Source organism: Excalfactoria chinensis, chromosome 9 (assembly GCF_039878825.1).
Source record: "Excalfactoria chinensis isolate bCotChi1 chromosome 9, bCotChi1.hap2, whole genome shotgun sequence".
Lineage (NCBI taxonomy): Eukaryota > Metazoa > Chordata > Aves > Galliformes > Phasianidae > Excalfactoria > Excalfactoria chinensis.
Genome location: NC_092833.1, coordinates 6662188 through 6806244, shown reverse-complemented (window position 1 = coordinate 6806244; position 144057 = coordinate 6662188). Strand labels below are relative to the sequence as shown.

At 39.8% G+C, this 144057-nt stretch overlaps 5 protein-coding genes across 20 annotated transcripts; all 5 read right to left on the bottom strand.

Moving 5' to 3' along the window:
* Nucleotides 1-3921: 3921 nt before the first annotated feature.
* Nucleotides 3922-25563, bottom strand: ATP1B3 (ATPase Na+/K+ transporting subunit beta 3). The gene is made up of 7 exons (XM_072344004.1): nucleotides 25307-25563; nucleotides 18695-18823; nucleotides 13832-13939; nucleotides 12109-12296; nucleotides 11620-11670; nucleotides 6904-6990; nucleotides 3922-5009 (listed from the first exon to the last, which is right to left on the bottom strand). The coding sequence occupies exons 1-7, from the start codon at nucleotides 25413-25415 to the stop codon at nucleotides 4839-4841; spliced, it is 843 nt and encodes a 280-aa protein (XP_072200105.1). The 5' UTR covers nucleotides 25416-25563; the 3' UTR covers nucleotides 3922-4838.
* Nucleotides 25564-43677: 18114 nt separating this feature from the next.
* Nucleotides 43678-62376, bottom strand: GRK7 (G protein-coupled receptor kinase 7). Its single transcript, XM_072344781.1, has 4 exons — nucleotides 61759-62376; nucleotides 60534-60971; nucleotides 48814-49085; nucleotides 43678-45556 (listed from the first exon to the last, which is right to left on the bottom strand). The coding sequence occupies exons 1-4, from the start codon at nucleotides 62359-62361 to the stop codon at nucleotides 45214-45216; spliced, it is 1656 nt and encodes a 551-aa protein (XP_072200882.1). The 5' UTR covers nucleotides 62362-62376; the 3' UTR covers nucleotides 43678-45213.
* A 2810-nt stretch (nucleotides 62377-65186) lies between these two features.
* On the bottom strand, nucleotides 65187-70925 carry RNF7 (ring finger protein 7). 2 transcript variants are annotated; one of them, XM_072344779.1, is made up of 3 exons: nucleotides 70695-70916; nucleotides 67881-67928; nucleotides 65187-66446 (listed from the first exon to the last, which is right to left on the bottom strand). In XM_072344779.1, exons 1-3 carry the CDS (start codon nucleotides 70870-70872, stop codon nucleotides 66328-66330), a joined length of 345 nt encoding a protein of 114 aa, XP_072200880.1. In that variant the 5' UTR covers nucleotides 70873-70916; the 3' UTR covers nucleotides 65187-66327. The 2 variants fall into 2 exon arrangements, with proteins under 2 accessions (XP_072200880.1, XP_072200881.1); XM_072344780.1 differs by having other exon boundaries at nucleotides 66254-66446; nucleotides 70702-70925.
* Nucleotides 70926-76793: 5868 nt separating this feature from the next.
* On the bottom strand, nucleotides 76794-118069 carry RASA2 (RAS p21 protein activator 2). The gene is made up of 24 exons (XM_072344762.1): nucleotides 117983-118069; nucleotides 113105-113210; nucleotides 108892-108995; nucleotides 107871-107965; nucleotides 102805-102881; nucleotides 96074-96157; nucleotides 94748-94820; nucleotides 93505-93581; nucleotides 92050-92148; nucleotides 90344-90500; nucleotides 89085-89233; nucleotides 88126-88240; nucleotides 87614-87688; nucleotides 86896-87019; nucleotides 86075-86181; nucleotides 84793-84879; nucleotides 84634-84711; nucleotides 84236-84309; nucleotides 83230-83336; nucleotides 82434-82516; nucleotides 81365-81573; nucleotides 81097-81200; nucleotides 79895-80084; nucleotides 76794-79165 (listed from the first exon to the last, which is right to left on the bottom strand). Exons 1-24 carry the CDS (start codon nucleotides 118041-118043, stop codon nucleotides 79138-79140), a joined length of 2463 nt encoding a protein of 820 aa, XP_072200863.1. The 5' UTR covers nucleotides 118044-118069; the 3' UTR covers nucleotides 76794-79137.
* Nucleotides 118070-119627: 1558 nt separating this feature from the next.
* ZBTB38 (zinc finger and BTB domain containing 38) lies at nucleotides 119628-142102 on the bottom strand. 15 transcript variants are annotated; one of them, XM_072344165.1, is made up of 4 exons: nucleotides 141990-142102; nucleotides 141240-141305; nucleotides 135824-135934; nucleotides 119628-125566 (listed from the first exon to the last, which is right to left on the bottom strand). In XM_072344165.1, the coding sequence occupies exon 4, from the start codon at nucleotides 125564-125566 to the stop codon at nucleotides 121985-121987; it is 3582 nt and encodes a 1193-aa protein (XP_072200266.1). In that variant the 5' UTR covers nucleotides 135824-135934; nucleotides 141240-141305; nucleotides 141990-142102; the 3' UTR covers nucleotides 119628-121984. The 15 variants fall into 15 exon arrangements, with proteins under 15 accessions (XP_072200266.1, XP_072200269.1, XP_072200279.1 ...); XM_072344168.1 differs by lacking the exon at nucleotides 141990-142102 and adding an exon at nucleotides 140302-140352 and having other exon boundaries at nucleotides 141240-141741; XM_072344178.1 differs by lacking the exon at nucleotides 141990-142102 and having other exon boundaries at nucleotides 135828-135934; nucleotides 141240-141773.
* Between the last annotated feature and the right edge of the window lie 1955 nt (nucleotides 142103-144057).

The window sequence follows — 144057 nt, the reverse complement described above, 5'->3', positions numbered from 1 at the left end:
TCTGTGGCACATAACTAGCTGAAGTCATATTAGAAAGAGCCAGGGAAATAGCAGCAGTAAGGAAAAATAAAGGAGAATGCTCTCACCAGCGGTCCGGCTCCTAAAATAGATGCAAAACCAGAAAGCAAGTGGCCCTCCACCAGCTGCCATCAGTCACTGCTAATCACCAGCAGACTCTTAACTGCACCATTTTCACTGTGCAGTGTGTTTCTTCTCAAGAGCAGCTGACAAGCTGGAAAATACGGAATGCAGCTTTTGCAATCCAGAATGAGTTAAGAGCCTCGTGTCTGAGCTCCCCACAGACAGCAACACTGTGACATCTCTGACAAGCCAGGCAGGCAGCTCCAGCTCAGCAGATAGCAGGAAAATAGACTCAAAGGGCAAAGACAACTCGGTTTCAACAGCCATTCATGTCCTACGGAGATTTCAGAGAGCTTTCCTGTTATATTTTAAGTCATGACTGCATTTCTGTTTGTCAGAGTGCATTTGCCAGTTGCACAGCTGAGTTTTTATATGCAAGTCAGCCTACAGCAGTTTCCAGTAATGGCATCTTATGCAATTTTTGACCTACTTTAACACACTAGGACACTTGGAGACAAGATCCACTGCAGCAGCTTTCTGCTCTATGGCTACAGTGCAGCAGAAAGCGAGTCTTGACAAATGCATCAATTCACTAAAATACAGGTGAATTTAAAAAAATAATAATAATAATTGTCAAGGTATTTGTCAAACCATCAGGAGCATTCAGAGCATCACACCTCTTGTTTTCGAGGCTGCACACATTATCTGTGAAAGATCAAGATCCCTACGCTGTTGCGTTTGCACTGACCTTTCCTGTGCTCTTTCTCAGTCTCACCAGGCTGCTGCTTCCTGGAGATCACAGCTTAACACCTCAGATCAGGGCTTCTCTCATAGTGGGTTATACAGGGTTAGCAATATACAGATCCTTTCTATCGCCCCACCAGGCAGCTAACCTCTCCCTGCACCTAAAAGGCAAAGGAAGCATGAGGAAGTGAGCTGAGCACATACTGTTCCCTGCACTGAAACCTGTCTGATGCATTATGATTTATCTCGTTCATGAGATCTCTTAACTTGGAACAAGTTAAGTATAGTCATTAAAATATTTAAAGTGTTCAACAAGTGCATCGGCAGGTTTACACAGACCTTGTTAGGGATGATAAGCACTACAGGAGTTACGGCCTCTCTTGTGTCAGAAAAGCAGAAATAGCATCAATATGCTCACAAGTCACAAAGTTATAATGTTATATTATAGATATAGGGTTATAGTAGGCCATTTTTATTCCATAAAAATTTAAAGCAAATTTAAAATATTATATTTGGATCTAATGCATAATATACACAGCTAAGTGCACTTTCAGAATTTATATAGGTACATTTCATTCAAAGATATTGATATTTTTTAGCCTTCTTAAGGAACTGTTGGCAAATCCACACTGAGCTCTTAGCAGTTTCAGTCATTTAATGCAAAATCGAAATGAGCTGCAGCTACACACAGTACTTGCTGCTGGGGGTTGCACACAAAAATATCTAAGTACGTGCTTAAGACTTAACTTAGCAAATTCCATTGTTGGCTTCTTTAGGTTCTCACCTGAGATGTAAAGAAACAGAGTCTTACTGTTAGTCACAAATGATTCTATCTGATCCAAACAAACTACAGTGACATGTAAGTCTGAATATTCCTCATGTCACACTGCTTTTACTTCAAGAATCAGCCACCAGACTAACAGGCTAACAGGCTTCAATCGGAATTTTTGGCTTAGCTTCTCTTTGACTTCTCCCACCCCTACTTAGACAAAGGAAAAATGTAGGAAGGATTCCAGGGACTTGGTCTGATCTTGTATATTAAATACTACTTCTAACAAGACAATGACAGCTGCTGGATGTAATTTACCTGAAAGGCAACAAAGACTACTGTAAAATCGAGCCTCCATGATACAATCTGTGCCTACAGCAACATTAATATTTACAGTCAGGCAACTTCTAAAAGTCACATTTTTGGTTTGCAGCCCAGCATCTGCAAGAGAGAGAGAGAGAGCATGTGTGCACCTTATCTACTGCATGATCAGTGTAAATAAAACCTTCAGCTCCTCATGATATTCCCTTCATTGCTGTGTATTCATGTGCAGGATTGGCTGGGGAGTGGGACTGCGGCATGGCAAAAAATAAAGTGTAGATCAACTGAACTGGATATTGGTAGACTTTCAGGGTAGTTTGAAACAGCACCTGCAATAACTGGCAGTTTCATGATGTTTTGAAGTCTTTACTCCAGGCCTGAAGGCACTACAGTTACCTATTATGACAAATAAGTATTAGTAGACAAGTTAATCACCCCAAGTTTCTTACTAAGAAGTTAGTAACTTGAAATCTTTAAGTTCACAGAGAGCTTACTTAGTTTTACATGAAGAAAACAAGTAATTCTATTTTGCCCTAACAGTCAATACAATCAATATATGTTTATAAGCATTTACTTATTCAAATTCTGAAGAAAGAAGGGAAAAAAACAAAGGTTCAATCACTTAAGAAGTTTAACGTTTGACTCATTCCCTACATATATTTTATACAGTATTTTTGGTAACCAAACCTTCTCAAAGTCCCATCCCTCCCACAGCTGATGATGCCTATGTGAATAAATAAAAAATACACTTCTACAAGATCTAGGGAGAACAGGAGTTTATTGAATTCTACCTGTCTGAAAAGTGCTGGTGAAGAATTGCCATTTCATGCTTTGTCTATATAAAGAAGTAGAAAGAGAAACTGTTGCAAGTATCAAGTCATTTGAAAACTGAGCATTTCTCTATAAATTCTTACCATTCCTAAGTGAACACAAACGTGATTTTATTATTACTGTTCGTTTTTTTAATACACGATGCTAGTATTTTTCATTTTCAAATGCAACCTCAACACTAAGTTCTGTTAGGCAGTATTAAAATACTTTCAGGCAGTATTAATATACAGAGAACCAATTAGTGACATCTTCAAGAATCCAGGTATCCCACCTCTAAAACTGCATGATTTAAAACATTAGTAATGGAATATTTTAAAAGAACATTCTCATTCAGTATTAATGCATGCTATCATTACAGAAGTACCCATGGCATATTGTGAAGGACAGTTTTTCTTTTGTAGACAACAACAGAAAAGCATGCTAAATGACATCAGTCGCTATAAGCCTATTTGCAATGAGGTTCAGCACACCGTGAAAAGGCCCACTGCGAGCAACTTCTTCCAAACTTGCACCAGTGTAAGCCTGCACAACTGTTTAACCAAGTTTGCACTAATGTGGTTTACACTGGCCAAACATTTTCAAAGCAAGTTATTAAAACTGGATCTTGAATTTTAGTAATCATTATTTTGTCTCTAATAAAGTTTTTAAAAACAGTATAAGAATTAGGCATAAAAGCAAGTTAGGTAACAAATTTAGGCCACAATATTCCTAAGAGAACATAGAGGTATGTATACAAATAGTTTTGCTGCAGTCTCTAAAATATGAGAATGTGGGTCACGTGCTCAAAAAATAAACTGAACAAAAACCCTGGGGTAGAGCTTTGTATCCCATGTCAGCAGAACCACACGAGTTATAGCCCAGTGTAACAGGTCAGCTTGGCCTGATGTGAGCAGCAGTCACAAATAAGCCAGACTTCTTGTAGCCATCTTAGCAAGTGGATTACTAAAAGAACTGTGTGTCAGATGGCCAGCAACCCATGCTCCCAATCAACAGACACTGTGTATAACACAGCTGTGTCGTCGTCTTTTTTCTTTTTTTTTTTTCCAAGGCAAATGAGGAAATGCAAAGAAAATCCAAGATTAAAGAGCAAAAGAAAACATGAAGTATGTTAAAATGATGCAATGAAACAGTATATAAATTAAACAGGAATGTTTAATCAAGACAAACCCCCAACAGAGGTTCTTCAGGATTTATTCTTTTTGTTTAATTGGAAATATGAAAGTCTATTTCCACAATAGTGAGGCTGTTTCTTTCAAGCAGCTCTGTTGTACAACTGTTACCAGAACTCTATAAACAAATTTTAATTGTTTTATATTGATATTTCTGAACTAAAAAGTTTTAAAATACGGTATAGATTTTATTTGTGCTCCATGTATTGCAAGCAATTAACAACACAAAGAAAGATTTAATTCCTCAGCTAGAATACCAAACTCTCTACCAAGTATTACAAGCACACAATACTTGCACAGTGACGAGCACAAGAAAGTCCTAGGTGAGCACTTACTTTCTGAAATCCATACCAATCTTAAAATTCATTTCACTTTCCCCACACCAACCAATCCACAGTTTAAGGCATCTCCACACAGTCATCCATCCACCCACCCACTCCCACACACACAACTTATGTGGAGGTGTTTGCTCTTTCAAAAGAATCACTATGTCAATCGGGTACCATTTATTAATTATCCCTATAACTGTGTCAGCACTGAGATATGACAGTTAAACCAGTGTTAAATCAATACAATATTTACACAGCACAGCACATTAAGCTTGAGACACTCACTTGGGGGATAAAACCACATTTTAGAACAGGACAAAGGTCACCATTATTAAGTGTTTGAAAACAGCTATTTACAGGTCCCTATGACATAACTATGGTCTGTACACTGTTCCAATGGGGCAGGCAGAAGCATGATAGGCATTTATTTGAGGGATTTCAAACATACAATTTGGAAGCATATTATTATGCTACCCTGAATGCCATAAGCCACCTTAACATTCGCCAAGGTGGTTTCATATCCTAGAATGGCATGTCCAGCTGATACAAAACAGACAACACAGCGTTTACTTTGTGGAGAGCGTTCTTCTCCTGCTATTCAGTCATCTCAACTTTGAAGGCAATTCGACCCAGAAACTTGTCACGATCATCTTCATTTTTTAAATTAGGAGAGCCCAGGATCTTACACTCAATTGTTATTTCTTCATTGGTACTGTTGGAGTTAATTGCTAGTTGAACAGCCACTAGAGGCTGTAAATAGTGAGCCTAGTAAACAAAAAGATGGGGAAAATATTTGAGATACCAGAGTAAGTGATCTGAATACAACGATTAGCACGAACAATTAACATTTAGTCTATCAAAACAAGAAAAAGAGATAATTGAAACTCAAGCTTTCAAAGCCCAATCTGACTGAGATCAGACTATTTTTTCCCAGCTGGATAGACTGTCACGTACACATTCTTCATATTATTTTTTAATCAATATATTCCACTTAAGTTGAGTTAATGACAGTACTCAATGTAAAATGCCTGTGGAGAGGGGTGAGAATCAGTATCCTCATTAAATGCTACAAGTTATCTGAAAAAAGGTCCATTCTCTAAGTCAGGCAGTTGGGTTTATCATGCAGAGCAGCAAAAAGGAAATAACCGTTCTGGAGATGCTAGTACTTTCACAGCTCCTAACCCAGCACAGCAACTGTCGTACACTCTTAACTCTGTTACAGAATAAAGTAACTAAAAAATTCCACACAATAATTTTTGTTGTGTAGCCAAGAACTCAACCCAGACTCTTGAGACCTGTTTAAATACTCAACCTCCAAACTATTCTTGCTGCTTTCTTTTCTACAACACACTGATGTTATGAGAACTGCGTCTTACATAAGCAGCAAACCCTCAAGCAAATCTTATCTCCTCCCACATGACAGAACGGACATGAAGTGACACTGAACCGTACTCCAAAAGAGAACATCAGCTAATTAATAAAAGATTCTTTTTAATCACCTACATAAGGATTCACATTGAGTTTTGCTTGACTTAACTGCTTTCTTTTCATAATCTCACCTTTCCATCAGTACAGCAATAAGAAAAGCATTTTATCAGGAAAGATCTTCATCCCGTCTTTGGCAGAAATTATTTCCTGATATATCAAGATCTACCCATGCCATATTTTGCATTTCTTACAACAGCAGTGCTCTTCTTTCACTATTCTTACATGCCAGGAAGGTTAAACTACATTGGAAGCAGAAGTTGACAGTCTTTCCCAAATCTTGTTTATCTAAGCAAATTGATGCTTTATCAGTTCAAGAAATCTGGCTGTGAAAGCGAAGACCTAGAACTACACACAAGTTACATCAACTGCTGCAAGTAAGTGTAGAGTACACCAGAAATAATAACTGACAAATGAATTATTTAGTACCAAAATCACTTCAGGGAAATAAACAACTACTGTAGCATGCTAGAGGCCTGAAAATATTCACATTAGGAGAGTACTTCACTGGTGAACAGTCAAGAAGCTTTCCAACCATGATTAAATAACTTGGCCTATAAGAAGCAATTTAATTTTGTATTTGATAGTTCTCTCAAGCTGTTTCAAGAAAATATTAGCTAAATTTAAGTTCGAAGAGAAACTAGAGTCTTAACCCTGTGCATTCTGTGTCAACAAAATAGTTGTTTTGTTTTGAAAACTTAAGGTTCAAGTAGATACAATTTAAGTCAGAATAAAATGCGGAGAAGGGAGGCAAGCAAAGAAAAAACAAAAAATAACAGTAAATCAGACTGTAATCCACTACCTTGATGTGCTTCTTCATTAAGCGGTGAACACAGAAAACATGACTGCTGAGCCATACAGACATGTGAGCAACAATACCATGCTGATTTGATATCCTGTACACAAACCCTACAGGTGGAATATCATGAACTGCATGGCAATCAAAAGAAGCAGTTAAGGTTTTTTGTCTTTTCCATTAGTGACCAAGAAACAGCAGATGTCCTTAATAGTGCCTTTTATTCGTTAGGAAGGTGCCCGCTTTATTTCCTTAACATCTGTGAATGGATCTCTCTAATCTCATTAAGCACTATTCTTCATGAGTACACCTCACTAAAATTTTCAGACTTCACAGTCAGAGTGTTTAGTAAGACGACCATTATTACGACATACTTACATGCAAGGTTTTCCCATAGTACGGAAAGTACATCAAGTCAATCAAGCCTCCTGAAGGAAAATAATTTATCTCAACCGCGCCTGGATCCTATGGTTGGAGACAACAACAAAATTCAAGAGTTACTGTCTGCTTGGATAAACACCGATACAGCATCACAATTACAACCCAATGATAAAGTGCAAGACTCCCCTAAAGGAAAAAAACAAACAAACAAAAAAACAGCTCCAGAAAGTAGCAGACTAACCTCCAAAACAGATGAAGTTTTGGCAAACAGCTACATGCTGCACTCATCTGCTACAGTGAAGTTTACTATTAGCAGTACTTAAATTAGTAATCACATCAAGGCGCTCTGAATTACATTTCCCATTATCCGTCCAAGGAAGTCAAATTGCAATGAATGTAACAAAAAGAAATCACATATATAAGCTAAAATCCCATGTATCCACAAGAAAGCCTGTATGTTTTGGTGAAGCAACAGCATATCCAAATGTAAGACAAGATGAAAACTTGACTTGAAATAGAAATTCAAATTTCAAACTTGAAACAATACAGCCATAACCCTCCACAATGGCACCTGATTCGTAGATTGTTCAGCTAGACTTGAAAGATAAGTTACCTACAAGGAAACCAAGCTTTAAAATTATCACATTTCTAGAGTTTGTATCATCAGCACCCAATAGGCACAGTACACATATGTACCCCTCATTGGTGGATTTTCCCTACAACTCCAAATCTAGTAGCAAGATGCTACCTACAGAGCTGCTGCATGATTTCTAAGGAGTAAACCATGCTGTAAGATACACAGCATTTTGTAGATCTTCCATGTATGACTGTGTTGTCCCAGACACATGCTGTCAGAGTGCAACAGATTCATCTCCATGGATGTAATGTGCTTTGGGACTGTGTACCTGGGAAGGATAGCAAATTACTGCAAGTTCAAGTGGCTAGGAAATGCCCAAATCTAAAGTAACCTTCTGTAACAGCTAACTGTATTGCCGCAATAAAGAGTAATGCCACAAAACAACCCCAAAAAGCTAAATACATCTACAGAATATCGTTGCTTGTACAGTGTAACCCACAAGTTTGAGCTGCATCAGTAACTTTCATTTTTTCCCAGTATTACCATACCTGTAGCTGCAACTTTTAAAAGCTACACTACAAAGTTCAGAAAGCAACTGCAGTAATAGAAGAGGAACACAAATAAAGATCAAGAAACAACAGACAGCAATCCACAGCCCAAGAGCATATCCTTCTACTACCGTATTAGTCTAGGATCAGTTACAAAACCAGAATTCAGAATAACTTCATGTAAACAGGAGCAGAGCTTTCTCAAGCAGCTGAACACAGCACTGTGTGCAGGCAGTCAGTCATAAATGCATAGGCAGTCGTCTATCAAGAAAATAGCAGAGAGGTTCTTGAACATGCAACTGTCTCATGCAAATGCTGTGTGTTGCATTTTTTATTTAATATTTTAATTTATTAAAATTATTATTATTAATTTATTTAATTAAATCTAATAATTAGGATAATTAATCCCTACATATATTTCTTAAAAAGCTAAGCTAGCTGAATCTGCTGAAAAGTTTCAAGAGTCAATCCATGAGCATTGTATTTTTTGTGCTTACCACGAACACAAAGATTTACAGGCAGTCAGCCAGCAAATCTTAAAATCAGACCATTTAGTTGGACAGATGAAGGTAGGCTTCTCCTTCACTCACCAAGATTTTATCAGGGCTGTCTTAGTGTAATTGCACAGACATTAAAATAATGTACTGAGAACCAAGGAAAGAACTTGTGAAAGACCTACTTCTTACCATGAGAAGAAGAAAGGATATTGTCCCTATCGATTTAGATTTACTGTGCAGTTTAAAGCAAAATGTACTGCAACAAGAGCAATATCCATTAGTAGAGCCTTAAGTCCTTTCACATAAAAAAGGGTAAATCAGATGCTGAGTATGATGACAACTGCAAGGAAGGAAATCTCGCTGACAACCATTCTTCACTCTTGAAAATTAGAAAGAGATGCCTAACACAAAGTGAGGATGATCTCCAAACAGCAGAAATGCAGGTAGATAAGGATTAGTTGTATTTGTCTTCTCTGTCATTTAAAAATTGTGCAAATCTACAGGTTTTTGTTCAGTGCACACAGTAACAACATGAAAGAATGTTGCTGCAAGGTGTTCCAGCACACTTGAAATTGCACACCTCCAGCCCAGACTAAAGATCTAAAATGCTGACATTCAAACTTCTTCAAAGTACAATCCTTTTTTAGCTCATTTCTCCTTGTGGAAATACTTAGCTCTACAACAGATCAGTTCCTTCTGGATGTAGAAGCAAAAATCAGCTGGAATTAGTGCCTTACACTGCAAATACTACCTTCCCTCATCTATACAAATCACAGCGATGACAGCACGGAGGTGTGGGGAGCAAGCCCACCTATGAAACATGCTGATTTTGATATCAGACCTACCCAATTTTTTTTCTATCTAAAAAAAATCCAAGGGGGAAAGCACAGGAAGAAGAAATGAGAGCCGCTTCACAGAAGAAAACATGGAAGAATGTGAGTTTTTAATATTAATTTCCACATGAAAATTTTAATGATGTTTCATATGGCAAAGACTGGCAGAATCTGTGGGCAGAAACTATTAACTCTCTTTTGTATGTAAAAGACTTGCCCTTACAACTTAGGGTTACTTTTATTATACTATTTAAAAGTCAGATTGTGTAAAGTCAAGGCAGACACTTCCCCACATTGCTCCCTAATATATGCAAAATTCAAACTATAGAGAACAATATATATTTCTTCAACTGATCAACAGCAGATCCACAGATTAAAAATAAGAGTTAAAGAAGCTCTTCCCTACACTGAAGAGAACACGGCACTAGCATTTCTGCTCTGCTCAATAAAATCACCTCTTAAGCTAAATCAACTCTTATCACTTCGATCTTAAACATCTCTGATGTATAACTTACAATTACCAGCAAGTTGTACTCCTGCTATGAACTGCACAAATACACTCGTATGTGCTATGAAGCTAATATCCAGTAAGAGGCTTATTTGGCTTAATTTCTGTAGTACATCTCAGTGTTTTTTTATCCACATTTGCTGACAGCAACAGAAAAATAAAAACCAACCAAGCAAACAAACAAAAAAACCTGCAACAGAACACATCAGCTATTTAAAGACTCAGTAAATACCCTGAATAAGAGAAACAACAGAGAAAGACAGACGACCTCTACACATCATTCCTGCTATGAGCCAATATTTAGGGAAGATTCAAATACAGTGGCAGATACATCTCATTATAAATTCATCATAGCATATGCTTATTATAGTTTTTAACATCATCTCATGGAACACCCATAGGAAAGCTGAAGAAATACCATGAATATAAAATAGAATCCTCAGTGTTTTATTTATAGCTTCTATATGTGCAGTGTTCTTAGCACATTGCTAGACATTCCAGGTGGAGATGAAGACAACTGGGCTGTGCTCAGTGTTTCAATAAGAAATTGGCAGATATAAGTGAAAGTTCCTTCACTGATGACAGCAAGCTGTAAGAAATTGAAGCTTGATCACAACAAATGGGGTGGGAGAGGGGGCAAGCAACAGGAAAACTAACAAGAAAGTTCTAAGCAGCAAAATAAAACAAGGACTCAATGTAGTAGTGTTAGAAATGGCAAATTGACCTCAGGAGACTTTAACTACTTCTGATATGATGAGAGGGAAAAAATTTGTTGTTAATTATCCCAGCTAGAGGATCAGCTGATTTGGGATATGGTATTATATAAGAAATGATACACTGGAAAAGGGAAGAAGAGAAGTGAAGAACCTAACTGCATTATTCTACAGAAATTCCTTCAACCGAACATTTTCTAAGAATGAACACAGGAATAAACTTTGTTTGCAATAAACTGTCATGGAAAGATCAAAACTTACACAGACTTGACAGCTGTGAAGGTCTAAAACCTATGCCCATAACAGATTCCTCGAGTGAAGGCAGGAACACCTGTGGTATTTGTTCTACCAATTGCTGAAATTCCCCAGCCTGCATTTGTTCATTCAGCTCAAAGAGCCATGGCTCTATCCCTTGCTAAAGCTACTAATCTACCAAGGCTTTCACAGCTCCCCAAGCAGCCCAGGAGAAATACACACAAGTCAAAAGTAATTCTTATAACTGCCTTAAAACATTCTGAGTAAGCATTTTGTACACAACAAATACTTATAGATTAGATGTTATTGTAAGCTGCTTATATTTGATTTGAAGACAACTTTTACTTGAACGGTAACAATGTTAGTTTCCACACTTGGTCTTACCCATCATTTATAAAATTGTCTAAGGTGCACTTGCAGCATGGAGAAAAAAAATAAAAATATAGGTTATGAAATGGGAAAACAAAACACAAGTCACACAAAATAAATAAAAATAAATATGACTACGAGTTACACCTATGCATTTCCTCAGCTCTGAAGGAAATCAGGTAGCTCAAACACATCTTAAAACGGAAGAACAAAAAGACAGTAATTTTAATAACTATACTAAAGAAATTAAAGACAATAGTATTAAATAAGACGAACAGTAAGATGAAAACAAGAAAAAAAGAAGAAAGTCTAATAGAAGACAGTGAAATTGTTCCAGCAGTATTTACATTGACTTTTCATCTCAATAGCAAGGAAAATTAACTTCACCTTTATCTCTTACATTCAGAACTAACCTTAGATGTACACTGTATATATGGTTCCCCTTCAGGCTTTAATCCAATTATCTGAAAGAGAAAATTAACGTATTTAAAGACCTTCTTTCTCTCACCAGTTAAACACATCAAATTCAAGCTTTCTCCCACTCAATAAGACAGAGCTGATACAGGGAACACATCTGTCTAGTATCGTGTTTAAGGACAATTTTAGCTTAGTATAAAGATGTAAAGTACTGCTAAGTTAAAGCTCAAATAGCAGCCATATCCAGGACTATTTTGTTATTTTACATTAAGCACATGAAACCAATGTCTCAAAACAACAAACGGTTCAAGAAACATAACATCACACTGCAAAGTTAGGAGTTATGTAATCCATGATGTTCTAATTGCATTTCTAGAATGCAGGCATGAAGTAAAACACAATTACAAGAAAACTGAATCCATGATATTTCAGTGATATTTCACATCCTGCACTAAAACTGAGATTTTAAAGGAGTAGTCACTTACCCTATTCATCTTCACAAGCACGCAGGGAGTTCCTTTAGAATAGCCAAAGGTCTTATCTTCCTTCCCAGAGCACTGCCCAAGCTCAGAGAGGTTAAATCGACATGCTTTTTTAACAGCAACATCATTCTGATCAAAAACCTTTCCTGGTGTACAGTTTATATTTTGGGATTGCTTTGAATCATCATATGCTACGAAACATAAAAACAGTTTTTAAACCAATGGTATAAAGCACAGAATTAGGCAAAAATTGCAGAAATTATATGTAAACAGTTGATATACAGTTGTTACTTTTCTAGCAGTTTTCTTAGAGAGTGATTTCAAAGCGCTGTGCCTCCCATTTTCATCTTACAGGCTTACCTTCTCAAAGCTTATAAAGACGCAGCATTGTGGCCAAATGAAATAATACAGAGTATTTCAAAAGAAATAATGTCCTGTTTTTATTGTTTTATCAATAATTACTAATTTCTGTACATAATTCTAAACTATATAAACAAGTTTTTACCTGGAAAAAACAGTTCTTCTATTTGTATTGTTAATTTTTTTTTCACAATAAACACACAAGAAAGCTTCAAGTATTTTAATAGCTAATATTAAATTGCCTCTACATTGCCATCAGGTAGTATAACTGACGTTACACTAATGTCCAGTTCTGGGGCCCCCAACACAAGAAGGACATGGAGATGTTGGAGCAGGTCCAGAGGAGGGCCATGAATATGATCAGATGGCTGGAACAGCTCCCATACAAGGACAGGCTGAGAGAGCTGGGACTCTTCAGCCTGGAGAAGAGAAGGCTCTGAGGGGACCTTATAGCAGCTGTCTAACACCTGAAGGGGGCCTGAAGAAAAGCTGGGGAGAGCCTTTTTATAAGGGCAGGTAGCAATAGGACAAGGGGGGACAACTTTAAACTGGAATAGGGTAGGTTTAGAGCAGACATTAGGAAAGAATTACTTGCTGTGAGAGTGGTGAGGCATAGGAACAGTTGCCCAGTGAGGTTGTCGATGCTCCCTCCCTGGAATCATTCAAGGCCAGATGGATGGGACTTTGAGCAACCTGGTCTAGTAGGAGGTATCCCTGTCTATAGCAGGGCGTTGGAACTACATGATCTTAAATGTCCCTTCCAACCCAAACCGTTCTGTGATTCTACAATCACAAGCAATTCTTGCTCGAGTTTCACAAACATGTAGATCATACTATCACAAATGCTAGTCTGTTCATCCCTTAACACTTTTTTTAATGTTTTTCCCTCTGATAGCTAAACATAAGATAAAACAGAAGCAGGGTAATAAATGTTCATTCACAGCCTGAAAGTCCCCAACTCTCTGAACAGCAAGAGGCAGGTCAGCATCGAATAGAGCATCCCTCCTAGGAACCCCTGAAAGGAATACCTACTCAAAGCTTTCAGATAGTACCACCACTACCAACCCAGATAGGCTCAGGCACAACTTGTGTATCTAAGAAAGCATCTCATGCAAAAAGGTGTGATTCTACAGAACCTCCTCAATTCTAACTAACAACTTTTGTGAGGCACCGTTTCCCTGTCAAATATGGGTAATTTTTTGTCACCTTTACATTTTTCTGTGAATTACATACCCTAAAAACATATTTGTCTAGAGTAAGCCTGAACCTTTCATTTCATTAGTAATTACTAACTGCAAGTGAAGAATTAAATTAATGTACCAAACATTGAGATTCCTGAACTGATGGGTATCACTAACGTACTTACTTTCAAGAAATTTTCTAAGTGTAGAAACATATTCCGCATATGACTGGGCATCACTCTTGTTAAAGTAAAATTCCAGTGCAGTGTCTGGCTTTGGTGAAATCATAAGCCCTTAAAAAGAAAAAGTACAAGTAAAGAACTAAACAACTTCACATCCCTATATCACTCTAACCTACTCAAAATTCACATCCATATGCTAAAAAGTACCCACCTGTAAAGAAACACTGATGTCACCCCTGTATTCCACATAACTGGAAAGCAGTTTGTGTTTCAAGTCAGGTATTAAAAATCAACACTACTCCATGTGAATTAAGACTTGAATTTAATCCAATGTGACTACAATTCACAAACCAAACCCAACTGATTAGAAATAGCAAAATCATAAAGTTCAATCACTTCCATTTAATTTTACCGATTCATTTCACATTTTCAATATCCTTCAAGTTAAGCTAATTAGAAAAAATAAAATCAGCCAAAGCCACATTCAGAAACCCTCCACGTAAAGTTAAGCATCAAAGCTTTATACAAGATATGAGGGCTGCCCCATCAGTAATGTCTCCTATTTCATTATGTTGACCCACGAAGTCAGAAGTGGATGCTGGCAGTATGGCAGCAGAGGCTGAACCTTATCACCAGTATTCCATTACATTTTGTTGTCATGTAGCAGATGGCAGCAGAGAGGCAGCCGAACAGAATGGAATGTGGCATGGAAATGTGCATGAATTTCTCTGTGTGGAAGAATTTGCACCCATTGACATTTACTGAACATTCATGGAGACCCAACAGTGGATGCAAGCACAGCGAGGCAGCGGGTGGTGTGTTTCAGCAGTGGCGACAGTGGACCATCTCCACTGGTACATGTTTATGAGCACAGCATGCGAGTTATTGGTAATCACCGGCAAAAACGCACAGGTGGAGGTGTTGGCAATGTTGAAAACTAATGCTCTGTAGCTGACAATTTGCTCTATCAACTAGTCTGTGTTATTGTGCTTTTTGTATCTGTAGCAGTTTCCATGGAAATAACAAATAGGAGGCATCACTTCTAGGGCAACCTACGTAGAACGAAGCAAAACTGTATTAGTCTCATAAGAAACAAAGCTTCATGTTTTCTTAAAAATAAACAAGTGAATAAATAAATAAACCTTTATAATGCATAAAGATGGCTTACATTTTTTCCTCAAACAAAACACACCCAGTTAGTTTTTCCTTTATTCTTTCCCCACAAAGAGAAATCAGATGTAGTCTTTCACAAACAATACCAGAGAGCATGCTAAGCCACTGCGCTCATGTCACTGGACATGAGCACGGGTGTGCTAACCATGCTGAACTGTCTGACAGCTGCCTGCACTGGGCCCTGCAGCGGTCAGGGCTGCTCCCAGTCACATTACAGCAGTGCTGCTGCCTTCCATCTGCTGTCCTTGGCTGGCTCCTGGTGCCACTGCTGGAACAGGAACCCTCTGCAAACCAGGGCCAAGGCTAGCAAGAGAATGGCTGCAGCATACTCCAATCAGGCTTTGCACCAAAGGGCGAAAGAAGCCAACAATGACATGGAGTTTGGCCTCTTGATAGAGCCGATCTGTCCTTCTTCCCAGGATACAGGTAAAATAAGGTACACAGGTAATAGCCTCTTCAGTTACAGCTGAGATCTAAGGCTGCAGTTCCACCCAAAATAGTGTTGTGTTTTTTGTTTGTTTGTTTCTAACCACATTAGTTTTCTTCTAGGTTAGAATACCAAAATGGTTAGATCAGTGTCAAATTTGGCACAACAGGAGCAGTACAATTGTGGCAGTGACTAATTGCGTCTCCTAGGGATGCCATGTAGTTGCCTATCATCTGACAAAACTAATTAAAACCAGATTCCCAAGTGAATAAAAGCTTCAGGAAAAAAACCTTATTACCCAATGTTAAAAAATGAAAATAAAATCAGGCCTTCTTTATACAAAATAAAGATTTATGAATACAGCACTGCAGTAGAAAGAGAAAAATGGAGAATTTGTCTTAATGAAGGATTCTTAATACAGCACAGTTAATCAGTGAGTAAGCTCTTGGAAAGCATTCAGCAAGTGCAAGCAGCCCTGGTCTATGAAGGATTCACCTATGGAAATGACTGGCCTTATTTGATAGCAGAAATTACTACAAATACTTTCAACTATGAAATACAAAGATGTATACTATGCATTTATCACAGACAAACATCTTTCAGATTCTAAAATTACACGAGTTTAACAATTCCTTTAATTTCTCAGCAGGCTTTCAAAAAATAACAGTAACCAAATTCTTCATTCTACATCAACAGCAGTTAAAATATCTCCAGGAAAGCCACAACTAAATGCTTCTGATGCACATAAATTCAAAATACCATTTTTGACTGCCAATTACTGAGCGCCTTTAGTCATCTTCAGAGCACCAGACTGAACTAGGAGTCAAGAAAATACAAGGTAACTGGCAACAGGGCTGAAGTGTCTCTTAAGGTGCTCTGAGGGAGAAGAGGTTATTACTTATATATGTGTGTGTGTATTTATTTATTTATGGGTAATGTATATACATATATGTATACACACACACATACATTTATACTGTAAAAGAAAGACTTTGATGCTGTTTTTCAAAGTGAATATGACAAAGTAACTAAATTGGTCATCAGTGACTGAAACATAATTTCAAGAGACTCAGTGCTTCTGGGGAACTTCAGAAACACCCTAAGAGGAAAGGGCTGCTCCAATTCTAGTTTGTCGCAGTCTGCCAAGAGGCTACAATGGAATGTCTGCAGAAAAAGCTATTTGAGGAAGGAGTGAAGCACAGACCAGGAGAGATGCAGGATATGGAGCCTTCAAGGAGGAATAGAATTAGCATGTTCAACACAGGATCATGTCGAGGACAGTAACAGATCACAGTCGTCAACAACCCCAAGATTTATTTATTTTTTAATGTTTTAAAATCATCTGGATTAGACTGATTTTGTTGTATCCCAGCACACGTTACAAGTCAAAAACCAATCATAAAGCAAATCAATTTGTGAGATTTTCAAATATGTTTAACACGAGAAAAACCTTCAACCTACGCCATCCAGCTTTTGTGTGTGCAGATTTTTTTTTATTTACTAAAGTTTTACAGCCAGGAGCATGACATGTTTCACTGCAAGTGAAAAATGACACAGTTAAGGCAAAACATCAGAGCAGAGATAAGCAATTCCACTGTCTGCAATTATTCATTATGAAAGCTATGCACAATTAAAAAATAAAATTCAGAAATATTTTAGGAATTCCTAGGCTAAAAACTAATTGTGGGATAAATACTTCTCTAAATAAACATCCTCCGTGACATCTCAAAACAAAGGAGGATTAATAACCCAGACTCCAAGAGAGAAAATGCCACTAGGTCCAGAACTGAGTCCTAGTTACCCACAGCTCCATTTGCTGCTGTGACTATCCAACGCTCTGACTATCATAGAGGAGATGGGAAGAAGGATAAATGGCCAAGTAAGTCACTTCTTCTAAACAGGTCATTTATTTTTGTTGTTGTTCTTTCAAGAATTTGACCCATTCTTAGCTTGAAAATGCTGTACAGATCCTTAAGAATCCCATGTGGTAAGAGGACACCTGTTATAGCTGGCCTTAATACCACATCAAAGCAAATCCTGCTCAAAATCCAGAGAGATTTGTCACACAGGCCTAGTTGCTACTCGCTCACACAACAATTACTGCTTCATTTTAAGTTCTAATGCAGTTGCAAGATGTTGCTGGATTTTCTCTGTTTGGGGTTCAGAAAGATGAAAAAGTCATTCAAAAGCATACTTAAACTTTCACCAAAGTATTACCATTGCACAGCCATTCTGTTTGTTGATGATATTCTTACATAAACTTGGTCTCTAAGCCAAATCATAAAATTTGAGATATTTGAGAGATATTTGAGATATTTGAGAGATATTACCAAATTTTCACGTGGGCCACATGTTTAAATTACATACCCAAATCAAATACATATACATTCAGCTGAAACAGTATCTGGAAGACATTAATTTCTTTGGTATTAAATAAAAGTAACTTTTCAATCTTTCACAGTGCAACCCCTCTTTCCTTCCCCAGCATACAAACATATGTTTTATTTATACAAATGTAAAAAAACAGAAGCAAAAAAAAAAAAACCACCCACAATATTCTCATTACCCATTTTTATTTGCACAGAATTGCTTTTCTGTCATGTTTATCTCCTTGAACCAGCCCAGTGTAGCAAGACACCACGTCTAGTGGCACCTCCATGTTACATGGACTTGACTTCACTGCAAAGCCACACTGATCACACAACCACACTTGTCAACACATCCCTACGTAACAGGTCAACAACCACTGCAATCTACAGACATTCCATGTCTGCCCAAAGGCAACTAATATAAAATCCAAACTCTGAAAATTGTAGCCAAAACTCTTCCCACTGTAGCCCTTACTCTTGAGCAGACTATCCCATAATAAAACCTTCCTGTGCTTTCTTCAAAGTATCAGATACTTATCACAGGTGGCCTTCCATCTGATCCAACAGAACTGGTTTACAATTGGTCGGATGATGATCCCACTTTACAACAGACTAGTGTCCAGATGAGAAGGGAAAACTGTAGTCAAAACATCTGACACATTCAACTGAAGAAATCATAGAGAAAAATCAGCAACAGTTACCCCTTATGCACAAAGGGCTATTGACTGAATTTGTACTATAAATTACATGCCTCGCACTGAGTTTTTCCTTTGAAACTTCCAAGTAACTGAATAATAAACAGTTTCTCACAGGCAGTTCTTACTTAAAATAAAGTCATGAGTAAAACTTGGCTGTTAAACCAGAGCTGAGTTTATGAAGAGATAAATACACTGTTACCTGGACTAGAAATCCGGTCACGGTATTTTGGAATGTCATTGCTCAGTGTCTGAAGCATAACCCACATTGTGAACGTGAAGAGTGCTGCTAGGAAGCCATAAAATACCAGATAGAATAATAAGATCAAACCTGTAAAGAAAAGGTAAAATCATTATTTTTGCCTCAGCTAATTCCTTCATCTACTTTGAAAATAAAAATAGGAAATAAGCAACACAGTTTGGTTTTTTGGTGGTGTTTTTTCCACAAGACCCCTGTCACTCCCACTGGTAGCCGTCAGTCACTGTGTCCCTGGCATTCAGACATACTGCACAGTGCTGGAAAGTTCTCTTTGTACTTTCTGGCTCTCAAAACTCACAGGGTAAGACCTGGCATTTTGGCATCTTTAAGAAAAGCATTAGAAACCACTCTGGGCCCTAATGGGAAGCTAATGAAAATGACTAAGCAGACCACTCCAGTTCCATTTGTTTTAGGGAATTAAGAGTTTTACAGCTGGAAAGGAAGGGGTGGTGGGGAGACAAAAAGATCTGAATGAAAAGAAGAAATTGTTCCTGATCCAGTGGAAGAAGGAATAGAGAATAACGGGTGATTCAATAACACGCTCGATACTTGAGAGTACTCCACACAGCACAGTGCTTATTCACACACTTCCTCCTACAACAGACTTCTAAAGGTGAAAATCCTTCCTGCTGCATGGCTCTGAGAGTGCACCATGAGCGCACCATGAGCGCACCATGAGCGCACCATGAGCGCACCATGAGCGCACCATGAGCGCACCATGAGCGCACCATGAGCGCACCATGAGCGCACCATGAGCGCACCATGAGCGCACCATGAGCGCACCACGCCTTCTGTTCACACTTTCCCTAAGCCTGCCTACCACATTCACCTGCTGTACAGATCTACCCGAGGGATCCAGCAACGTGCCTGGGAAGCACAGGCATTGCTGACTCCAACTTGACAGTCTCACGAAAGAGCTCCTCCAAACCTGAGCAAATAACCTCCAGGAGACTGCCTGCTGCAACCTGTGCTTCTCCATCACTGAGCTGCAACCAATTGTTAAGTGAGAACACTATAGGAAAATGCATAGAGAATTCTTGTCATTAACAATTCTTTTTTATTTCTCATTATTTTTCTCTCTCCATTTGTTTGTGCATGCACAGAGGTGGGCGTCCAGGTTTCTGCCCTGGAACTCACATTAACTTATTTCTTTCTAAAACCGAGTTTTACATGCAGACATTTCCTGATAGAAGACAAACTACATTTGCTGTCTGAATGGAAGACGTTGCAGAAGATTCTACAAAAATTTATTAACTGAGTATATAAAACTAACCAAAAGAAGAGCGTGTGAGTCTCTTAAGAATCATCACTTGAGACTCAGGATACGCACAACTTGTCAGGAAGAATGGCAGCTCAGGTACTGAGCAATTCAGGTGCTCACACAGAGAACCAACTACAGAAAATTCTCTTCCAAACCTTTCTAATCTAAAAAAATAACCCGATGACACAAATTCACCTTTAACCAAATATTCTAGCAAAGAGACTGATAAGGGGAAGCCAAAGATACACAACGCATCAAAATCATTACCCAACATTCCACCACCACACGATTATATGAGATTCATTTGCAGTTTTCTTCTGTAGAAAAGGAAAACACAGAAGCAAGAAGAAGGACAGTGCCCAGTGCTGAGTACTGTCTGCTGTGGGATGACTGAAGGAAACCTAAGCTCTGGCTTCTGCCCCAGAAACCACTCGCATTTTGCCACCAGTAGGTCACGATGACAGGAGATGCAAGGGGCTGTATTGCTCCTGAAAGAATCCAGTGTACGCTCACAACAGTAATTAACTGGTTCCTAAATTATCATTACTGTAACAAAAGTTCTCTGCAGCAACCAGCTGAATATTACAGGATATTGATTTTGTTTTCTCAGTTTCACATGTTGAGAAAGTTGCTTTCCAACCTGCAATAACGTGAAAGCAATCAGCTATTCAAGATGCATTTGGGAACCACTGATGCACAATATACAACACAGTGATTTGTTATGTAGCAAAGCACCTGAAACAACACAGTGACACCAGTGACTTGTCTTACCTATAAGCTTAACAATTGCATCAACTGAATCCAATACAGAGCAATGATCTGATGAATACTCAATATATTTTGGGTATCACAAAATGAACAAAAAAAACCAAAAACCACCCAAACCTTTGGTCAGCTCTCTTTTCCAGGATCTCCAAAATCAACTTAAAACCCCTGCTGTTCCTGTTTCACTCTTCAGGTGCAGCAATAACAGGGCAAGAAAGACCCTATTTCTTTCACAGCCTGGAAAATGCCATCATTTCTCCCAGTACAGCAGAGCACAAGTATGCACACAGAAAGACCACTTCTAATCTTTTTTAAGGCAGCTTGTAGGCGCAGTGCAGAACACTGTCCATTAGAGTAAAGTAACCCATTTATGTTCCTTTGCATCATTAAGGAGAAAAAAAAAAAAGGGGGGGCGGGGAGGGGGAAGGGGAGAGGCAAAAAATGAATCAAAACTTGCAAGGGCACCAAACTAAGCATGCTGAACACTGCGAGCCTATTAGTATTAATTACCTTCAGCTAATCACAAAGAACTAGCCATGACTTGTCAAAAAGCTCAGCCAAAATAACTTCACATCATGCTGGACTTCTTGTTAGGAAATAGATCTGCCCAGCTCACAGAGGAAAGCACTCCTCCACAGCTGTCCCAAGCGCGGACACCACTCAGCTCATTGCATGGTTTGTAGAACTGCCGCACACAGCTCTGCACCAAACCCTTCAAGGCTCTCACCAACGAGCACCAACACTCACACAGAAAACCACAAGTATCAAACCCACATTCTGCAGTGCTGGAAAACTGCTCCTTCTGAACCAACATATTGCTGTCAGCGTTACTTGGAGTTCATATGCAACAATCAAAGCACTTATCCACGCTGCAAATTAAAATGTCTGACTAGTAAAAGGTCAAGATATCCAATATCTGGCCATGATCTCCACAACAAATACAGGCTTTACAAACATTGCATGGCAAAGTGATAAACACCTTGTCAACGTGGCACAAAACAGCCTGGCAGATCTGCCTACACGTCATATACAGGTAGCTATTTACATGCGTTCATATAAACACATAACAGACCTTGAAGCAACCAAGGAAGTGAAATGTTGTCTTTATGGCTGTATACATTCCATGCTGCATATTCTCCTCATCTCTGGGATGGTTCCTCAGCAGCTCCTATTAGAGGAGGCAAGTCTGTGACTGGTGACTCCCACCACCATGAAGGCAGCCTTCTGGCCCACCTGCTTTATACCAACACACCCATACACATTAGATAAGCACTAGTCACATTTCAGCTCAACTGCCTAACACTTCAGAACTGCTGTTTTCCCAGTTTTGGGAGCAGTAGGGGAAAAGAGAAAAAAAAGAAAGAGGGAAGGAAGACTTCAAAAGGAATTAAAACCTCAGCAGTGCGTTGTGTTTTATGGGACAGTGAACCAAGAACGTAGATATAACATGGGACCGCTTCAGGAGACAATAAACAGTATCAAGTGTCACACTGCAGAGAATCACAAGAGCCAGTGCTCAAGTGTTCTGATCCAGCATTTAGAACACACATTATAACACACACACCAGAGCTTACTGATACCTGCAGCAAGAAAAAGGAAGCATGTTTTCCTCTGAGCTCTCTGTGTCATGGGAAAGAAGATGGTTTATGATTTCTCAAATATGTATTTCTTACAATAAGTAGCATTATAGGAAAGTTAATTAAGACTTTGACTGTAGCCTTACTCCAGGTTGCAAAGGGATTTCACATGCACTGTCCGTCTACCATGGTACAAAGAACACTGTCCTCTGATTCACAACTTGGGTGCACAAGTGTTCCAACTGCAATAGCAGACAGCAGTACCAGTACTCTGCTGTGGAGAAGGTTACTTGCCAACAAAATCCTCCTCAAAGACTGATTAAGAACAAGGAAGAATCAAGTCAGAAAAGCAGTTAAGATTTTAACAGCACTGTGCATCCCAGCAAGAACACAGTGAAAACTAAATAAAGCAAACCTGGATCCTCTGTTTTTTGTTACTTTGTTTTGTGCCTTACCTTCTGGCACATCTCTGCTCTGAAGGATGCTGCTAAGCATTCAAGACTTCCCAGTAGGCCAGAAATTGTATACACTGTCCAAGATAACGCCATCTCTACCCTGAACACCATGACAGGGCTCCAAGCTTAACCAGGCCTGACATCACCTTGTGTGACCACAGCTTTAGTACTGCTGGAATCTAGCAGTATCTCACTCAGCATCTTGCTGCAGCCCCAGGCAGGCACTGCATCTTGTCATTACATGTAGAGCAGATACCAATCTTCTCTTTCCTTACAGGAAGGACCCTGTGGCAGTGCTCCAAGTTCTCCTCTCTTTGCCCTGCTCATTACACCCTGTGCAGAACCCCAGCACTGATCCTCCTCCTTTTGAAATTCCCGAGGACCTGGTGTGCCTTGTTGCTGAGAACTTCACACCCTTCAGTCATCCATCGTTTATTTCCAGTTTTGCCAAAAGCTACATAAAGCTACTAACTGACTTGCGGTCACAGTCCTGATCAGCCTCCAGGACTGCCTCAGACTGGGCCGACACACACATACAGCAAACAGTTATTTAACAATTTCTTTACTCATTTTTGAGACAAAAGAAATACACCAGGAAGAATCGGAGCCAGCTGAATTCCTACCACGCTGTCCCTGGAGACACCACGGCCCAGCAGACAGCCAGCAAAGCAGCCAGAGCTTTGCTGCTCCCCGCCTCCCCCCAGGGAGCCCAGCAGCCGCAGGGACAGCTCTCAGTGCACACACTGATGCAAAAGCAGAAGTGAGACTGAACCCTGTGTATTCTGCATTAGCAAAAGCACTCAGCAAGTGCTCTGCAATTAAAAGCAAAACAAAAGAAACACCCTACTTTGTGGATGCTAGGGGGATCATGATATCGAGCACTGCACTCCTCAGAACACATACCGCACCCTAACAGAGCCTGAATTACTTTTACTTAATATATTCAGACAAGTAATTTAACTAAGGGTGAGATGTTACTTACAAAACATCAGGACAAATACTGACAAAAAAACACAGCAACAGTTCATAGTGTTGTTGAACAGTCACCTCTTCACGTACACCAAAGGGAAACTTACACGACAAACCACACGTCAATCAGCCTTAGAAAAGTTAATTAAGTGTAAATTATTTAAACTGCTATCTAAGCCTTTGAGCACTTTCTGGATGTAGAAAAATATCTTTCATCAAGAGAGCTGGCTGTGAAACAAATTACCCACTGGTTCTACCAGCTGCAAGTGTTATCTATTGGCCTTGGACTGGCAACACTGTGAGCGATTTATCCCTCAGGTTCCAACAGGGAAGGTTGCTTTAGGATCCCTTTACTTTTTAAAGCCGCAGCTATAGGTGACGTGCCCGCAGCCTTTGCGCCGGTCACATTCCCGTCAGAACCTCCTGCTCACCGCACGCCCATCCGCGCAGCCCACGCACTGGAGGAAACCTGCCCGCACGGGGACCGCAAGGCCCAGCAGAGTGGAAATTTCCTCTCCCTTGCTATGCAGGCGGCAGAGCAGCCCGCGAGCTCTTATTTCCATCTGAATGGAGGGCAGCTCGTGTCGGAGCGGGGCCCTCTCCTGACAGACAGACGTTGGCAGCGCAGAGCGCGGCCCCGCGGCCTTCTCCAGGCTCCTCCTCGGATTTCGACATCAGCATCCATTGAGATGGTGTCAAGGCCGCTGGCCCGGCGCTGGTACCACGCTGCGAGCCTTGTTGGTTCTGTAAGCACAGCTCTGAGGCAGCCCGGCCACATCCGAGCTCTGGGAGGGGACGCGGCGTTTTCTCAACTCGGTAAATACGTCCCGCGAGGGCTGAAGCAACATCCCGATATTAAGCGTTTGTACAACCGTCTAATGTGAGAAAACATACTGGGAAAACCCAAATATTTGTACTGGAAGGAGCGAGCTCGTGACAGCGGGCCGCAGCTGGGGCGGGCCGGGGCGGCTACCTGAGCGGGGACGGGGCCGCCCGAGGGCCGCTGCGGCCGCCCAGAGCTTCTTTTAAGGAAATCGGGGAGCGCGGCGGCCCCGAGCCGGGACGAATGTAGCCCGGAGCCGCACGACGGCGGTGCTTCGGCCGGAGCCGTACAACGCAGCGCGGACACTCGCCCGCTTCGCGGCCTCCGACCCGCGGCTGGCGCCCCGCTCCCATTCATCGCGGCTCCGCGGCGCCCGCAGTTGCGGAGGCGGCGGAAGGCCGTCACGGCGGCGGCCCGCAGAGCCCCCCCCTCCGCTCCGCGCCCCGCCGAGGCTCACGCGGGGAGGAGCCTGCGGGCCCGCTCGCCGCATTTGCGTACTGGGGCGGGAGGGCGAGGGTGAGTCAGCTCGGGACGCGCGGCTGCCGGCCGCCCCCGGCCCCACCTGCCCCTCCCGGCCGCCCCCCCGCCGCGCTATTTTTAGACGCGGGCGGCGGTACCGGCGGTAATACCGATGGTAACGGCCGTACCGGTCGCCGAGCCGCGCGACCCCCCGGCCCCGCTTGCGGCCGCTCGGCCCGCGCTCACCCCAGCTCTTGGCCGTGCGCCCCAGGAACTCGCCGCTGTTGGGGTTGTAGACGAACTGCCGCCACTCGGCCACGCTCTGCCGGAACGGCTTCTTCGTTTCCTTGCTCATGGCGAGGCCGGAGGCGGCTGCGCGGCGGAGCGCGGTGGCGGTGGAGCCCGGCAGGCGGAGAGCCGCGACGCGCGCCCGCGGACAGCCGCGACCAACTGCCACTCACCAACTGCCGCCGCGGCGCCCGGCGGGAGAGCGGACGCAGGGCAGCGCGCACGGCCGGCCCCGCCCCGCCGCGCCTCGCGCCGCCCCGGCAGCCAATCGCCGCCCGCCGCGCTCCTGCCCCCTCGCGGACGGCGGGCGGGCGCTGGCACGCGGCCCTGCCCGGGGGGGCGCGCGGGGGGGGGGGGGGGTGCGATCCCCAGCCGCCTTTTGGGGCGACGCGGCCGACGGCACCGGTATAACGAGCGGCACCACCGGGCCGGCCTTCACACCTCGGAGCTGCTTTTAAACGGGGCGCTGAGGGCCTCGGTAAAGGAACACCAACACGCGAGCAAGGGATCGTACAAGATGCGTCGATAACGCGGCTTCTTGGGCACAGACCTCCGAACAGCCATCTGATGGCACAGCCCTGCGCGTCAAAGAAGGGCACAAAGCACGCCCGTCTCCTTCGCTCTGCCGCACAACCCGCAGCAACGCGAGCTGTGGGCCGGCAGAGCCCCGCGGAGAGCTGCGGCACCACGGCACAAGGGCTCAGACCGCATCCTTCACAAGTAACGCATCACTAAGAGAGGTCCTACACAGTCACAATTAGCTATTTATCAGCACAGCCACTTCAAGTCTTCGTAATGTTTGCGGCATGGTTCACGCCATAAAGCATGTTATAAAGTGATTTGCTGCCTGTTGGATTCTCTTCTGTAACAGTACATCATCTAAATCATTCAGTCAGCCATAAAAAGCAGCAGAAAAAATAATGCATCAAAACAACATGTCCCTCACTACTTCCCCTCCTTCACACTGCACAGCTAATACGCTCCTTGTTCAGAACTAAAATAAGTCATTCCCCATCTTTCCTCTAAATGTCACCAGGCAGGAGACTGAACGTCATCCCATTCTAACTACTCCTTTGCCAAGTTATTTTTCCCAGCTTTTCAAACAGGCCTTTTCTGCACTCCTAAAGAATAACACGTCAGTCAGCAGCTGGTGCCATCAACCTGCCTTGTGGATGGAGCACCACACTGACCCAACGGCAGTCAGGTTTACCAGGTGTGGAGCCTGAGGGGATGTGGCTCAGGTAAAACATCAGGATATGCTGTACCATATATGTTGGACACCGTACAGACAGTACACAAAGAAACATCAACATGGAAATATGTTAATCTTCACAAAGATTAAGATCAAAACATCACAGAAAAGCTTAAACCAGATTTCAGAGGAACTAATATCCACCAACACTTAAAAATAGGAATCCTTATGTGCTCTGGCTCACTGAGGTCACCATTACTCAGCAGCCTCACACAGCCCAGCCTGATCTGGATGGAGCAGCGGTCCTCACTGCCACTAACAACTTTCTGAGAGGCGAAAGGGTAAATATTTTGACTCACAGAAATACAAAGTCACAAGCCAGACACTGACCCTTCCCAGACCTACATCACCTCTTACACACAACGGGCTGGGCTGCAGTGTAGGCCAGCAGCCCCTGGGGAGGGGCAGCCCCGGGAACTGCAATGCTGGGAAGGCAGCGGGTCAGCACGGGGCTCAGACAGCACAGGGCACACAGCCCCTGGCACTGAGCAGCAGCACGGCCACGGCCAGCACAGGCTGGGCTGGGGAAAGTGCTTCCCTGGCAGCTCCATCTGAGTGAAATGGGGCTCCTGGACCATGGGTGTGAAGGCCAAGGGAGGCTGGTGAGGGCAATTAATGCCCATTAGCGTGCTCAGGGCTCTGACAAGTAGGAACAAAGATCTTTATTTTTAAATAATTAAATCTGTAGCTGATAAAACTAATTGCTCTTCTATTTTAAACTCGGACTTCTGGAAGCCATTGGTTTAGTGCCATAAGACATTTCAATTCCAAACCCTTGATTTATATAGGAATAACCATCCTAAAATCTAGCTCACTGACACTTCAAAACGCTGTTGTCACCGGGCAAGGTACCACTGAACTGATGCATTTCTGGTGGCATCCTTCAGGATGCTGACTCCAAAGCTGTAACAGCCCAGGTAGTTACATAAAGGCTTACGGAGGTAATGTTTGGAAAGGACAGAAAGATTGGTGTAGTAATAAGTGAGGAGGAAAGACTATTTTTACAGACTTATCTGAGTCATATGGTTAAATCCAACACAGCTACACAGATGCAAGCAGACATGTAAGGAACACGTGGGCTTCGGCTGCATGAAGAGTGGCTCAGATAAAGACTTGGGGGAATCATTGGTTCGGCCAAGCACAAGCAAAGCTGAGGCAGAAAGACCTAATGCAATCCGGTGTGTATAGCAAACCTGTCTTCTTTCTATTAGATCTCTGTGCACGCATTGGTGAAGAAACACGACAAAAAAACTGCATGCACCTCTGATGTTTATGCTTGCAGGAAAACTGAAATATTAGTGATGAGGAAGAACACTGAAAAAAATGATCCAGGGAGCAGAAAACAAACCTTCACAATACCGAGTTTACATATTTCTGCTTATTCAGTGTCTGAAATAAATAAAACTGACAAGGGGCTTGATTAGTTTGAGCAGATGTTTATACATGGCTAAGAGACCTCAATAGTGCGACCTTTTCAACCTTGCTGACAAAGGCAGAATGGCATCCATTTGTTGGAAACTGTAGCTAGACAAACCCAATGTTGACATTTCATGACTGTGAGGGCAATTAAATATTTACATAGTTTATATCAGGAGAGATACTGGGTATACCTTTGCTTGGCTTAGAACATGAGATTAGATATCCTTTTCCGAGACAGGTTTTGATTCAGCTTTTGAAGAAATCCAGTTGTGTACAGACAGGCAGCAAGACTTTGCATAACATCAAACAGCACCACAGTGCACCATTCCAGGTCAAAAGTAGTATCGCCTACTTGCAGACACCATTCAGAAAGCAAGACTGATAGCCACAGCTTGCCCAAGCTCAGTCAGATGGGTACTGAAATACTTGGTTCCATTACACAGGTAGAAATAAACAATTAACACTGGTTGTTCTAAGTATGGATATTCTGTGACTGTCAGGTTTGGGGTCTCTTACTGCTTACACTCACTGCCTCACAGAGCAGTCAGTACTAGGAGTGGTACTCAGCTCACTACTTCTCTGCAAAGGCAGTTTTACCTAGACATCTGATCTTTGTAACAGTACAATTAGTAATACGCGTTCTCACAAGTACAAGGGGAAGAAAACCACTTTGACCTACTACTAAGAGAATAATGTATGATTACATTAAAAATGGCAAATAACAACACCAAAATTTCCAGCCTTTTGAAGATATCTGCCGAGTTCTTTTTCTAATTGTCAGGCACAAGTCTAGGGAGAAAATAAAGTACAAAAGTCACATCTGCTATAATATAGAAGAATCTACAGGGGGCAAGCAATCAATTTGTTTTGTGTTAATAAAGGTCCGTCAAACAGTTCCTGATCACTTCAAAGCCATCCTCTTTTCCAGCTGTGTGCCTACGGTGTACGACACCCAGACACAACACCGGCAAGTGACGGCTGCTGTAGCTTCCACAGGGGCCTGTCCAGTTCAGTTCCAGTGTTTGAACTGCAAGAGATGCATCCCCAAGGGAGACACAAACCTGCTTCTTTATTCCTGAGTAGAATAAAATCAGGAACTGGTATTTGACTAAGAGAGGGCACCAATTTCAAAAATACTATGACTGAGAAACACTCCACTCCGTTGTACAGAATACCAAGAAACATAAGACAGATTTTCACGAGGAAAAAAAGAAACACAACACAAAAGACTTCCCACTAAAAATGAAAAAGAAAATGTCTGTCATTGTGAGAGTAAAAAGACTACAGAAACAGTCCTTGTGTTTGGTACTTTGCCAGTGAATCAGAAAGGGCTGGTAAAAATGCATTCATTGTGCAGAACCCCCTCACTGCTGAAAAAACTCCTTTATTCACAGAGACAAGATTCTGCTCTCATATATAACTCCTGTGAAGTCAATGGGAGCTGACTTGCATTACGCAGAGGAGACTGTTGCCCAGATATTCAGCATTTGTTTACAGTAGGGGAAAAAACCCTCAAACTATTGTTGAAAACTATTTCACAGCTTATTTTTAACACAGACAGCTTGAAATGAGGAAAGCTCAGTTGGTAGGAATTTCATATCTACTAGGACATTCATTCTGACCACTTTTATAACACAAGCAGTTAAATTTCAGATGCTTTTTCATAGCCGAGTAAAACAGCTTCTTAAAAAGGGTTTGGGAAAAGTTTCTAAAAATAAGGTCTTAATTGCCAAATTTTCTCTCACTTTTAGCAAACACTTTGCCAACAGTAACTGAGTGACAGGCCATGGGCCGTGCTGCTGAGAAGATACGGTGGCTGCTGCAGGAGACCAGGGAAGGACTGAGGCAGAAAAAGAGGTAGGGTGAGATGGCTGGCATCGGCTGGTCCATAAATGAGACAGAAGCAGAAACAAAGACAAAACAAGAGCCTAAGGAGGAGGGGATAGAGAGAGGAGATGAAACACAGAAAAGGCACACTGAGGAGTTTGGAGCTGAAAATGAAGTTTAACGATGAAACTAACTTTAGTTGTGAAGTGCTGCTGAAAGAGAGGGTCCATTCTCACCCTATCCCTCTCTCCCCTGGCTGTAATTTTTAGCATTGTTCATTTTACATCATGAAGTGATTAAGAAAACTGGTCTGAAAGACAATCAGTCATATAATCGTACAAGTTTACTTCCCTGACTCAGCTCACAAGGGAGACCAGGGGAGACAGTCAGAGGAATGAGAGTACTCCTTTCAGTAGTGGCCCACAATTAGATTGGCAGAACCACATCCTGAGTTCAGCAGGGGACTCAGGCAGCAAGCCAAGGAGAAAGCCAGCACCGGCTAGCCAAGAGACTGAGCCTGAGGAAATGGGGAGGCTAGGAAGATGAAGAACTGATGGAAAAATAATTCTGGAGGGAGAGAGAGGCCTGAAGAAGCGAGGTGTGATCTGGAAGAAAGGAGAGGTTTGAAACCATTTGCAGGAGCCGCTATCTTCCTGGAGTGCATTCATGTCCTGCCCCTGAAAGCAAATTAGAATATGCTAATTTTCCCTATTCATTTACTACCACTAAACGCTACCAGCAAAATCTGCTATGTTAATTATGAGCGCATGTGCATGTCCGATTGCCTTCTGTCATCACTGAAGATGACATCTTACTATTGCAACCAGCAATCTATGCACACAACAAGCAAAAGCCATTTGCACTAATTAAACCTATTGGGAAAAAAAAGAAAAGAAAAAAAAGGCATCATACCAACAAGACAGTTCCATGATAGTGCTGACAAAACTTTAGGCTGCCAAAAATAGTTAAAATTAATGTAGGAAAAATTAATTAAGCAAAAAGCCAAACCAAAACCAAAAACCACACCAAGCTGAATACTTGTAAATGAGAAAAATCCTACAACTGCAATTCAGGCTAGTAAAATAAAGCTAAACATGAAAGACACATTATTCAGTTGAACTTTCCCCTAACAGTGATATCTACAAGCAAATAGCTTTAAAAGACAAGTTTTGGTTCAGCACCTGCTCTTGGTCTGATCTATCTGTTCTGACACCTATCACAACAAGAGTTAACTTCTTTTCATTCAGTTTTCCTCCTGCATCCACATTTCTTTACCGATGTAGCCTTAGTCTACACATTGCTGGTGGTTTGTGCAGATGACTGTGAAATACAATAAGTTATCCCTCTAATTTACTTAAATGCTACTGAGAAACTGTTCTGCAATGGGAACTGGTATTTTCAGTTTTCCCAGTCTGATTTTTTTCTCCCAGTCAAGTCACTGATTCACTTAGTGATCCACAGCAAATCATTTATTTAATTGCACCCCTAACAAGCCAGCTGGATAACTAAGTGAAAAACAGCTCTACATTGAAAACCAAATGCTATGTCTAAACTGTGCCTTCCTGAGAAAACAAACAAACAAACTGTCCTATTTTCCCTTGGGGCAATCATGAGAAAGTCAAGCATTCCAAATTCATTTCAAAACCAAGTAAGACGGGTTTAAGTTTGGTCTCAAACAATGTTTCCACTAATTCACTAATAAACATACTGTTTTTGTATAGAATAAAGGATCTTTGATGTTTAGCAGCATGTCACCGTAACATTTTTAAAAGATTCACTATTTCTTAAGACATTTTAGTTTAGTTGTTCACTTCAAACAGTCCAGATCTCAACTATTGTCTCTTTAAAACATCTGTTGGCTCACTTAACGAATGCTTGTGATTCGCAAAGCCTATTATTAGTGCTGAGCATACATCAGCTAGAAAAATAGAGCAAGCTAGCTTGTATGTATTGCTGAGCAGAAAGTTCACTGTGTTATATAAACCACTGCCTTGTAGCAATCCTTTAACTGTTAAGACATATTATAAGCTACTTATTTAGGGTTGTGTTTCATCTTACTTCCTAATCAAAACAGCATATATTACATGTGATGGCTGCATCAAGCTGAACCAAACAAAAATGACTTGACCAGTTGGTATAAAGGAACAGCTCTTGACTAATGTATTCATCTGGGGCTCTTTACTAACTCTTCAGACATATTGCTGCCACTCCATGAGAGATACATCTGCTAAGAGGGAAACCACCGTCACTTCTTATTAACCTTTATGGAGAGTGAAGATGTTCAGCATTTTTTCAGTGCTGTCCTGCACCCATCTGTTTGTAATGGATTCGAGCACTGGGAGTAGGCCAATGGTAAGTACGGCCATGGAATGCCCACACAGAGTCACAAGACCCACAATTTGAGATAATGGCAACTTTTATGCCAGGGTCAATCTGTGCATTTTTATGATTACGGAAGAGGAAGCTGGAAAAAAGAGAACTTCTGACAATGAAAAATGGCAGTCATAAATTTTCCTGATTTTGTCACCAGTCAGAATGTGTGGGAATCCCACCATTGCTCCGTTTGCAGTCTGACTTCATACTGCATTTTCCTAAGATCATGGTAGTTCTACAGCAAATATTAAATCATTTTAAACAAAACTATAAAAACCAAAATACTCAATTGCAAACATGTTAATGACCTGTAGTTCTGAAGGAGCAGAAGATACACTTTGTCATCTGTGATACAGTTTTACAAATGCTATAGGAATAAGATGAAAGAGGATCAAAGCTACATGAGCTCTACATACCCACTTCTTTCAATTCTGCAGGCTCCTGTAAACCTAATTCCCAGTAAGAGCTAACGGATTTTCCCAAACGTACCACCGATGAAGTTTCTAACTTATTTTTCAATGGCATTTTCCAGTTTCTCTCAGCTTGGAACACGCACACACACACAACAGGCCTCCAGAACATAGTCTAAAAACATTCATTTTGCCTCCAACTCCTTCGAAAGAAAAACAAACCTAAAGCATGAATTTTGCTGATCTCCACTGTAAGGACAACAGTATTTTCTACCAGATGACAGTAAATACAGATTTTTAAATACACAGCAGCTTGGATAATTTTTCTTTCTTTTCCATATTCCCGTTAAAGATTAAAACAAAAATCCACACTGAAGTGCTCATATAATTGCTGTGAATGCTCCTCATTCTGTTCCCCTGTGCCACCTCCTGGGATACCACCCATACAGGAATAGTTTTTGAGTAGGAGGAGCAGGGTTTAGTCCACTGAAAATGTGAAAGAAAAGCCTGTCAAAATGCAGTCTGTTACAGCCACAGAGCCTATGGGAACATAAAAATCCTTAAAAACCTATATTGAAATTGAAGAGAAATATTCTCCATCCATTTCTCTTGCCACTTTCTCCATCTGTAATTGTAATGGGTACTTGGTTCTTGTAATGCCATCAGCCTTCATTTTTTATTTATACGCTAAAATCTTTGCTAACAGAAGATAACTTAAAATAAAAGCTCATCTGCACAGATTTGTGCAAACATAACTGCATATTATAACACTGAATTCAAGACACATTGATTATATATATAGGATCTATTTTTCAACAAACCTGAGAACACAGAAATGGAATTTTTTTAACAGTGCCACAGTACAAATAAAGCAAAGTACTTACAGCCATCTTGGTTCTGACTTCTGGCAGAAATCTCAGGGCAGTTTTACTCTGTGTGGAGGACAATTTATGGATATGATGAAGGAACTGCATGTTGTATGTGCTATAAGGACCGCTGCTGTGTTCTTAGTATTTACTTATACTGAGCACAGCTGATTACTGCACTGAACACAGCTATAGTTTTAAGGTTGCTGTAAAGCTATTACCCTTGTTCCTCATGTCAAGCTGGACTACTGAGATTTGGCACATAGAAAAAGGTTACTAAGACCAACAGTAGAGAGGGATCACTGCTGCTGCCCTGTTGTGGAACTACAGCTGAAAAAAAAAAACAGCGTTAACCCTATTTAAAACACTGCTGTCACTGAAGAGGAAATGGTATTTGCATAGTTTGTTTTGGAGGACAACAGGCAACGAATTCATGCTCTTAACACCATGTATGCTGTACAGAGGATTTCTCAAATCCATCATCTGTGTGCAGTTACCTCTCCTTTGTTAATTTTAAATTGTTAAATCTGATCTCAAAGATCAGATCTTTTTTAGTATCCTAAGTTATTACATCAATACCCACAGTGAAGACCAACTAAATACAAGCTTTATCTCATATACAGATATTCTGATTTTAACCCATTCTTAGAAGACTTAGTTTCAAAATTTTCCATTAAACTTAATCTTTGAGAACTAAAATGATTGAAAGGTCCACCTTATCTAGATGTGCTGATCCACATGTAACATCCTCAAAGTAAATCAGGAGGCAAATAAGAAACAAACTGAAAACTCAGAGGATGAACTGTCTTCATGCTGCAAAGGGAACAGTCAATAATTGTTCCTGAGTTGTGTCCTTTAACACAGACTTAAGAAACGCGAGATTTAGGGGAAGTCAGTCATGACTCAGGTTTTGCCATTAGTGCCACTTTTGCAGAATGAAGACACAGAACTTATTTTCACAGCAACTCTCAGCCATGAACTTCACTGATGTTTTTATCTTGCTGCGAAACCAATGCTATAATTTTCATCTCCTGCATGGTATTTATTTACAAAATTGCGAGTATTCATTCATTTTTATCATCATCTTTACATTTTCATTACATTATGGACAGATTTCTCATCCTGTGATTAAAATACTGGTGCAAAAATAACACCGGGGCTAATGATAATTACAACAGGATGAAGACTGCTTGTACTTGTTTCAGCCTTACGCACAGATGCTACGCGTGCAATCCCACCCGAAAGGAGTGGGGAGCAGGGAGCAGGGTGGCAGACTACCTTTACCCTCATTCAGGCTGCAGCCTTCTGAGCACAAGGAAGCTGCAGGGAGAAGCAGTGACCTTTCTGGAGAAGCAGCTCTTCCGCAGTGGGTGGGAGAGCATGCAGAGAGGCACAGCAAGCAGGGAGCAGCAGGCAGGAAAGCTGAAACAAACAAAAGGGATAGCTTACAGCAGAGAAAAGGCTCAGATCCTGAGCTAGATATATGGGTGTTTCTATAGGAACTTGAAGGGGAGCACTAAATTACATACAAATTAGGAAACTGCTGAAACTTGCTTCAGTGGAAGGCAAAATTGAGTAGAGGAATTCACCCAGTAAGATATACAGAACAGGAGGGTTCTTTTGCAAACCTTACAGTCAGACTATGTTGATGAGCCTCAGCTTTCTCCCCTGTAGAGACCTCTCATGTTCTTGTTTGATAGTTTGCATCAAATAGAACCTGACTTTAAAGATGTGAAGCTTTTGGTTTCTTCCAGCACACTCACTGTAAAATAAGGCAGAGTAGGTCTGCTTTGGAGATTCTGATAACTCAGGGGTCTGTCAGCTAAAAGTGATAAATATATACATGATCTATCATATAACAATTCTATATATTCATAGGTATATAGAACAATCAACTAAGAATGATACATGAAATACATGATTATAAATCTTCTCTTGTCAGGAATACATAACTCCTAATTAATTTAACCAGAATTCTTCGGCTACTATTATTTTTGTTTGTTCTACTATTTTAGTACATCCTTTATTATTTGAGTTCTTCAACAGCTTAATAGCAGGAAAAGATCAGTCAGAGGCACTTAACATCTAAGCCCAGGAGATACATTCCTGACCACCAGTTATCTTCTGAACCGTCAAACATGATCTCCATTGTCCTTTAATTGTACAGAAACTTTCCCTGTTTTTAAGGCTAGGGTTGTAAACTCTGGGAAAAAGAAAAAAAAAAAAAAACAAAAAGTCCAGAATATCTTGTATTCTAACTTTGTTTTTGTAATGACAACAAAGATAAAACCTTGTCCTGACACACATGCTCTGCTATTTCCTAGACACGATTTCCACTTCTTTTGGGACATACATAATAAGAATACATTCTACAGTAATCATACATAATAAATCAGTTGCTAGAGACAATTAGCTAATTAAAGTTCACATTAATTTTAAAATCCTCCTTTCATAATGCTCATTTTTCTAAGGAAATGTGAAGAATACTCCAGCTCATGGCTGTTGCTCAGGTAAGAAAAAGGGCACTTCTATCCTTAAAGGTATATGCAGTCCTAAACACACTTCTTAGCGTACAGATTAAAATGTTTTTTCAAACCTCCTCTTTCATAGAACTTCTCCTTGCTCTAGGAATTGTTGACACTGAGCACACAGACAACACAAACACTGCTGTCTGAACTTGAAGCAGCAGAATAGCCTTAAAAAAATCTGAGGGCATCACTTAGAATTACACAGATAAGCATCTATGACCACAAAGACTCATGCAATAAGAAGATTTTTTTACTGAGTTCTACCAAGCACATACACTGTGCTCTCAGGCTGTTCTAGTCTCTCTCCCCCTCCATCTTTCTCTCTATTGCCTTCCTTCTTTATCTCTGAGCCGATAAAACTATTTGTATTTTCACAAGGAGAAAACTGTACAACGGGTTTTACAGTAATCTATAAATCACATGCTGAGCAACTAAGAACTTCAGAGGGAAACCATCCTTCCAAGGGGTGAATACACTGCATTCACTGGAGTTAACTTGGTGGGCAAGGTTAAGTCTGATGGCTTAATTGTAGCTCTATGTCGGCAGGCTACCTGAATGGCTTTTGGTAACTGATGGAAGTGCGCTGCTTTGCTCTCGATGGTCTATCTATTTTCATATCATCTGCGTGACTCCAATATGTATGTCAAAGTCTGAATACTGTTTCTTCATTAGCTACCACTTCTGCTGGCACAAGCATTAACTGTAGATATATAGAAGGGGAAAAAAAATAAAAAGGGTTGTTCTCCTGGACTACCACGTGACTGCATTTGCAAGCTTGTTACAAGATTCAAACAGTATTTCCTCTCTTGCTATTGTCAAACAAAATTCATTGTTCACTTAAAATAATAGCTTTTACAGAACGAGTCTATTTCTTTTCCTTACCGGAAGATTGCAGGAACAAAACACAATTAATGCATTTACTGCCATTCTTGATTCAAATGAAGATTTAAAGCCCTGCATATCCTGTCTTACATTAATTTTAAAATATTTATTTTCCACGTCATGTCAAGATCGTGGTCAATCTGGAAAGGCAGCTTATGGTCTGGAGCAACAGCTCTTCCTTGGGACTGTGAATAGCAAATTCTCTCTGGGTCCATTCAGTAAAAACAAGGGCCACAGAGGAGCCACCTGAGATTCAGGGACAGAGGAGACACAGAACTCACTAATTACAATTCCTCCCCTCAAAAATAACTGCAAAAGCACTTAAATAACTTCTGTGTGGTAGGAGATGAACATTCACAAAACAAACTTCAACATACTTGAAGGAAAAAAGCAAACGATGGTAAAGATGGTCTGAGAATAGCTCACACCTGCAGGGCTGCTGTCTGCTGGCCCCTATTTCAATTCAGAAGGGAATCAGTCCTTATGCCAATTAAAGCAAGTTCCTACATTGGAGCCATTCTGCTTCTCTCACTGCTGTTCATTTCAGAGATGAAAAGGAGCTGCTTAAGGTGAGGAAACTGCTTGTTGGCAGCAAAACAATCCAGCCTGGTAAGCAACTGGGAGGTTTGGCAAGAAATCAAAGTTTCCTTCCTTTCTTTGTTTTAAACACTTGATCCACTATTCTCTGTACAAAGTATATGGAAAACTGTGAAGAGATTATCCATTCCTTTATCCATTTCCCCACCTAGAATGGGTGTAACAGGAGTCTGAAGTAAGACTGAAGGTGAGAGCACTTATTCGTTTTTAGTTCTCATGGGCAACAGATTCTGGATTAGCATTAGTTCATGAATTAAGAAGCCTGACACTGTGTTTTCGGTCACATCAAAAACAAAATAATGTTTTGATTCTGAGCTGACACACAAAGAGGGGGAAAAAGCAAAAACGTGTCCACCACAGAGCTGCAAAAATGAGAAAAATCATCTGGAAGCACTTCAGAAAAGCTGGTATTAAAATGCTTATCTACTGCTTGATTTAACAGAAATCCTCATTATCCTCATAAGAGAAAAGCATGATGAGCTGCTGGTTCTTAGGCTGAGTCAGAAAGTGGATCATTATCACATTATCTGAGCAGCATACAAACAGCACTTAGTACAAAGCACATTCTCTAATTTATTCTTCCACATCATATGAAGATACAGTTGTACAATACTGCTATGGAAAACAGCTGCCCACATTTAAGTTCCACTATTTTTTCTAAACATCAGGACTTAAGAACACAGAATTATTAAATTAAAAATGAGAAACAAAATTGCTGTTCTGTTTCTTAAATAGAATCAGATCTAAGTACCATTAGATGTATAAATACCTAATCATTACGCAAACTTTCCACGGCTTCTCAGAGTTTATACTTTAAAATGCTAAACCTTTAGCTTCCATTTTTTTTTGCAAGCGTGCTCTCACAGCTTATTAGGTTGATGCTGGGTTCCAGATTTCAGCACCAACATTTTTCACTTCCAATATGTCAGCATGGGGAATCACAAGTCAGCGTCTTGCCTGGCATCTCATGTACATCAAACATCCCAATTCAAATCTTTGCAGTTATTCTAGGTAGAAGGCTACTTACATCGATCTTCTCAAACTTCACTTAATATTAGGATGGATAAGAGTCCTAAGAGTCAATTGTTGATCCCTCATTAAATTTTCAACGTGTCTTTTTACCCCTTTAAAGCAAATTCAACATTGTTTTGTGGTAAAAAATACTCCTATCTGTCCCCAGAAATGCATTAACATATCATTGTTACTGGGGGATAGTACAGAAATCAGTCTAGAGATAAAACAGCTACCTTCAGAACAACTAAAAGAAAACTCTCCTGTATTAGTCAGTATAAACTTCTCTGCCTAAGGCTACTTTCAAACCACCTTCACAGTTCTTGCATAACGAGTACACACGAAAACAGACCTACAAGCCAGTCACCATATAACTGTTCTGTCAAATCTATTTCTGCATAAGCTCAATTGAGAGCTTCCTCTTGTTTTTCCCATTATCTTGTTGGTATTATGCCTTGGGAACAGAAGCAAAATTCTTTTGGACTTGTTTGCAGGTCAGGCATATGTCTCCAGTTTATGAGAGTGGCACCAGCTAAAGTGATAATGGGTGCTGTTTGTTCTTGATGAATGCCATGCAACTGTTACCGATCATGACAAAAATTACCCATACTTATCATAAACTTAACTCCTTCATACAAATAAGTACACAAACTGGAATGCTTTAGGACCTCCTCATTTGGCATTGCAGCACATGTTGTCTCTCTGCTTTTATTCTAATCACAGAAATAGCAAGATACAGCTCCACGATCATTGGATACAGACAAGTATTCCTAACAGCTTGACCAAACTGACCAAACGCAGTAGGCATGTTTTTCCATCTTATTTTCCTCCACCTTCACATCCTTGCATATTATATCTGCCTTGCACCCTGATGGCATCAGAAGCAGGATAAGTCCTCAGAAACAACCACTATGACTACACTCTGCTTTGCCTTCTCTTGAGAAGTCCAGGAGACTGGAACAATTTAGTTTATTGTAGCTCTATGAAGGTATTTCCATGGAGGGATGCATAACGAGCAGACAAGCAGTGCAATTACAAGAAAGCTTTCATAACTGGCTTTCATAATTGTTCAAAAGGTATCCAGTCAGAACAGCATGTGTGAACATCCAGTCAGAACAGCACGCGTTTCTGTGTGTACGTGCGCTGACAGGACCACTCACCAAATCTGTTCTTACTTGCAATGGAACTTCAACCCCAGCAATTCAAAAGTCACGAGACATGTCTAGCACATCCTATGTCATGCTTGCATGAAGTCTTGCAAAGCAAACCTAGTTAAATGTTCCTGTACAATAGCTGCTTTTTTAAACAGTTACTCCACTATTGTTAAGTGAACTGCAAGTTATGACAACTGATACATCCATAGTCATCCCTTTGGCATTCTGTATAAAAACATGAATCACCGGAACATTCACCATAAGGAACTCCCATCATTAGGATACACATACAGTGTGAGTTCAGCCGTGCTGTATCTTTCCATTCTGTACAATATAACTGTCAGAACAACTTGAATGAATCATATAGGCCAACATTTAGGCTTGGCAAAGAACAGCTCTGATAAAACATGTCAAAATTAATTAGTTATGTTTAGCTTGAAGCAATATTTGTGTGGAGAAGAAAAATGAAAATTCTCATTCCTCATAAGCCATTGTACCAAATGTTGTAATAGCACCCTGTTTATGTACATTAATCAGAAACCAAAACACTTGAAAGGAGTTGGCCTGCTAACAAAGCTCAGGCATTGAAAAGCATACACAAAGACCACAAACAGGCTAGAACAACTACTAGAACCAATTGTGCAAGCACATGGGCAACAGCAAAGGGAGGAATTAACCACTTTAGCTACTCCAAAGATGTCAGAGGGAAAGGAATAGAACTAATGTATCTAGATGCTCTTTCAGGGAACAAAAAAAACTGTCATTTCCCAAAGCAACAGTAAGGCTGCCTATTTTTTAAGTGAGATACTAGTGAGGTTTGAAATCACTTGCTGTAATAATGCAATGACTAATTATAAAAAAAATAACTTGACGCTTAATTGAATTTGCTTTCAATTTCTCTCCATGCATTCTTTAATGTGCCTAATGAACCTCCCTAAGGCTATCATAATGCAACATTCAAAATGTGCTCTCTAAAATGAAACGATCATGGATGACCTTTAACCATAACAAGTTATGTGTCTTCTAACATAAAATGCCAGTTATTTATTTTTTTATTTCAGAATTGATGGCTTGTCAAGTGAAGAAAAATAGGGTTTTCTTTTAGCAAAACAAAAAACTCCAACAAGCAAACTGAAGCAGTAGACCTTCAGCAGTTCTGCCATGCTATGAGCTACAGTTGCTGAGATCTTCATTCTTAATCCAAATCCCATTTTAGAGAAAAAAGACACCGTATATAATCAAAATAAAATTTTACAACTGATACTTAATAAAGGAATTTAAATCTTTAGATATTAAAAATCAGACAAAAAGATTATAAATGACTATGTTAGAATAAAATTAATATACATATTTTATGTAAATGAGATTAACATTCTTATCTTAGTCACAGACTTAGATATTCAGATGAGAAAACTGCTACATATAACACCAGAAGTTAGGAAAGCAACAATGTTCTCAAGACAAGACCAGAAGCATTTTATCTCTACAAAATAACACTGATAGACTTCATGAAAAGTTGCCTGACCTGACACTACTAGACAGCCTAGAAATTACACACAGGTTCCACTCACTAAGTCCATTTCACAGTGCAATAGAAAGGTAAACTACTTGCTGCAACATAAGCAGCTTTTATTGACTAGCTGAGCCTTTGTGACAATACAGCCAAAAGTACAGAGCCAGAGTACACAAAGCTTTACTGCTACTAATAATCTTCATAGAATAGAACCATAGAATCATTATGATTGGAAAAGACCACTGAGATCAATGAGTCCAACCATCAGCCAGCCCCCACCATGCCTGCTGTCCCTCAGTGCCACATCTCCATGGGTCTTGAGCAGCTCCAGGGACAGTGACTCCAGCTCCTCCCTGGGCAGCCTGTGCCAGTACCTCACAACTCTCTCTCAGAATATTTTTTTCCTAACATCCAACCCAAACTTCCCCTAGCACAAGTGAAGGCCAGTACCTCTTGTGCTACTGCTGTTACCTGGGAGGTTACCTTGCCACAACCTCCTTTCAGGGTGTTATACAGAGAGCAGTACAGTCTCCCTTGAGCATCTTCTCCAGACTGAACAAAACTAGTTCCCTCAGCCACATCCTGTAAGACTCCAGGCCCTTCATTCCAGCTTCATTGCCCTTCAGTGAACGATGACTTAATTAGGTTAATACTAACACTTATTTTGTCTCTTTGGGCTCAGTGAGACTGGTGGCGGTAATGGTACCTGGGAGGGAAGCAAAGAAAGTTTAGACTTGAGATACAGTGGAAAATGTTTCCTTTCACATTCTCTATTTGCTAGTGGCCTTTCTTCAGTGTTGGCCAGGGTAATGTACAAGATGTTTTCATAAGAGTAGACTTTAAGCTATTACGAACCTCCCATTTCAGCCTACTTCAACTAAAATTATCAAGTACTTCTAATAGCAGTAGTATGTAAAACAGGGCAGGAAAGACAGCACCATTTGTCTTATAAAGCACCGTAACAACAGTCACTACAGAGTGACCAGGGTACTCAGTAGCCTCTGAGGGATGGCATTTAATCCAATAGAGTTCACAATTTAGTTTTTCAGATTAGATTAACACTTGAAATGCATTTTATATGCCTGGAAAAGAGGCAGACAATTATGGTGCCATAAAGCTGGCAAAGGAGGAGAAAGACAGCCTGAAGAAAAAAGCAATTTCAAATTACATCATTTACTTTTGCCAGAAGTATCTTGCAACCTCAAGATCATTCTCCTCCCACAACTTCGTTCCCCATTTTCTATTGTAAACTATCTACCCTTCTATTATAAAATGACTCGGTCAGTTCTTCTGACTTAGGTCCTGATCTCGCACAACTGCACAAACATTTAGATTTACTCACACAAGTAGCTTCACTGGCTTCACTAAGACAGAGTTCATCGTAGGTGTAAACCTTTCAGGATTGCTGCCTTTGGTTTGTTAAGGTGAAACAAGATGTTAAAAGTAACTGTGTTCCTGAAAGTGTAACAAAGAAATTTACAGTAACAGAAAGAAGCAAAGAATCGTGCATTTCAGTGAGTCCTTAAAAGAAGTGAAATTCATTTTTAAAAGATGCACTGAAAATGCTAACAGAAATACATTTAGAACACTTGTTCTGTTCTACCTCTTCACAGTGCAAATACAAATTGTCCATGTTCTGAAATAGAGAACTGCACAAAATGGAAACCAGTAATGACAAACTAACTCATTTTCTGTTCTGCAATACAATGCCAAATGCATTATCAAAACTACTTATGTGCTTCTTCCAATGATTCATGGAACACTTAACATTACAGCGTCTCACTGATAAAGATGTTGCTGGGATTTATTGACACTACAACTGTTCAAAAACTAGGTAACAAAATGTTATGCACAGATGAAATCCTGAATTCACAAACCTCAGCGTTGCAATATATTTTGAAAACCACAGTCTTGCAACATCTGGCATCACAGGGGATTTACGACTAACATCACATTAAATTCTAGCTCTATACGTAACTTCTCCCTGTATGGGAACATCTGTATATTGAAAAGTCATTTAACGTGCTAGAAAATCCTATGGCCAACTCAGAGTGCTGGTTTATGGCCTTTAGAGAAGCTGCGAAGTGGCATCTGTACGGCTGTGAGATGCAATGCAGTTCAGGACAAAAGCCTGATGCTTTATGCCGCTAGCACCATTAGGCCTCTCCCAGCTGTAATTGCACTGCTGTTGTTGAAATGTCTACATAATGAACTTTTCTGCCTGAGTTTCTTGAACTAAGACATATTTTAGCTTAATACCACCCTGACAGATCCACACGGCTATCTTTCCTCTCAACCTCCTACGATTCTCACAACCTTTCAGGATCATCCTTCCCAACTAAAGCCCCAAGTCAGATTTCAGTTTATATCCTTTTACACCATTTGGCAGAAAGTCTCCCTTCCAAAGGCAGACAATTATGGATTCACAACTATCTGTGAACAGAATTATCCACTAATGCTAAATAACACCATTTTTCGTGATTTTTTTTCTTTCTTTCATTTGAAAAACACAAAACACCGGAAAAGCAAATTTAAAAGGAAAGAAAAAAACAATTATTTTTCATCTTAATCCTCTCTACAGAAAGTGAAGAACAACACAACGTATTTCCAACACATTATTTAGCTGTGACTAAAGCACTTAAAATATTTAATACTAAAGAATTTTTTTATTATTGCACCATTTGGAATGAGGTATTAGATTATTTATAATCAATAAAGCCATGTTTGCACAACACACATAATTATAGAAGACAGCTTATCTATTATTACTGCTCTTTCTGAACAGGCAGAGTGTCTACACAAAATAAACAGCTGAACTGAGGAGGACATTTGTTCTATGAAAAATACAAAGAAGTATTAGCAACCTCTGTGACTCAAACAGTCTCTATTTCCACCTTAGTCAATTGAAACTATAGCTAGACAGATGACAGTGAACAACATACATAATCAAATTTAGAAGTTGATAGAAAAAAACTACCACCTATTAACTTCTTACCAGAGAAAACAATCAGATGTGACTCACAAGTAACAGACTTCAACATTAGCAAGTATTCATTTAAATGCTTCCAATCAATTCTATGTAGATTGACATAAAATTAAAAATCAAAAATGCCTCAAAATTTGCATAAGAATCAATGAATGGCTGAAGATGAAGGTATCAACTTGAATATATATATATTCTATATTTGTGACTGAATTAGTATTTGTATTATATGAAAATATAATTCTTGTAAAGAGCCAGCTACAAATTGCTTTAGTCTAGTTGTAGTTTAATTTGTCAGCAAAATACAGAAATATTACCAAGAGACCTGATAAAAGGTTGAAATTGATTGTCAAAAAGAATGGATATTCAGCTATAAATACATAATATGCTTAATAAATGCTTTATACAATTAAATTGGTGCATTCTTCTCCTCACTCTGTTAAAATCAGCTTTAAAAGAATTTGGTCCTGAAGGTCCCATTTTGCAGCCACCCGTAAAGCCTTCTTTCACATTGAATGACAATCAAACCAACCAAAAATCTAACAGAAATTAGGAAAACAAGACAGACTGGTTAACCAATAAGCATCCAGATTTGACATAGTATTTGAGCTCCATTATCTATAATTACCTGAAAATTAAAAAGTCCTGAAAACTGTAGAACAAAGAGGAAAGATTAGTAGAAGTAAGAAGAAAATAGACAGAAAGCCAATAAATAATTGTATTCAAAATGGTAGAGTCAGTAATTTTCCAAAGGAGATGCCTCTTCACTCTATGTCTGCTTTTTGTATTTCAGAATTTCTATCATTCTAAGCTCCTTAGTGAAATACGGCCCTTCATCTTGATTAAGTCTCCAGTAAAACAAAATAATTATCTCCTTTGCTAGGACAAAGGAAAATAATACGGTTGGTACAGCTTGTTGTCTACATAGCCTGTCAATGCCATATTACACCGATTAGTTCTTCTTAATCAGATGTGCTGCATTTCTGAAGCAGTGTCAGAATATGGAAAGTTCTGAGGTTGTTTCTAATCTTTGCGGTAACAATCTGATATTTACAACAACAAACAAACTCCTGACTTAGCTTCACCTCCATTTGCATATCCACCAGAATCTACCCTGTTAGGATCATTCAGTTCTTCAAACAGTCCGGTTTCAATGATTTCTTCCTGCCAAGGTATAGGGACAGCACCCGTCGCAAATTTTTTGAAGAACTTCTTGTCTTTGTCATCAAACTCAATCCCTCGTATTTCAGAGAAATCAGCAATGTCTGCAAGATCTTTGGCATAGACAACTGATGGATCTGGCACAAATGGAGGATCAATAAGGTTTGCCTCTAGCCTGTGAAAATTTATTGTTTTGAAGAAGCTATGCTTTCTTGGGTCGTCATCTTCATTTCTGCAACAAAGCAAAAGATTGTTAATTACTACAGTATTTTGCTCTCCAGCAGATGCAATCACACACAGCTCAAGCATATTCAAACAGTGTTGCATTGAACAGTGTAAGCACAGCAAAGTAGCCAAAAACATCCCGATCCATTTCTTAGCTCTCAAGGTAAATTAGTCTGGGCAAGGTACCACACAAGAGCTGCAGAGCTGCTTCTGGCAGCACACTGAGATACCCACAGCCAAAGATACACTTTAACCAGAACTGAAGAGATTGCAGGCTGAAGATAGGAAGTATTGGACTGAGTGTTCAACAACGAAAAGTCAAGTGGTTGACTTAAAAGGATAAGAATATCTAGTAAATTCCAGACTGGGGTAGTCTGGTTTAATACATCTAGGGACTGACTGATGAAAAACAGTCTGAGCAGGAAATTGACAAATGGCATTTGTTCTCTTAATTTAAAGCAACTATGCATTTACATTAAAAATATTCTGCAAAGCCCAGTTAAGTAGCTTTAGCAAGTCAGTTAACTGTACTGCTCTTACAAGCACAAAAGCAAAAGGACTACCCTTGGCATCAGCAAGAGTATGTGCACTTCTGTTAAATTTTTTAAAAGTATCTTTAGAACCCACGAATAAAATCCAGACACTGTAAATAAATGTATTTAGGTACACTTTAAAAAGAGTAACTCAGGAATGACTTTTGATGCAACAGTGAATTCTTTCACTGTAGCATATCCTACAAGCTTGCTATGAGTCTAAGAATAATCTGAGCCTCAAATGTATGGTCATTAAAGCATGATCCATGACCACAGCTGTAGATTTGCACCTTGCCCATAATGTAACTCTAGCACCAAGCCATACAAAGTTTGTATTTAGAATTACTGTGAAAAGAGAAGCAGGGAAGATCGCTGCACTTTTTTCATGCCTATGTTGTTGTTTTGTTGTAGCTGTTTTTGTTTTTTTTATTCATGGGTCATGAAAATGATAACGTAAGTGAATGTATTTTTTTCCGAATTTCAGCAAATGGTCACTGCTATTGTTCCTATTGTCTTTCTCCATTTCCTTACAAAAATACCTAGGAAAAAATGTTTAAGAGCTCATGCAAATCTTAAGTCTTTTTATCACCGTAGATGTAAAGAAGCACCATGTAAAAGTAGCAGATCTGCACAACCACAGAAAATCTTTAAGACCTTATAATATGTTTACAGAACAGCTTCTCTGGTTGGCCTCTACTGCCATTTCCTAATAAGCCTCCCTGCCATGCTTCTGGCCTGCCCTGGTTGTAATGAGGCACAGCTGAGATGAAAACGCAGCTGCCTTTTTCAGCTCCCTTAGAAAACCATAATTCTGTGCTCCTGCTGCCTGGTTTGTCTGAAAAAGTCACCGCCAGCCACTAAGAGCTGTACTCCACCATGGCCACAGTGATAAGATACAGCCTTAAGAACGATAGATACTGCCATCCTGGTACCCTGCCCAATGAAATAACATTTTCAACCCAAACGAGCTATATGAAGATAATTATTAAAATGTAGATTAAGACTCTGCATATGCATAATCTTGTAAAATCATCTTCTAGATTAACTAGCTAGTGATAATACCATGTACTTGTACAGCTCTTGAGCTTGATGTGATTTATTTACATTTGCTGTTAGCCTGTAGGGCATTAGAGCCGCTGCTCAGATTAATTAGTGCCCTGTGACACTAGAGAGCTAATAGTGCCGCCAATCCTATTACACAGACGTACTCACAAAAATTTCACTTTATTTTGCTCCTCGTTTCTGTGACATAACCCAAAAAGCATTAAATGTTGGGGAAGGCTCCAATATGGATTACTGTGGTGTTTTTCTTCCTGATGTATTTTCTGTCACCACTAGAAACGTAAAAAGTTTAAAAACATAAAGCTACAGGAACGCCATCTACTGGAACCAACTGAGGCATCTTCCAACTAGCTGCAGATGAATTTGAGCTCTTCCTCTGTGAACTGCGTGTTTATGTAACTTAGAAGAAAGAACAAATGAGCTCATCTAAACTCTGTCAGTTTTGTATTCCTCCACAAAAAACAGAAAATCACTGTACATGCAGGAAGACGTGGGCTACAGAGATGTCAATCCCCTAAAACTGGTTACTTTATTTCCTCAGTTAACCAATGGCATTAAGTCTTCAATAAAAAAGTGAGGTATTTCAAAAGGTCAGGTGTACAAATTAAAGCTGTCCTTGAGCAGCTTTAACTTATGCAACAGGCACTTATGTAGATAACCCAAGGTCTTATTGTCCTTATTAGAATTACAGTGCTAATCTTTACATAAGGATGAGCTGTCCTGAATAGTATCTCCCTATTTAAGACATACATAAATGCTTTTATTCTGTCATGACCAGACATGGTATATATACAAACACTTTTACAACACATCTCAGTCACAATATTTTAATAGGCAGTGCAATTTTTTATCCCTGAACATTTCTGATACTGCTCAGAATGAATGCAACAGAAACCAGGCAGAATAACAGTAGTTTGGCTAAGGAAACGCGTGTACCTAAGTGAATAATTTGTTGCTGCTTTTGCTTCTGACTTGTTGAATCAGACTTGACCAAATTGCTAAGTCAGGGACAAATCCATCACTATTCATCAACTCAACGCCACCACTGAAGTCCCAAAATCCACTGTTTCACACAAATGTGTGCCCAATACTCTTCTCCTCCCATTTGTTCCTGGAATGAGTCAGAAAAACCAGGAACCTCTACAAGATTTTTTTTAAAGCAGTTGAGTAAAGAGAATAGTCTCTTCAGTAAGAAGCCAATGACGCAGCCCTGTAAGTTAGGCATCTGCAGGGCAGAAAATCTGTACTGCAGATCTGGATTTCTGCCCACATAATTCCTGTAAGTGATAAAGCCAGAAACTCTGCATTCAGTCTACATTAGCACAGACTCAGGTGTCTACTTAAATACCCTCTGCTTTTAGGAAAGGAGACGCAAGAGAAATGGGCCGCTCCCATCTCCCAGAGCTGCAGAGTCTGATCCTATAAAATACCAATAAAAGAACTCCTGTGAGCAGCCTGGAGTGGAGATGAACAATTACAATAATGCAACAACATTCTTTATTTCCATTTTATCTCCAGAAACTTCCACCTCTCTTCCCAGAAATGAAGGAGAAAACTCAGTACTCTGTAGAAAGGGTAGGTCTAAGCTAATCTTATGTAAAGTATTATTACTATTATTATTTGTGGCATTAAAACAGCTTTTTTTCTGAACGTGAGAAATAAGGCATACCTGCTTCCTAAACGATTCTCTGGTTTCTTAGCCAAAAACAGTCGGCAAATATCTTTTGTTTCCTCTGTAAAGTTGGCATGTTCAAATTTCACCTCATCTTCCAGAGTTCTCCGTTTAACCTCATCCTTATCAACCTTTTCTTTGAAATTCTTGAATGGTGTTCGCCCAGCAATCATCTCGTAAATGCTACATCCCATAGCAAACCAGTCCACAGGATAGCTGTAACTTTCTTCCTTCAGGATTTCTGGAGCCATATAACCATTTGTCCCAGCCTACAGCAAACATACAGAGATTTATTACACAATGTGAGTAATGACATACAAAGAATTAAATATAATTTAAACAATATTAGTAATACAAGCGATAGGTTGGTTTTGTATCCGTAAACTGAGGAACAACTACGTTTTAGCACATGGACTATTTCTGTCTTTAAACATCTTAGCCCATGGAAAAACTTTTAAATGCATTCTTCAAAAGTGAAATGTCTACACAATTTTTGCATAAAGGGGTTTCTTTTAAAATTAGTCTTTATCTGACTTCTTTCATCTTAACATTTTCCCTGCTGATGAACATTGCTTGCTTTGTCTTGCAAACACAACTAGTAATCATTTTGAAAAGAATGAAAAAGGACAAAAATCAGGCAATCTTCTGCCCCCTCCCTGTTCAGCTCCAACAAGGGGACTGTTGCCAGTGAGAACAATCTCCTGGAGCTGGCAGCCGAGCTGTGGTGGGAAGTTATCAGTCACATTCCCTGCTGTCTTCTGCAAGGAACTATGACCATCAAGGGCCAAGAAAAACTCTTAAAACCACTGTATGAAAGTAAACCAAAGATAATTGTAATTAGTACATTACTTATTCTTAGGTGAAAAAACTAGTTCATAGTGCTTGACTGGGAAAAGCTCTCTGAATAAAGGAAAGGACTAATCAAGCCTCCAAAAGTGGTGACCACTCTTTGAGAGGGGAATTTGTCTGCTTTCTCCCAGTCATATGCCTGGCACATCCCCAGCTGGGGGACAGAGTCCACAGTATTCAAAACAGCTCTTGCTGCCCCTCTGGTAAGCAGATCTACCTGGGATGGAAGGGGAGGTGAACTTCTCTATACAGTTTCTGATGCACTGTTACATCACTCAGGATATGAAATTTCAGTCAAAGCATTCTCTCAACTGACTCTACCACATCTAATTCTAGACCTTATTTCATGTATTTACCAGATTCAGCTAACACTGATAACTATGTCAGAAGTCTTTTGAACTTTCATAGTATCACCATTTGAAATGAAAATAAAATGCTTGTGTAAAATCCCCCTGGATGTACTCAAGATGGTCATCATTACTATCACCAGAACAGTGATAGTAACAGTGATAGTGTTATCAGTGACAGAGATTCACTCTGAAGCAAAACAGAGCGAGAAAGGTGTATCTAAAACTAGAGCTCATCTGAGCTAAATATGTTTGGGAAAAGAATAATAGCCCAAGAGATGAATTTTAGTCTCACTATGAACCTCAGCCCATGCCAGTTCATATGATGGCATATATGCTACAGTAAGTAATGTCTGCAGGAAGTTACATTTTTTTAGAGATATAAAGCAAAGTCCTTAATTTTATCCATGTATAGAAGTGAAATGAGAAAAAACAAAAATATCAGCCAGGTTGAAAGCAAAAGGAAGGGTTAAAAGCAAACTGTTATCTCCCTCAGTAAAACCACAGAAGTTCAATGGAGCCATTACAGCAGCCCAAATCATTCCTCACATAATTATACTGTTTGCATTGGATTCATCTAAGTTAATACTGAGAGATATCCTGACAACATTCAATTTTTATGTGCAATTACTTTGCCACACAGAAAGGAGAAGTGCTCCAATATGGCCTGCAGAACTCTGGCCCATCTGGCCAAGGATCAAGAAAGTTGGAAGGGAGTGGAGAGGCTGGGAACAGTTGGGAAATGTTGGTACAGAAGGACAGAGACAGCTCATAGTGCATTAGGGAACACAGACACTGATTATGCTTCTGGAATATTTTTGATTCTTGTTCTGGGAAGCAATAAATGTTCTTACTTTTTCTGAGATGGAACTGGTTTTAGGGCACTAATGCCTTGAACAACTGATAGATCACAGCACCTGTGGCCAACAAGGTGTCTCAGCAGAGCTTCCTCCCAGACTGTCCCTTTCTTCCCCAGCTGGTTTTTCAGAAGAAAAAGGTGCCAAGATTGCCCTGTTCCATATGCATCTTCCACATATAGCCTTCAGTAAGTCACACTATACAGAACACTGTGATTTGACGTGATCATAGACTAAAACACTACATGAGAACATCTTAATAGAAAACAGAGATGGATCAACAAAAGTTTTCCTTTGAGATGGTGGATGGGTTAGAGTGTGAATAAAAACTGAACTTACAACGTTCTAAATTTGGTATCACTGAAATCTTCTGAGCTGTTACTGAACCGATCCAACTCCATCTGAGAGAAAGCACGAAATACATGTTGTTCCTCTGATATGCCCAACTATTCCAGGTGAGCTGTTTTTCTGACGAACATTTAGCACAGCTTGAACCTAAATTTAAACTAAATCTCTCTCCATCCTGAAGATTATTGCTAATTCTAGGATTGCTAGCAAAGGAACAGGTTGAGAAACAGCAATCTAATATAATCTGATGACCCCTAAAAACAACAACAACAACAAAAGAAAGAAAACCTAAAGAAAACATATTGGAAGCAGATACATTTCACAAGTATTGAACAGTTATTTTAAGTGGGAAGAACTACGTATCTCAACTTATATACTTTTTTTTTTTTTTTTTAAAGTAATATGGAAAAAGAAGGAAGAGCTTAAATTTTAGTCCTTCACCCGTAGCTCAAAATGCAGATCTTTGGCAAAATATTTCATTTAGGAAGAAGGTTGATAAAACCCTAAGTATTTAAATGCAGAACAAGGAACACAGAAATTATTCAACCGCTGGAGCTGAAAGAAAAGAAACCTTTTAAATAAAGACTTACTTGTATCTTTAAGGAGTAGAAGGCACTGGAAGGAAGCTACAAGCTCACATCCCTGCAGTAAGCATTACTAGGAACAAGATGTCAAAACTCTTATCATCTTACAAGGAAAAGAGATCCTGTGGCAGCATGAATGACAGTCTCAATGACTCGGGAAAGGTTTATTTAGGCAGGTATGTAAGAAGCACGTTGTCAGCCTAGTGAATGGTGCTGTAAAACCGTACAACCCCCACTAGGAGCCAAAGCACTTTATAATATCCCATAGAAGGCAGAATCATACGCCACTGCAAATGCACACAGCTTTTCCAAGTTCAGTCAATGCAACCTTGCCATTTTTTACTTACTCTCCACCTAACACTATCTTTTGTTATGGTAAGCAGAATGCTTTATTCACATACACTGTCTGAAATACAAAAAATATTATTCTTCTGTTAAATAGATTTTAATGTACTTGTTTTTGACAAGGATTAAATGATCTACTTTCCTCAATTTTCCTGCCTTGAAAGCAACCCGAAAGGCAAGTTTTCAATAATCATTTAAAACATAATGACCAAGTGCTGCCCTTAGATACATTAGCAAAGACATTATGTTAGGTGGAACTGTTGCTTTCAGCATGGTTTGATAGCACGCAGCAGAAATGAGTCATCTGAAAGGATACCTTGTTTCTTTAGTGAAATGTGATTCTGTATAAATTTTTTAAAGGCCACATAATTACAGTCTTTGAACAACACAAGATGTGATCCTGAGAAGCACTAAGTGCACTGGGTTCCCAGGACAGCTGAGGGTACTTGGGCTGCCAGCAGAACTCGGTGCACATTGCAGCTTCTGCCCCTACATCCTATTCAGCTTACTCTCCCAAGAAGGAAAAGTATTCTGAACAACATCGTTATCCCAGCTTCTTAAAAATACAGCGAAGAAAGAAAGAGCTGTCTAGAGTTTTCATTATCATAGAAACAGGCAAATGGGGAGAAATGGGATTTAGATCCCTCTAGCTTTTCCCACAGATCTCCGCAAAACAAACTCAATTGATATCACAAAGCAAACAGTATAGCAAATCAGAATGTCTGTCCTTTGTTTGCCATGGCACAAGAACTGTTGAACAGAGGAAAAAAAACAAGCTGAGTTTAGCTCTATCAGCTGTTTCCTGGGGCTCAGTCCATCCTTCCTCCAAGGGGTGCCTGACAGCTTTGTTCTCTCCTCCAGCTGTTCCTCTGCTCCTTCAGCACTGCCTGAACACACCCTGCAGGAATGAAGTGACTGACCACAGAAAACTCTCCTCCGCACATAACTTAATGGGCCTGAGATGCAGAGAACAACTGATATTCCTCTGCCATTCACTTTGCAATGTTCCTTTCTGTCCCCAAAGTCACTGTGAGGAGAATTAGGCACAAAGAGTTCTGCCATACTTTCTGTCAGATGAGCCAGCTGACCAAATGTCTAGGCAACTAACTTTTATAAGAACATTAAATCTGATCTAATTAGCACCAACTGCACCTCTGAAAAGTCTCACTGAGCAAAGACCTCAACATACTGTTAATGCTTAGCAAAGGGAAAGACTCCATTGACTTTCAGACAAGCTGATGAGCTGCTGGTTCAGAAGAACACAAAGAAGTCTGTTCAGAGTACCAGGAAAAGAATAACGATGCCCGTGAATCCCAAAGGCTCACATTAAATTCAACTTTGAAGTTTTTTCTTTCATTTTCACAGAGGGACATAATTTTAGCAGGGAAATCTTGTCTGTCTTAACAAAATCCATACAGTTAAAACCCAAATGGGCCAAACCCCAATTTCTGCTATGTAGTAGGAAAAAAAGGAAACAAAATTTCTCTCTGGGATCAAAGTCACCAACTGAATTTGTACAAAAAGTCCACGACCATTTTTCATTAATTTGAGCTTGTATGACAGTGACCATTGATGTCATCACCACAAGTCGCACAAGTGAAAGAGAAAGCCTTGTGATAGGCTTTCCTGCGCTCAAACACAGCAGGAGAAAGTAGATGCAATGACAGCATATTCTTCAGTTCAGCTGATGAAAACGAAAACGAAAGGGATAACGGCTTGAGAAGGACAGCTGCTCACTGACACCAACTGTATCTCTGGACTCAAGAGCATCTCCCCACTGGCTCCCTGTGTGACCACAGGTACATCATGATCTTTGCCGCAAATCCCACTGCCAAACCCACTAACGTACCTATCTTGTGAGCTGCCAGAAAACACACGCTTTTCCAGACAGTGAAGCACTCAGACGTTACAGGGATTGAGCATATGGGACAGGCAAAACATTTGGTACTGCCCCCCTACCTACACAATTAGCATACAACCATTACTAGCTTCTGTACTATTCCTGTGACGCAGTTTTCCTTCTAATTTTGTGCAATGCTCTGTTTCTCTTTCAATTTCTGGTGATCATTTCCCATCTGTAATGTGCAAAAATTACTGCATTTCAGAGATAGGTACGCTTCTATTTTTTTTTAATGATTATTGAATATTATATAAAAATAATAAAATGAGAAACATTTCATCCACTTAGCTCCGTACATATTTTATGAAGCTCTTTCTAATTAACGCTCATGCAGCACAAGGCGTAGGTGGCTTTCTCAAAGAGAGAGGACATCAAAGAGAAACGCTGTGCTCAGCACCTGCACAACGGAAGAACAGCACCTCAAGGCACAGGTAGCAGCCTCCTGCTGCTAGCACAGCCTCCGGGTTAAGCAACACAAATGACAGCAATCCCTGAATGGCTGCTGTCACTGACATCCACAGGACTTCAACCACCTCTACAGATGAGTCATCATAGTATCATCATAGTATCGTGCGAGTTGGAAGGGACCTTAGAGATCATCGAGTCCAACTCCCGGGATTCGAGCCCTCTGTGTAGCAGAGTGGCACTTCTACCCCCTGCTCCACAGGGGGGATTCGAACCCGGGCCCCCTGGTGTTGCAGACGGGAATTCTACCGCTGCGCCACCGGGGGCACACAAGTCCAGGAAGATTTGGCCCATACAGCCAAGTCAGTGCAAGAACAGTGTCATGTCATTCCATGTCTGTTAACTGGAACACTCCTCACAGTACGAGGAATTGTGCACATGGCCCACTATGAGCAGAAGTACGACATCTCCACAACCTACAGCTTACAGCTCCTGCTACACTGCTCGTGGTCAGAGCCATCAAAGGAACAGCTGAAAGATAAACACCATCAGCCAAATGCTGCATTTCTTACCCAGCAAAATGCACATTACTGACTAAAATAAATCACCATTAGATGATTTAATCAAAGAGATCATTCTGGAAAGAATTGGCTAAAACTGAACAGTAGTACTTAGCACTTACACAGCATTCTAATCTTCCAACAGTTTAATTGAGCTTTCTACCAGCTTTAGAAACTTCACAAGGAATCTCATCCCTTGCTTTTTCAAGGAACATACTGCAGTATTTATTAACCATGAGATGAAACCAATGAAGAAAGACAATTAAAGTCATGCAAAGTGCCTGGATGCTGTGTCTCCAAAAGAAAGAGAAGCTATGTCAGGCAGGCGGCACAGCTGGTACAGGAAAACTATCCTGTTGGGATACACCTGATTCTTGTCACTCCAATATACTTTCTGCCTCCTCCAAAACTGCAGGATGCAGAAAGTTCTCACAAAATCATTTTTGTTCCCTTCATTCTCAAGTGCCGATGGCAGCCACAGCGCTAAGATTCCATTCTGTAAAGTGTACGTTTCAGGAGAAAAAAAAAGCAGAAGTATTTATCATTGTAATGCACTTCATAACTGTGATTATCAAAATTCTTAAGAACAAAGTCCCTCCAGTTAAACAGAATCAGTCGCACTTGTGATACTTCAAATTACATCAGGTATGTGGTGGTTTTGAAACTGTAAGATCACAGCAACGGTTGTTAATTCCGAACAAATGAAGAGCTGCCATTTTCTGAAAGCTCGAAGGAAGAATATTTTATGGAACTTTATCTAATAAGGACGTAAATGTGACCACGATCAGAAGGCAGCTGCAAAAATGCTTCGTTATTTTTCATCTTCCAGCTCTGAACCCTTCTCTCCATTTCTCAACTGCCCTGAAATTAAGCTGCGAGTTTCAGGAACATCTAAATAGATTTCCTTTTGTTTTCCTAAGAAATAGAATCTTATAATAAACAAACATACAGGAGGGCAAAAGGACATTTTGAGTAAGAATTTAACCAAAACATGTTTTTACTATAAAAATATTATCATGTCCTTCAAATATATAAAACATAGCACAGGAAGACCAAGAAGCCCCAAACCTCTGCCGATATGAATGCATTTTTATGAATATTATAGAAATATTTTTATCTTGTTTTATGCTGATATTTTTTTCCTGTATTCAGCCTCCCTGGCTCACACACAAAGTTCTAAAGAACTTCATAACTTACATGCAACAATTGCTTTGTGCAAAACCCATACCTAGCAAGGGCAGGAAGTCTGTTCCAAAATGAATAGCAAATATGCATTGACCAAGCCTCCCACAACTGTATATACTGAACACATGAAGGTATTATACAGAAGAAAATGCTTGCTCTTTTCTCACATTCTCAGGAAATTAAATACTGCTAATCCTTTGGATAAGGGCAGGAGCACTTGACTCCGACACACGTGAATTTCAAGATGTATAATAAGAAAAACTTGTACAGACCTCCAGAAAAAGCATACTCAGTCACACTGCTCAAACAGAGAAACTTGGTATAAGACATGGAGACTCCTCACTGCCATCTTATGCAAAAAGAACTAGTTCCAAATCAGCCATAAGCATTTAGCAAGCTCCTGAAGAAATTATCTTGCTCATAATGAAAATAAATCATCGTAATATCCACCCTATGAACATTACAGTTTCTCAGACCAGACTCAACAAAACCTCAAGTAAGTGCGTTTGCACCGATGATCCCCATATGGTAGTCAAATGAGTACACAGCCAGACAAAAACACCTTGCTTATGTAAAAGCCAACTTTGAAGGCTCTCAGTTTCTCTTTGTAGCCTATTTCAACTTAAGAAAAAGAATGTCAACATATAAAAAGGGAGTAATTTTATCACACAATCCAGCTCTATACATGATATCATCAACACGTCAGAACAGATGTTGCAGGCACACCTGTATGGGAAAGTCATGATGATATTTCCTAATGTCCTGAATAATTTTATTAACTCTGGCAAATAGTTTATGATTCCAGGACTGTCAGTAACAGCTCTGCCTGACTAAGTGAGCATATACACATTTCTAGGTAGACAGCATAGCTATGTGCACATACCTGGGAGGAGAGGGGAAAACCTAAGGCTGGGTGTCCAATACACTCTTTAAAAACTTCTGCTTCTTAAAGTAGGGTAATTTTATGTACTATAGTTACAGACAGTTTGTATAGGTATTTCTCAAATGGAATATGTTTTGAGACAATACATGCTACTTCAATTATGGTAAGCTTTAAATAATGACCTACAAAGTAGTTTTTCTATAGCATAATCACACATTAAACTATAAGAAGACTTGACCTAAAATTCATATAGGTCATGGAATATAACCTTTGGCTGATAAACAATGCGGAAACATTACAGTTTCACTGAAACTGCCACTGAAAACTTGAAAATGTCTAAAACAGGAACTCATTAACAAGTCTATCACTGGTGCCCCATGCTAATCTAATCACCTAACGAGATTTACAAAGGGGATTTATGGATCCTCCAGCTCATACATGGATGGTATGTATTCGTACACGAGGTGGTAGGAATTTTTATGATTTGAAGGTGAAGCTGATTTATCTTTTAAAGGCTTCCACACTAATGGATTTACACTGGATTTTCAGAATGCATGGAAATATTGTATTTTGTAAAATCTTGAATGGAATAAAGAAATGCTCAAATAAATTCATTATTATATACTACTCAATCCTGCATAAGGAACAATGAAATTATTCACATCTTTTTACTTTGTAATATGTAGCAAATATCAATGAAAAAAAGGCAGAGACAGCAGAAAACTGCTACTGTGTTTCACTATTTATGACTTATTAAGAGGTACTTTCATAACAGCTGAGGTACAGTTGGTCACATGGAGATGAATGTTTATCTAGCAGGTGTCTTGGATCAGATGTCCACTTGGAATGCACACCGCTGAAGAAGTGATCTGATTTAAAACCAGACAATCAATGCATTTCAGGGTGTCCTGCAATGCTGCCTTGAAAATTGAGTCAGTTGCAAGCAAGTATACTTGACTCAACAGAGCAAAGGTGCTCAAATCTTCATAAAACCCCAGCTGACTTCAAGTACACAAAAATGGAAAGATAAAATCTCTACTCTTTGCTGATTTGATTTAGAAAAGTATTTAAATGATCTTTTATTTTTTCCAAACTCAATTCTGTAGAAGAGCAGACTATTCAGGAAGGAAGAGACAGGCAAATATAGTTACTGGAATTGTTTTCTCATTTATATCTTCAAACAGATTATAAAGATTGCACACAAGGTTTTTACTCAACTAAATGCACCTGGCTAATCATTTAAAGAATTTTATTAAAACAAATACTGAAGGCACTATAGAAAGAATACAGGTCACTAGCCCATGTTTAGAGTAATCAAGAGGAAAACTAAATCAAATGAACATTTACTTAGCTCCTGATGATGTTCAGAAGGTATGAAGTCTTCCATTTTACTTTGCTTATCTACAAACTGTCACTCAGAATATGGAATCTGCCTTCTGGTGTTTGGTACTGCAGTCAAAGCCACTTCCCGGGGCACATTTGTGGGCACATTCCCACGTTTGCCTGGGAGGAACAGGCAGATATTCTGCCTTAGCTTGTCTGCCTTTATCAAACTGTGCCCATAAAACGGTGCAATTGATTATATTCATAAATCTGCCTTGGAACCAAAGGTGTCTATAAAAATAGATTCTCATAAAGCTTTTAAAGAACTGATTATTTGGGAGCCATACTCAAAAAGCTTCCTAGGGGATAAGAATTGTGCCCATGTTAGGCCAGGATGTAACTGCAATTAGTAACCAAATGAATTTAACAGCCATTTTTACTTTGTTACATACACCAAACCTTGTAAAAGTGTTTTTAGAGCTTCCTGTATTCAACATTGCTACAAAAATTACTAATTACCAGCTCATATTTTGCAGTAGTAACTTTAACTTCCTCCTAATTACAACATAAAATGAAAAAAAAAAAACAAACATCATAATCTCTCTCATATCTTAAGTTCCCAACAAAAAGAAAACAAAGCGGAAATTCCTTCCAACATGCTGCAGTCACAGAACTGCTACAGTTCATACTCTGATTTAGTGTCCATGTAATGGTGAACCAGTGGCCACCAACAGAACAACCTGACTTTCATAACTCTGTCATGGAAGGCAAGGAGACACAACTATCTTCCCACTGCTGCCTTTGAGATCGTACCGTAGTAAGTACAAGAGGTCATGTATTTCTGAAAACATTTTTTTCTCCTTTTAGCAAAGCCCACACATTTCCAAGCAGCAAACACTGCCCCTGGACAAAAACAGATTTTCATCGTAACAAATGTATGCAACTGTAATTTGCAAAGCATACTAAGGTTCACAGATCAAGTCCACTTTGGGCTCTGATCAAAAGGCCATCTTCACAAACAAAACATTACCACTGCACAGCATTTCTACTTGAAAATCTGTCCTTGCTATCACTGAAACTGCATTTTCATATCTGAAACTGTGCAGCCTCATTTTAAAATCTCCCATTTAAACATTCATCTGTATTATCTGTGAGAACTAAAAAGAATCATAGCATTTTTTAATGGTCAAAAGAAAACCTGTCCTTCCGAGTACAAATTACTGCATGAAGTGATAACACAAAAGGACGTGTGTACCTTAAACACAATGGAAAATGTTACCAGCAGGTCCTCCCCATGCTACTCAATTTTTACAGCATTTTAAAGACGTGGGAAGTATAATTATTGCAGTTCATAATGTTGCTTCAATTTCTTCTCATTCCTACTGTACTTTGCTCATTATATACATCTTTAGGTTCAGGACACTTCAGGATAAAATCAGTTTTTACATTTCAGGAGTACATCTTTCCTTTGTAAACCTCGTGATACTGTTACAAATCGGGACTGGGGTGACCACAGGCACAGCTGAGGTGCTGCACAGAAATTCACACAGTAAAAAGCAGCTGGTTATCTTTCTCTGTCTTCCTACACATACACACAGGCACGCACATTTTCAAACTCCCATTGAGTCTGCTGATGTTTTCAGGAATGAATTTCTAGGGGGAGGACTCACAATTGCTTATTGTGCAGCACCACAAACACCCACAACACCATCAGTACCACCGCTCAGGAGAAATCTGAGATCTCAGAATCCTTTAGGAACAAAAACTGAGCATGGGATTCATCTCTCTAACTGATTTTCACTAAGCAAACAAGTCATCGTTAATCCCAGGCCATGCACTATTACTTAAGCTGCGTTAGCATCTCTAAAACGAGTGGTTCAAGTGCTGATCTTAAGAGAAACAGCAGATGAACTTGATTCTTCTGTTTTTGTGTAAGAGAAGTTGCTTTACTACATATAGCGTCCAGAGACATAATTAACCAAATCTTCTTACCACCTGTCTCTTAGAATGAAATGACCACGTAAGGTCTTTAGCAAGCAACAAATCCTGGGGAATTAAGTCTTGGACTCAACGCATTAGAAATAGAACAGCTTGCTTTCCCACTGCCCATGTTCAATGAATTCCTACTCACCCTCTGAGTGATGGATTTTCCCTCTTTGACTTGCACTGCCAATCCAAGATCAGACAGTCTGCAGTTTCCGTTATCATCCAGGAGGACGTTTTCCGGTTTCATGTCCCGGTAAATGATCTTGATGGAATGAAGATGCAGAATCCCACAGGTGATCTGAGCTGAGTAATAAATGACCCTGTTCAATTCTAAACCCCTTTGTCCTACATTGTAGATGTGATATTTCAGATCACCTCCATTCATGAGGCTCATGACAAGACACAGGTGAGTTTTGCTCTCATAGGCATAAGCTAACGTGACTATGAAAGGGCTGTTGACCTTCTCCAGGATTTCTTTCTCCAGTAGTGCCATCTTCTCTCCACTTTTCTTTTTCAACCTTTTCTTATCTAGCTTTTTGCAGGCATACATCTTGCCAGTATTTTTCACCTGAATGGCACAAACCTAGAAGTGAGATGCACATGGAGAAGTAAAGAAGCAGTGTTACACATACTGGTTAGAATATCAAGAGCAGTTATAGGCAGGAACTGAGGAATCACAGATGCCTAGCAGTAGACACTGATGGCAACTTGCATGGCTGGGCATAATAGCAGAGAGAGCAAGGAAAAAGCAAGGACACAATCTGTTCTATTCTGAACTAGTATACAACTGTGGGAAGATCCTGAGGACCCTGAGAACAGAACTGTATGATTCATTAAAGTAAAGAAGGATCCATTCCCTGATCATCATAATAAGCAGTAAATACAGTTTGCATCTCTTCCTTCTCAGAAAAAAAAAAAAAAAAAAAGTAATCTTTTTCATATCTGTTTTTGGAAACAGAACTTGACCTGTGCTATTGAATAGAACTTGAACAGAACAGAACCTGTGCTATTCCTTGAACTGTACGTAAGAATTATCTGGAAGTATATGAATTAGCACAGGCCAAAATAGTGCCAAGGAAAAAACTAACAACTGTATAGGCAGTCACATCAGCTTTTGTATAGAAGCCTGTATCTCTAATACAGATGCAGAATACAAAATTTTTAGGGCAGCTCTTCAATAACAGGCTTCTGGAGTCAATATGAGAGGAGACACAAAGCGAACTGCTGAGAAATTAACAACCTGGAGGCTAAAGTTTTGCAAAACTTCAGAATGTGTTTGTTTAAATTCATTACCAAGTTCATCATTCAAACCCACCTGCTGATCTCAACAGGGGAGAGATGACCCACTTTTGTAAAGGTACAGCTCTTACCTCTCCAAAGCCACCTTTGCCCAGCACTCGGAACTCATAGAAGTATTTATCAGTTACTGGCTGCTTCTCAAAAACTTTCCATTGGAGGAATTTGTCATAGAAGGGGCTAGTCTGGAAGTCCTGGAAGGGCTTGCCTTGAAGGAAGAGTTTGGTTTCATCTCTAGCCAGCTGTACAACATTCTCGTAGTCTTTCTGAGTGGCTGCCTGGCATTTGCTGACCAAGTCAGAGCTCATGAAAGACAAATAATTTTTGGAGCCTGTCTTAAGAAAGTTGGTGATGATATTCTCCATGGTACTGCTCTTGATGTTGTCCTCTGCCAACTCCCAGTTTGACACCTCATCCAAGAAATCCCTAGCCACCAAATATTCTGGAACTGTCTCTAAGAAGTCTCTGAAGAATCTCTTGCCAATGGGCTGCTGTTCACAGATGCTCTCGTAGTCAGCAGGAATGGACTGCCTAACCTCTCCACACTGTTCAATCTTGGGCAGTGAGAGGCTCTTACGTCTCTTCTGCATCTCCTTGGTGTCTCCCTCTCCACTCTTCCTGGCCTGCAGGTAGGCTGTGTTGGCAATCAGGTTGTCGAGCCCCCCCATGTCACACATCTTGGCAAGCTCTTGGGGTGGCAGAGCCTGGCTAGACAAAATCAGTAACTGGCCCAAGAGCTGAGCTGCAGCTGCCCTGCACTCCTTCCTGCTAGCGATGTGTGCGTTTCTCAAATGCACCAGAGAGACTAACTGCTTTTGCATTAAATACCTCTCAAGGATTTTCACTAAGTACCTTTAGGTACACGCACCATTTGTGGAAAGTGACTGGTAAGAGGTTTCTCTGTAAGGAGCTTGAGTTTGCTATCTATAGCTGAAGGATGACACCCTATACAAACCTTCCCACCGGCAGCACCAAAGAGACTCAGTTGAGCTGCAATTTCTCAGAATGGACCCTGATAACCTCTAGATGTACCACAATCCTCTCTGTACGCAGATGCTGGCTGCAGAAAACATGCAATGATTGCTGTTTCTAACACAAACAGTACAGTCCAAACCCAGTGGCACACCAGCCACAGTTAAGAGAAGCCTCTTGGCACAACAAATGCTATCAGACTCTGAGCTTCTAATTTTCACACCACTCAGAGCTCTGAGCTGCCCCACTTCCAGACTCAAGTTACACTCAACAGCAACAACTCTGAGCTCCACAGATATTCCTGCAGATCTTGATGTCTCATGCCACTCCATCTGAAGGAATAGAAAGCGGATTACATGCAGAGGCTCAGATCTGCTGCTGCTCTAAAAATAATGATCCCTACATACGAAGCAGCACGGAGCTGTGAGCTCATTTCCTATCCACAGAAAAAGAAAAAACATACTTGAAACGAAAGGACAAATCTTGCCAAGGCATTCCAGATGATACTGTGGCCTCTTTACTTTCCTGCTGAGCTTGTCTTATGACAACAAGTGGCTGGACGACAAGGAGACAAGGTGGCAGTAGTGCATGGCTGAGGCAGCATCAACAAAGGCACAAAGTGGATTATAACCAAGTGAAGCCAAAATCCACTTGACTACATTCACAGGGCTACCTACCAGGAAGTCTGTGCCCTATCTTTATCCGTAAGAAAAAATTCCTGCATGGCATCTGTTAGGCCCTGCTGCAGTGTCTTGTGATTTGGCCTCTGAAAACAGTTTTTAGACAGAAGTATCACGGGAACAGGTGAAGCAGTTCCATGACTTTTCCAGGAGGACTGAGGAGCAACTACTTAAGGAGAGTTTCCTTTTCTTCTTTTTCTTTTTTCCTACTTTTGTAATTGGAACAAGTTGAAGGACTGAATCACAGATACTTCAAGTTACAACAAGCAGTTCTCAAAATCATTACAAAAAGCCCTTCTTGGCTGCTTTCAGTCATTCTACTATCAAGTAGCAGTGCAAGTATAAATTTGCTTTTATCTACTTAATCCTGTCTGCATTGAATCCATCCATTGAATCCATTTGACACCATTGAATCCATTTGCATTGAATCCATCCATTGAATCCATTTGAAACTAAACGGCATTACAGATGTGAGGGCTTTTCTATCTGTGACTGAAAGAGTCATCCATTGCAAACTATGTATGAGAAAGCTGTGTACTCCACAGCAGTGTATTTGACACCCTTGCTTGTGTAGCATGTCTAATTCTGACAGCAGAATGCATGCATGGCGCAGGAGCAGGTAACATAAAGGGCTGAATAACACAACTCGCAGGGCAAGGAAAAAAATAAATTAGAGGCAATAATATCAAATTCAGTGAGTGATTCTCCTGAGAAAGGTGTCCACAGCAACACATGCCTGTAATAATCTCAAAACCAAAAAGAAAGGTGGAAAAAAAAAAAAAGAAACAACCCACCTTTATTTCAGGTCCTAAAATTCAGCAGGGTCTCTTAGCAAAATGGCACCACTGCCCAAACGTAGAGAAGTAGCATGACTGGCTGGTAAGTGGGCTGAACTTCAGCCTGCACCAGCAACTGATCACAATGAAACAAATGAAGAAAACACGCAATGTTTATGCTATGTGCACAGGAAAGGCACATTTACAGCTTCAAAACTAATTCTGCTCTATCATTTAGAGCCTTCCTTGATCTCTGTAGAACATGCGCTGTAACATACAGTGCTTCTGTAAAACAAGGGCTCTTAAAACAAATACCTAAGTGAAATAATATCATCTGTGCACACATATCTGTCATTGCAGTCACTTCTGAGAAGAATCCATCTAGATTTACTGAAATTATCCAAATCTTCCCAGCATTTATTAAACAGAAGAGAACAGCATTCAGGAGATTCTTCTGCAATTATGATTCTCAGCTATTAGTGACATCTAAGAGACATGTGAACAGAAAGCAGGGTGACAATTACTCTGCTGCTGTCCATATAGTCCCATAAATCCCAGTAAAATGAAGGAGGAAGTTCTCGGATGGGATTAGATAAAAGAGATTTTAGGGGATGGGACCCGGCAGAGAAAAATAAGTAGTAAATAATTTCCGTATCTGAGAAGATATTTCAGGAAGAATGCCTTTACAGAAATAGAAAAGATGAAGACAAAATACTCCACAAGCCAAATGCTATTGGCACCTCATTACTACTGTCATTTAAACGTTAAGACAGACATCTCCTGAGATGCTAACAACAAGTGCAATTCACTGACAGGGACACAAAAGCCCTATTTAAAACATACAGAACATTTTAAATACAAGATTACAACCATTAAACAAAACCCCAATAAACTCTGCATGGAAGTGTGATGACAAAAATGAAAGACTGCCATTGGAACTACTTTATACAATGGAGATATTTCTCTTCAAACATACTTAAACAGAACTAAATAGAAATGCATCTGCTGAGAAATGAATTCATCTTAAATTGAGATTCATTAATAACATTTAAATAAAAAGAAAGAACATGCATATAATCTTGCTTCAATTCCACCCAAGTTTATTAACCATTTTATTAGGTCTGAACTTCAGTCTCTCTGTTACATACATATATTGAAAAAAACAACAAAACATGTTCAGATTAATAGTAATTACTTCCGATATTTAGGGCAAAGCACTTAAAGACGTGAGGAAAAATCACGAGTCTGACCCTATTAAAAAGACACATGGAGCATTTCCACAGCAGTGAAACAATGCTTTCTCTTACATCCCAAACCAAACATGTAACCCAATAAAATAACAAGGAAGAATTTTCTATCAACAAATTCCGATGTTACAGTTTACCATTATTTTCCTAGATTTAGTTGATACCTGCTTTCCTTGGGACATTAAAATGGCTGTTTTTGTTTTCCCGTAGCAGACAGCTAACCAACAACATGGTTTACACCACTTGTAAACTGATATCCAATATGTGTCTTCGTACCAGAAATTTCAGCATTAAAATACTTGTGTCCATGAACTTTAAAAGAAACATAAAATCAGAGATGTGGTTAAATTTTAGTAAACTATGATTGCAAAAAACGTGTAGATTATTATACAGCAAGACTTCAGAGATGAAACGAATTTTCTTAAGCCATAAAGAAAACCTACATGAGAATGGCAGTGTCGTTCACATACAACTCATTTTAGATTAAAGAACAAAATACTTGCTAAAAATCTGAATCATTTTTTTGTATACAGCATTATTTAGAAAACAATGTATTTATCCAAACCCAAAATAACATCAGACGCTAAATTATACAGCATATCAGATTGAATAGGAAGGTTTCCTTTTCAAATTAATTCATTGCTCTAAGCAGAAACATTAAATGAACTGTATTTGGTGTATAATCTGCACCACCACATTTCTGTGCACTTGATACAGTTAACACTCAAATTGTAACAGACACGTTTATTAATGCAAAGCCTCTCTTTCTTCAGTTGTGGAAATACCTGCAATAAGACTCACCACTGCCTCCCAGTACTGCAAAGAGCACACAGCAAAACCACTCTGTTCCGTGCAGCAGATAAATCAGATTCACAATGCCACGATTGAGACGTTCCACTCTTCCGTATGAGTGTATGGCATAAGATATACACAACTCCAACAAGTCCAACAGAAAACTTCCGGTGTTTTTATTTGCCTATTCTCTGGACTACCCAGTCCTGCTGGCAGAGGGGACAACGATTATTCTGTTTCACCCACAACGACATGCAGCAATTGTGGAAGGAATGATTGCATTCTCCCCAAACCACTGAAAGAGAAGAAAGAACAGGTTCTAGTCATGCTCAGATGTCCGATCAACACTCACAGCAAGGTCCAAGCTATTCTTCTCAGATGTTTAAGACCTCTGCAAACTTAGAAAACCGTTAAAAAGGCAAAATGTGTCATCACTGACTTATCCACTGCGTCTGGATGACCGCGGTCATTCTGTCGGTACTTCTCAGCTCTCTCTCACACATCCTCTCACACATGTATTCTCACCTTCCTGCACTGAGTGTCTGAAACAGATCTGCGAGCATCAGCTCTGCCCTGAGTAAGTTCTTCATTTTGACTGTCACGTTCAAAAACATCAGCAGTGCGCTACTGATACTGACTTCCTATCAAACAGGAGAATATTACCAGATTCTCATCTGAAATGCTGCATTTAAACTGTGTGAAACCAAGGAAGAGCATCTGATGCTCTATGTAGCCTCAAAACAGCTCTACTGGCAAAATAAACCTGAAGTTATTCATGGGCTGCAATTCATCAACACAACAAAATGGTTACGTACTGACCATGTACTCACAACTATTAGCTGCTCTGTTTTTTTCCCTTATTAGCTCACATTTTCCTTAATGAAATATAAGAGTACCAACCAAAGGAGCGCTGTAATGTATGTGTTGTTTTTTCCCTATTTTCAACAAGACACTTAGCAAGGCATCTGAAACAGGAAATTCCTGTTCTGGTTAAAACAATCATCAGAAACAACAGTGAATTAACTTTGAGACAATACACTTCAAAGCAGAACCAACAAGGGTGTGGAAGGTTTTACTACCAGCTTAAGAGTTGACTTAAAGGTTTAAAGCAAACAATATGAGACAATTTTCACTGTTTCTGATCTAAATATATCGGAACTGAGATACAATTTGCTTTTGCATATGTTGGCAAGCAGCGTAAAGGATGTTCATGATTAAACCGCATTATAGCAAACTCATGTGATTATGTTTTTTTCAAATGGAAACTGAAGAAATAAAAGTTGGGTCTGAATCAACACTGGGAAAAATATCACTTTTAATACAGGCAAAAAGTTATTTGAGAACAGAATTCTCCTATGGGTAAAACCACGGCACCCTCTGGCACACAGCCCGGAAGGGAGAAGGAGCCATCCCGTCGCCCACTTCAAAGGCATGTGTTGTCCTCTGCTGAACTGCAGTCGGATGAGAACTCAAACCTCACGGCTGTGCGTGGACACCGCAAATGTGAACGCGTCCTGTTCTACACAGCATGCCTGGCACCAGCACTGATTGAGCAGTGCTCAAAAAATAAACCATAAAGTATTATTAATGTAAAGAGATGACACACTGTATGACAGAACGGCAGTTTGATTCTGAGCATTAATAAAATCAGTATTCCCTTCAAACAGGGAAATGCCCCCTGCTGAGTGAAGCTTCAACTTAAAAACAAGCGAATGAAATCACTACATACCAACACAATCTTCTTGTTTGTTTTCAGCTTGACATCTAAGGCAGGCATCTAAAAGCAAACAAGAACAAGACTCAATCTGATGCTCAAGATTCCATCTTAAGAATAAGCTTGACAGAGGAAAACATTTAACTTGAAAAACAATTATAGAAGGTAACAATCTCTGATTTTGTTGTCCACTTCAGCCTTTGAACATTAAAAAACAACTCCCCCCAGATTTCAAACAGTGAACAAGATGATAACATTTCTATCTGAAAGAGATCAGGACTCTAAGCTTCCCAACAAGTTTCATTGCTTCTATTTTCTCAACTTCTGCTGGAAAAAAGCCTTCTCCATTTTGCAGATACAACCACCAGCAAGTCGGTGCCAAGATGCTCAGGCACATTAAGAGCAGAGCAAGCACACAGCCAAACCCTAATTACAGGACCTTGCTTTTCAGATGTCAGCAGCTCCTTTTAAGGAAATCATTTGCAATTTTCATTTCTTTGGCCTTCACATCTCTCCTCACAACCCCCCACCTCCTGCTACCATTCTTTTTATACAGCGCCTTTACTTAATAGGAACCTGCATGTAATTTTTGGAGTTACATGCAAACCTTTTTTAAACACTGGTCAAAAATACCCAATTAAAAGTGTTTATGTATTTCACGAGCTCCGGTCCATGGCTACAGGGTTGGATGACAGATACAGCAATCTGAGAAGTCACAGCTTCCAGGCTTAGTACAGTGCCACACATACAGAGCAGAAGAATGGCTTTGTTTCTCCTTTGCACTGACACAAACTGTCTCAGACATGCAGGCACACACTACGCACAACACAAAGCATTCAGTTACTATGGCAGCATATGCAGTGGAAACCCTTCTTGGTTTCCTCCTAAGAGAAGGTAACAGTTAACAAGTGCCCCGCAGGTTGGACTTGACCTGCAGGTCACCAGCTGGATCACATTTCCCTGGAAGACAAAAACACAGCAGGCTACAGGAATTTTAATTTGAATATTTCTGCCAGATATTGCAGTAGTTCTATTTTAGATTCACCTGCTCTGTCCTCATTTTCTCAGCTAATACAGAATGAAGATCACAGAAACTCTGAAGCAGCTGCCCCCTCCTCACCTAAATGGAAGTAAGGCTGCAAACAAAGCTTCCTGGTGTCTGTTCCTGTAGTTTTAACTTCCACAGTACGAGGGGCCACGCAGGAAATATTCAGGTGTTATTCCATGGTATGTGGAAGCAATCTGATCTGGAGCCAGCCAATATGCTGGGCAGCCAGCTGGGGGGGACTGGCAGTCACTCATAAGGCAGCTTTGCTATCTCAGCCCCAGCTCCACGCTTTCAAAGAGACAGGACACAAACCACCAGCAGCATCAACACGAGCTGTCCCCAGTCCCATGCTGCAGTTCTAAGGGTGTCAGCTTGACAAAACTTAGCTCACTCACATCAGCTCAAGGAGTTAAACCAGCAGCAAATGATGCTGGCTAACAGTTCCCCCCCTTCCACCATCAAACACTCTGACTTCAAACATACAGAGCCAGCGTAGGTCTGGCGCTGCCTGCAGCCAAAGGGGGCTGTGCTGCAGCGGCTCTGCAGGAGCCAGGCCGAGTCTGGCAGGGTCAGTGCAGAACTGCTGAACCCAAGTCAGTAATGATCAAGTTTCACATTCTGGCACTTAGTTTGCTCCCAGAAATGATTACCAGAATTTTCTCTTACTTCCAGATGAAAAGCAGCCCTTTGGCCTAATAACAAACAATTGTAGATGATTACTTTGGTTTTTTTAAATCAAATAGCTGGGTAACTGTTGGACCTTTTTTTTTTTTAAACTATGCCACAGAACAGAAACGTGTTCCTGAAGTGACTGCTTACTCATAGAAGGTTAGAGCGATTTCCTACTTCCACAGCAGTCTCTGCTCTCTGTACAAACCCAGAGTGCTGCCCTTCAGTCCACATCTCTGCTCCTCTGAGCGTTCTCAGCACAACCACACACAGGAGATGACTGCGCTGCAGTTCTGCCTCCATTCTGGGGAGCCCGAAGCAGAGCGGCTCTGCAGGACTGTGTGCGTGGGCCCTGCTCGGGGCTTCCACTGCAGTTGTGCCTCACAGAGCAGCACAACAGCAAAAAACAGATGCAGGTATAACAGAACTTAAAGGCTCTTCAAACGCCCCGAGTAAATGCCAAACACATCATTAGATACTGACGCCGGCCACTGACTAGGCTGCTTTCCAGAACTGCTTTAAAATCAGGTGAACCAAGTCCTCGTTTTTCCAATAGACCTTTCGGTAAATTCATCTGAGCTGAACTGCGGTACAAATTGGGGTGCTTGGGAGAAACGCCAAAGACGTCCCATTAAGACAAGCGGAAACGTATTTCTCTATACGCCCACGGCGCTGCTTCAAAACAAGCGCAGGCGGCAGCACTGCAGCCCCGCCACGTCCGCCACCCACACACAGCCCGGCAGCCGGCACCGCGCAGGGCGGGCCGCAGCCCGGCACACACGGCCCGGCACTCACAGCCCGGCACACACGGTTTGACGGCCCGGCACACACAGCGGCGGCCCGGCGGGCGGGAGAGGCCTCGTCGAGAGGAGCGCCCGCCGCGGCCCGAGCTCGGCCGGGGCCCTCAGCGAGAAGGGCGCCTCGGGAAACGGGAAGGGCCCTCGGTACCGGGCGAGCGCGGAAGGGTGAAGGAGGGGGCGCGGCCGCCCTGGGCCGGAACGCGCGTCGCCCGACGCAGCCGCGGGGCAGCGCCGGCGGTCCGGGCGGGCTCCCTCAGCCCCGCGGCGGAGACGGCGGACATGGCGGGCCGGGCCCTGCCTGCCGGCGCTTACCCATGACCTGCACCCGGCAAATGGCGCAGGTGTCGCACTCCACGTCCCAGCTCCACATGGCCACCGCGTTCCACTTCTTCAGCGAGAACATCTTGTCGGGGCCGCCCGCCTTAGAGGCCGAAGATCCCGGGTGCGAGTGGGGGGCGCCCGGCTCGTCCCCGTCCTCCACATCGGCCATGGCGGAGGGGCGGGGACGCGGCCGCGGCGCGTGGCGGCGGGGCTACAGCGCCACCTGGCGGCCTGCGGGGTATGAGGTGGAAAGGGCCCTTATAAGCCACCTAGGCCAACGCTGCTGCAATAACCAGGGACATCCCAGCGGTCCAGTACCAAATCACATTGTGAAGCTTAAAAAAAAAACAACTAGCCTGCAATTTTTTACCATAACTTGAGAAGTGTTTCTCATGGCCACTTGAAATTAAATTATAGCAATCTATGCACAGCAGAAATGCTGCCGAATTGGAGTGAGGCTTCAAAACACTTTTCAAGGAGGGGCAGAGATTCCATTTCTAAAGTCCCTTTCACAATTCAAGTTATTTCATCAAGAAATGTAATTTTCCCTGTAACAAATAATGTATCTGTTATTCAACTCTCACACGGCAACAAAAATAATTTTGTACACATGCATAAAAGCATTAAAATTCAATAGATAGGGCAATTTTGGATAACCCAAACATCACCTGGATGGACTGGACTGCCTTCACAAAAGGGAGATGACCACCAAATCCTCCTGGAATTCCAACTCGTGACCTGCTTTGCCAACACTGCTAACAGATGGAGACATACACTTGGCAGATCTGCACGCACTGCTTCTTGTCCACAGAGATCTGGCTTTGGGCAGTAAAGTCATGAATATAACTGAAACAATCAGAATATTTATCTTAAAAACCTCTTTCTATGCTTATCAACCCTTTAGATAAGATGAATGCATCTCTTAACTGATAATGCCATTAAAAAGCAGATCAACAGAGGAAACACAAGATCTTAAAGTAGCTACTTCCTAGTCAAGCTGTATACAGCAACTTGACAACTGTATACATACAGTTACAGTTACCTGTATCTCATCATGTATATATAGGGATAGATAAGAGAATCGTGGCACTTCTGAACATAGATTAGTAAGAATAGGTCTAATCCAGAAAGTTCAACATGCTTTTTTCTTATACATTTTCTTCTCTTATTTGCATAATTCCACTTTGATAATACATTGCATTTTTATACCTTTTTGCACAGGTGTTCATATATTAAATATATATTCCTAGATTAAAAATGTCTGAAACCAAAGCACATTTTATTTCTCCTACATCAAATGTTAACTGCCTCTGAAAATAATGTAAAACAAAAAGGAAAATACTGCCTTTCTTCTTCATACTTCTTGATACAAGAGGGCATCACTCCGCTTTGCTGCTGGGTGTAACAGTTGAATTGAAACACAGCTCTGAGTTGGCTGTGAAAGACTGAGATGCCCTTTTGTACAAGTGAAATTGCCAAGGTGACACACTGCTTTCATTATCAGGGTGAAAAATGTTTTCAAAAAGTAGTTTTTTCGAAGCAGAAAGGAGGTAACTTCCCACCTTGTACCCTGGCTCGCTTTGCCTTGTCTACTGTTACAAATAAGGAACACGCACTTGTACTGGGCAGTGCAAGTTGTAGAGCAATTGTGATACAAGTGCCTGTGCATATTCTGCTTCGTAGAAAGACAACCAGGTTCCTAGCTAGTAAACAGAGTATTTGAACAACCAAAGATTCCAAGAAGTTTTGAAGAAATACTGTCCTGACACTCTGAAATTCATCTGTTCCATTTAGTTACACATTATGAAGGTAGTGCATAGGAAAGGGGCCCCATTTTAATCTGCAAACAAAACTTAATTATTTCACAGAGGGCCGGGGACGACTGCATTGGTTCACATCAGTCAGACTTGGCTGAAAATGTTCTCAATTGCCTATTTAATGGAGCAATTTGAACTCATTGCTCACTGAGTGACTGCTGATAGAATTATAACTGCACAGCAAATCGCAAGCTATGAAATGGTGAAAAACCAACTAGTTTGGCAAGTATGATACATATATTGTGGTACCTAACAGCAGGTATAAAAATTTGGACTCGCTTTATATTATGCACTTTATAATCAATTACATTCCTGCAAGAATTTTACAGTAAGATACAACATCATTCATCAAGCATTTATTCTAGATTCTGATTGTCCCTAAGTCAAAAATACTCCCTGAAAGCTCCAAGTGTTTGACACCCAATTTCAAAACAGAGAAAACTTGCAGATTTCATCTTCTTGTCCTAATCCCATTCCAACTGAAATACACACTTATCTTCCCCTCGTAAGATCACCTTCATCTCCCATGCACCTTTTAAAACTGTAATTACTGCAGATTTTGGAAGAAAATACAACTAAACCTTTCATAGGTTTTATGACTTTTGGGAACGGAAGCATTTGAAAATGACCTGACTGACTTGTGTTATTTTTCCTCTCTTCGTTCCTCATACAACATTTTTGAAGTTTTTTTTTCCCCCCGCAGCTTGCTTACTCTGAAACACAGAATCTGAGGTTATTTTTACTAATAACAAAATTGTTATGGAAATATCAGTTTTATGATAATGCAAAGAACAGTTATGTAAGCACGTGTGTATCTTGGCCAACTGTTCGCAGGCTGAACTGTATTGGTACACTTGCTGTTTGCTCTGTCAATAGAATAACATATATAACAGTCTAAAGTACTGTGTCAAATTAATTTATCTGCCAAAGAAAAGAATACAAGCTTAGCTCTCTGCCAAAATTGTTCCTTAAACTCTAGATCATCTGTGCCTCTCTGTGGTCTTCTATCAATAGGAACATACTCAACAGTGCCATGAATGCCAGTATTATACTATTGTGGTTATAGACAAGACCTTGCTAAGTGCACCTGTGACAAAACCACCTTAAGGTTTGACTGAAACTGCCTGAAGCAACTGCCAAAAGGGGACATATTGAATGAGAATACATAGTTTTTGTGACACAAGTCTGAAGCAGGCATCCAGATACAAAAGCTAAATAATAACAGGAATTTGGGAAACATACTGCATTCATGGAATAGATTGAATACCACTTTCACAGTGAGAAGGTCTTGCCGGGCAGGAGACTGAAGAAGTCACAGAAATAACGCTACCAAGAGAAGCAAACTGAGTTTAAAAATAAAGTACATCCTGTCCATTCTACCTATACTGCAGTGTTCATGGGATTAAGCGTGAATTTTACACAAGTCTGGGTAAGATTTTAAAGATTAACAAGTACCAGAAATTCAGATTTAGTGCCTCACCTTATTCAGATTCAGTGAATTGGATCAGTACCTACTACTCAGAAGGAAAACACTTAAGAAGTTTCTACAAAAACAGTTAATGACTTTGTGTGGGAACTTCTCTGGAAATCTAGGCTGTACAACTCCTGGCTTCACTGAACTGCTCCATTAGGTCTAAATCCTTGAGATGTATCTATTCTTCATACAACACTCAAGCTCATCCAGGACTGCTGAATCTGAGTCTCAAGGCCAACAACACAAAGGTTCCAGATAACTCAATTCCAACTGATACTACACTAAAATCTTGTTTGCACATTACTTTATTCTGTAGCAGAGCTCAGTTATTGCTATTCCTTCCATATAGTGTGAACCTCAAAGCTCAGCTCATATTCAATTTATTAACTTTTTAACAAATTAACTGTGAAGACAAAATTATACTTATTTTAACTGAGGTTGGCTGTTTGGAACAGAACTACATTCTGAACTGAAAAGCAGGTTATTTTCTTGTGAAGTTACTAAGAGGCACTTTTTAGTTGCATTTCTATACAATGTATAGAACCTTGCTGTCACCTACATGGGAAGAAGAGGCTGAACTGTACCTAATTACCCTTCCTTTGTAAAATAGTTCATAAGCCTAAGGATAAAACTGTATCATAAACATCAGATCTGAGTATGACTGTAGATACCTTGATTTTTGAAGCGGAGTTTCCCTTTTTCTAGTTCTACAGCCTGCAGACTACTGGTCAGCTGATGAAAGCTTGTTCCTCCATCAACCAGCAGCAACATCAAAGGGTCTGGGAGCAACATAGCTGCAGACTGTGTTAAAGGCGTGGAGCTTCCACCCCCATGCTCTGCTAGCTGACTCCTGAAGTAACCCCTTCTGTAGGCACAGTGTCCTCACGCTCATCTAGGAGGAAAACATTCCATCAACAATCCCGCTGGCTTTGAAGCCACCTGCTTTTTATCACTCTTTGCTCCCTGACACAGGGCATTTGTTCCACTCAAACACCAGTCTGCACTTTTTGAGAAACCAAATTCTTCTGCAGTGCTATCTCAGCAGGACCAGGTAAGAAGTTTTTACCTTTGAATACTGAATTCAAGTCACAGTAAATTGAGATGTTCTATGACTGCCTTTTTATCCTGCTTAAGAAGAATAACCAAAAATAGAAGATGAGAGAGAATAAAAGCCACAGACCTTTAGAGCAAACTAATTTGGCTGATGGGATTAAAAAAAAAAAGACATATCATGTTTCTAGCATGTTTTTATAAAGATTCCTGTCTTCTTTTTGGTGAAGCTTAACTACAAACACACAACTGCTACAGCATTTGTAATATTAAATAAGCTAAAATAACGATGACCTCAAATCGTTAAAACCTGATCATTACAGCTGAACGGATCATATCCAGCAGGACTAGAAATGTCTACACCCATTAAGTGTAAAGGATAATTAAAAAGCAGCTTAACGAGGTTGTGCAATAATTTCAATATCAGAAGAGAAACATTCTCACAGATTTCGTGCATTTCCTCAATACAAAAAAATAAAAACATGGCAACCACACATTAAACCTAATTGTGCTACTGCAGAGCTGTAGATTATCAAGTTCCAGTCCTTGATGCAGGTACATCAAAATCTGTTCTCACAGTAACTTTTATTACAGAATCTCACTGGCTGACAAAGCATTCTGCTGGAGTCGATTCATCGAGACTGAACACACGAATCTGCATAAATCATACAAACCTGAAATATCTTTTTGCATCTGCTCGAGTCCCTTAGTAAAACTGCATGCATTTCCCCATTCTGCTAGAAGTTACACTTGTTTGTTTCTGGGAGCTTTTGGTTGCTGGTCGGATCTTTAAAAAGAGAGCATGTATATGGAGTGAAAAAAAAGATGAATGGGTCTATCACAAGTAAATGCAAAAAACTTATGTACAAATAAGCATAAATTAATGTCACATCATGCTCACATCAGCTGTAAATAGAACACAGTACTGCTAAAATTGCCACAGAATCTTTAAAATTTTGTTTGGAAAAAACTCAGTACATTTTCTTTGCCTTAAGCTTCCTCTGCTTTCTGAATCTCTGCAAAAGATTGCAGCGACATGAAGACTAGGCTTTAATACAGCTTATATGAGAATTAATAAAAACCTATTCCAAAACATCTTGACAGTTTGTACTTTAACGCCTAAGAACTTCCACATCACCAACAAGTGACAGCAGGTCAGCTCTCTGTACAAGGAAATAAAACATCAAGACAGTAAAACATATTACTACAAAGTTATCTTCCAAAAACACCTAAAACAAAGGAAGAACAGTAGGTGACCAATATATATATATATATATAGGTCACCTACTGTTCTTCCTTTGTATATATATATATATATATATATATATGTTTTGTTGTTTTTTTTTTCCATATGCAATCTACTTAAGATAGTTCTGATGTGTATATATCACTGGCATACTGGATAGATAATAAATAGACAATTTGTTATCTAACACCAGAATCTAATAGACATCCTTTAACACATCAGACTAGACACTGTAAACATTTTAGAGCTGTGAAGTTACTGAAGCTTCTTACGTACAGCGTTATGCCATTAAGAAGCACTTATTTCTCCAGCTGAAACCCCAAGTTAAACTGAAGCGATGCTGTAGATGACCACACAAGATCCCTCAAATTAAAGCTGTGGGTTTTTGGGGGTACTAGATATTCATTTTGTTATAACCAACTCCTGTATGGAAACTCCTTGTAGTCGCTCTTCAAGGCAACATTTTCAGAAGCCAGGCCTCACAGTAAGCGCACAACAAACCTCAAGTTTGTTGGAATTTATTTATGAGTTATTCTCAAGCGATGTTACAAAACATTTTAATGTCTTGATAAGAAAATAAAATTTAAATAAAAATACATTCAACAATACATCAGCATAACACAAATTAAAACTAATGATAATTTACAATCCAAACAGAACTGATTACTGAATAACATCATGTTTCTAGACTAATCAAAATGAAGGCAACTTTTATTATTAATCATCCTACTCGTACCTAATTAAATTCTAGAACACCTACTGTGTTTTGAAACATTATAAAAATGAGAAATTAAATCCTACTGGTCACAAATATTTAATGGCCTTTGTTCTTTTTCCTAAGTATTCCAGTACCATCAAAGAAAAAAAGTGCATTTTATTATTATTATTATTCAACTTTTCTTAAAAAAACAAACAAAACAGTTCCAAGTGTTTTTCCATAATCTGGATTATGAAACCTTTTTAAAAAATGGCCCCAAGGAAGACACGCTTTGCCACAGTGTTAATCCATGTACAGCACAAACTAACCTTGACACATAAAAGCACTTAATTTGTCATTATTGGCAACTTTCTGATGGCAATTACACAGACCCAATTTACCTTGGCAAAACACATTTCTTGGCATTCATGATTCCCAACACTCCAATTTCTACCGTTTGGCAAATGAAAGTCCCTTAAAATACATCAAAATTATTTAAGTAAAGGCAAGAATGGTGGAGGTGACTGAACATTGTGGCATTGCAGACACTAGCACTGATTCCCAGACATTCTATTGTGGTTTGTACGGTTTTAAAACAAATAGTCATTTTAACAAGTTACATTCATTAAAAAAAAAACTTCAATCTTGTCTTGCCAGTGTGCTTCTATTACAGAAAGCCCCCCTACAACAGTGTTACAAACGAATAGTAACTGAAACAGCTTACAGTTTTCAAGCATTCTGGATTTCTACTCTATTTGTATGTCACATTTCTAACTAATTTGGCCAAAATCATGATTGTAAAACAAGACACACCAACAAATAAACAACAGAAGATCCCACAGCAAATGCTCCAAAATAAAAAGTACCACATATAGTTATTATTAAAAATAGTATTCCAAGGAGTACCATTATATTTAATACTGATGAAGCAAAGTTGCCATCTTTGCTTCTTCCGGGTTATATACATATAAGTTCTTTCAGCAGAAACTTAACATCTCAGATGAAATGAGCAAAAATTAATCTTACTAGAGTCAAGAATGGCAGTTTAAAAATTGTGTTAATTGGCAAATAAGAATTCATATAACTAAAGATATAAAAATATTCACTGAAGCATTGTTTAAAGAAAAACAATGTTGATCATTGAACTGATCGTAACAAGCAGATACTACAAAGTATCTAAAAATAATCTGGGATAGTCCAGATATCTAAAGTGCTTTGAGTGATTATAATAGAGATTATTCATTAGATTTGTAGTCCAATGGTGAACTGAACCTAGCTATTACTTCTTTTTTAATCAAAAGATCATGAACAGGATGATGTCAATTGATCGGAACTTAACCGTATCCAGTTCACATTTGAGTTTGTTTTTAAATCTGTAGGCAAACTTATTTATGAAGAACACTGCTACCCTGCATCTGTTTTCAGATAAAGAAAAAAAATAAGTACCTTTAAAAAAGTACCCTAGAGGAAACTGATAGTGGTCTCGTGTCTCTCCTTATACCACTCACTTCAAATGTAAACAGGAGGCATAATAAAAGTTCCCTGATTTCTTCTTCTTTAGTACTTAAACAACAAAACCTAAATTCTTGTGTCTGCTGTCCAGATTATTTGCAACATACTGCACAATTCTGTAAGACTTCAGCTGTAGTTAAACCAAGTTCTGACAACACCTAATATAGGAAAAAAAAGAATGTCAAATGAGTTGAGTGTGAAACTTCAGATCTTTGCTCTATGACAGGGTATCTCAGGATTTCTATTTAAAGATTGTTATCAGCAGGGCAGGCACTCATGGTAAACTCATACAAGTTTGCAGTACATGCATTAAGAGATGCAATACATGCATTAAGAGATGCAATACAACCAACAAACATCATGTTGATTTTTTTCCATTAAAAAGCTTATTTGTTTAGAAAATTCTTTCCAATAAAACAGCAAACAACTCTTAGATTTACTCATATTTGTTACTTTCAGAACCTGGAACTTCAAGTTCTTCAGCAAAATGAGAATAAACTTTAAAGACCAGATTTCCAAGTAGCTAGCTTTCCATTAAATATTAAATAGATTGTCAACACAACTAGCAACAAAACAACAAAACACTTGAGAATGCTTCCAGTTTCTTTTTCATCCAAGTGTGCCACAGTTGGTTCTGGTTAGGAAACCTTCCCAATTGGATTTTTTCTGGGGAAAAAAAAACAACAACCAAACAACATTACATGTAAATATTTTTCATGGTTACCATTTGCTTTTTAATTCTTTCATATACTTTTTACTCATTAAGAAAAAACTATTTTTTGTGTAATTTCTGGATGTTTGTGATTTGCATAAAGCCTTGCACGTGGAACTTATAAATCAATTGTCACTTTTTTGGAACAACTCGAGCCCAATATCAAACAGAATGAGACTCTTGTAGCATTCTTTCTTCTGAAAATTTAAGCATTACTGACACAACAAAGAAAACACAGGATTTGACCAGTGCTGTTATGTGGACAAAAGCTTGGATTGAGGAGAATCGAAACAATCAGCTCTGGAGCAATAATGAGTTTGAAAAGATTTTATGTTTTTTTAATTCTATTTTAAAAAAACTGCATTTATCATTGAGCACGACAGTTCAGGTTAACACGTGACGTGCACACAAACTTGAAACTGCAAGAAAACGACAGACTCGTTGCTTATGGGAATTGTGACACAAACAGATGAAACAAGATATTCTTCTGGCATGAGTTATCATCTACCAACTGGAGAAGAGCTGCACTACTACAAATAAAGGAAATGACATCCCTTATTTTCCTCCATGTCTCCGGGTTGTTGAAAACTAATTTTGGCTTAGTTATTGCTACCTGAACTTCTTCATCTTCTTCAATTTTTGTTAATACATATTTGTACATCGAAATGATTTGAAATACTTACTCACTACCATATTCAGCACTGGATGATCTCTTCTTTAGGTATTTATCATGTGATTCATTCAGCTTTTCTACTGTATCTATTATCTGTTTAAGGGTATGAAAAGTTGCCACAGAATCTTCAATTGTGAAGTTAGAATAGTCATCTGGTTCTTTCCGTGGACCCTGATAGACAGCTATGCTTCCACAAGCCTCTACAAAAATAATCACAAACTCCCAATTAGATTTTGGTTATCAAGTAGCACATTTAACTCCTACCATGTAAATGAGGATTCTGAAATTCTGAAAAGTGATCTTACTCTAGTGTATGCATATAGCAGATTGAGACAGAAAACAATATCAGCTAGATGAATATGTGGTTCTGTTGCTTGTTCTCCACTAGTTCTGCAACCCGATTAGCCAGCTCCCTCCTAACCAAAATCAATGCTTTCTTTTAACTCAGCTACGCTGCATATAATTCATTCCATAACCAGAAAAACAAGAACAGGGGCAGAAAAGCAAACAACTAGACTTGCCATCTTTGTGGAGACTGTTTCAGAATTTTTTATACACAGATTCACTTAGAATAATGCGTTCACCTGATGTCTACTGCTAAGAAATGACTGAACAATGTCTGTTAATAGAGTACTAAAGACTTAATACAAGAACTGCTCTGAAAATAATGCTTCCTATGTTATTATGCTGGCCCATGACATCAGAGGCAGATGTTGGTGGTATGGCAATAGAAGTCAAACCTTCCCACCAATATCCCATCCCTTTTTGTTGCCATGTAACAGATTGCAGAAGAGGAGAAGTATGACAAAATGGCATCTGACATGGAACTGTGTATGATAACAAAGGTGTACCACTGAATTCTCCTCAAGGCAGAAAAAACTGCACCTGTGGACATTCAGTAGCACTTGCTGGACAGTTATGGAGATCAAACAGGGCATGTCAGTACAGCAAGGTGGTGGGTGGTAAATTTCAGTAGTGGCTACGATGAAAAATAGTGTTTTGTCACTGAGAATTTGCTCAATCAAATATTGTTACCACACTCTCTATATCTGATGTAGTTTTTATGGAAATACATTGGAGGCATTACCTACATAAATTCTGTCTCCAGTCTGTTATTGTCAAGTAAATAGTTAACATCAAGTAGATGTTAGAGACCTAAAGAATTAGAGTTGAAAAATACAGTGCAATTCTTCTGAATTTCTACTTGAGTACCTTCCAGCTTCTGAAGTTTAGACATGTTGATGGTGAAAAGTGAGTAAATTCTTTCCGTCTCTCTGTCTCCATCGATCTCAATTTGAGTATCAGCAGGAACATCTCTAAAAGGTGAGCAAACAGAAAATAAGTAATCCAAGAACTACATGCTCTTAGTAACTTGCTAAAGCAGACAGGAAGCCTTGCCTACAGATTCTCAAATTGTACAGTGAGTCACCTGTGATCGGACTTACTAAACATACACATTCTCATCTGAGAAGCAACTTACGCAGTGCAACGAGCACAGCCCACTGTGTTCTCTACTGTAGCCTTGCAGCAAAGCCAGTTGCCATTCAAAAAAGCCGAAGGGTGGTAAAAACTAAGTCTCTTCTGGTTGCATCTTGTTACTCGACAGAGAGCTTCTATCCACTCACTAGCTTCTACACAGTTATTTGCTTGGATATAGAGTGGCTTTTCTCCATGTAGTACTTGAAACATCTGTAGAAGTAATGCAATAAACGCAATTTTGCTCAGTAAATAAAGCCCAATTATTGATCTATTTTGAATATGTCCAAAATAAGTTTCAAACCTCACGCAATTCATCAAAGCCAAATTAAGACTAAAAGTGAGATAAGAGAGAGGGAAAAGGACTTCTTACGTCTCACATTTGACTACAGAATCCTAACATAAGAACCCAACACAAAACCAGCTGTGTTCAACTTCTTCATCGAAAACAGAGTCTTAAATAACAAGAATGTCCTTCTCATTCAAGTCTCTTTAGATGTGACCTCATATTTTATACTTTATATCCTAATAATAATAGGAGATTCCCAGAGGTCTCTCCTTCAGTCATGCTCACCCTAAGTAACAGCTGTACTTCATCACTGCCTCAGAATTTTGGATTGATGTAAGGACAGAATGTGCTACAGGTCCAGAATGAGGCTGTAGGAACAACTGTCTCAGATTATTAATATAGAATTTCTCATCAAAAGAAATAAGTACAAGTTAAGTAACATTACGTTTTATTACATCAGAAAATAATGCAATACCTACTACTACTACCTTACACATAAGTGCTGTTATAAGGTCACAGTAGTTCTAACCTGCATTTCAGGTACTCAGAAAGGAGGTCAGGTCATAAAATCATTCAGAAAAGCTGGCACAGAAATCTGAATCCCCAGGCTAAGTTCTGTACTTAGAAGAGTCAAAAGACTGAATGCAACCTTCTCCCCCTCCCCCCTCCTCTTCTACTACAACAAAGATATTTTGTTGTGATGTTTAGGAGTTTATTAAGCTAACTAGAGCCTGTTATTTTAAGAACACACCAAGGACTGGAGAGAAATCATCTTCTGACTTACGTTTTTCTTGTTGAAGGAGCTCTCATCAAGCTTCTCCACTGCTAGAATGTTTTTGATTGGAATAGTGAAAATTGGTTCCTTGTCTGTAAAATTTAGTAAATAAATAACAAGTATGAAACAAATATTTTGTAAACTCAGAAAAAGTATATAAATTATTGACTATCCTCTAAAGCTGCAAGAAATTAGAACTCCTTTAGTCCCAGCAAGACACAAAGAGGCTTAGAAAATGTACCTGCCATTTATCACGGATGCATCTGCTTAAGTTATTATGCAACACTAAAGCAGGGAACTGACAAAACAAAAAAATAACAAAATTCATATATAACCTCACATTTTACCAGTTACCAGCATTCATGTTTAACAAATTTCCTATTGCAAGAAAAGGAATAAATACTGCTGTACTAAACTGGAAATTCCCAGGATCATGGGTGGCAGTAACTAAGGCCTGAGAGCTGACAGTACTTCCAGCCTGGATGGTCTCTAGCTCTCTTACAGAGCTAAGAATCTCACTACTACAGAACCTTGGAAGGTTCTAGACCTTGGACCTCTCCAACTGCCAGCTATTTTGGTCTTCAAATCTCAACTGTGCACAGTTGAGTCCAGCAATCTGTGGTGTAAAGGCATTCTACAAGACAAACATGATTCTGCAACTCAGTTCAGGAGAACGTAGCAAACAGAGCAAAAGGTAACAAATATATCATCAAGCTAGGTATGAAAAAGCATGAACTTTAAGTAGTCTTGTTCAGATACAAACAGAAAACACTGAAAAAATAAAAGTAACTGTAAAACATTGAACCTTGCTGTTTGTGGTAGGTGAATTCTCTACTTGTCAGACAGAACCATCGCTTCTTGAAATTCTTTTTACCAATCCGAGTCCTTCCCTGAGCTCTTTTGTACATTTCTCTGTAACAAAAGAATCAAATGAAAATGCAACTTTAATCTTCCAGAGAGCTTTCAAAGCCACATGAGAACACATCATTACTCATCATGCAACACAGTCGATTTCACTGTCATGAAAGTTCTGTTTGTTGTAAATGGGTCAAGATTACCTCCCAGTATGCTGATTGTGTAAAGGGGGTTCTATTTACAGGCTAAGAGTGTGAAAAACAGAAGCAAATATGGGGAGTGACACTTGCTTATTCAGATCCCTAATTCCAAATTTTCAAGAAGGGACTAAGATGCATTCAACTACATGCACTTTTATTTACTATTTTAATCAGTATATTTTTATTGTGTAAAATTCAGGTGCTTTTTCCCCCCAACAGAAAAATCTGTACTTAGTATGTATCTGATTCTCAGGTGAACACAAAGTTCTCTGTCCTCAAACTGATGAATTTCTCAGGTTGCTCATTTCTTAGAATTAATGATTTTCAACACAACATTTATAAAAGCATTTTATAATCTACAGTTTTCTAATTACAAGGTAATCTTGTTACCCTGCTACGAAAGAAGAAGATCTAGCTGGCTGAGCTTAAGTATCACACAAGGTAATTATGTGTTACATTATTTTAAACCACTTTTTCATTTTCTGAATAAATCATCAAGGCACAAACCGAACTGTAACGAAAATGCAGACAGACTTTAAAAGATTTTAAAGTTGATTCTAATTTTTCCTCCACAAGTGTTACAAGTTGACTGAAAAGTCTGTAGAATCTGCTTCCGTCAGCAGCTCTAAACTAACAAAGAATGAAGATAAATAAATGTTGTAATTACTACAGTAGACATTTCAGAGAATTATTAATTTCATGTTGGTGTGAAAGAAAACTGTCAAGTCAGGTCTTTTTCCACTCATTTTAATTTACCCTTCTTTTAGATGTACGGGCTCACTCAGACCACTTGGTTCTTTACTTTCGGTAGAGGAAACATCATCTAGGAACTTAAAGAAAAACACACAGGGAATTGACACCAGGCAGAAACAGAGTAACCAAAAGTTACTTCAAAACGACATAAACACAGCTTCTTCCAGTACAAAGCAATTACTTCAACAGATTAGCTAAAGATACATTTCAGGGACTTAGAGAAATATCAGAAGAGACGTCCATAAAATACAACAACTGCTATGTGTATTCTACGGCCATGCTTTTTTTTTTTTAACATCTGAAATGCACTTTAAAAAGTAAGAAACTTGAATATTAACAAACCTTTAATAAGTCTGCTGAAACACATTAACTATAAGAAAACACAGATAGTTGAAAGGTACCTTTTTGACAGATTCAGTGAATTTCTCCTCTTGAAATGTTTTAAAGAACTCGCACATAAACGTCTCCTTGAAACTTGACTAAAAGAAAAGATATTAGGACATGAATAAGCTTTCACAGAATGAAGTCTATTAAAGGAAAAGGAAATGCAGTAGCCTTACAAGTTTGCTTTTGGTCAAACTTCCCCAACTCCCCAAAGTCTGGATGGCTTTTGATATGAGAGTCAACGTTCTGGACGTCTGTGCATCCTAAAATAAAGAAACAAAAATAAGTTACATTTTCTTTCAAACAACTCCAGATAAAATTAATTTAAAAATGAAAATGCAACACCAACTAATACACTGTATGACATAGTACATCTGACACCTTCATTACTTTTCTTCTCCCAAAGAAAAGGAATGTATTTGCTATGCTCCTCTAAAAATAAACATGATTGTTTTGAAATGTGATTTGTGATTAAGCTCATACATTTCTCAACCCAACGCACAGTTTAATGTTATTCAGTGCCACTAGAATTTAATAGTAGTGAACACAAAAATATTTTTCCATATGGAACATTCTCAGACCCCTCAAATCCCCCAAATATTACCACACGTTTCTAAACTATTCAAAACCAAGACAATAAATTATTGCTGAACAGACAGTATATATTTCCATAATACAAAGTGAACTTAAAACAATGGAAGTCCTTTGCCTCACTTAGAACCTCTGCTTGAATTTTCGGGATTATAAAAGCAGCCAAAGCAAAGGGCCTTGTTGTTGCCTTTGAACTGCATAACACGAGTAATAAATTCCCATCAGCTCTTTTTACTCTAATAAATTGAATAACGTCTAATTAATTAGACATTAAGTAGACTGACATGAACTGATGCAATAACCCAATAAAATAACCTCTGAAATATAAGGCTCCATACATATTTTGTATATGAAAATAAAATGGTATTTCACTTGTTTCCATATTGCCATCTTTGATTTTTTTGCTGTCTTATTGACAATGAGAAAATTTAAAGTTTGACAACTCTGCAACCACTGGAGTCCTGAATAAACATACAGACTGATTACAGACACTTCAAAACCTCTGATTAAGGCATGAAATAAAGATGCTCTTTGCAAGTACAAATGAGATCTGTTAACTTCCACGATGGGAGGAACTAATGTAATTTGGCTACATGCCTTAAAAAATCCTCAGTCATCTCGCTGTTCCAATGAAGCAGCACTTCTACATCATCTGAGAATGCCTTATGAAGACTGAGAAATTTGATGCTTATAGAACTGCAAACATCTTAGTCGCTTTGGTGAGGCATAAAACTGAAAACATTAACCTACTGACAGATAGCGATCTTACTGGCCCAGCTACAGGCTCAGTGAAAGTAATTTCTGCCTTGCCAGATAAACAGATTTGACGGTTATGAATAAAACAGAACAAAGCTTCACAAAACTTACTGGATGGTGAGGTCGTAAATGAAAAGTATGAGGTGAGACTACGGCTACAGCAAAGAAACGAAGGAACACAAAGCTGCTCACTGCAGAATACTGTACATGAGGGTCATCTGCAGAGAAAAACCATGAAATGTAACATGCACTAAGCTCAATAGGAAATAATGAGACAGTCAACATAAAACTCGTTAAGAAGATAATGTCAGAGAAGACATTCATATCTTAAAGTAGAATAGAAAAATCAATGAGGCACATGAAATGAGAAATGTGATCATGGGAAAAAGCATTCTACTAATAATGGAGGATTTATTCCCCTTTGAAGCTCTGTTCTCATAGAACTGGCTCATCAGCTCCACAATTAGGAACAATGAGATCATCTCAAGCATTTACATATACTCTGTGTCGATTAGATAAGGTTGTATACATGTCTAACTGCAAGAGAAAATACTTTAACCGGACCCATAAGCAGATCAGCGCTCTGAATTGTATCTTTCAATTAAATCACTTCCTGCATTACTGGGAAAAAAAAAAAAAAGCATAAGCATCTCATGCTTTTGTTGGCTTTTTCACTCCCATGCTGCAGCTTATCAAAGAATATGCACAGTACCAGAGAACACAATTGTAGCTGACTGACCACAAAGTTTTACTATAGCATACAGTCTGACCCAAAAACTAAATCCCTGATTGGTAAGGGAAGAAATTCAGAAGACTTTTGGGAGAAAGCAAAAATGTTAACAGTGCCCGTAAGAGAACTGCAGAAAAAAAAGCATTTCACTCTGAAGATCATTTCCAAATTTATCATTACTTTTTTAAAAAAGAACACTTACTTGGAAATCTTTTAGCAGCCAGATGCCTCAAAGAATAAAAAACATCACACATTAGGGTAGGGCAACTTATACTTGACCGCACAATTTCACGGAATACTTTGTCTACATAATAGCGTAGATTTTCCTGTAATTATGGAGAAAATGTTATTTTTCGGACCATCAACTATGGCTTTTCACTGAACACACACACACAACTCTTACAATTCTTTTTCCAAACATCGCTTGACTATTCAGTTATTCCATTTTAGTACCGCACACGTTTTAAAAGCTTTCTTGTATTAATATGGGATTTTTTTTTAACAACACGTTAAAACACATAAGCAGCGTCTGGCAGAATAAAACTACAGATCAAGACATTTTTGTGATTTGACAACACAAAACAGTGTAAGTAGAATAACTCCCACACATCCCCAGTGAATGTTCGTCTGTGGCAGATACTGCTGCTTTTCACATTATCCTCTAGTAACAGGCAAGAGCTCAAGGAAATGTATTAGATGAGTACTAATTAGCTATATCAGCAGCTGAATGTATGGTAATCAAAACACCCAGTAAATTGATGACAAAGCAGGTAATCCTCTAGCCTTTCCTCCCTGGTCCATTTGCAAATTGCTTTAAGTTATTCATTTTCAGATACAAAGAGCTGCTTTTTAATTATTTAATTTTTTTAAATTTGATTTTGAGATACCTTATATTAGCAAAAAAAGATTAAGAAACTCACCATATTAGTTTCTACATTATCACCTTCTCTTAATTTGATGGGATCTATTTCACAGGGCTTGGGGGACTCACATATCTGAAATAAACAACACTGTTAAGAGTTCCGCTTTTCAGAAAGAATGCATGAAATACACCTTTTTAAAACTAGACTCTGCCCTGCAATGAGGGGTAGGATTCTAAATGGTTCTGAACACAAACTTATGCAAGAATCATCATAATTTTTTTATCTGCCTTTTTACATGGATCAATTGTATTAAGCATCATATGGGCAGTTCTGCAAAGTGTTAAGAGGCTGGAGCAACTGCTACTGACTACTGCCCAGCACCCAGAACACAGCTGAAAAAAGAAACTCCAATAATTCATAACCAACTATTGCTCAATTAAATTTTCCTCTAGAATTCCTTCACCTGAGTCACTACTGACACACTGCAAACTATACGAATGCCCATCAAAGTGGCCAGATACAGCAGCAAACTAATGAGTCATGCAAATTGGTTCAGTACAGTAACCCACCTCATCAATAACTGGTTTCAAAGTAACCTTTAGGTAGTGTTTTCCCACTATTTTCATCATTTCATCTACACAGCGAGTTGCCAATGAGTTCCCTCTGAAGATTGTGTTTGCTTCTCTGTAAGAAAATGATCGATTTGGGGAAAAACAAACTCAGGTACAACAATGCACAATATTTTACCCTGCTATTAAGTTTTTAAAAACATTTTATCATATATTTTAGTCAGGAATTTCAGAACCTAGGAATCTTAGGTCCATCATAGTGGCACCCAGTGAACAGAAAAAGAATAAATAACAATACTATAGCTGCTAGCAAAAGCAGGGACAAACAGAAAGTGCAAGGAAAAGCCTAAGAAATTTTAATCCAAGGAAGATATAATTCAGTGTTGAACACAAGAAAAAACAACTGGAGAAAATTCCCCAAATAATGAAGACTTGTACCCGACTGATATGCTACTATTCCCCTGGTGCTCCTGGTTCAGAAACTTAAAGCTACCCTGACAAGTTCAATTAAAGTTCACTTCATTTAAGATTGTGTTGCAACTGTTCATTAAAATTGTGCAAAATAAACCTTTCTAATCTAATGAATTTAGTATAATCTCTGTTATAGTTAAAAATATCTAACAAAGGAATGTGCATACCAAAATGCAGCGTAAAAAATTACTTTCCATGAGTTACCTCTTTCAACACAGTTGAACTGTTTTATCTTAAACCTTACTTAAGTTGGCTTTGAAATGAACCATGTTGTTCATAGTGATAAAATCCCCTCTGTCTACACAGGACATAACTCAGTGCCTCAGAAGCCACTACTCCATTTATTTCCTAACCACAGAGCACACCTTAAAGGTTTTACATGAGATAATTAGATCTGGCATGGTCATTTATCAATGCTGTATCACAAAGTCCTGTGGAAATAAGAACAATTTTACAAGACATGAAATAACTTAACATGGAATACATACTGAGTGTCCTTCAGATCTAGTTCTGCCACTGCAGCAACAAATGGAACTAGCTTATGGTGGTGTAGTAGCAAGCGTACAAGAGGCAGAACAGCATCATACTTGTCTCGACAAACTTCACATAGTATATAGGCAGCAGATGCAGAAATTGGCTATGGAAAAGCAGAATAAAAAAAGTCATGAGTGAAGCATTTAAGTGCTCTACTTACACGTGGTAAAGTACAGACTGAGTCAAATCTAGTGAGATCACAAATGAGGATTCCTAACAGAAAGTTTCCATTCCCTTGAAATATTTCAATCAAAACTGCTTATTATCAACTCCATCCTTAACATTTAAGAATGAAATTTACCCTTTCTACCCACCCAAGAGGACAAGAACGTGGCTTTGTCAGAGACAAGAAAGAGGCACTAAGCAGCTGCACAACCATAATGCCATATATCTTTACAAGACTTTCCATACTGTAGCTATAAATTACAGTTCCCACACTCATAAGATGTTGTCCCCATTATAAAGCTGTGAATTATAATGCAGAACAAATAAAGTATTTAAGTCAAAAAGCCACTATCTGCCAATGAGCTGTATCCAGCTCATCCTGAATTCCAGTGAATCAGTATTTGTGTTGGGTAGCAAAAATTTTTATCGGTCTGCTTCCAATTCACCTTCCTTTTCCTCTGCTAATACTTCGTCAATATTGAAATGAACAAACGACATAAGAGAGGAATATAAAGTCTACTAAATATAATTTAATTCCTGGCTCATAATACTTTGCTGTCTGCTCTACTTGTTGCTTTGTCAGCACGTCCAAGTGAAAAATCCAGCTATGCTTATTAACATCTTGGGCCAGATGGAAGCAATTCAGAAAAGGTGGAATTAGAAACATGTCCTAATGGAGACCATTTTTAGCAGGGGTGATTATCCACACCTCCAGCACCAATAATGAGTCCATGTCCATGGAAAATCTCCAAATGCAGAGGCTGATAACAGCCAGTGGGAAAAGTCAATGTTGAAAAGAGCAATCAATAAGTAAGAACTATTTTATCACTTCTAGTCACACAGCACCAATCGCTTCACTGTCTTTTCTGGTTCTTTTAAAATGATCTTTTTATTTTGGCATTTTGGAACACAAAGTGTTCGGCGAGTTGCTCAGTGAGTTCTGACAATAGTAATGCACAGAAATAAAGAAACTCTTTAGCTTTGCATAATTCCACACGTGGTCTCAAACAGGACTGCACAATCCATTCTAAGTCTTCATTTGAAGTACCTGAACATCTGACGATTTTAGCAGCAAGTTTCTTAGAGAAGCGTAGTATTCAGATGGAAGTACACAGTCTTCAGTGTAACAAATATTTAATCTTAGTGATCCCAAATCATCAGTTTTAGAAGACTTGTTACCATTTTCTTTTGGTTGCAGTAAGTACCTGGAAAAAAAATAGGGTAATTATTAAGCTAGTGAAATTGATGGAATTTAAATCTCAATATTTTAGAATAAAGCAAAATGTCACATAGTACTATTTCTGTAATACAAGAACCCCGTCTGACAATTGGCAATAAAATTCACAGTAAGAAAACCTGAGAAAAGAGTAAAAAAGGAGCAGTATTTCATGCATATTCAGCACATAGTAGAACATGTACTACTTTTCTTTTGTCTTCCCAAACAACAGATTTCCTGTATCCCAATGAGGATCATGTGCACTTTTTCTACTTCAGATACATTTAAATCAATTCTTCTCTGACTCCTGCTGCAGTTCAACTTCATTCCAACAGGAGGTGCAGTCACACAAAAGTTTTTTTAAACAGCTTATGGCACCATAGTATAATTTCAACATTTAGCTGGCCAACTTTGAACGTTTTATAATGACATATATTAGTACTTAAACAATCAGGGGACCGGACTTTCTTCTTTTTCCTAATAATCAGATGCATTGCCTTGAAGGCACGCTAACACAACGTGTAACTGATTTACAAGGAATGCCTCTACTTGACAGCATGGATCAGGCTTATTTTTTCAAAGTACCAGTGATATTGCTTTACATCCTGTAGTCCCATTGCATTTCAAAACATTTAACATAAATTAGCAATTAAAAAAAACAGTAAAAGCAACAGTTTTTAAATTACGGAATATTTATAAGCAGGTCACAATTGGAATAGGAGGATCTTCACATGCAAAGTACGTGTACAAATTCTATTAGCAAACAGAAGGCCCTTTACACTTTGAGTCACGTGTACATGAGCCATGTCTGATTCACAAAGCTATACAAACACACCACGTGGTAGTAAGTCCATGCTAATATAACTTCTCTCTTGGCATGTTTTCAAGTGAGGTATGTCAAGTTAATATGGTCATATGGATTTTGATCAGCTCAGAGTGCTGGACAAATGAGTCTGAAGCTCAATTTTTCACTTAGTGTACTGCAAAATACTGACACAGACATTTATTACATTTAGGATCATACTCAAATGCTAAGATTAAAACCTGAGATATACCAAAGTTGAACACTAAGATTTGGATGCTGTCTGACTTTTCAGTCATTCTGGAAGGCTAACACAAATTTAATTACTAGTGATGTAGTTGTAAGAAGTTCCAGGTTTCCTGGTTAATTTGAAAATTATATACAGAGCACTAAAATTCAGCAAGCTGACAGACAGCTATGCTCAGCCCTCCTTCTCTTCATCCTCTGCATTTCCCACTCAAATACATTAAAAATCTAGCAGGAGTAGACAGACTGGCAAAATGGAAGTTGTCCATGAACCCTCTGGTAAGGTTAATAGATTCAGCAAGAAAATGCTCCAGAAAGATTTTACACTTTGTACCTTCCATGTACAAAATTCTAAGCTCATTCAGATGAGCCAGACCACTGTAGTTCAAGCAGGATAATGTACGCCAATGAAAAATTAGAATAAAACATCCTTTGCAAGGGGAGATACGCAACATAGAACGAAATTAACTTCTGAGCCATTATTTCTCACCATGCTTGGAAGGAATCATTTCTTAACACCTTCACAGGAACTTTAATTTCTCCTAGGAAGATATCTTGTACCAAATTTCCATTGTTCCATAGGTCCACCCTGAAAATAACAGCAGGACTTATTTGTTTTTCCTCTCCAGAGAAATAAAAATCTTCATTTAACAGCACTAATCCACATGCACACAGGCAGGAAACATTAGAAACCTCACTGCATTCTAATTAAAGCAAGAGGAATCAAACAAGTGGCTTATTAATCCATAAACAATGAACAAATAGTGACAGTTAAACTTGCAAACCTCCCATCAGTAAAATAATAATAATAATAAAAATAGTGCTATAGGTAACACGTATTTTCTGCGCAACCTCCACCCCCAAAATTGATTCTTCTCAAATAATTCAAGTGAACATTTTAAATGACAGATTCACGCATCCCTATCTAATTGCTACAACTGGGCACACTGCAATGCCACACCGACACATGCGCGTGTTTTTCCAAAGAGCAGCATGTATGTTTGCAATCTTAAAAAGGAATCACAGACTCCAGACATGCACACTGGGTTGTTTTATTGTTTTTATTTTTATTTTTTCTATAACTTCTTACCTCGCTGACATTTCTGACAGACAGCAGATGTTAAGAAGAACAAAAAAATTAATACTAGATTTGTTGGGGCATGACTACTTTTCTAAATATATTTGCATATATAATGATATACACAATACTAATCAAGATATTCTCAAAGCTAATAGTTAAGAATGCACACCTAGATCTACAATAGCTATTAAAAGTAACTACTAAATTCTTCTGATGCCTTTTAGGAAACTTAGGCTAGCTTTGAAGACTTTATCATTCAGAAAATCTAGTGCATGTATATGCAGGAGTATGATAAAGAAGTTGAGCACTGGGGCATTCTACTGCTCTAACTACATCAAGAAGATACAGATTGATATAGGGTTAAGAAGCAGAAAAAGAGTTTACTTTGAACTATTCTTTACATTTGCAAGGAAAAAGTGAAACAAACATTTCTCTAAGAAGTAACCTGAAAACCTTGAGAAGTTCTTAAGAAGCTTTTCCCTCTTCTTCTGAAAATACTGCACTTGAAAGCATAAGCGAATATCAGATAAGCTTTTATCATCCAGTACAAGTTCTGTAATCAGTATTCTGCCCAAACCAGTACATATCAACAGGAGGTCCTCTTTGTGCCTCTTTACCCACAAACACAGGAAAGAATGTGAGGCAACCAGTTACACTTTCACAACATAAGAAAACTCAGACAAAGCCCTGAATGATAACACAAACTTCCTCACCTTCAGTAATCAGCACACTACAAATTACTTCGGTAAATTTCTATGTCTAAAGGATTTTTAGTGCAAATTCTCTAGAACTACTCTACAATAGAATAGCATTTATTATCTCAAATTACGATATTTTGTTGTAGTAATAACCTACTAAACTCACCTGACTTCCAGTTTCTCGATATCTTCTTCTTCCACTTGAAACTGGGACTTCTTGGTGTAACTGCTGGACCTTGTTACCTGCAAGTAAAATCTTCCTATTAACATAAAATAGCAAACCTTGAGTCTAACAGTGCTATATAATTATTAATCCCTTTAAATATATATATATATATATATTTCACCAAACAAGTTTTGAACAGAAAGGAAACTAATGGAACAAAAAGTTCACCCTGGAGTCTGATGAAGGCTAGCTGAGATCCAGGGGAACTATAGTATTGATGTATTAGGAAAAAACAAGGAGGAAGTATAACATCAAAGTGGCAAGAATCTCATTGGCTTCATCACGAGCCAGATGAAAGCACTGAAGTGAACTGAAACAGTTAAGGAAACAACAAATAAACCCACTTTTCTTGCCCTCGTTACACCATCCTCTTATTTTTGTTCTCTTCTCATTTCTGGACTGATGGATGGCATTCTCACTTTAACACCAAGAAATCATAAGACAAAGCTATAGGGGTGCTTCTTGATTGTAGTTTTATCCAAGTATCCTACTTCTAAAGAAACGATGTTCAATATCTTAGGCAGGTCAAGCAAAACACAAACAATACCTGTTACTCTGCGGATAAGCAGGGGACAATTCCTTAGGATTAGGATCCACACAAGCACAGTAAATTATATTACACTTGAGGCACAAGTTCTACTACTTTCAACAGTCAAATGAATAGTACTAGATCCTTACATGCAAATGTAGTATTTTATTACAGATAAAAGCTTAAGTTTAGCTTCTGAAGGGCAACTCACGTGAGAGTGAAATCAAATTCTAAATAAACTAACTTGTTCTTTTAATCTAATCAAGAAATATGCCTTTTTTTTTTTTTGTACAATTACTACATTATCTCATTAAATAAATAAGACATTTACTGTTTGTTTTCATTCTTTAAATGTTTTCAAGAGCTCTGAACCCAAGTTGAATTCCACAGGACAGGTTTAAGTTCTGACAGAACTCTGATGGCAGCAAATGCTATATAAAGTTACTAAGGAGAGTAAGTTACCCTCACAGGTGCTTATAAGGAGAATGCTACTGGCTGGCAGTCTCAAGCAATGTAATTATGTCATTTAACCTGAGGGGCTACTAAAGACTCCTTCATTTACTTGAACAGAGCTTTCTGCTTCAATACAGCTTCCTTCAAAACATTTGAAGTATTGCACAAAACAGACAAACAGAATACCACACAAAAAGTTACCTCAAAATAAAACGTTTCGTTAAACTGTGGATTGCTTGTTTTCTTCTTCACTTTCGTCTTCTTTTGGTCATTCCTGTTCCAATGTGGTACATTTTTTTAAAACCAGAAACAACTTAAGCACAGAATTATAAAGATATCCCATTGTCAAGAAAAGCCTATGTGTTTCAGTTAAAACAGGGTGAGGTTTTTTGCCATTTTAGTAATTACTTTGGTTAATGAAGAGATTCTTAATTTAAATTTATCTTCACCATATAACCTGGGACGTTAACTTCAAGCACTTACAGTTAGCCATGTATCTGTTTGGCCCAAGAAAATGTCCCATGGCACAACTACAACTTGCATGAATCGAATACAATATGCCAACCATCCCTGAAGCATTTCAAACTTAAATTTGAAGACAATTTCTTTACCACTGCCTGCAAGTTGTGAACATAGTTTTCCTGGTCTTGTTCAACTGCTGAGTTCTGCCAGGTTTTTTTACAGATAGAGGCTTACACCGAGCCACTAAATGTTTTCATTGCAAGAAACCTCTGTTAATGCTGGATGGCTAAACAGCGTCAGGACACATAAAACAAATATTCCCCACTCTCTCTTGGTTTATATAAATAAAACAGATTTTTTTATTTCACATGCTTGTAAAAGAATGAAGTCTTATCTAGCAACAGACTACGATAGTATAACATTGGAACATAAAAGGAACACACAAAAAATGCGGGTGCAGAAAAACAAAGAGGAGAAATTGTCTCCTAGCCAGTCAGCCAACCATTTTCAGGAGGCACTACCCATCTATGTATACTCTCTGCTCATGGTATGTGAGTCACATGCATGAGACTGGAAAATTGTAACTTTCCAAGTTCTGTCAGATTTGCACACATACTCCCATACCAACGGATAAATATTGTGTAAGTTCAGTCTGTACCACAGAACTCATGCAGGAAGCACTTCTCAATTTACTTTCTTTAACAGTCAACAACATTCTTCTTAAGTATAATGATTGAACTCACTACTTCTCTTAACCAATTTGACATAAAAAAAATAATAATAACAAATAACACTTAAAAATATATTTTTTAATCCTTTACCAAGAAGGGAAAAAAATCCCATCATCCCATTCTTTCACTTAGATCTTACTCAGGGACACTTCTTCAAAAGTATTTAACACACACAAACTTAACATTAGAGGTCTGTTACTTTGCTCACAGCAATAACTTCCCTGCGCCATGAAGAATGGGTGAATTCAACACTTTTTGCTTAAAACCTACTACTTTCTTTTCAGTTTAAGATCACATCATTTTAGATTAATTTCTTATTATAATGAAACTTTACCTGGAGGGACCCACAAGAGAGACAGTTGCATAAGGGTCACAGTTCTGTCCGTTTATAAGAGGCAACCCATGGCACTCCTTTATGCTAAAACAAAAAGGCAATCAGAAAGAGATAGGGTTAAAAAATATATATATAATGCAAAAAATTCTTTAAAAAAAAAAACATTTTTCAATTCCTGCCCTATTTTACAGCATATAATTCAAAGTCGATTTTATCTACAGGTTTCTGGGTGATAACAAAAGGTAGTAATACCCAAGCAGACAGTCAGACTTCAGGAGCTCCGTGTGGACAACACCCTTGGAAGTTCTTCAAAAAAAAACAACCAAAAAACTATCACTCCAGTATCACAAATCCACAGCAAATCCATGTAAAACGATACAGCCATGATAGGGGAAGCTACAGACTTCATTCGCTTTTAAATTTGATTTATGAAGGCCCACAAAAAACTGCTGGCCTCATTCATGATGGCAACTACATTTGTAAGGAATTAAAATGGATTTCAGTGTTTTGTTTCCGCTTAATTAGGTTCTGAGTTGAGTAGGTTCAGAAATGCAGGCATGTCTTAAAATATTAATTAAAACCAACATCCAAAGCTAATAGAGTGATAGTTGGAGCACATCTTGGTTTCATCCATACTATCCAGCCGCAGGAGGAAAAACAGTTTACCTTTGAAATTATACTTGCAGGATTTCCAAGCACTTTTCACAACAGCATATGATCAAGGGTAAACTGCCCTTTTAAAAAGGCTGTTTTCTTCCATTAATGCTTATAACACAAAGATTAAGAGGCAAAAAGGTGCACTGTCCATCACTCCTGATACAAGAGGACAGGATGGTTATCAAATTATGTTTTCTGGATCAGATTTGCAATCTTTTTGAATCACCACAGAAGCAACAAGATTAGCAGAAGAGCTGTGCCTGCAAGCCAGTGTGGTATACCTTCAGATGCTGCCCAAATATGAGTATTAACTATAAACAGCTGAAACAACAGAAGTAAACCAAAGCAGTTTGCACGCTTGGAGCAAAACCTTTTGTTGGGGTACTAAGCTGTCTTTGTAAGGATTTATGAGTGTATACAGTAGTTCTGAGTAGATGGAGTGTTCTAGAATAGCTGAGTTAGGCCTGTAGGTTAAGAGTCAGTGGGCGGGGGGTTTAGGTAGGTGTGTGTACAGGTTCTCTCGCGTGCATCGGGTTTTGCACAGCAGGTGTACGCATCTGTGCGAGATTTAGGATGGTACATAAGGAATGTGATGCAGCAATAAATTGAGAGAAGACATCATGGTGTCCATGTTTGTGTTTCTCTCCCGGACCGTCGAGGTCCCAGGATAAGTCGGGTTAACTGGCAGATACATCACCTTTCTAGCAAAACAATGCAGCCATGCACATTTTGGTATTTACAAGTCCAGAAACATTCAGCAGGTTACAAAACTTCATAAGCAATTAAGACAGACAAGGTCTGAATGTTACATTCCTGCTTGATCTGTTTTTTTAAATAATTTTTTTTTTTTTATAATTTTTTTTTAAGTAACAAATGGCTGCAATTGAACTATATTGAAGCAAGTAAGTTTTGGTTGCATAATTAGCCAGTTTGCGAACAATTCAAGATTTACATCATTCACAACAAGAATAAACTTTTCTGCTCAAAATCTGTGTAAGTAATAGAATACATATTCTGAATACTCTAATGTGGAGTTTTGGGTTACACAGTAGTTTGTAACACAACCAAAAGCACAAAGTCTTAGGAAGCTGCAGTAGTTCAACGCTGTTAAGTAAATGTCTCCTGTATGTAGAAAAACAATGTCAGAAGACCAACAAGAGTTCTAAACTGAAACACAAGCTGGGAAGAAACAGATACTAACACCCCTGTGCTGCCTCAAATCCCCACCCTCTTGGACCACGCACTATAAACCAGTGGCTATTTTCCTCCAAAAAGTCCCTTTGTCTCGGCCACTTCAGGGAACATCTAGTGCTGAGCCACCACACAATCATTTGTTATTTTTCCTCCAGTTCACAAGCACGCGGCCGGCCCTCAGCATTTCAATAATTTTTGAATCACAATGAACCCTACAGTGATTACAAGCCCACCATTTAAAGGGGTTCTTGAAACATCTAGTTGTTTCATAAGCATTAATTGATTCCTCCTCCAACACATACATGACATAGAAGCGTGGTGGACAAAATTAAACTGACTTAACTTCAGTAGTTTGAAGTAGCTGATGGAGACAGCCAGGACTTGATCTCTCCAACTATCAGGCATTTTGTAACACTAAGCATACTGTGTTTGTTTAGTGCAAGTGCCGAATGGTAAGTCAACCTCATCTGACCCTCAGAGGAAACACACACCAGGTGGATCAAGTCAGAGCAGATAGAGTTCAACCATTTCAACAAAGCTGCTCTTTGTGCAGCCCGGTGTTCAAACTCTGGATTTCTGTAGCAAACAGACATGAGCAGCTACAGAAAGCAGATTTCACACCATATGAAGTTCCTAATTCCTTTCCTGATTACTGTATGACCTGCACCTGGATTTCCAGATAGCAGGAAAACATTCTCCTGACAACTACACAACCCCACAACCAGGCCCAGCATCCACAACTGTCCCTTTAAGCTAATTTCATATTACAGTCAGTCTCCCTGTGTGGGCAGGCAGTTCCAACTTTCCCTTTCCTCCTCCTGCCCAAGTCCCATCTGAGCTGGGAGTAATAAACTGACACTTCAATTTAAGATAATAGTGTAATCGATTTATAAATGTAAACACCAGAAAAGGCAATACATCCATGATAAATTACTTCTGCCTTTCAGTTATACGAGCAGGGTAAACATGATTTAATTTAAAGTTTAAATATAAAGCCAGGCTAAACATACAAAAGGCAAACACCACTACTCAAAAGCCTAATTTGGCAAGAAAAACCCATGCATTTCAGCAGGAGCAAATATGCAAACCATGGCCACACAAACTTGGCTGTTTGGTTTTTTCTTTCCCCACAGACTCACAGAAAGGGGAGGTGCAAACACGTATTTTTGACACGTGCTACTATACACACCACTGTGGTTTTGAAAAAAAAAAGAGTGTTCATTGAGTCAGCAGCTAATCTACTGCATTATCTTTTTCCCCTCCTCATTCACACAAAAAGGAAACAACTAGAGACAGAGACAAAACAAACTTTGAATTCAGAAGCGTTATGTGGGCGTATTTGCATGAACTCTAACAGTAAGTTTCCAATTAATACAAAAATACCTAAGTTCAGATTTTAGCCCACTATAATTATTCCTTACGCAGCCTTTCATCACATTAACTCATTGCCTTTATTTCAACAGAGGGGCAAGAACTTAACTGATATAATTTCAATCCATAATCTCACTTTATCCAGAGAAACGTGCATTGAAATATCTTGTTTCTAGATTAATTCCACAACCTGGAAGCCCCAGTTGGCTTCTGAAGCTCCTACTCTCAGAAAACTAGCCACAGTATTTATGTATTTTCTTTCCCTGAGGTCAAATAATACTAAGTTAGACACTAGTGTATCTTATACAAGACCACTTTATGTCTACTTGAGCAAAAGCAGCAAACTTGCTGGTTTTAAGGGCCGTTGCTATTTTTTTGGGGGGAGGGGTGGATAGGGGGGTGCTAAGGGTGGGGGCATACACACTGTATCATACACACTGTACACAATCATACACACTGTATCATACACACTGTACACAATCAAGTTTTTCTTCTTCCTGTATTAGCTGTAAGAGGGTAACAACTTCAGCAGCTCTTGGCATTACACTTAACTTGTAAAAACTGCTTCCTACTGGAGACACATTCAGTGTCTAAAGCAAACTTCACGTAAATGATTCAGAAAACCAGCAAAAACACTTCCACAAACATGTCTACGAAAGGAAGGCAATTCACCTCCTAGTCAGGTCTAATCCAATCACTTGGGGTCAGCCACAGAACGGTTACTACTGGAACCCTAGATAATAATCAGAACCACAGCCCTCTATCACTTCTTGTCTGTGGGCTTAACATGACCTTAAAGAAAGCTTAACATGGGCTTAATTATTTTCCATCTTCACAGAACTAGACTCTCAGGGAATAATGCATAATGGAAATGCACAAGAACCTACCTATGCACAGAAGTCAGCACAGGTACTGAGAATTCTCTGATTTTATAAGAAAATGTAACAGTGAAAGTTTAAAAGCCTCTCTATGCTACTAAACATCCAAACTGAAGGTCCCTTAGTAAGCAAAACACAGTTTTAAAAGGCACTCAGTATAGCCCACACCTTAAGAATTACCCTTCCCACTATTTTTTTCTCTTTCGCCAGTACTTGTTCAAGATTTGAACAGACCAAAAAAGGTAGGGACAGAAATATACACCTTTGGGTTTTTTTAACCTAATTAAAGCTCTGTTATTTGCTGTTTTTCAGCTTTGCTAAGGGAGTGCAATACACCAACTTCTCACGGCCTGGTGACTGACAAAACATAACTAACTCTCCTCTGAAATTTATAAAACACTCTTTTTAAAGGTTGAAATGTTCTACTAAAGAATTTCACATGCATTTTCTCACTTAAGTGTGAGGAACATAGAGAAAACGCATGTGAAATTTTTTAGTAGAACAATCAAAAACATCTCAAGAATGTCCTCAAATCCATCCCTGTAAATTAAATCCCATAATGGATTTATTTCTCATACTCTCACACGTACAGAATATATTCACATACAATCATCTCAAGACTATCGGTTTGTCTGACAAAACAGAAAGCTTTTTTGGTTTAAGGAACTCTTGATCTGTTCATAATCTAGAATGGAAACAAAAACGCTGATGTAATTCTGTAGTGTCTTACGCAGTCTTCTCCCACATGTCAACAAGTGGGTGAGCAGAGCAACCATGACAGTAATCTGGCTTCCTTTTTGTCATTTATTTCCATCATAAAGAGATCCTAAGAGAGGGTATCATGAGTAACCCACTTCCTACTCAAAACTGCAATCTGCAACAGCAACTTTCTAAAGCAACCTTCGTTATATTGAAAAGTCAAAATATTTAAAACTTGAAAGCAATTTACCTTAGAGTGCACAGACATGCAGAAATTAAATAACAAATTGGACATCTAAAGGGAAGTTAGGTCAGGAACAAATCAGTGATAAAAGTCCAGCTAGCTTTTGGTGTTAGTGGCACACAAATTTAAGGCTGTTCTAATTGATGCTGAATGCAAAAACAGGAGCAGCAAGATAACCAGTGATACGAGCTGCCACCCACCACACAAGTAGAAACACATTAAAAATTATCTTGAAGTTATAAATACACATTGATGTACCACAAGTTTCCAGATCTTATCTGAATTATCAGTTTATAATAGCCTACAAAACATTACCAATTTCTGTGCCTTAGTTCTGTTACAGAATTAGCTTTCCTTTTCGGTAACAACTAAGCAACAGAAGAGCAAGAGGTTAATTTTGCTAAGCCTTGCTCCAACAGAATTCAGCTTCATAATGAAAACTCCATTGCAAAATAGGCAGTGCAATGGCTTCCCCTGTCTGCTGGAACTGATCTGAGTATGAAGCTCTGAGACAAACAGAATACCACACACAGTTTCCTCCCTCATCGCAGTTTCGCAATACAAACATTATTTAACACTGAATTCTCAGACAGGGAACTTTTAAAAAAAGCAAACCTTACTCTTGAGTTACCAGATCAGTTACCAGATCTCACAGGAAAGGGAGACTAGAAAGAATTAGACTGTCTTTTGAGTTTGTATTTTAATAGTTTATATTTTATTTATTTATAACCTTCTGCTTGCTCCTTTTCCTCACATGGCCTATCCCAAAACCTGCTAAGAGAAGTGCAGACAAGTCTCGTTTCTCTCTGAAGTATTAAAACAAAATACAAAACTGCATTTTTTAATTGAAATTCTAGCTTGTCCTCCTAAGCACCACTCATACTGACAATGTAGCCACAAGAAACTGCTGGCAATCTCGGAGTATCTGCAATCCACTGTTTCCACTGGACTTTTCAACTAAACAGCTTCCGAGAACAAGCAACACTGAAGGCTGCTGGACTTCTTCCAAAATGAAAATACTAATTTCTTCCATGTATCCATATCGTACCTTTAATATGAATATCAATACGCTATATTTTGCACAGCTGCATTTGCATTAGCTTACTCATATCTATCGTTAAACATATTGCTTAATAGCAAAAAAACTGAATGACCACCATGTGTGATTTCAGCTTTCGCTGTCTTAATTCTGTAAACTGTATATTCAGACTCCAAAAGTCTGAATTAGAAATTGAAATAAATTACGAAACACAGCTCTAGGAGTAACAGCAGAACTACAGAGTGGTCAGCATTTCCTAACAGGTATAAATTCCACACTTTTTATTTAGTATTGATACAATTTGTCCAGTAACCACTACCATTTTGAGATCACATACACCAAAACCCTATTATTTATATGAAGCTCTTTTCATATTGGAGTGAAAATTAAGTTTGCTAGCGAGAAGTTTGATTCTTAATAGAAGCAAGTACATTGGGAGCCACAGAGAGAAGCAGATGTGAAGAACTTTTGCAGGTGCTCCCTAAGAGCATTCCTATCGTCTCCAGTACAGTAAGCACCAAGAAAAGCTACATGGAGAAAAACAAACATTATTGGTACAAGAATGTGCAGACATTCAGTATTTAAAGGGGCAGATCACATCATGCTGTAACAGACAACTGAGTATTTAAGGATTAATGTATTTTCTTACTGTACTACTAGTTGCTGGCACACAGATCCATTATCTGTAATCAGTTCATTCAGTTTTAATTCAAGGTGAACTTTCCCCTGAAAAAGACAGAAACACAAATAGTTTTAAAAACTTTTCTTAAAGAAGTACTAACTAGAAAAATGATAAACTTTATAGTTAGAAGCCATTTAAGATTTGTTAAGAAGATACAATGGAGTAACATCTGAAGCACAAACCGTGCAAGTATCTTGGATATGCTGATTAATAGAAGCATTACCATCCTCAACTGCAGAACTGAGTCAAATCTCCACAGATCTCAAACAAAGCAATTCTTCCAGCAGAATGAAGTAACAAGAGCAAAAGTCCCTCCCAACACTTTTGTCCTAAGAATGGGATTAACCCTTGAACAAAGTAAGAGCGAATTTAAGAGAATTTCAGGTGGAAGTTCTAAAGTGACCTTAGAATCTCAAGCATTTAGGTGTATTTAGAGAAGGTGAATAGTATGTGGTAGACATACCCAGTAACTTTTAAAGTCCAATTGTGAAATCCATTCCAGTCAGATTATCTGTTAGGAATCTCATTCCATTGCAGCATTCAATTATATCATGAAAAATCCCAATATACTGATAGAACAGTAGAGGAAAGGCAAGGAGTATCTAAAGCTAGTCCCCTCCTTTCATTTTTTGGAGATGCTGGTGTGATATTTGGCAATTACTAAGACGTACTTCAAAAAGAAAAATAGAAAAAATGAGGACACCATAAGCGATCGCGTGGCATGGATTAACTCAGGAACTCAGCAAGGGCGAGCCTACTGTATGCTCTCAATAAAATGCCTCAAGAGCTCCAAGTCAGTCATAATATGCACCTTTCTTTGGATGACAAAATTTGGCAGTAGAACCTTGCTCCCAACATCCGCAGCCTGAACAGCAACGCTACTCGTTTCACTGGCTGCTTGTGCTGGCTTTCACATCTACTGTAACAAGACAGCAGCACAGTCTTTAATCAGTACCACGTTCTCCTCAGCATATTTGGGATTTGTCCATTTACTGAACGAAACATCCGAAAACCATCTGCAGTGGTTATGATTCTCATTCAGCAATACAGCGAATTTGGCAAGAGTCAGAGCAGGGACCCAGAAGATGATTTCATAATTTTTCAAAGGGTTGAAGCTATAACTTCAACTACAGCTCTGTTACAACAGCACCAAAATGGAAAGAAAACCCTTAGCTGACAGTGCAGGCACTTCTCATGTATGGATGTCTTGTCATGAAACTGAAACATCATTATAGTTAATCCCCTGCGGCAAAGGCTGTATTTCTCTCTCTGTACATCACATGGGAGGAGAAGTAAGGTTTCTTTTTTTAAGGAAACATTTGGGATGCCTGCCAAGTGTTTTGCAAACTGTTACTACATGCACTGGAACACAGGTACATTAAGAAAATATTTGTCAAGCAGAGAAACTCCATTACAAAAATAGATTTACCTAATAAAAACAGGATACTGAGAAGCATGCCAACAGCCTTACAAGGCAAACTTACTGAATGAGAAGCAAAAGGACAAGACAACTAGTATTTATGGAAATAGCTGGCCTAAGTACTTTTTAGTAAGCAGACCTTATGAATGGCTTAAACATCTTTTTTGCTCTTAGGAAAAAAAAAAAACAACTCAAAAAAAAAAAGCCCCACATAAATCAAGAGCTCTGCATGGAGCAGTACAACAGCTTACTGCTCCTAAGAACAGTATTCAGAGCTCGAGTGAATCAAACTCAGCACTGTGACAAGTACAGCCATTTTATCAGAGCTAAGTGATCACTCCTCTGACAAGCAGGGAGCATCTGAAGAACACTTTTGTTACCCGTTGAGAGCAGCACCATAGTTTCCTAAAGCTGCTGATCTGCAGATCTGTATCAGAGCTTTTGACATAATGCACACAGTGAAGAGAAATCAGCCATCCCATACAATAAATAAGTACATTATATGTGAAAGCACTTTCCACCTGCAGATCTCAGGAATGTTCAAAAGCAGATAGGCACCATGATAATTTTACCAAGGGATTAACAATTATCTTTCCTGATACAGACAAGAGGAAGATGGAGCTGTTAGGCAGTCAGACTTGCATAAGAACAGAGAAGACAGAAACAGTGTGTCCAAACCTCTAACCTGAAATTCAGAACCTCTGAAGCAATTCAGTAGCATAGTTTTGCTTTTAGAATTACTACTGCATTTTAATATGGTATTTGGAGAGGCTTTTCCTCCCCACAATTCCAATACTTCAATTAATTCCACATTACAAAAGACAACAAGTATCAATACTGAATTCAAGTTTTCTAAAGCTCTTCTGTGAAAACTGGGCTGACAAACATACTTCATATACGCCAATACGCACTTAGATACTATAGTCACATTTCACATTTTGCTGCAAGTTTACCACCAGACAATTGTTGATAGTGTATGTTTCCTTCCTAACATCTTCTCTCCTTACAGTTTAAAAGAACGATATTCACACTCATTTGTCTCAGGAGTAGCCAACAATTGGGTGCTACTCTGATTACATGGGTTAAACTAATGGGTTTAAGACTAATAGTTATGCTCCGGTTCCTCTCCCAGTATCAGAAACTGCAGTATTTCTCTTGAACTCTGCCCCACACTTTTCATTTCCCTCAACTTGATGAGGGAAAAAAACATCACAAACTACTGGACTTGCAGGAGTAAGTGAAGGAAAACTGGGACTCTGGAGTATTCTGCAGATGATATCACTGTAAGATCAGTGCATAGATCTCTATACATACCTCTATCTCATTCTCAATTAGAGCAACTTACACCGTGTTTCTGAAATACATCACATCGTAGTGCCTTCACCACCAAGATACCAGCACTATGCACTGGCCCACAGATCTAACACAGCCTAACCCTGCATGGTTCATTCTACCCAGACCTTTCCTCTTTCTAAGGTTTGCAGATGTCAGTCTATTAATGTACATGCTGGTCTGAACCTCAGTCTCCACTTTTTCAAACAAACCTATGCATTCTTCAGGAAAATCAGGGGAATGTACTGGAAGTACATAACTACAATCATAAAACCTACAAAGCCTATCAATGTTACAAGATTGGTAAACATTAACATTGCCTTCAGAAGCCTTAGAAGTGCCCTACACATTTTGCAAGCGTGGATCAAATCTTCCAAGATCTCTCATGTTACAAGTAACAGAACAGAACAAGGGCTTGTTTAACACTACGAAGTTATTTCAAACCAGCTGCATAAAGATTAAAAAAAAAGGAAAGGCAAATAACCCCAAGAATCACCTTACGAGCAACCTGAGGCTACAGGAATTTCAGAAAATGTGAAGGGTTTCTTTTTTGCTGAGCAGTTTGTACCAATTGCAGTTCAATATGCACTGTTCTGCTCAGCTCTTCAAGTACTACTTCATTTGCTTAGCTTTCTTTCATTTATGAATACTTTTTGAGAACTAATGAACAGCAGAAATGTTTAAGGAAGATAATATCCATGTATACCACTGTTACCAGCAGCAAGATGAAAAAAAAACCAGCTAAGAAGATAACACAGAACAGATGCTGGCTAAAAATCCAAGTCTAGTCATTTTTTTAATACATTTTCCAATGGCCACGAGAAGGGACATACAACCCACACCCACCTTTAAAAAACATTAAAAAAAAAAAACACACAAAAGGGTAAAAGGACAATTTTTCACCTGAAATTAACTTTGTTTTAAAGAGGGACGCAAGATCTATTCTATCAAGTTTTTACATCAACATAATACATCTGATGCAATTACAGCTACCACATCATCAGTTATGACAGTACAAAGATGTTTATCCACCAGTTTAAGGTATCTGGACCACACTACTTAATTCAGGTTATTCAGCAAGGCAGCTTAAGTGGCATACTTCCATGCATCAGCAAAAGCAGCACAGCATACCAAACAAAAATCATCTAGATAAGAGTGATTAAAAAAAAGTAAGGCAGCTGATAGTAACATCAACTCACTTACCAGTGTTATTTGTGTAATCTCTATTTTGAGAAGGAAAAGAAAGCAAAGGAATTGAAAAAGCTTGTGCAAGCATGTAAGATAAAACGATCTTGGAATTATTTCATACACAGCAAAACCAAAATCTTGTACGAACTCAAGGATACAGTATTTTTAACTCTGCTCTACTTTTAATCACCTCCACTTCTGATTACCAGTTACCAGTATGGAGTTGTGGAACCAGAACGGAAAGACACAGATAGTGTACACCTGCTGCGTTAGGAGTGGATTGTGATCCTAGAAATCTTAAGTTTACTACCAAGTATGCTGTTTTTAGGAAGTGACCAATCCCTAAACCTCCACAGCTCCTCCACCACCATTTTATTGTTACTTTGTAGAAACCAGCAAGTTCAATTCTTGTTAATTCCAGAAAGGAAGCCAAGACTTGGGAATATCTGAAGAGAAGTTAAAATATACTAAATTGGGTATCCCAACAACAGGGCTAACGGAGTCCCAAGAACATGGCTGTATTTACTTCAGAATAGGTGAAGAACAGACAGCAATAACTACAGCTCTGGAGACATGATGCTGTTAAATGTTCTTACCACAATCCCACCCAAAGGATGTGAAGCACAGAGAAAGTAGAACTCTGAGGCACAGCTTATTTAATGCTGCATGTGGAAAGTATTTGACAATGAAATAAATGTATGAGCACAGCACAAGTAACTCCCAATTTGGAGACACTGCCATTTCACATTACACAACCAACATTTCAGATGAAAAAACTACTCAGTAGTATCCTAAACCTTTCAGCTGTCTGAATTATTACACAGCTTCCCTTGCATCAAAGTTTTTTTTTGCATCAAAATACTGTTAGACGCTTCCCAAACAGCTGCTTCAGATCTACAAGCTTTGAGAAGCATCACAAGGAACAACACTGTTTAGAAAAACTGATTGCATTACTCTTTAATCAAGCTGAAAGACAACTGACTCACAAGAATTACACAGATGTCAAACTGCCTGTCATAGTTCAACAGAATAGTCTAAATAAACACATGTACTTGTAATTTGAAAAAGTTTAAGTGCGCAATTTAATGGTTACCTGAACCTCTGAGTTAGAATCAACAGGCTGAAGCGTAAACCAGTTCTCTTTCCCTGTGTATTTGCACAAGTCTTCTTTTTTGATTGCCACCTTTCCTAAAGCAAAGAGGGAGATAAAAGCACACGTACCTCAATAGGACTGATCTGCGCTTTTTTTTTAACACAATGATGCTATATGAAAAGCTCGTAGAAACAAACAACATGAAGCAGAAGTAAAGCAGCAAGCGTTCATACAAAGCCAATTAAGCTACTTCTGATGAATTATCTTGGATACCACTAATAACAAGGTTAAGTAAAAGAACACACTTGTGGCTACAAATAACACAGTGAAGATCTGAGAGAACAGTAACGGTGCTGAAGAACATTTAAATAGCAATTTGAAGATAGAGGCCTTCTGCTCTTCTGACTGCTATTTGGAAGGCTGTTATTATACCAAATTATCTGGTATCCTGGTACAAATTATTTCCTTCCTCAGTTCAAGTAACATGAAGTGCACATCCACAGCAGACTCTTAGATCTTTACAGCAACTTTATATGCAACTAACAGCTGTGATAAAGCCATTAGATAGTGAAATTAATCCCCCTCCTGTAATTTTTCAGTCATGCATGTTTTGTGCAACTTCTAAGCACTAGGTTTACATGGTGCGCTGGCAGAGAAAATAAGTCTGTTTTATAGGATTAAGAATTATTCCACAACTACAAAATCAAGTAATTCTTTAGATCTATAAAAGGAGTGACACCAAGCATCAATATTTTATTGCACTGGAACAGAACTGGAGAAAAAAAATATTTCAAAACTTATTGTACAAAATGACCCATTAGCCTAGAAAAATAAATGCACCATTTAAATAATATAATTTGAAGTATAATAAAGTAAGGAAACAAATCCCATTTTTCAAACTTTAAAGAAATACTTCGGAGCACTGCCTGCCATGTTCTTCAGTTTAATAATTATATCCATAAAACCAACGTTACAGAAAACTGAATGTTACACAAGACGCAGAGAGTGCCCCGGAACTTACCTATACGCAGGTCTTTCTGTAGAACACTTTTATCATAAATGTAGAAGGACAACCACTGGAACGTTCTTGGAATCTCAAAGTAAAACTCTTCCCCAAAATAGGGGCTGAAAAGAAAAACAGAACATTAAAGAAGGAAACACTTGGTGTCATTCATACCTCAGACATTGAAATGCTACATTTTTATTGACTTTTGTGATCACCACAATGCTGATCTGTCATCCATGCCACCGACAGTCATTTCATGACAGAACATACAATCACACTGCATGAAAACCCTAGGCAAGTGTTCCAGAAATAGACAGAAATTAGAGCACACCAAAAGTACCATCTTTCCTGTAATTTCAATTACATTTTCCTGTCTTGAAGTGGTTCTAGTTGGCTCCCAACCCATCATCCTTTAACAAATTATTTCTGGAAATAGAAAAAATACATTTTCCTATTCCATTTGCAGTTAAATCACAGTAAACACAACTCAGGAACCAATTCACTAACTGCTAGCACGTTTTGCTCTAACTTCTGCCAGGCCTGATGCTCAAAGATTCAGACCTGTAAAAAGAAGCCATAGGCAGAAGAGCACAGTGCAACTGAAAGGTAGAAACGCTCATCTCAAACCCACACATATTCCCGTATGATGAAATCATCGTACTTCTCCACCTAATGAAATCTAATAGAACATTTACAACCATCCATGCTGTAACAAATAACAAGTACAAGTATTTGAAATGATTTCTGTGTAAGAAAAAAGAAAATCTGAGTTCCTCTGTATTCCAGAGCCATTTCATACAATGTATTTGGTATCCTCCCACTCAAGGGATGCATACACCCATTAAACTGAAGGAAAACTTATGGACCCATCCACTGACAGCACTAAGAAGCTTGCTTTTCAGCAGATCGAACAGAGCCACAATGCTGTGTGTGCCACTGCAATTTGTGAACTCTGGAAATAAAATGCAATCACAGTCTCCTATGTCAGAATGAATGGATTTTTACAGACTTCATATGCTGTCATTTACAGTGCTGTCATTTACATATCAGCACAGACACGCAGCTTTTGTGAAATGGATTTTAGCCCCCGCTTCCTCTCTACAGAAAACTATCACAATAACAGGATCGCACCCAACAATTAAGTTTCTGTTGTTGTTTCCTAGTAAAGTACCTGGCTGATGTTGTACAGTTAAAATACCAGTTTATTCAAGTAGCACAAACGTGCTTACCTTTGGAACCATCGGTTGATAGTCAAATAGGATATCACACCTATTCTCTTCCTCCCCCAAAATAAATAGAGAAAAGTCACCAAATGCTCAAGTTCCAACAGTTCATTAAATAAAACAGCTGCTGACCAGTGTCAAAAAACCCACATGCAAAATCCAGCATTCCAAATTATTCAGATCTGTTCTCAGAATCAATGTTTTTCACCCCAGGAATTCATTATAAAGCAGTTCAGAAGTTAAAATGTTCATTTAGTTCCAACACAGCATTTTCACAACAGGCTCTGAAGTATATAAACCTTTATTATACCTCACATTATACTGACATGCAACATAAAGATTCACAGTTGAAAAACTTGCTCCTAGTTTTTCAGCTCCTCGCTTTTCTTCTCACTTCATACCCAACAAATTCAGCTCACTTAGGGAACATGTTCTTCTCGTCAGCAGCGCTACTGAAGCTACAGATCTCCGAGCACTACCTTTAGCAGCAGTGCAGGTTGAGCAGCCCCAATTTCCTTATTACTTTAACTGCCTATTCTAACTGTATTGACACAATAACGCATCAGAAGATGAAATGAGGGCTTATTTCTAACTGAGCTCAGTTTCATGACATGGCTCCCTGACTAGCTACACAAGTAATAGCTGCAGTTAAAACAAAGTTATTACAGTGGAAAGTGTGAACAGTGGATGAACAAGCTGGTACTGGTGTTGAGGGAAATTCTGCCACTAACTCAGCTTCAGTCAGGAGCAGAAGATGGCAAACAACAACCACGCATCATTAAGTGCTGACTCCTTATTTTTACCAGATCTACACAACTCTTATCAGATAACGATTTTCTGCTGTGGGATGGAAACTATCAGTAGAGCTTTCTAGCAGCCTGTATAGCAGCCATATCCTAAGGCTAAGGAGAATGAAATTCACCAACGCAGCAAAAAAAATAAAGAAATCAGTCACTGACAAACATTACCAGCAAGCAACGTGCTGTTCCATCATGCATTGTGTTAACACATTTCTCCTTATCCAGATTATCACTAATGCGTTATGAATCAGTGGTTGGATACTCTTTAGCAAAGCATGAGGCACAAGCCCTGTTATTTTATAAACACAACTTGAATTCAGTTCCTTCTCTAACCCTGCACACAGTTCAACTTGGAAAACAAAACAATTAATTTTAAAACCATAACCAAAAACCAACACACTGCAGCCTCCCCCCCATTTCCTCATATCTGACCACGGAAATTTGTGGAGGTTCAAATTTCTTTAATGTTTCCAAGGAAAAAAAATGTAACTTCTTCAAAATCCACAGAACTCCCTTACAGTGTCAGGAAACATGACTGAGTCATTAGCCATCATCTCCTTCCTATTCATCCATATTTCAGCTATCTCTGAAAACTCATTTGCTTCACAACTGTACTTCGAACCACCATCACTGCGGGTGGAAACCCAAATATAGTTGCACATTTAAAAAATGCATTTTGTCCCTGGTTCTCAATCACTGGAACCAAAGACCATTTTAATTCTAACAATAACTGCTTCCACACATGTGTAACTACCACATGCCTGTAGAACATAATTTGGATTATATTCAGTTCAAGTTTGCAGACTAGAATATAGTGACAAAACCAGACCATGAATTACTTGTGGAAAAAAAGCCAGTAATTTTAAAAAAGAAAGAAATACCGCATTAAAGCTCACTGGAAAGCTATGTGTACAGTTTTGAAGCTAACAGAGTACAGAACTGTCACTTCCCTTCCAGTAGCCCTAGGTTACTACGGTACTCTAGATTAACACAGTAATAAGCAACAGGATGGTATAATTAAGCTTCCAGAACAAGCTGCAGCCTTCAGAAGTGCACACATCCTAGGAATACAACAGTAAGCATCCAGCTCTGGCTGCTGGTACCAGCAGATGCTTTACCTTCCTGTATTTCATCAGTTTGTACAAAACCCTATTCATGTTGTGTATTTAACTCCATACAGATGTCATTCAGAGAAGCAAAGGCAGTTGCCTGCGTAGCCAGGAGAGACTAAAAGGCACCTACAGGCAAACAGTGCTTCAGAACACTGACTTTTGGTTAATAAAACATTCTAGAGCTGGGAATATAAATTTACTATCACCTGAAATCTGTCCATTTGGAGTGTCGATTGAGACACCCCCAAAACTGTTACATTATGCAGATTTTTCTTCTTCCCTCTGTGAAATACCAGAGGCACCATTCTCAAGTTTCAGGTATATTTCAATACTGTTAAAAAAAAATGTAGCTTAATCCAAGGTGATTTCTTTTACTAACGTTTGACTATGCAGTTGCTGGTTCTTTTTCACACGATTCAAGTACATCAGCACAACAACTCTTTAAAGTGAGCGTATTCCCCTCCCTTTAAAGGGAATACCATTTTACGAAATATATAAAAATTAAGAGAACCTCCAGCTAAGTACTGCCTGGGGAGGCACAGCAAGCTGTTCTGTGAAAGTACAAGTTGCAGTTCTTGCAACAAAGCTTGCAGGAGGGAATGAGGCCTACCCAGGGGAACATCCCACAGCAAACAAAACTCTTACACATGGAATAGTTCAAGTTCCTCCATTCTGCAAACAGGTTTTACAAGACAGACGCTGAGAGCAGAATTCCACCACTGCACAGTGACTACATGTCAGAAGTAGGAAATGACACGGAGAGCTGAGATGGAGCAGATTTCTTTCCCTTGAAAATAACCTGGCAAGGAAAAGAACGTTATGCTGCCCAATGGAACGGAACAGAGTAACAGCAGAATATGTTTCAGCATGTTTCATTTTAAAAGCACTGTGGTACCCATAAGCCTCCATTTTGTCTTTTTTCCACTACTCTTATGATTTGCACACTGCTGTAACGCTCCTGAGAAGTCACCACAAGTCAGTTCTCATTTTAAAGAGGCAGGAGCAAAGCCACATGCACATTGATACAAGTCTTGCTTTTGTTCAAGACTCAGACTGTCTAGATTACGATTTCCATGTAAAAAAACAAGCTTACCTTAAAGATTTTTCAACCACCTGCGTACGAAAAACTTCTTCTTGGTCCAAATTTATGGTACAGAAAAAGTCTCTCATCTTGTTGGGTACCAAATGTTTGGCATCATCTGTAAACAAAAAAAACAACTGTAAGTACTGAGGGAAAAAAAACAGCAAGATGTTACACACACAAAAGTTCTGTTCTAAGGGACATCCAAAGTCTGTCCTTTCACTCAATTTCCATATTTGCTCTCTGTTTGTAAGCTCCCTTATGCGCCCAGAGAGATGTTTATATTCTGTGTGACATGGAGAGAGCTGCCAGGAAGATGACACGGCACTGCCTCACCAGCACTGCTGCCTGCAGTACCTGCACCTCCCCTCCAGGCCAAAAGGGCACTGAGACTGAGAAGCCCCAGCCTGGGGCAACCCAGCCTTACCTGCAAAACAAAGACAGACAATGTCTGAGCTACTGTTCGCTCAGCAGTTTCTCCTTAAACATCTTCATTGCAGGAAGCTGATTAATAAGATCCTACCCATCAAAAGTCTACTTCATTTTTCATAATGAACATCTATCGTTGACTGAAGCATTTCCAAAAATTCATCTACAAGTACTGGTGCTTTTTTTCCCCTAATGCCTGGTTTAGGAGGGAAAGGGGAGAAAAAAATAGATCGACTAAATGCAACACATGTAAGAACAAGAAAAGGAAGTTTCCAATGAGATGGGAAGAATAGAGAGTTCTTGGATGCTGAGCGTAGGCCACTGCACCAACCTCTGCTGGACACCAGGCAGCCCTTTACTGAAATAGTTACTGCTAAGTGGTTACAGCTAAGAATACTTCCCCATATCCCAACTGCTTGTCCAGCTGTACAACCCTGTAGACATCTCCACATCTTTATGGCAATACTGTCCATTAGCTTAAGCAGTTATGTCCCCTCTGCTGCATTCCTCTTTGAAGATGGGAATTGGTCCCCTGTTACCTTATATCCTGCTGATACACACGAGTTGTTTTTGATCCTCACTCCTACAGAGAGGAGTTCTTAGTTGCTGCGCAGTTCTTCTCTGTCTTACACCATTTTAATTCTGATCTTTAACACAGGCAACCCAAACTGCACTCAGGAATCAGGACACAGCTCTGACAGTCCGATTCACTTACACTCCTACCGGAGATGTCTTTCCTCAGAAAACATGGAATCAAAATCATCTGAACTTCAGGTAAGGTACTGAAGAGTAAGGTGGCCACAGCTACATGAATTACTGATTTTCACTATGTATCACGTCTAAAATCACACCATCTCCGCCTACAAAGTCTGCAGCATGAAGACAGATTTGTCACAAGTGTGTTCCTTTCGAAAAAATCGCAGATGTGAAGCATGTTGGAAAATAAGCTTCACTGCTTATGTTGTTAAGATGTTAAAGCAGAAGAGCTTTGTTTTCTCTTTTTGCCTAATCATACATCAGTGGTGGCCTTTAAATTCAACCAAGTCAGTCTGCTATTTGAAAGGTCACCGCAGCACTGAGCAGAGCAGGATGCTTTAACAGAGCAGGCTGAGCCACCCTGCTGTGCTTTGGAAGCCAGGGGTACATGCACTGGGAAGGCATGGGCACCCTGTGTACGCTCCAGGAACTCTCCCAGGTACAGCTCTGCTCTCCGAAGCACCAGGGAGTTTGTCATCAGCTTGGGTGTGGGAAAGAAGGAAGTGCAGGTATTATTTTTAAACATCACCCTTAATGTTGACAGACTGAGGGATATGTACAGAACTGGGTTTAAACGCCTTTAGATTTCAAAATGAAGCTAAACTGAAAGGGACCAGTGAGATAGTGAGGAAAAAATGACGGAAGTACGAGATGGAAGATGAGCTTCAAGCAGAAAACTTGTTAACACTTATGGAAAAACAAAAGGAAATGGACAAGAGGCTACTATCTCCAGAGGGGGTCTGCTGCTGATGCTTGTAATTAGCGACCACGAAGAGTACACTTCGTTATCAGCATCTTATAACTTGGGTTAATACCCTGAAGGTCCTCCATCTTATTTTAAAACAGCTAAGATATAACATCATTCGACCAGCACTATAAACCACTGTACAGCAGAGAGACAAATATTTTCTTAAAAAAGAAAAAACAAATATCTCTAGGTTATTATTATTATTTTACTCTGCAGTCCTTTTGTATTAAAAACCTTCCTACAAAAGAGAAAAGACCTGCGCTTCTTGCTTTGTTCAGTTGAAGGAAGGACAGATTTCTTGAGTGGGGCTTGGGGTGGAAAGGTGCTGAGGATCTGCAGCTCTCAGCTCACCCATCAGATAAAGCACACAGCTGTCACGTCTCACATCTTCCCCAAAACCTCTTATTACTTACAATTGCCAGAGAACTTCCAGCCACAGCGATTAAAAATAAAAATTAAATTGAATAATATCAGCTATTTGCTTGAATTTTTGGATTTCCAGTCTATTCAGTGAGTACACAGTCCTGCAGCAATACACTGCAAGTTCCATAACTCAAAAGAACAAAGGACAAGAAGGTAAGGGAGAGGGAAGTACGTCCTGGAGCTGCACAGCAGCGCCTTCCAAAGGGCTGTTCGAAAATGCAGGCAGTATGGATGCTCAGTCAGAATCATCTCAGAAAGCTTCCTGGGGAGCTGAGAAAGAGATGCATGTTTACCTGCAGCCGCTGAACTGCATCCAAGGCTTTTCAGTGTCTGTCATTTAAAACCATACAGCACAATATCTAAACCCATCGTTCCAGCAGTGAAACACACAAGTGACCAAACAGCAGCAAAAGGCCAACAACTCACTTCTTAGCGACTGCATCAATCCAGCAATTGCAGACACCAGCCTAATTTAGGACAGCTATTTTCACACCATACTTCATGCCCAATCCAGAAGCACAAGTACAAAATGCATCGTTAATAATGAACACCAACCCTTCTATTTTGAAAAGGCAAATTCATAACTATGACTGACTAGCTGACTGTCTTTTCAACTGTCTCTGCTGCCACTCAACAACGTCCCTGGGGAAAACAGCAAAAAAACAACAGTAAAGAAAAACTTGTGTCAACTACGTAGTTTGGTTCAGATTTTAAAGTACATATAGAGCACTGTTTGGGTTCTCTGTGCAACTATGCTGTAAAGCCTTACTGCAAAGCAAGAACAACTCAAGCCTAAGCAAATGGAAAAAGCTGTGATTCTAATAAAAACTCAGTGTAAAAGCAACAGGAATTCAGCAACACAATATTCAGTAAGCTTGAACTTCGCATACCACTTTCATGTTATACATTAGTTGTAACAGCAACTCACTGCACATCAATGGTTCAACAGATACACAGTGTGACGGTAACACAGCGCTAGCAGGGATCAAGCACCAGACACGAAGGAGGAGATGGGAGCTACTCACAGTGCCCACCCACCACGTGAAGGAAGGAGCACCACCTTCAGCTTGCCATCACTTTTATCAGGTTGCCGAAGGCAGCAACATTCAAAGTTACTTTGTAACCAGAGGAACCATCCAGCACACTCGTATAGGTCAATAAAAGCAGATCCAAGTGTTTTGAAAAACCCGGGGGTTCACCTTCTAATATCTAAGGCCATACTTGTGCTCAGTATCACAGAACACGAACTCCCCGAATTGCTGTGCTGTCAGCTGCTGACCAAAAGCCCTGAAGACAGCAGCCAGGCCCCGGCACTGCTGCCCAGAGAGGTTTCGGATGCCCCATCACTGGAGGTGCCTGAGGCCAGACTGGATAGGCCTGGGCAGCCCGAACTGGTGCCTGGATCCAGCAGCTGGGAGCCCTGCACACGCCAGGAGATCAGCAACTCCAAACCAAACCATTCTGCGACTACAGAACAGGTCGAGAAGCAGAGCAGCATCAGTAAACACGCCAGCTTTGACCTGTCTCCAAAACCAGCCCGCGATAGTTCCGTGCCACCCGCTACCAGCACGGCCTCGGGAAGCCGCGCCCGGCCCCGCGGGCACCTCCCGCACCCACTGCTGCGGCTCGAGCCCCTCGGGCCGGGCTGAGCTCAGCCCGCCGTCTGGACGGCCTGCTCGCCTCATGACGGCAAAGCCTCCGCACGGCGCGGTGTTTAAACGGCACGCTCCGGGCCGCAGCCATCGGGGAGCCCTCGATCCCCGCCCCGCGTCTTTTCATCCCCCAAAAAGCCGAGGGGCCGCGTGAGAAAGGAACGGAACGGGGCGCGCGTTGCGGGCCGGGCCGCCGCGTGCCGCAGGAAGCGCTCACATCCTGTTTCTCTGCGCTCTTTGCAGCCGCAGCGCCGTCCCCTCCCGCCGCGTGCTCAGCCGCCGGCTTCCCATGGTACGGAACGCGGGGGTATTTTTAGTCAGCACTTCCTAACCACCAAAATAAAGCCTCTCTCACACACACGACACAAAGGCGCCGGAGCACCCATGGCCGTTCCAGAACGCCCTTCCACCGCCGACTTCCTGAACATCGGCAATTTCGCAACCGCCGCTTGACAAACATCGCGGCGCGGGGCTGTGAGGGCGGGGCGCTACGGACGAGACGGCGGGCGCTGCACAGAGCCGCGGCGCTACCGCCGCCCCCAGCACGTGCCGGACACAGAGCGCAAAGCGCAGCAAAGCACAGTACAGTACAGTACAGTACAGCACAGCACAGCAAAGCAAAGCGCAGCGCAGCAAAGCACAGTACAGCACAGCACAGCGAAGCGCAGCGCATCGCCCCGCCCGCCCGCACACAACGCGCTCCCGCCGCCATCGCGCCGCCCCCGCCCCGGGGCTCCCCGCGCCGCCGTGAGGCGATACCTCCCGCCCCGCCGCAAGGACGGAGCAGGCGCGGCGGCGATACCTCGGCCCGGCCCGGCATCCGCCCGCCAGACCGTCACTCAGCCCCGCCGCGTCCCGCTCCGCTGCTCCGCCCGCACTTACAGATCTTGCCCCGGAGGCTCTGCAGCACCCGCACCTCGTCGCCGCCGTCCTGGGCCGCCATCGCGCAGCGCCGCCGCCTGCGCACTGCACGCCGGGGGAGGAGCGAGGAGGAAGGAGCGGCCCCACCGCCCGCCCCGCCCCGTCCCGCCTTCCGCCGCCCTCGGGGGGCGCCACAGCGCGGCGCGCGGCGTATCGCGCGTGCGCACTCGGTCCGTCTCCCGGCAGCCCTCGGCGGGTGGTGCCGCCCCGCCCGGGTTGGGCCCGGCCCGGTGCCGTACGTGCGGTCCGCAATGGGCGCTCGCTCTGCCCGTCTCTGTCCTGCGTGTGGCTTTCACAGGAGGCAGAAGTTGTGGACGTGCAGCACGTTGGCTGCCCGTACTTGCCACGCTAATACCGCGTTCTGCAGCCGTTACGGAGCACTGCTTCAGGTTCGGTGTGCTGCAGCACCCGGCTCCAGCACGGCTGGGCTCTGCTGGGCTCGTTCACCGCTGTGTAGGAGGCGATCCCACCGTTACGATACGCCATGCAGCCCTTAATTGGGCTGTCAGACAAAACCCAGTGCCTGCTGGTGTTCCAGCAGCTGAGAAATTCCCTCTTCATTCCCACACTGCATCAGGTTAAAGAAGAGAGAAAGGTGGCAGGAGCAGCTCAGGGGACAACGAGCAGCTCAGCACGCTGCAATGTGGCAATCTGTATGCATGCAAATCACAAACTCGCACAAAGACGCGGGTTTGCATAAGCTGATTTTTACCTGCTAGAAGTGACGGCTTCCTCAATAGCACAAATTGAGGGATCTGATTATCTACAGTTGGCTTCTAGTTGTGCGCCATGTCTGACCTGTGGGTGCTGAGCCCGGCTCAGAGCTGAGAGCTTTGGGACAGAAAACTCAAGCAGAGAAGGAAGAGGTACGGCTAACTGCGCTGCAACAGTTTTGACATAGATATGTGACTGAAGGTCTTCCATAACACTCCTGAAGGTGACATGACAGCTGGAGTTCACTGTTTAACTTAACATCACCTTGCTTTGAAGTAACTTTTAATTAATTTTTTAAATAGGTCAGAAAATACACATATTATACGTAGCCAACTTCTGATTCTCTTTGTTTAGGTGTGCATCTCTACTGAGGACCATCCCCAAATGCTCTAAATAATTTAGCTTAACTTTAAATGCAAGTTACTGAGGAGTGACACCTATCTGAAGGGGGTTTATATCTTCATATTCTCTTATGCAGTTAAGACACTACACGTACTGGCAGTCGTCCCAAATCCTTGGAAGTGCAGAGCATAAAATACACACTCTATACTATCAGAATTTAATTTCCGAGTAAGATTTTTGAAGTCGTAGGTCATCGTGAAAACACGTTTAAGATGCTGCAAAGCATTAAGCACAGTTTACCTGTCTTCCACTCCTTTAAGGTACCGAACAGGTAGATTCTGTTCACCCATGACTGCAGGATGCCAGCAGATGCTGTCCCTTCCCTTGAGTTCTGGCGTGTTCTCAATTCACTGCTCTGACTTTAACAGAGGGAGCGTTTGGCAACTGTGTTGCTTAATCTCATAATGAAACATATGGTAGAAGACACATATCTCTGGTCTGTACAGATTAAGTGTTCACTTAAAAAATGGAGAGACTTACAGAAAAATAGGAAGAGGTTATTTTAATCAAGCAAAAACAGTTATAATAACTCTCTCTAAAAATAAAATTAGACTCTTTATCAATCCTTAACATCTGCATTTAATATTTTCTTCTAAACAAAAATACAGATGCAGCAAATTACAGTCTTTGACAACATACAGTATTTACTTTCTCTTACACTTATTTTAATTCTAATTTGGTCATTAATACTTAACTCATTACTTCAACGTGTTACTTGTAGTAAAAGTGCCACAATTGAACTATAAACATGACATTGCCATCTTAAAACTCCTTTGCTATAAACTGTAGGTAATATACAGAGTTACAAAGTCATTGTGTTTTTATCAAAATATACAAACCCCCCCCAAACCTAACACAAGCTATCAATATTTTTCTTATGAACTATACAGTTATATAAAATATCTGTAAAATTATCTTTATATGTATAAATATTCTACCTTATTTGCTTTGGTCTATAATTATCACCATCATACGAGTCCACTTAGAAAATATCCTCGTGTACTTCCTTTGAAACATCATCATACTTTCCTGTGTTTATTCTGCTATTATCCTAATTGAAAATGGAACCAAAACTGCTATGAAACCAAACATTTCTCAAAGGGTTCACAGCGTTCATCAATGACAGGATAAATAAGTGGACTACATTATTACTTCAATCAATACTGTACTATAATTTCAATTGTAATTTTATCATACCCAAGCTATAATTTCCTTTAGAATATTCAGGAAAACCAAGTAAACAAATTGTGTACCATATTTGCACATAGAATTAAGTTGAGGTTCACTGACCTTTGTCCAGACTTAAAACACTTTTAACACTTTGTAACAATGAATGTACATAACAAATTGGAAGTGCAGATCGAGTACAACAGAGCCCTATGATATAATATGCAACTTGTAGACATTTAACCTCTTCAACTTTTTAAACCTCTTCATTTTGGTTTAAATAAACACTATTTTGTGAAAATGTGACTAACTGTAACTACTAATTTCAGTCATGTCTTCTTTCGGAAGCTTACCCTCCTGATTCCTGGTGAATGCAAACTGCTCAGCCAGAAGGCTCACCGGAACGTTGTGGTGCGGCAGGAGAAAGGAAGCAGAAAGGCCAGCGTGGCTCCTTCCGGCAACACGATGCTGCCGCTTCTCTGCTCTGGGCCTACCGTGCTTGACCAAGGGACACTGAGACGAAGCTTGCCTGGGATGAGACACTGGGACGTACAAAGTACTGATATTGCATTTAAGGCACGGGGATGACAAGGAATCCCACAAATTGGCCCTATCCCTGTTATATGTGGAAACTGCCTCAGGGATATACATGGAAGCAAAAATCTGATTTTTTAGCTCTTCCTCCCGAAAATCAAAGCATTCACTGGGAGCTGCACTGTCATTTGTTGTCCAGGCATTACACCAGGATGTGGAGGAAGACTCTCTCAGCTCCTCTTCTTCTGCTGAGAAGAATGGTATTTCTAAAAGACAGCAGTTTCAGACTCACCAGGAGATGGACATTTATATTATAGAGTTCTTCAAACAACACTACTTAATGAGGACAATTTTCTTTCAACAGATTACCTGAATAACGTTACAGTTCAATCATTCAGAACTTCTGCCATTTGGAAGACTGGCTACTATGATGTGCACTGAATCTTCATTAAACGTTCCAGAGATGCCTCTAACCTGGCATACTTTCTGCACAAGCACTCAGACTTAATGCTTAATACGGTAACTACAAAACTGAAAACAGAAAGGAAAAAAGGTTTATACTTTTGTGTATGTTTTGTAAATGTTGAGTTACAGAAAAACACTCCAAAACTCAACTGTACTTCAGCAGACCCAAACTGATGAAACATTGCCCACCTTCACTGTAGAATACACTAAATCACGATTTGCTTATAAACACATTAACTTTTGTTAAAAAAAAAAAAAAAAGCAACATATGATTTCTGCAGCAAAAATTCCTTCTATAGTATATGATTTGAACTTACATATTTATTTTGTCCAGAATGACTGACTGAAAAACAGCACTGTAGAACAGTTCAGTGGCGAGTTTCTTCTAGCTTTAAGTAGAAGGAGTTTGGTTGGTCTTGTATTTTTTCCTTCTTTCTCTCCACACGTAAGCTAGAAGGCTGTTCTGCCAAAACTATTTGGGGTCTTTCAAATTAAGCTTGTATTATTGCAAATAACAGTTTTTCTCTTCAGCGTTATTTTTCCTTTGTTTGCATATATTGACATATGTTTAAATGAGGACCTTTGTAAATTATCTGGGTGGAGAATTTTCCCCATTCGATGCATCTACGTTTTCTCCAACATATAGTTTTGTATTTTTCTTCTCTTTTGCACAACTGTCACTCAGAGTACAACTTCTGGAGTTACATTTTGTATGGTTTTCCCTTCACTTCCTTCTGAGCCAAGGAAGTGCTGATTTTCCAACAGCTGGGCGCTTTCATTGCAGAACTGCTCTTTTCTGTCTTGTGGACCTGTACTTTTGAATAGATGTTTCTTCTGGTGCATTCCCAGAGCAGCTGCCGTCTTGCAAATTTTGGGGCACTGAAAGCAAGCATATCCTTTTCCATTATGCTCACGTATATGTCTTTGCTCATGGTTCCTTTTGGTAGAAAGATAGAGGAAACTCTGTAAGCAGAACTGACAGTGGTAGCGTTTTTCTCCAGTATGAATTCTTTCATGTATTTTGAGTGTTTCATTTAAAGTGAACGCCTTATTACAGTACTGGCAGACAAAGTCTTTGACGCCCAGGTGAATACGTTCGTGTTTCTGTAAATTTCCAGGGACTGAAAAACATTTACCGCACGTTTTGCAGGTGAAGGGCTTTTCCCCCGTGTGACACCTCATATGCATTTTTAATGTGGATGGACTTTGAAATTGTTTTTGGCATAATTCACAAATGTAAGGCTTTGAAGTAGACACGTGCCAATGTACATGTTCTTGAGTTTCTGTAGTGGAGTTCTGATCTCCTTCACAGAGCTCACAGTGAAGGCTGGGCATTTCTGTGTTCTCTTCTTGACTGACTGCCTTGTCTTCAGGAGTGCTCCTGAGCGCATACTCTCGACTGCACGTACCATGACTTTCCATAATGGTGCTCCTGTTCCCGTGCTTTTTCCTCCATTTGGTCTTCTTCATTTTTCTTAGCTGTTTAGACTTCTTTTTTGGTTTGTAATTGTAATACGGTCTCCAGGGTTTATCACTGGAGTCCTGATCACTTACATCATCACACATTTCTGTCAGCTCCAGGCATTCTGAGCTATAGAGCCTAGATGGGCTTTTCTCTTTTATCTCCGTTTCTGATTCCTCATTTAGATTGTCCTGTTTGGACTCATGTTTAGATTTTCGTCCCCTTTTACAGAATAGTTTAGATCCTAATATATGCCTTTTAACAATAGCCTCATTACCGATTTTTACTGTTATTTGACAAAGAGGAGCAACATTGCTGTCAGTAGATGTTCCAGGTAAGGCGGGCTTTGCAATATACGTCTCAGTTTTACTCGACTCTTCAGAAGTATTAGTGGTTTTACTAGATGAACCTCCAGATCCTTGGATGTGCTGCGTATCCTCAGCTGCTTCTGCTTTGTTGCAGAGCACTGCTTTCTTTTTCTCCTTAATAGGTTTTGATTTTGTAATACATTTTCCGTAGTTATCTGACCCATACTTACAATCATCACTTGCAGGTTGACTAGGTACGCTATTAGATGATTCTGTCTTACTGTTTTCTACAGAAGTGATTGTTTTACTGTGCATAATTACTGACGAAACTCTGCTACTGTGCATTATAACAGAGGGGGCAGAACTGCTGTAACTGATTACAGAGGTTGAATTTTCATTCACATTAGTTAAAGACACAACTGAGGAATCATACTCACGAGAACCAGAGTCTTTTGTAGCAGTGGGAACTCTTTTGTCAGCTGTGAATAAGTCTCTTTGCAGGTCAGAATTTAAGATACCTACGCCCCAGGAGGAAGAGTTCTGAGGATTTGTGGAAGATGCTGTATCGTTACATGAAGAAGTGTCCAAGACAAGAGTTCTGTTGTTTGTTAATATATTACTTTGAAAATTCAGTGGCGGTAGCTCAGAACTAATTGAACTCTGAATGAAGCAGTTACTAGAAGCAGTTTCATTAACTTGGCTACTTGTTTGAACGTTTTCAAACGTAGAATTTCGGTAGGACTTATACGGTAGTCGCCTGCACTTCATGGGCAGAAGTCGGTAAAGTTTGTATGGGTACACACTTGGTTTTAAGCCTCCATTGGCAGTCTTCTTACTTACTGAGAGACGATGGTCAATTGCATGGAAAGATTTCTGATGATTTTTTAGTATATAGTAAGTCATGAAAGTCTCTAGGCAGAAAATGCACTGATACCGCCTTTCTCCAGTGTGCCAGATCTCGTGTCTTGTGCGATACTCAGCTAATGCAAATACTTTGTTGCAGTAGTGACATGGGTACGTTCTTCTCCATGAATGCACATTTGCATGTCTTCGAAGGCTCGACAATGTTACATAACTACGTTTGCAAACTATGCAAGTATATAATATCTGCCCATCAACAACTTTAACCAAGTGATCCGTTTCTGGTAAAGCGCAGTTTGCATTAGAATAATCAGTTATGCTGTTTTCAGACAATAGAGGCTCTGTGTTTGTATATGAACTCTCATTCCTTCCATCCGTAGCAGTATAATTATCTGAAAAATTTTGTTCATTCCCACTGTGAACAGATAAGCTACTTGATCTCACGCAGACTTGTTCATGACTTTCCAGTATATTTAGATTTGCAAATTGTTTGCTACAGTATTTGCATATGAAAGTTTCTTGATGCTCTGAATGGAGTTGAAGATGAGTACTGAGTAACGCCCTGTCACTGAATGATTTTGCACAGCAGTTACAGCTGTAAGCAGGTGCAACAACAGTTGTCACAGATCCAGAGATATTAGCAGATGTGTTTTCTTCTTCTCTGGACAAATGGAGATCTCCTGCTTTATTCTGAGGTTTTGGAATGGAAATAATTCTCTGATCATTAACTGTTTCAGGCTGGGCTTCTGCATTGGTTATTGCAGAGGCTGGTACTTTTGCTACAGCCAAACCAGTAGCCTGGGACTTGAAGGCTGCTTTAGGAGTAGTACTACATGCTTGTTTTACTGGCTGAATGAGTGGTGTAGCTCGGAGATTTTCATAGTGGTCTTCACCTGCATTGTACGAAGAGCTGCTTTCCTGTTCAAAGTGAGGCGTTCCTTGAAAAGTATCTCCCCCTGAAGAAACGGCGTAGGAGTGCTCTGCCAACGTACTGCCTGGCTCTGCATCTTTGCAAGTGTTGCTTCTGTCAAGGCTGACGTTGGCGGTTTGTGCAGTCTCGGATACCTTTTTAAAGTTTGCTCTCAAATCAAGTGGAGAAAACAAACTATTTTCAGTTTCAAAAATTGAAAATGCATTTGTAATTCGTGGTCCATTTGTCACTGCAGAGTCTTCATGTCTCTTTTCATGTTTTTCCTCTTTGACAGACCCCTTCTCACTAACGCAGTATGCATAAGGGCAGGGGGAGCTTGAAAAATTAACATCTGTAAGATCTTCAAGAAATGATATTCCCAGTTTTTTCCCTGCAGCTGCAAGGTCTGTTACAGTCTCCTGCCTCTTAACAACCACTGTGGAGCTGTAGATGTAGTTCAGTATTTCTGTAAACACTTCTGCTTTGAGATCATCTAATTCCAGTACATGGCCCGAAATACAGATAGTACGACTCCAAAATATGTTTTTAAAGTAAAGACTTGAAGCTGCTAGCACATTACTGTGGGCTTTAAACTTGGTGTCTTCCACAATTATGGTGACATCACATAAAATACCCCTAATGCGCTGTTCATTTAAAATAGAAAGTACAGTGTCACTATGGAAGTCGTCCTTGAGATCCTTTGAATGGGACATGACTGTCATCTACAACGAAAAAGAAAAAGGATTCACTTAAATTACATATCCAATTTGTAGTTCTGTATTGCTCTTACAGTTTGTATTTTTAAACGTCCTAACTTTTGTCAAAGTATTTCATGTTGAAGTTACTTAAATTCTCTACTGCCAATGATACGAAAGGTAGCCTGGCTTCTCAGGATCAGGATGATTAATATAGAGGTATATATCCAGGTAGAAATTATTTTCTCCCAGCTGACTGATACTACAATCGTGGATGCATCATCCCATCCATCAGTTGCACATTCCCCATTTTATTCCAACTGTGCTACCACCTCAACAGATACCTATGCACAGATCAAGGATGCAGGGACACCTGTAGCTCCTCAGCAAGAGGCAGGTGATCTTCCCTGCCCTTCATGGCTTACCCACCATGTGCCTTTCACTGGCAACCACAGCTGCTGCTTTCCTTTGTGCCAGCAGCTGCATCTGCCCAGATTCACACTAAATGACTCACTGAACCCTTGAGGAAACTCCCCCAGCACGTGGTTGAGTTATTTGGCAGTCCTTATATAAGGGGAAGGCTGATTTGCCCTGATCCTGTGGATACAACTGCTGTTTTCTGCGGCTATTCCTCTAAGAATGACTTTACAACACAACTGCATTTGATCATCTTGTTAAGATGGTATTTTAAAACAGGGACTTGAGATCTATGAAATGAAGTTCCAATTGCAGGGTAAGTTTTCATAAACAAAAAAACAACAATGCCTACTGAGAATGCACTGGCTCCCTCACTCAAGCTATTCAGAAGGAATCCTTTGAGAATAAGGCTCATATAGTGGCCACATATTCTTGCTTTAGCTGACCCGGTTACATTTTGGATAGTTCATCAGAAATCCATCACATATTTCACTGCAAGTCGAATCGTGGGGGGGAAAAAAAAACAACAAAAAACAAAAACCACAAAAACCACGTACAACACAATGTAGTTGTACAAGATAGAATTCTGCACTTCTAGGATGACGCTCTGAAGCAATATTTGTACCTTACAACATAGCCAGTGTTTCCAGCAGGAAAGTACTGCCCTATGAACAGCCAAAACTCTAAAGACAGTTTTAACAGTGGAAATCACTTCATTGCTGTAACGGATAGAAATGTAGACAAGTATTATTTTGATTATCTGGTCACTCACACTGGCTGTAAATGCAAATGCACTGGTTTGTACCTTTAAATCACAACATCATGGTTTCTCATGTGTGTTCAATACACTTATTTGACCTAAGAAATGTTTATTCATTTGGCACGACAACATAAAGCACATGGGAACTGAGTAGTTATTTCCTTTCTGAAACTCCCCAGTAATTGTAGATAGACTCTAGCATATGAAGTCTATGACAGAAAGAATACTACAATAACACTTCTTTTCAAGCCAGCAGCCACTATTGCATAATTGATTCTTATTTCTCATTGCGAACGTTAGAGATGGCATCTAACTTGCTCATGTGATATAGTACTAGAAACCAACTGCCAGACATCAAAAACATTTCACAACAGGAGCTATTGATAGTTATTTCCTGAGCACAGGAAATGATGCCAGCTCTACCTCCCGGTGAATTATCCTGTAGGATCTCGCCTGAGCTTTTGCATTTCTGTATAGGAGACGTTTGGCTTTAGCTCAAAGCCGTACCATCTCACTGTTTGCTGAATATATCTGATTTATTTTTTTTTTAACTACAAGGCATGTATCTGCAAGGCCTACAAAAAACACCATGGTAACATTGTACAAGTTTTACTGTACAACCAGATATTTCAAAATTTATCCTCCTAAAAAGAGAAGTGAATATTTTCATTTTCTACGTGCACGTTCACAGATTGCCAGCTTTTGTTGTCCCAGAATCATGGATATCAAAGCATGCTCAGTGAAACACCAAACCAGATTCCTTTTGTTAAGATGGCAGGAACCATCGCTCGCTTTTTGGACGGGTAATTTTTTTTTTGCTGTGAGCTAAACCATCTGGTACAATTGTCATTGTGAAGTTACACAGGAAACTCTGGAGCAAGTACTGTTTTAGAGCCAGTGGTTTTATGTTCTATTTCAAACTAAGCAATCCCCAAATAGTCCATTTAATTCCCTACTTCCTTTTACCTGTCTTGCTTCTTCCATTTGTCAAACATACACGTGAGATGCTGTAAAAGCAGAGCGCCCTACCTCGCACAACACACAGATGGAATATTTTAGGAATACTTTACATTCCATTTGAAGTTACTGCAGCAAAAACAGGAACAGCGTTTCAGTTTCTGAGGAAGTGCTACTGTGACCAAGAAATACAGAATTCATTGGGAAAGACTGATCACTGTCTCTAGGTGAGCGGGTTTACTGGAAGATGACAATACCTTTTCTGACATCAAGAGAATACTATCACAGCACAGTTGTACCAAAAGAGTACTAAAAGTTAACAGACAGATCAGAGATGGGTGCATCCAAATACAAATGTGGCTAGCTGTGTGTCTAGCTATGCCTCACAGATGATACTGCATCCTGCAGTGACCATATCAACCAGCCAGCTGATATAGCTCCATATGTGCACTGCAGAAAGAATAACCTAGCGATGATTTTTATATCGATATCACTTTGGAGTGAACAAAGAGATCACAAGGAATCTTTCAGGCCTACAAACACCATCCATAACGATTAGGAAAATTTTTACTACCGAAGTTGCAATCCAGGGTTACTATTTTTAATTCCCGCTGAACTTCTGATATCTATTGTCAGGAAAGTGCGCTCCAAGACACACGGCGACAGACTCTGTTACTCCCCTTCAGACCCCAAACTTGACAGACCAGCTGGTAACATCAACAGAGTAACAGTCGGACCAGTACCTAAGGAAAATAAAAAACAGCAAGATGCTTGATAATCTGCAATAACAGCTTTTAAATGTATCTGGTTTTTAATCCCAAACATCATTACTGGGATTCTGAAGATGTTACTGCCTTCTGGCACTCACCCTATGGAAACATGCCATAACAGTGTTACACAGCTCCATTCCACGCTAATAGCATACTCTGAAGGCAACCTCTGTTTTGTTTCCAGCCTGCTCTCCCAAGCAATGATGACCATTCATCAGCATCTAACTGTCTTACAGGGCACCGTTCTGCTCTACAGCGGAAACAGGGCTAGGCATCAAAACCGAGCAAACAGCACAAAAAGCAAACAAGAACAGCCAGCCCCCCAGCTCTACGATCCTGATCCCTGCTTACACAGAAATATTAGCTCAGTACTTGATGACAAACCATCGCTTTTATGGCTGTAGCTGTTTCTGAGGTCTCGCTTCCCTGGTCCCTCTGGGCAGGAGGCACACAAGGCCACCCACACTGGGCTCCCCTCGCTCTCCCAACAGCCTCGAGCATGCAATGAAATCTTAATGACGTCTAATTATACTGAATAGCTTGCAATGGCTTGCAGCTTAGTGCTACAGTCTGAACGGCGACCCATGACTTCTATAAGCACATCGATAACGCTTCTATTTCAGTCTCCTGATTCTTGCGCCCTGGCCTACCCTGTCATACTTCCTCCTTCTGTACGTTACAGCCTCGTAAGCGCTCCGGACTTCAGATCAGTTTTTCATCCTGACTCTTTCCTCTGCCTTGGAATTCGGACAGCAGGAGGGGAAGCACCTTCGGGTACGAGAACTGCGAGCGCGGGCAGGACTCCGCAGCCACTGGAACCGCTCCGAAGGCCTTGTAACTCCTCGTCGTTATTACATCCCTAACGCGTTCCCTCAGTTCCGAGTCCAGACGTGTTGCGACAGCTTCTCCTCAGAACGAAAACAGCCTTAAAGCCTCACGAGCGCTCAGAGAAGCCTTGCGCTTCTACAGCGATTATGGCCGTCGCTGCGAGAGCCGAGGGGAGCCCCGTCCCCGCGGCAGGACGGCCGCCCGGCCCGGAACGAGCCGCCAGCCTCGTTCTGCCCGCGGGGCTCCGCGCTGCCCACACGGTGGAGCTGGCTGGCCGCGCACAGAAGCCCCGGGCCCTCTTCTGGTTAAAGCGGCCGCGAGCTGAAGGCTGCGGCGGCCCCAGCACAGGGCACGGCCCGGCGGTCCCCTACCAGGTACACACGGCACCAGCTCGCGACGGGGCAGCCTCACGTCAGTACACTTGTCTGTCTTGAAGCAGCCCCGTGGAACAGCGAACGTTTGGCAGCCCTTCAGCTGCAGACAGCTCGAAGGCGCTTCCTATTTATGGGCACTAACTGCACTCGGACTAAACTGCATCTCGAGCTAAAGCAGCGACGCACGTTAACTCAGAGCATGGTTTCTGCTAGCACCGACAGCGACGATTAAGCACCAACGTCACGGCAGAATGCACGACAACTCACTGTTTTGAGCTACATGGCGACTAAGAACCAACCACGCCTGCGGGGTCTTCCAGGGCAGGGGGCGGGCGGCAGCGGCGCGGAGCGGTGGCGGCGCGTCCCGCCGCGTCGGACTGACAGGTGCCGGCTCTAGCGGCGCGCGGCCTGCAGCGCGGGGCCCGCCGGCGCGAGGCGGGAGGGCGCCGCCGCCATTTTGCGGCGCTAATCCCGGTAATCGGATTTGCCCGTGGCTTGTGAAATACGGGATGGCTTCGGCGGCGCGGCTGCCGCGTTGCGTCTCGTGTCTGTTGTGCTGCAAATGCTCCGCGCTTCGTTAACGCTGCTCTCTGTGACATTTAACGTGCCGGGCGATTTGTTTATCTGCAACTACTGTGAATTGAGAACGGTTCCCTAATGTCCGGCCCTTTGCTCTGTAGCCATCGGTGCGGTTCTGTCCGCGTCTTCGCGTTCCCTTATACCTCACGAAGGATTTTGTTTGCTTAACTGTCCTTCAGAGCCTTTCTGGTGTGAAGAAAGGCGTGTGGAGAAAAGCAGCTCAGCACTGAACTTCTGCAAATCCACACCAGAAAGGAGAGAGAGGAGATATTCCCTTGAAATGACCATCCCTGAAATAAATTCTGTTTGGATCCTTAAGTAAATCTGCAGTTACCTTCTGTTCCTTATCTGACTGGAAATTCACAGGGTTTCATGAAGACAACTTCTTTCCAGCAGTTGTTTGCCCCACTGTGCGCACTGCTTCAGTTATTTATCACCTCAGGAAACAAGTGCTTCAGAAGCACCAACAAATGTTTGCCTAAACAAAGAGGGAATTAGTTGGATTTGATGTAGCCAGATCCTCCCATAGATTCGGTACATCCTTCCCACATCTATTCTGTCTCTCTCTGCCCCTTCCTTCACGTCCTCGGAATCACAAAGCTGAGGAAAAAGCTGGGCCTTGAGTCAGGTGCAGAACATCTGGGACACAGCTGAGGGGCAGACTGCCATACTCACATCCAGGTTACCTTTAATGGGGTCTTGGACTTTGTGTACATAAATATTAGTATGTACTAATGAGGGTGTATGAAAGAAGTGCCACAAAAGTATTTGTGACAAACATTTTGTCAGTAAGAACACAATAATGTGGATTAAATTAAACCTGTTATAAGCCCATAAAAGAAGTAAAGAACCATGCATTACTGAGCAGTGATAAACATGGGTATCTCTTTAGATTATGTGAAACAAATTTAAGGGAGATTAGGTTTTCAATTCCCACTACCTCTTAATTAATTTTGTTGTTTTTTTCCAATTGTCTTGAAAATCAAAGACATTAGTAACTCATGCAGCAGATACCCTGATTTAAAGACATTAACTTATTAATACTTGACTGTTCAATGCCCTGGCATTTTAATGTCTATAGATAATGTAATAGAGTTGAAGAAAATTGGCTTTGTTTTTATTATTATTTTTATGTTTTCCTAGGGCAACTCTAGCTAATACACTGCAAAAAGAATCACTTTCTCTGACCAGTACTGTGATTTAAGGTGCTAATTTCCTTATGTAGGTCTGAGCTACAATCCCATCAGTTCCTTAAGGATGCTCTCTTTCAGAGCAAGAAATTCTTTACAAGGCCAACTCAGCTACGCCCCATATTTTACCTTCTCACTATAATGCTTCATTGTAAAACCACCTGTACACAAAGAAAATGGATTACTTCTTACGTGGTATTATTGCAAGGTATAAAGAAAATTGTCAGTGAACTTCTTTAAAATGAATTAGACACTCCCCAGGTTTCTGAAGTGAGACTCCATGTACGCTTTGCTCAAGTCTGACAATCTCACTTCTGCAAATCGTGGCACACGGTATTTTTTACTTAGGAGAAAGGAAAGAGCTTATGCTGCCTAGGAAAAAAAGGAAAGCATTCCAATATTCTTTCAGTACTCCTCAGCTTCATGTCTTAAGGGCAGCAATGGCAACTCCATGTAGCATTACCAGCTCTAGAAAATTGCCCTTAAGTGGCAGGTTTTGGCCTAGACTCCACTGCTTTCCTTCTCCATGCCTTGAGCAGACCAGACTATCCAGGAGAAAAATGTTTGCATGGACTGCCTTCTCCTTTGCTCTTGCAGCTGAGGCCAAAGCAACCAGCCATGCTGCTGAGTTCAAAAACAGAGCTCTCCACCCCTTGAGCAGACCAGCCCAAAGTAGTTCCACTCCCCTTTCTGTCAAATAAGAAAGGAAAGGTATTGCTTTGCGTAACATGCTTTCTCTCCTAGACCACTGAGTGAAGGGAGAAGCAGGGGACGGAGCAGTTACTGAGCCCTGTGACAGCTGCCAGCTTCTCTGGGTCTGGCTGGAACAGGGAAGCCTGGCAGAAATCACTTGATTCTCAAGTTGTGTGAGCTGGGCATGTTTACCAAAGGATCAGATCTATCTCTAAGGTGTACTGGCTTTTGACAATTCATTTTAGGTATGGCTTATTCTATGTCTCATTAACTCTAAACAAACACACACAAGCAATTTTTGAATGTAAAAAATTTAAGATTGTCTCTCCAGCAGAATAAATAAGAAAATGAAGCAACTGCGATACCAAATAAATCCTAATTATTCTTTAGCAAAAAATAGAAAAGCTTATGTCATGCTGCTACTAACCATCAGCAGGCCTTACATCTTGCTGTCTCTGAACATTCTCGACATGATTTCCATTTAAGTCTTCATTTTTTTTTCTCTGCTGCTGACAAGCCACTTTCTGTCCTCCCACACTCCTGGGACACAGCACAGTCTGTGGCTACCACAGATCAGCTGCAGTCCTGAGACTACGTTTACAGACAGTGTTTTCTATTTTTCTGTTGTTTACGGTTGTCAACCAAATTATCAAATTAAACCTGTAATTTCATTTTGGACAATTATTATGTTGTTTTCTGTTGCTCATTCAGTTATCAGAAGAACAAAAATAGTCCAACCTTTAAGTATCTAAATCTACACTGACAAGAGCAACAGGCAAATTGCATGCTCAGGGGCCACTATTAATCTCAGTCAGGTGTGCTGGGGACCAGGCAGATACAGCACTTTTTGCTCTTTCCTACAGCTGACCTAGCAGATCTTGCTAGATTGAAAGCAGAGCAAAATGCTTTCCTCTGCTAACACCTGATTTAGTGGCCTGCTGTTAACTGGCCACCACTGGACACCAGTGTTCCTTAAAAATGTTTTATTTATGTATTTATTTTACTTCTATACTGCTAAAATTTAACATACCAAAAGCAATGTGTGATAGCTATTACTCTGAATCACCACTTAATGTGGCAATGAATTTTGGCAGTTTTTATACACGCACAATAACTTTGGCTGTGCGCTCTTAAACATTCTTAGACTCCATTCTGTACTAACCCAAGCCCTCCAGCCTAAATCCTCTGTGCAGGCAATGGAGGGCTGCAGCAGTAAGCAGGCTGGCAGCAGGAAGAAAACCTTGATGTCTGTAGCTCTGGTTTGTGTTGCATGCTCAGCCACTAACATCAGATACCCAAGTAAAACTCACTGCCTGACAGTGAGCTCAGGTCAGATGGGGCACTATAAGAAAAACAACCAAAAAACAACTACAAAAACCTGTCAGCTTGCATCTCCCCTGTAGTCTCATGATTCCTGAGCACTGCTATGTTAAGTGTGAAACCACCTCTCTTACTTCATACTCAAGAAAAAGAAAAAGAAAGTCAAATGGAAATCTTGCTCTAATTGAACCGGTCATATAACCAACTTCTCTGTTGACCATTGTAGCTGAAATTAAGCTCAGCACTTGCAGACTCCCATTTTTGCCATCTGTTTAATGATTGGCATTTTAGACTGACTTCTGCAGGGTGCATCGTGTTGGGGTGGCATCGTTAACCCAAAGGACTGTACGCACTTTTCATTTTAAATACAAATGAATACCTTGAGAATAAAGGCCAAAAATAGCATGTGTATAAACTTGCTGAAGTGAGTAAACTGATCGTAAGTATATGAATCTTAAAAATGTAAATATACAACGCAACATAAAACAAAACAGCACATTGGAAACAACTGCACACAAAGTGCTGCCTAAACACTACATCTAAATCTTATTCTGGAGGTCTGTGAACAACTGGCATTCTGACTGATATTTTTCCCTTTTTCCTCCTCCCTGTCTCTGACTGTTAGAAGACAACACTTGGTCATATCTCTTTGTGTAGATATGTCAGAGAGCTACAAGCAACACCAGTCTTGTTTTCTTTTAAGTGGCTTTAGTTTGTTCCGGTGCTGAACAGAAAAACCATATGTACATCTGTACGCTGGTGCAAGATTCAAATTCGCAATGGCTGCACATTTATGAAAGATAATGGAAATCTTAATTTCCATATTTTGTTGTCATGAAGAAGTTCTTTAAGTATTCACAGTCTTGGAGGAAGATTTCAACTTGCAGAGCAAGCCTAATGTGTCAACTTCAAGTCCAGTTTAATCGCAATTTAAAATCACAAAGAAATTGCCAGAGAAAACACAAGGTTTGGGGTTAAAACCTTTGAGTATTAAGAATACACATTGGGCCGTGCGCAGAAATCTTTTTCTGTGGTGATGTTGAAGACGCATGCATTATTATTAGCGCATGATATGTAAATGCATCGGGCTGCTTAATAAGCATTCACTGGCACACATCTGCAGCTTTGCTAATGTACCTTTCATTCGTATGTGGTTGCCAAGGAAACAGGTTATGGCCCAGTATTCTACCTAAAATACACTGAGCAAGTATTCTGTAGCAATTTACCTTAAATAGGTACAGCTCAGATTTTGAAGCCTCTTTAAGTCCAGGTAACTTGCATTTATCTAATTTAGATGCTTTGTTGATTAATATAAACTACTGCTGCCATCTTACAGTCTCTGAAAATCTGTTACCATTTTCTGTGTCTTATGATGCTGCCTATTAAAAGTAAACTACAGAAAACATTTTGACACGTTGCAGGGATTCCAGAGGGTTTTGTCGTTGTTGTTTGTTTTTAAATTGGGTCCCTATTCTGCATGTCGCCTAGTAGCCTTAATTGTTACGTCCCTTTTGAAGTATCACGGGGTGATCTTTGAGGCCCCTTCCGAGCCAAGCCATCCTATTATCCAACAAACTGCTTCCCACTGAAGTTTGGGTGAAAAGTGCCAAGGAAATCAACAAAAATTGCTGCCATGTGAATTATTCTCTGTGATGCAAAAGACCACGTACAAAATCAATGAATTAATCAGTTTCCCTGATTATTTCACTTAATACCTATATACCTCGGATCTAAAGCCTTGCTGCCAGACTTAACTGAACCAAGGTGATTATTATTGTACATTCACAGTAAAAAGAAAGTGAAGTTCTGCTATTTGTAGATTTCACATCAAATGAAGAATTCTTGTTTTGAAATATTATTTATCACAGTACTGCAATGTGTACAGAGCTGTTCACAACTCACCATTCAGTAGCTTTTTCACTCCCCCTGATTACAGTCACATATTGAGGTAGAGATTCTCAGTTTTTGGTTGAATTACATACAACAACTGTATTAGGAATTGGTGTTAGCATTCTGAGAGTTCCTCTGCCTTTTCCATACGGCACCAATTGGTAATGAACCCTGGTGACTGGGATCTATTGCCAGATGTAACATTATGGCAGGCTCAGGAGGTTTGCTTACCTGCCAATATGTTTGGTTTGTAGTCATTGGAGGCTTTAACAACCTGGAACAGCCTGTTTCAAACATTCTGTTTGATTTAATTCTCCAACCTCTATAGCAACAGAAGCCCAGCAGGAGCTGAACAAATCCAACAAAACTGATCTATGTAGCAAGAGCAGTCTTTTAAATGATTCTTAAAAAGGTAGCCATTTAACCAAGGTCATGACATGCCGTGGTTTCAAAGGGTTAAATATTTCAGTTGTATTTCGCTTGCCATGTTCACCCCATAAACTTACCCACCTAAAATCAGGCTGTTCCTCAGTTAGAGTCTTTTAGAAGTGGTATCGACAGGCATGTTCAGCGAGATCATCTCAGCCATTTTGAGAACTCTGTGGCTGTCAGTCAGCCTGCAAAGTGGAACATCCAAATTTAATGACTGAATTACAGGACAAGTACCAGGTTCCAGATACATCTGTTAGTTGTATCATCTGAGTTTTTCTTGGAATGCTGTGGGACTGTAAACCTACATCTGGGAGGCTTGCAACATACCAGTAATAAAGCAGTACTGTTAACCAAACACAAACATGGCTTCTGCCTGCATTATTTCATTGTGCTTTAACCTGTGTAGTGTAAACTGGACACTGTATTTCACAATGTATCCTAAAAAGAAATCTAAGGATGGTTTAAAACCAATTCTTTTATTGGGACCACTGAAAAAATTAAACTAAAATCAAGCCTGGCTCTACTTCCCTTCCCCCATCTCAGCTATTTCCAACTTGTTCCCACCTGATAACACATCAAATAATGAAGGCTTCACAACTTGCTAAGTCAGTCTATTCCCGAATTTTACAGTAAGGTCAGTGGAAAACCAGTGTCTTTAGGATGATCTGTCTTGCCCATTTAGAAAACAAATCATGGTGTGGGAAGAAAAAATGGCAATTACTCGCAGCTCCCTTGACTCCACCGAAATCGCCAAAACCAATTACAAGTTGTTCTTTATCTTGAAAGCCTCCACGCATTTTTGCAGTCTTTCAGGCCTTGTGTTTCTCCTCTTTCCCTTTTTTCCCTTTTTTTTTGTCACAGATATTCTCATAAGACTTTTCTGGACAACTCTCGCTCTCTGGACTACGCTTCCTGTAACTCTGCTTAAATGACTCACCATTGCGAAACCTCCAGATTTTATGTCATTGTACATCAAACACTCTAGTAATGTTTTCATATAGCAGTTTAAAATTATTTAGAACATGGCTGCATTCCAAACATACTAAGCAAAAGCAAATTATTCCATAGAGCAACCACAAAAGCTTTCAGATAAGGCACCATGACTGAGCTGGCGGACATCTTTGTTGCAGGAAGTAGTCACAGATGCATCTTCCATCTGCAAACGTACTATCCTATCTTTGTAAATAACAGTATACAGGAACTACAGGATCCATCACTTGGGCTTTAAAATGCAAAAATACAAGCATTTATATGTTAGCTAAGTACGTATTTTAGCGTATCTTGATTTCAGTAAATATTCTAAAGGTTGTGTATGCATGTAACAAAGGCCAGAATGAAGGAGACTAACATTATTATCTCAAACATCAATGAAGTCATAAGCACATCTCTATACACAAATGACTGTCAGATCTTATGCTGAATGGGAAAATTAAGCATCACACTGGAGGAATCCAGTGGTAAAGGGACCTTATCAGAGCTGAAGTATTTCCAAATTTGATAACACTAGAATTCGAATGTAATACTAGACATAATAAAGCCCTTCTAAAACACGATGAAACAATTCCCCTGATAAAACATAACAGAGGGACTAGGTGCCCACAGAGGGTTGTTACTTGTTCTTTACTAGCACAGCCTCTGCACAATAGTCTGACAAATATGATCTCGACACACAGTACCACACTGTGAGACCTGCAGTTTCAAATCAAAATGAAGTTCAGAGCCAGAAATAACCCTAATCAGAAACGCTGGTAAAAATCAAGCAAAATAATGTCTGATTCAGTTATTTTTCATTGCATTTTTTCTCAGGTTTTGTGTAGATTTTCCATTAGGCAGAAATGGACTTTGCATGGATAAAGCGTAATTATCAAAAGGCTTCCAAGATAAAACTGGACAAAACCCCCGTGCTCTCCCACAATAGCATCTGAGAAGCTGTGCTAGAGGTGTGAAAAACCGCACCTGTTTCTATCTGCCCTGGTTGCCCCTTTAGCCAAAGCGAATAAAATGGATGGGATTTGCACATTTTGTATTGCAGCTCTGGCTGTAACGTTCTGACACTGCATTAGATGGTCTCAACTGCCATTAAAATGTATACAGCAAACCATGTAAAACAGTCAAAATGAAAACAGCTTGCTAATTACTAGAATCCTCCTTAATAAATAATTCAGTTTCTTTGGCTAGAAGGAATTTCTGCTCGTAGGCTGCCAGTGAGTTTTTCCAGAATCATGAAAGCACTTGAGCCCAGTCATATTAATTACGAGAGGACTTGCACCCCCTAACAAAAGAGTTAGATTTAGAATAAGCGTGGTGAAGCGTGCTCATGTAACAGAGCTGTGCTTTCTTTAAACGCTTTGAGTGGATATATTTGAACAGAAAGACAGAGTGAAAACAGTTTAACTCAAAGTACCCCCTCCTCCCGAAAGATAAATATCAATGGCAATAAATAGATTGCTTCTGCAAAGCATGAGCTCAGCAACTTCCTTTAAAAATAACCACACACAATATAAACAAGGAAATGCAGTTTTGGTACCTACATGTAATGGCGCACTCTGTATCATGTTTCAGACTAAAAAAAAATCAATAGGAGCCAACTACTGGAGAAAAATAAATAAATAAGAAATTAAAGCCACCTTTAATACATCACTGGGGAAATGCTGCCTATTACGTTTTCAGTTCAGTTTCTTTAGGTGGAACTGGAAAATATTGCACTGCACCAAACTTGTCTCATAATTCTGAATCAAATGGGTTTTATCATCGTTATTAAGCACCACCCAACGTAGATGGCAACAATCCTATTCCTGAACAGTTTTACTCTGCATCTTTGTAATGTACTGAAGTGTTATATTTAGAAATAAATGAGAATTTGTTTGACAGCACTGAAAATGACAGGGCTATTATTAATGTAACTGGCTGCGCTTCTCAATACCTCATCTGTATTAATTTTCAGTGCTGGGTCCTCATCTGAAGCAAAATACTCTTAGTCATTTTAAAGTCAAGGACATGAAAGGAAAATGGCTACCCTGCTGCAAAAGTCTCGCTGCAGCAGTGAGAATTTCTCAAGTCACGTACAAAGGGGATCCACAAGGAGATGCACTACATTGTAAGAACAGTGGAGACACCTGGTAACATCTGTTATTGTGGTACACATAAGATTTGGGTTCACTGATATTGTTAAAATATCAGCTAAAAATAGAACAAGGAATTATAAGACTTAATTTTTGCAACATCTGTGAGGTCTGCAAATCACCATAGACTACAAGCGAGCTCATTTTATAAAATCTTGCTTTCAATCCTACACAAGTTCTTTCCCAGTATGGATAAACAGATCTTTCATGGACCATCAGAACGTGCCCACTGTTTAAAAGATTTATTAGCATTCCCATGGCTGAACTCAGCAAAGGTGGAAGGAGGTTTAAACACTCTTCTGATTCTCTACGTTTCTCTGCTAATCAGTGTTTCAGTGATATCTTTCTATTGGTAATAATGAAACTATCACTTCACATACACACAGTACAAACTTTGACCTACATGCAAGACATCAGAAAAGGAAACTAGGGTACGTTTCTGGAAACAACCACAGCAAAGCAGGAATAAAATGGCTTTTTCTTTGTACAGCTTCATAAACACGGCATCGTTTAATAAATGATAGCCGCGTGGAAACACAGAACAAGATCAGGTTCCCACTTAGGACTGCAAAGAAACTTAACTGTGAAATTTCCATTTGCATTGTGGTATTGCTACAAAAGAGAATAACTTCATTTTACATCTCCACTATTGCATCTTTTAGAAGGGTTTGGTTGCCAAGGAAACTGGTTCTGGCCCAGTATTAATCTGAAACAAATATATTACGAAAGTTGGTGCAAGTAGTGCAGTACTCAGAATTCGTTTTATTCCTAATGCTCAACGTCAGGATTTTGTACCTAAGGCTGTTCAGCTTTTCTTTCATAACCTTTTTTTTTCTGTGAAGTAAAACACACTTCAGTGAGCCGACACACAGTGTGAGCTGACAGGGCCATCGATATCAATCTCTCTCTATAAAGTCCTTCTACCTTAAAATAAAAAGGAATACTGCAGGTTTATGTCTGTAGCCAACACTGCAAAAATAAGCATTGGGCACATTAATCGCTATTTAATATTTCGCACAAAACGCAGAAAACCGCTTGCAGCAATTGGAATGTTTTTCATTTTTCTTATCTACCTCCATTTTTATTTGTGCCTTTTCAGTGCATGCTGAGTGGTGGTTACAGTCAGCTTTAAAACGGGATTGAATCAATGGGGTTTTCAAAAATTCTTTTGTTGCAGAAGCGTTGCCACGCCCTTAGAACATACGATTCTTTTAACAGGCACCATTGCTCCACTTTCACAATAGATTTTTTTAAAAGCAGATAAAAACAATCGTCATGCCAATATCCGAAGCCAACAGTTCGACACTGTTGTTGTCATTAACAAATTAGTACTTTAAAAAAAAAACATCCGAAAGCCACATTCCAAAGCCCATTTCATGTTCTTGCAACGCTGCCGAAGAAATCAGTAAAACATGCAAATCTGAACCTACCTGCGTGTATCACTTAGTGCAGTGGCAGCAGGGCAGTGCACCCAGCCATTCCTATCAAAAGCGATGGAGAGAAATTCTATTCTTGGTCTTCTTGATAATTTTTTTTTTTTTTTTTTTTTAGAAGCAGTTGTCAAAAAACCAGCTGGGAAGCAGCTTGAATAGACCGTGATCAGGAGAACTGACTTTATCAATAGGGAAAGCAGGAGTGGGGGGAAAAAAAAAATGTCCTCATCCAAGGTTTTCCGAAACTGCAACGCAAGGTTGTTGCTTTTTTTTTCTCCTCCTCGGAGTGTTCGGAGCTGGAAGCTGACCACTGCAAAGGCCACTTGTCACATTTACTGAAAATCAGCCTATTGATATCACAGCTGAAAATATAAACTCGACAACCAAAGCCCATTGCACAACGTGGACTGCGTAAGAGTTAAAAATAGATTCGACGTGCCTCCTACCTGCATAATAAATATGTAAGTTTCAAGTGCTTTAATTCGATATTCACATTAATTAACAATACAATATACATTATTTAAACTACAGTAAACGCAAGAAGAAAAAGGGTGACACCATCTGGAAGCACGGTTTGCTTCTTTTTTTTTTCTTTCTGTTTTTTTTTTTCCCCCTTTCCACGGGCTAATAATGTAGTTTGAACGTGATGACAAGCTAACAGCTCACCACATTGCAAAAGAAAAAGAATTCTTAAGGTGATGCTCAAATATCTAAGCCTGTAATGAAGCACAAGCCAGTCTTCACTACTGCATGATATGGCACACAGACCATTTAACATACTCACATTTGAGATACTAGGCACGGTATAATGAATTCAATACACAGCATGCACACAGCACAAGCAACGTTAATCCTGCCTGCCATTTTAGGCTCGCAGGAGTAAGATACATACTGCAGCACAGCTCTGGTAAGGGAGGAGGCAAGGGACAGCTCACCTTAAATGCAGTATCTGATTAATGTTGCAAGTGACATTGCGTATCAGCTACAGAGTCTTGGTTCAACTGGGTGGGAGGGAACAAAGAAAATTGTCATCAACTGGTGATGCAAGATGAGCTCCAGTCACTAACACTGTTAGCAAACTCCAAATTCTACAGTGATACAGTAGTAGGCATTTCAAACTCTTATCAAAATCTGCCTGTGCAGTGGCTGAGTCCGCCTGCCGAGGAAAACAAAACGATCTTCTTGCTCATTGGAGAAAGGCTGGATTGACTACGGTGGCGTCCTCTCGATGCAGAAAGATGTCGTATCGCACATACTAAATCCCGGAAGCTGTGCTTTCCTGGTTTTTAGGTTTTAGAATTAAAAAACAAAAAGACTACGATAGAAAAACATCATAACTGAAGATGCAACGTTCATTAAAATAAAACACTCTTTTTTTCCTTTCTGCTTTTTTCTCTTTTGCAGTCCATCAAAATCCTGAGCAGTATTGACAAACCACACGAGCACAGGGTCTGCCTGCAAGATCAGCTGTCTGTGTCTACGCTACACCCTGTTAACCACAAGCAGTGTGAGAGCTAAAAATATCTGCAATGCAGAAATGGTAGGTGCTGTGGTGTACAGTTCTGATCAATTATAGAAATATTGTTCTACCCTCAGATAGAACAAAAAAGAAAAAGAAAATTGGTGCTAATTTCCTTCAAACGTTATCTGTCAGACCTAAAGAAAAAAAGCATAAGTATACTGACCTAGATAGCACTAAGAAGACTTAAGCAGCATACAAGCACACTCGCTGTCAAAGCAAGGAAAATGAAACAATGATTGTCTAATCAAACTGAAAGCAGCAACTCACTACCGCAATCCGAATTCCAAGATGCTACACACAGTGTGCGCACATCTCATGTTATTGGGAGATGCAAAGCTCCTTTGTTTTTTTTTTTCCCTCAGAGGCTTTTCTTAGCTACGGTTGCACAATGACATTCTGACATCATGGAGGTCAGTACAGCTACTAAAGTGCTCTCGTTGTCTGTAAGGAAAAATAATTTTGAAATATTGGACTGCAGCTGCAGAAATAAAAATGATTTTAAAAATCTGGTCTCATTCTTCACGTCTTTCCGTTGCCTTCTGAGATTAATGGCACACGCGCGTTGTTCTGCTGCATATGTTTAATTGCTGTCATCCTCTGCAGAGATTGTAATTGTGGGAATGAGATTTGTATAGATTGCAAGTGTTTTAAAAAAAAAAAAAAAAAAAAAAGGCTGATTTCCTGGAATAATCCCAAACACAACAGAATATTTCATACACGTAAGGAAAAAAATGCAGAGCAAATAAAAATAACAATAGTAAAAATTGAAGACTGCTTATCAGTATTTTTTAATATCCCTAATAAATAAAACCGTTTTTATTTGCACTGTCGCTGTATCTCCAAAGGGAGAATGAGAGCACCGTGCCACAGCTTATTCTGACCTGAATTATTTTCCCAGAGGAGTAAAGCATCGTTTAAGGTAAAACAAACCGTAAGATCTGTTAATAGCGCAAATTACCCCCCACTCTCCACCTTCAGTGCCTTCTCACAGCTTCCTTCCCTCCAGCCCAAACACCGCCAGCCAATATCCAATACACAGCCAGAACAGCGAACATGACACTTTGCTCTGAAAATACATCACTGAAATATTTCTTAGGTGACTACTTTTGAATGTATATATAAGTGAATATAAATGCTTTCTGCTCAGCACTGGAATAAACAGATACTTTTGAGGCTGGGTATGTACAGGGAAGCACTATTTTTCATTAGACCTGCCAATAGAGCTGGGAAAGCGAGGCACCACATTTTCAAGGTTTCTTAGGAACCAAACTATGCTATGATGTATTTTTTCTAAAACAGTGCTTGTTTTTTGACAGTGAAAACTGCTGTTAAGCATTGCATTAAATAAGGAAAGGTTGCAAAGCAACAACAAAAGATCGCGGTATGAACGTATTGGATTTGAAACAGCTTCTTGTAAAAAACAGGCAATTTTTCCCCCTCTTTTTCAGTGATTTTATAGGTAGATGTTTGGAGATTCTTCTCTGGGAAATTATTTGGCATTTTGTTCTTTTTCATTTTACAGGCTGGGAAGGAGATGATCCGAGCAGTCAGTGCTTTAAAATATTCAGAATCCCCTTCCATAAATAGCACATCTGTCACACAGAAAGGGAACCCAGCCAGCAGAAAGGGAGAGCAGACCGACCAAAACAACTGCTATTCCGATACACGATTTCAAAATCAGTTAGGCTTTTTGCCATCGTGTATTTGGATATTTTTGGTCAGAGCTTTTAAAATTAATAGATGTCTGGTTATACACGTGGCAGTGTAATATAAACTTTAAATTTAAAAGATTGTTGTGTACAGATTTATTTTGAGGGTTTCTGTTAATGTTAATCTCTTTGTCAAATATATACCATTGGGCCTGTCATGTTTTGTTTGAAACCTGCAGAAGGAAAAATTCAGGTCTTCTTAGCAGTCTGTTAAGTTTACCGTATTACAATGTGGGAACCAAGTGCTAGGTTTGCTTGAAGGTAATGATTTGCTGAAAAGGACAGATTTGAGCAGCATCTCAATAAGTCTATCTGCTCCTCCATGCTTGCGGTAAGCATTCTCATTCTCTCAGAAAAACACTGTTCCACCAGAGACACAGCAAGGCGTTTTGGGTTGTGATTCAGGGACCAGCAAAAGCTTGCCAGTAGCCAACACAGCAAAGGAATAAACATCTCACACTGAACAGAGGAACGAGCTTGTCCAAATCTTTATGCATACCTATTACTTCAATGGGCTATTTC

Excerpts from the sequence above, each read along its gene's own strand:
- ATP1B3 (XM_072344004.1), bottom strand. The coding sequence starts at position 25,415 with ATGAGCAAGGAAACGAAGAAGCCGTTCCGGCAGAGCGTGGCCGAGTGG. Across the intron at positions 13,940-18,694 it reads TGACCGGATTTCTAGTCCAG|GGCTTATGATTTCACCAAAG; the intron begins GTAACAGTGTAT and ends TTTCTTTTTAAG. Across the intron at positions 5,010-6,903 it reads ACTATGGGAAAACCTTGCAT|GCTCACTATTTACAGCCTCT; the intron begins GTAAGTATGTCG and ends TTTGTTTACTAG.
- GRK7 (XM_072344781.1), bottom strand. The coding sequence starts at position 62,361 with ATGTGTGACATGGGGGGGCTCGACAACCTGATTGCCAACACAGCCTAC. Across the intron at positions 49,086-60,533 it reads GAAAATCCATCACTCAGAGG|GCTGGGACAAATGGTTATAT; the intron begins GTGAGTAGGAAT and ends TGTTTGCTGTAG. Across the intron at positions 45,557-48,813 it reads GAGAATCGTTTAGGAAGCAG|AAATGAAGATGACGACCCAA; the intron begins GTATGCCTTATT and ends GCTTTGTTGCAG.
- RNF7 (XM_072344779.1), bottom strand. The coding sequence starts at position 70,872 with ATGGCCGATGTGGAGGACGGGGACGAGCCGGGCGCCCCCCACTCGCAC. Across the intron at positions 67,929-70,694 it reads TTGCCGGGTGCAGGTCATGG|ATGCCTGCCTTAGATGTCAA; the intron begins GTAAGCGCCGGC and ends GTTTGCTTTTAG. Across the intron at positions 66,447-67,880 it reads CAAACAAGAAGATTGTGTTG|TGGTTTGGGGAGAATGCAAT; the intron begins GTATGTAGTGAT and ends CTTCTCTTTCAG.
- RASA2 (XM_072344762.1), bottom strand. The coding sequence starts at position 118,043 with ATGGCGGCCCAGGACGGCGGCGACGAGGTGCGGGTGCTGCAGAGCCTC. Across the intron at positions 107,966-108,891 it reads ACAGAAAGACCTGCGTATAG|GAAAGGTGGCAATCAAAAAA; the intron begins GTAAGTTCCGGG and ends TCTTTGCTTTAG. Across the intron at positions 82,517-83,229 it reads CACCTACCACAAACAGCAAG|ACAAGGAACCAATTTTCACT; the intron begins GTTCAATGTTTT and ends TAAATTTTACAG.
- ZBTB38 (XM_072344165.1), bottom strand. The coding sequence starts at position 125,566 with ATGACAGTCATGTCCCATTCAAAGGATCTCAAGGACGACTTCCATAGT.